Genomic DNA, 144,179 nt, shown 5'->3' with positions numbered 1-144,179 from the left:
GCGGCACACCGCCCCCCCCCCACCGCACAAAATGCATCCCATAATGGAGCGGTATGCGGTCACATCATACCGCGCCTCGTCGGCGGAGCCGCCGTGCAAGGTAGTCTGGTTCCTGTACCGGACTGCTTGGCGGTCTCGAGGCGCTGATCTACCAGTGCCTAAATTTAATCCCCACTGGGGAGCGCGGTGGATCTAGCGCGCCTCGGCAAAACGCGTCCACGGCTTCTGCCGCGACCTCGCCGGCCGATCCTCTCGGGGTGGGAGTTCTGCACTCTCACCCTCGCCGTAGCCTTTTTGCGAAGCATAACCTGCTCACAGAAGGAGGTCAGAGCCCTCCTCCCTCTCCCGCTCACCAACAATGCCTCGAGGATCGCCGGCGGCGAGACGTCCCATTCGATTTCCACGATGAGGTCGCGGCGCGGCAGCTCCCACGTCGGACAGTACTCCAGCGTGTGCAGCGCCGAGTCCACGCTCGTATCGCAGTGGTGGTAACGCGTAGTCGCCTCTTTCCCGATTCGGTGCAGGTACTCACCGAAGCACCCGTGTCCAGTGAGCACCTGTGTCACCATGTAGGGTGCCCGCCACCGTCCAACCAAACATCCCAGTTTGGAAGGACGGCCTCGAAGACCCTCAGCCCTGGCGCGTCCGCTCTCATATTGAGGCTGGCGCGCCATCTGTCGAGCAAGGCCCGCCGAGCCCGAACCCTAACGTCGGCGTCCACCGGACCGACCCGGTCCGACAAACCCCGAATGTGGAGGTAAATCTCGCGATACCTCAGTGCCTGCAGTTCGAACGGGGGAAACCCGGCGAGCACCGACGCTGCTGCCGCCGAAATGGTGCGGAAGACCCTCACTACCCTGATGGCCACCGTCCTGTGCAGCTTCCTGACCTTTAGGAGACTGCAGCGGCTGTCCATCCGGTCCTCCGCCCAGATCGGAGCTCCGTAGAGGAGCCTCGATCGCACCACGCCGGCGTACTGCCGGCGCACTCCGACGTCGGGCCCGCCCAGCCGAGGCAGCAACCATCCTAAGGCGTTCGCCATCGCTTCGACATACGGTGCCAGGCGCTCGAAGTGAGCGCCGAAGGTCCAGTGGCTGTCGAGGGTCAGGCCCAGATACTTCATGTTGGTTTCGACCCCTATCTCGGCCCCCTCCAACCTCAGGCAATAACCCGCTGGAGGCGTCCCGTGATCGACCCTGCGGTAGAACCACATTGCCTCGGACTTCTCGGGGGACACCCTCAGCCCCAATTCCTTGATCGCGGCGATCACGTAGACTATCGCCAGCTCCGTCAAATGGACGGTTCTGCCCCACGTCGTGCCCCAGACCAGTGTAGCGGCACTCGACAGCAAACTTCCCAACGGTTTCTGTCTCGTGCCTCGCTACACAAAGACTCTACCTTGCGAACAGATGATTGCCAGATGTCGATGCATTCTCACCGAATATTTACAGCGAGCCTAAGGACTCGCTATAAATCTTAGGATTCGTGCAGCTAAGATTCTCTAAAAGGACAAACAGTCTTTGTCTCAATAGTCCCTACACATACCACCCACTACGGGAAATCTGCTTTTTCTCACGTACGACGCTCCTCGCTAGCAACTTTCTCTCAAGGGCAGTTACCATCTCTTTCCAACCACCAACTCACGATTTAGCCAGTTAACAGCGACGTCCATTTCCCTCACTCTCTGAACTAACGCTTTTCTTAACGAATCCGATGATTCCGCATCCTTAGACACACCCAAACACAGTTTTCCTAAGGAGCATCATCGCGACACAAAGGCATTCGGGATCTATCGCGAGCCGCGAAGCAAGTTGGAAGACGCCTATCTGAATCGGTCGTCCGCGGTCGTACGTAATAACGAATCTGAATCTCTGGACATCTGTGCAATCGTCTCGACTCGAACCACCGCGTAAAGTTCCGCGCCGAGTTTGAACTTGTAACCTCGAACCGATAATTGTACCGTGCTTTCACCGCGCTAGTGTATACCACGGACACAAGCAAATAAATAGATATTGTTAAACTATACCGAGTGATTCTTCTATACCTATCACGCCCATCACCTCACCAGCACCAACGTGTCGTTGGCGTAGCATGCCAGTGCCGATTCCGGAGACATCGGCGCTCAAAGCACTGCGTATTACGCGATGTTCCACAGCAGCGGACGCAGCATGAAACCCTGCGGAACCCCGCGGTACACCGCCCTCTTAGGCATCCCCCCGCCAAGGACGGTGTAGACGATGCTTCGGTCCGAGAGAACTGCCCGGACCACACCTCGCAGATACGCGGGTACCCGAGGAAACCCGAGGGCCCGGTATATCCTGTCCAAGGAGATGCTGTTGAAGGTGTTGACCACGTCCAGCGACACGGCCAACGCCACGTAACCGCGCCGCTCGACCCTCTCAACCAGGGAGCGGACACAGGCTACAGCGTCTGCCGTAGACCGTCCCCTCCGAAAGCCAAACTAGCTGTCGTGCACTCCGGGGACACTCCAGGACAGGTGCGACTCGAGACGGGCCGCCAGCACTCTCTCCAGTAGCTTACCAGCCTCGTCCAAAAGGCACACCGGTCGATAGGCGGAAGGCGAGTCCGGTGACCGTCCCGGCTTCGGCAGCAAGACCATCCTTGCCTCTTTCCACAAAACGGGTGTAGCGGCACTCGACAGCAAACTTCCCAACGGTTTCTGTCCCGTGCCCCGCTACACAAGGACTCTACCTTGCGAACAGATGATTGCCAGATGTCGATACACCCTCTCCGAATATTTACAGCGAGCCTAAGGACCCGCTATAAATCTTAGGATCCATGCAGCTAAGATTCTCTAAAATACCAATTGTTACGGTTTGCCGATCATCTTTCAAATGAAGCATTCAAGTAAACTTTAATTTGTGGCGGCATCGACCACGGAACTTTCCAACGGCTTCGCGATACAAAGAGCTATGCCGTCAAAGCGCAATACCGACGTGCCCAATCTACCATCGATATCTCTATATTTCTTTCGCCGAATTCTCAGAAGAACGCATACGCGGCGACCGCCGCGGTACATCTAATAAACACACGGTACATCTAATAAACACACGAGGGGCGACAAAGGAAAGACTCCGTGGTTTCGAACAAACAGTCTATCTCAAGCTGCGAAGTACGACAGGTCTCGCTATAAGCAAACCATTAACCAAATCTTGATCGCTACATTTCTGTTCTGTTCTACCGCGAGTCGCGAGGCAAGTTGGAAGACGCCGATCTGAATTGTCCGCCCGCAGTCGTACGTAATAGCGAATCGGAATCCCTCGACATCTGTGCATCATCTCGACTCGAACCACCGCGTAAAGTATCGCGCCGAGCTTGAACTTGTAATCTCTAACCGATATCTGTACCGTGCTTTCGGCGCGCTAGTGTATACCACAGACATAAGCAAATAAATTGTTATTGTTAACGACACAAGTGATTCTTCTAAACCTATCACGCCCATCACTTCACGGGGAATTCGCCCCGAGACTGGCATCTGTCAAATAGACGCATTAATCTCGGGGCCAAGACTCCGGCGATGTCCTTCCACAGGCGGATCGGGACTCCGTCGGGGCGCGGAGTTTTCCGTGCTCCGATCCTTCTGACATCCTCGGCCAATTCTTCCTCGGTGACCCTTCCGGGCTCCAACTTCCCGCGGTGTCACGTGGCTCTTCTTCCGACGGTTGAGGCTCCTGCTTCTCCTCATCGGTGAACAAGCTATCCTCCTCGCCCGTCGCTCCCGGGAACAGGGTGCCGACCACCTCCTCCAGGAACCGAGGATCCATGCTCTCCGTTGCGGGAGGTGCCCATTCAGTTTGTTCAGTAGCATCTTATAAGGGCACCCCCAGGGATGGGAGTCGAGGCTGGCCAGTAGCTCGCCCCACGCCCGTCTCTTCACCTCCTTGATGGCTGGCTGCAGGGGCCTCCGCGCTTCGCGGTAGGCCTCGTACAAACGAGCCACTGTGGCTTCGTCCACCCGCCGCTTACGGCAGGATCTGGTGTACCGACGCCGAGCGCGGATACACGCCTCGCGAATACGAGCGATCTCCTCGGACCATCAGTACACCGCGCCGGCACGGCGCGGGGCTCCCGACCGCGGCATACTCGAATCGCAGATCGCATGCAAGTCGCACCTCAGCCGGGTCGCTCCCGCTTCCGCGTCCTCGTCGGACGGAGATTCTTCCGACCAGGCGACGGCTATAGTGACCGTCGCCATGAAGTTCTCGTCTTCTTCCCCTTCCCGGTGGGCCGGTTGGTCCGCTCGTACCGAGCGAAGGGTCGCCCATCGCACCCCCAACCGCCACCTCCATCAAGATGTAGAGGTGGTCCGAGAGGGTCTCCTCCGGGGACACGCCCCATCCGGAAACACGGCGGGATGCGGCTGGACTTGCCCACGTGAGGTCTACTATGGACGTGACCCCGCCACGCCACGCACGTGCTGGTTCATAAGCCGGAGGTCGAATGCGGCCGCCCAGTCCTGTACGTCGCGCCCCCTTCCGTTGGTCCTACAGGAGCCCCACGCCGTTGAGTGAGCGTTGAAGTCCCCGAGGACCAATGACGGACAGGCGCCCAAGCGTCTCACGCAAGCCGCGAGCCCGTTCAGGAAGGAGACGTACTCTGTCCGACTGATGTTGAGCGACACGTATACGGCCACCACGGCTAGGTCGCCCCATTTCGCAGCCACGAAACCCCGTCCCCGCTCGATCACCGAGCAGGAGGGGCTTCCCGCGCTCCCGTTTCAGAATATGGCGACCGAGCTGATTAGGTCCCCAGCGCCCTGTGACGCGGCGGGGATGCTGTATGGCTCGACCACCGCTGCCAGACCAATCCGCCGCTCCACTAGGCTCTGGAACATTAAGTCCTAAGCCCGGCCGGCGCGGTTAAGATTGCACTGCAGGAGCAGTTGTCCTCCTCCTCTTCTTCCTCTCACGTCGGGGACGGCTCCGTTTCCATAGCCTTCTCCGGGCCGTTCCCCTCGCAGTCGATGCATCCGACTTCTCCATCCTCTTTTCTGGCCTTTCCGGGGCAAGTAGACGGCGGCGTCGTTTTCTTCCTCGTTGCCGCGTCCCCGCCATCGCCTGGAACGGTCCTTGCCTCCTGTGCGGCCCTCTTCTTACGGGCCGGGTGTTTGCATGCCGGCAACCAGATGCGATGTGACGCGGACAGTCCCAGATCCGTGCACACTGGACACTTAGGTACTCGCGCCGAACAGTCCCTGGCGCGATGTCCTTCTGCCCCGCATCGATAGCAGCGCTCCGACCAGTCGACCGTCGACTTGCAGTCCTCGCGCACCATGACCCGACTCCATGCACCTGAAGCATTGGAGTTGTTGCGCCGGGAGAGGGGAAACCCCCGCCGTTGACCAACCTATATTGATCTTACCTCCCGATGATTGACTTTCCTCCCCGCTGTCAGCGGACAGTGTAGCCACACTGAACCGAGGCCCCGAGGAGCGTAGCGTATGGGTCCCACACTGACCTCATCGGCGCGGCAGCCCCCGACCTCGGCAACGGCGGCCGCCACCTCCTCCGGGGTGACCAAGTCCTTCAGTCCGGTCACTCTTAACTCAGCTGTCCTACGCGTCACGGTTACCTTGGCGGGTAAGTCCTTCAGCGTGGCCGCCATCCGCTTGGCCAGTCGCGATGCTTTATTCCCAGCGTCCTGGCCTGAGATCTCGAACAGCATCGCCCACGTGATCGCCTTCCTGAATCTCACCTCCTTGATGTCAAGTTCGGAGAGCTTAACTTCCCTCCTCACTTTCGCCTTTCTGTATGTGAAACCCGAGCCTCACAGTGAGCGATACCGCGGCACATCGTGGGGGTCGGGGAAGGCCGGGTACTTTCTCCCCGCGCGTGTCCCGCCCACTAGCGGAACGTTCCTTCCCTTTCGCGACAGTTCCCGCTCCGTCGCCGCCCCCGCCACTCCCCGCATGGATTCTCTCCTCGCGCGGGGACGCACCGGTGGCCGAGCGGTCACCTCTGCGAAAGTAAGTAATTTTTCAATTCATAAGTTCATCTCGAGGCTCTGTAGATAATCCGTAAGTACGTTCACTTGGTGCTGTGCTTCCCTCGCGTCCGCTCCGAGTAGAACGACATCGTCTGCGAAGGCCAGAACAGGCACTTTTCGATTTTCATTGATTTTTAAACCATTGCTTTTCTCCTCGATCTCTTCCAGCAGAGGCTCCAAGCATAGGTTAAATAGCAATGGCGACAGAGGATCGCCTTGCTTGACTCCTCGACGGATCGTAATCTCGACCCTGCTATCTTTGGTTCTTATATTTGTTTTACAATTTTTGTACATATCGCCGATTAGATCGACGATAGGGGCGGGCACACCCTTTCTAGCCAGACATGGTTTTAATGCGGCGTGAGGCACTGTATCGAACGCCTTCGAGATATCCACTATGGTGAATATCCCGTCATTGTTTCTTTTACTGTGATTTAGGGAAGAGTTCAAAAGTTCGATATTGATTTTACATCCACTTTCGGATGTAAAACCCTTTTGCCTCATGTTTAATACAATGCCTCTTCTGATCCTCCCGTCGATAATGGAGGAGAAGATTCGGCCTAAAATTGGGCTTATTGTTATTGGTCGCCAGTTCTCGACCAGGCTGCTTGGCTTATTAACTTTAGGAATTAACGTAGTTCTATTTTCTTTCCATACGGAAGGAAAATATGAACAATAAACAAGCATATTATAAATTTTTGCCAATATAGCGGACAGGCCGGGGATGGTTAAATGATCTCTTTGTAAGCCATCCGGTCCTGCAGCAGCCTTTTTCGGAGAATTGAAAAGTCACCAGATACAAATATTGCGGAGGTACTCGATCGCGCTGTTGGTTACCGTGAATACTCGCTCGATATTGTACTACATTCTAATCGTCCGCGAACGTGTCTGTTTATTTATACTGGTCGAAGGAGAGTCGAAAAATTTGAATTTGTCCTGACCCGACGGTTGCCTGCCATTGTTTTGCCCGGAGTTTATGTTACTTGTGTAGCGGCACTCGACAGCAAACTTCCCAACGGTTTCTGTCTCGTGCCTCGCTACACAAAGACTCTACCCTTCGAACGAGATGATTGCCAGATGTCGATACATTCTCACCGAATATTTACAGCGAGCCTAAGGACCCGCTATAAATCTTAGGATTCGTGCAGCTAAGATTCTCTAAAGGGACAATAGTCTTTGTCTCCCTACACATACCACCCACTACGGGAAATCTGTTTTTTCTCACGTACGACGCTCCTCGCTAGCAACTTTCGCTCAAGGGCAGTTACCATCTCTTTTCAACCACCAACTCACGATTTAGCCAATTAACAGCGACGTCCATTTCCCTCACTCTCTGAACTAACGCTTTTCTTAACGAATCCGATGATTCCGCATCCTTAGACACAACCAAACACAGTTTTCCTAAGGAGCATCCTCGCGACACAAATTCATTCTGATCTATCGCGAGCCGCGAAGCAAGTTGGAAGACGCCTATCTGAATCGTTCGTCCGCGGTCGTACATAATAACGAATCTGAATCTCTGGACATCTGTGCAATCGTCTCGACTCGAACCACCGCGTAAAGTACCGCGCCGAGTTCGGACTTGTAATCTCGAACCGATAATTGTACCGTGCTTTCACCGCGATAGTGTATACCACGGACACAAGCAAATAAATAGATATTGTTAAATAATACCGAGTGATTCTTCTATACCTATCACGCCCATCACCTCACTTGTATTCCAATGGTCTTGATGCTCCGGGACAGAACAATAACATGATTTGATTTGTCCTCTAAATCATGTGTCGCTACACTGTTAAAGTTGGTAAATCGGCAGTGTAAATAGTGAACAGCAGAGGCCCGAGGACACTACCTTGGAGTATGCCAGCTTCTATTGGAAATGTTGCGGTTATAGCGTCTAAGTATTTAATCATGAACAGCCTATTGGTTAGATATGATTTTAAGATGGAGTGTGGTAGGATTTTCTTTAGTTTGAACAAAAGTCCTGTATGCCACACTTCGTCGAACGCCTGCTGAATGTCCAGGAATACCGCAGATCAATATTTTTTCTTTTCTAAATTTTGGTTGATTTTATGAGTTAGACGATGAATTTGCTTTATCGTAGAATGTTGCTTCCGAAAACCGAATTGATGATCTGGCATTGTTTTCAAATCCTCTAGGAGTGGAAGGAGTCGTTTCGTTAGCATCTTCTCAAATAGTTTGGACAAAGTGAGTAGAAGACTAATTGAACGATAAGAGCTAGTTTCGTGTATTGGTTTTCCAGGTTTAGGGATAAGAGTAATCGATAATATTTTCCAAGACTTAAGATAGTATCCAAAGCGAAGAAATGCATTAAAAATAGAAGTGATGAGAGCAATCCCTTTTATGGGAAGCTCCTTGATAGCTTTGTTACTTATCTGGTCATGTCCCGATATTTTCCTGGGATTTAGGGGATGGATTAATTCCATAACTTCTACAGAAGTGAAGAGTTCAATAGGAGGAGACATCTGGAAGGGAGAGTGCAAGTATTCCGTTATTTTCACGGCAATAGTGGAGGAATATGGTTTGAAGACATTAGTTAAATGACTTGCAAACAAGTTGGCTTTTTGTATAGCCACGCTACGCGCCCATCCACCTTGCGGATAGCGAATTTGAGGGATTATTTACGGAGGACGAGTGAGTTTCCTGGATGCCTTCCATAGTGAGTAGTTAGAGTTAGCTGTGGGAGACAGATTAGCAAGATATTTTTGAAAACAGTCATTTTTGTAATTTTTAAGGATTTTGGTTAGTTTCCTTGTTGCGTTATTTAGCTTACGCTTGTCTTCAGGTGTTCTATGACTTTGCCATACTCTTCTGAGTCTGCGTGTTTTACCGATTTGACATTAGAAATTGGAAATTTGAATCCGAACACATAATTATACAGCACAATATTGATTACGTTGACTCTCAAACTTCTGGCTATTCAGATAAGTTGAAATACAAAAATGATTCATTAAATATTTATATGGAATAATCGTAACAGAGATATAAAGAAATAAGAATATTAGCTTGGTAAAGAACAATATATGTCATATTTATTTTATATGTCGTTTAATACAAATAAATAGTATTATAAAATAAATGTTATAATATAAAATTCAACTTTTAAAAAGGCACACTGTTAAAACTTAAACATTCATATGAGAATTTTTATAAAAGATGTTATTAATAAAAGACGTTTGAGCATATTAAATAATTAATGAAATAAAATTATCTTCAAATTATTAACTATTACCACATCAACATTAATAACCCGTTTCCTCTTTGAAAGAGTTAGATTTTATGGAATGTTAAAGTACAATTATAATCAATTTAATGCGTAAGTAACAATCCAAGTATTATCTTGACCTGAATTTTCATTAGCATTTTATTCGTCTTAATTTTTTATGCTCTCAGATATTCTAAATGCTTTTAAGTAATAGTGATATACAACCTTAGTTTTAGCAGTTTATACATATAATGAAATATCAAGTCATAAGCACAGAGTGATCGTTTGTACTTTGGTCAATAAAATACTTAGAAATAGATTAACTTGTTACAATTGTAAAAAATATTAAAATCACTGATTTCATTAATATTGGATTCGAATGTCAAAAATTTAAGTCCACAGTGCTGTTGGCATCATTCCTTCTACTGTACCAGCAGCTGGTTTCAGATCCTCATTGCATAAAAAGTGCAATGGCATGTTTACTAAATGACCCTAAAATAAAATTAAAAATGAAAAGATAAAGTTTGTTAAAATAATAATAATAATGATAATAATAATAACAATTTTTTTAAACTATACCTTAATCTGTTCAACCATTTCTTGGGCCAAAAGTGTATCCGATGAAAAAAGTGGCTCCTTATCTTGATATTGCTTTAACATAGAAAAATTAACAACTTTATCTGTCGGAATAACATGAAATACTTCTTCATAGATTTCTGTGTTTCGATTACTCCTAGCACACCATACATCTTTGTAGAATGATTTTTTAATTATATCAGTTACATCTATATCTTCATTTGTTTTAAATAATCCCAAATGTTCAGAAATTAATTGTTTCCGCAATGATCCTGCAAATTTACCACAAGGAAACGGTATATCGTTCATTCTTCCTTCTTCGAATTCTTGATCCTGTAAATTATAGAATAGTTAATATTGAAATGATAAAAAATTACACAGTTGAGTCAGTTAAAATAATACTTACATGAATTATTACTGCAATTTCGCTGTCCCTTGTTGCTGTCATGCTTCTATCATTAATATTAGCAGAACCACAGATGACAGTATTATCATCCACAATTAATAGCTTACTGTGAACATATATTAATTCTGTCACTAATGTACCATTTAACATCGCGTGCGTCCTTAAACCATGGAATGTAATGTACTCTCTAGGGTCCTCTATTCCTGCTTCAATTAGCCGACTTAAGATAGCATCTTTACCCCTATTTATAATACAAATACTTCTAATTTTTCAACTCATTCACTTTTCATCCTTAGTTGCAGTTTAATTTTATAACAGAACTTTTACCTTGATATAGAAGCATAATTCCAATGAGTAATAGCACGCAGAGCAGTACCAGTTGGTCCTCCAACTTCGCCTTCAAAACCTGGTAATAAAGGCATTATTACAAATACTCTAAATACTGCACCCTCACGGTGTGCTCTTAAAATGCGTTTCAATAATGTTTCTCCAATACGATTTTTTACTGCAGATCGTTGCATGGATGCAAGCGTTATAAAAAATTGGTTCTCTATGTATATATACCTGAAATAGAAAAATGTGTATTATAAACAGTAGGTCAATTAATCATTTTTCATGTTTTTAAAAATTAATTTCACCTTTCTGCTTTACTAATAGCCTCAATATAAGCTTCTTGAATACTTCGCTCTATTGTTTGTGAGTCGAGAAAACCAGCCGACCAAGAACTAACTGATCTTAATACTTGACAGTTGACGTTGTGTATAGTAGATCTCTCAATAAATGGTACAGAGCTACTGCAATTATTGTACGTTTTTGGAAGCAAAAATGGATAACATGAATTTAATTTTGCTTTTTCCATCTACAAATATAAATTATATAAATGTTATTTAATTATTAGATTGTTATAAAATTAGAAAGTACCTGCCTTAATTGCATTCCAACGTTGAATAAAATGTCTGGCAACATCTCTTGCTGTTGCACCTTGTACCATAACTCCTATATCGTGCCATGGCATTCTGGGAGTATTGCTTCTATCTACTAGATCTTGATAAGGTTTTTCGAGATCATTAAAGTCTTTAACAATAAAATTTACATAGTCTTTCCCCAGCCATAATTTAGCCACACCTGGATATTCTGAAACTTCATCTTCGTTATATGCTAGTGACTGACTAGTTTCAATTGGAGTTTGCATTGTATAGCTGAAAATGTCAGTGATATTCTCTAGTTGGTGTAAAAATATATTCAGTTTTTGTTAAATATCTTTCTGAAGTATGAACTTACGTAGTCATAACATTCTCCTCATCACTATCTTCTTCGTGTGGATTATACACCATATTAATTAATTCTTGTCTTTTTAACTTAATACTGTGTTTCATTCTATCCATGGTGTTTTTTGCCATTCCAAATAAATTTTTACGTTCCAGATTAGGTGTATCACATTTCATAGTATCTGATTCTTCTATTGGTTGTAATAGTAATAAATCACCAGCATTTAACTGTGATGTCGAGAATGGCGATATTGACGTCTTATTATTTATAATTGGCCTAAAGAAAAAAACAAAAAGTAAAATAAAATGAGTAGCTGAGCCAAACTTAAAGAAAATTTGAAATATAAAATTTATGAAGAATAATAAGTAAGAAACTTACAACACAGGTATAGACTTGGTAGTAGCCATTACAACTGTGTTAGTTGCAATAGCCAATGGTAATAAAACATGCTTATTTATATTGCCATTTGATACCTTTTTACTGCTTGTATTGGTAAATCTACCTTTAGATGGAATATAAATACTGGAATGATGGGTGCTGCCTGTAATTGAGAACAATAAAATTAAATGCAATTAATAACAATGATCGGTATTTAATTTCAAGTATCATGTACCTAAGTCTATTAATCTATGTTCATTGTTGTCCCATCGACCATAACATAGATCGATTCCTCCAAGGAAAGCAATACTTTGATCAACAACTACAATTTTTTCGTGGTGTGCCCACAGAAACACTCCCACTCGCGCGTGATCTGGATGACGTAATACTTTTATATTTTCAGGGCATTTTTCAACTAGCCGTTGTTTGCTATAAAAACTGTTTATGCCCAGTGCAACTTCTACTTCTTTATAGATCATTATATATACTTTGATTCCTTCAAACTAAATAAAGAATTGATTATTATAAACATATACACGTGATTTCTTTCAATTTTTGACAGCATTATATGTTATATTCAAAATTACATTAGCCTTACCAAGAATCCACAACTTTTGTCAGCATTAATAAGGTAGAGTGTTAAAAATATTAATATGAATAATTAATAAACACAATGTTTTTAATGATATACTCACAGCTTTTCTTTGTAAAATTTTATCTAATCGCCAGTAATCACTATGAATAGCTGGTCTTTTCATATAAATTTCAGGTGATAACCACCAGTCTGCAATAAAAATTTCTTCTTTTGCATCTTCTAACGCGTCTGCAACAGCAGACATATAACTTGATCCATCTACAAACCATGTGGCTGGAATAGGGGAACGATAAGGTGCAAACGAGTTGTGCGGATTCGATTGTATAAAGTCTCGACCTGTGCTAACATAACTTATTAATTAAGTTTTCAAAGTTTTACGTTACGCACTAGTCAAAGAACTTACCTTCCCTGTTACTAACTTCTTGTATGAATTCCAGCCATTCTTTGGCCTTTCTTCTTGTCCAGCACTTAATTAGTATGTGCCTACTGAGATTTACTATTTGTATACCATTTCTTAACCCTGTTGTATACAGACCAAAACTGATTCCGAAACCATTATCCATTAGAATCACTGATTTTATGCTACCACTTTTCGGTTCAATATAGGCAATAAAAGTATCTTTAACAATAAGATGTCGAGAATGCCATTTCCTACATAGAAATGTGCAGAAATGAGTACATCTAATACAACACATGCCCTCAAGAAGACCACAAAAGTTACATCTACTTCTTGCACCTGATCCAGTTCGTTTTAAAACAATTCCTTCTTTGCCTTTCATTCCTAAATCTTCTATAAATGACAAATGTGAGACTTCTAAAAAATTGACCTGAAAATGTTTTACACTTGTTAGTAATCATTACATAAATAAATGCAAATTATTAACTCACTGTTTCTGGATGGTGCAAATAAATTTTTATTTTTAATAAATTATTTAAGTACTCTTCTAATACTTTTTTCCTATGTTCTAGTTGCTCATAAGGTACTAAAACATCAGGCTTATTTGGAAATCTGAAAAAAATAGTTTGTCCCATTTTTTGGTCATTTACAATAAATAAATGTATTTTCTTTTTTTATGTATCGTTATACCTTGGTAGTGCACCTTTATAACCTTTCCCTTCTTTTGTATCACCCAAACTTTTTAAACTAGTTCTTCTTTCTTTGTGACTTTTAGTTGGAAAAGGTATATTTAAACTGGTGCGATATATTTTCAATTGATTATGCAAATTTTGGATATGTTTGTATCGTTTCTTAATTGTCCAAATAAATGGTCCATGCCTAAATTCAATAGTATACAAATTTGGATTCAATGGATGTGTTGTTACGCTACGCTCATTGTCTATAATGTCCACATGCACTTCTTCACCAGGAATAAAAACATTACGATACTGGCTTTTAAAATTTTTTGGTAAGTCGTGTATAGCAGAGAAAGGTATCACACCAGGACGTTCTAGTTTAAATAAAGTAAACAATGCACAATATATTTTACTAATATAGTTAGAATGTTATTTTTAAAGGAAGTCAGTTAAATAACACAGAAATAACAAACCAAAGTCATAAACTCACCACTATTATCAGTATCATTATTAGAATTAATATTTTCACTTTCATTTATAGTAATTTCTAATGAATCAGGTACACCCAATGTATCATCATATTCAGGATCATGAGAAACACAATTCTCAGCTTTTTTGTTTAAAATACTGTCAGACATTGTTAACAGTATTTTACAAAATTATCAATAGATAACTAAACATATGTAATTAAGTTAAACTAGTTTCACAGTGTACTTTTCATTGCCTTCAACTTATAATAACTTTTACATTATACTCCTGTTTCTTGCAATATCAAATAATTTTTTTACATTACACAAATTATCTTTATTAATGAGAAATAGTACATACAACAGTAGAAGTTATTTAAGAATAGAACACTGACGAATATGTACATCATTAATAGATAGGTGAATAGATAAGTAGTAATATGGTGGAACAAAAAAAATGTGATGACAAAGAACTAATGTATTTTCTTGATTAAGAAAATGATCTAATGCGCGCGGGAGAGGTTTAGAATATTGACTATAAATTCGTCAGATGTAATTCACAGGAACAAAACTAAAGTAAATTGCCAGACTTGTTTCATTACATGTTTATGGGTATTTATCTATCGATTAAAATTTTTCCATATTGTACATTTTAAAAATATGAACTTAAAGTTACGATAAAAACTATGAACGATATAATAAAAGGATACAACCTATTTACTTATTAAATGTCACATGTCACGTTATTAAGGTTATAAATATTATCGCTTCTTTCCATAAACAGTTTTAAGGTAATGAATTTTACATGGTATTGTAAGAGATTGATATATAATTCTCAGATAATTCCATTATCATAGGTGGTATCGTCATAATTGATTGATTACACGAGCGATTTCATCGCTGTTCATTATGTGACAGATTAAGCGATTTATACATATCTCGTCTGTTCTTACACATTTGTTGACTATTGTAGATCTGACTCTAAGAACTGTCGGTATGGATATTTTCTACTGAAACGTGTGAAGCGTTACCTTAAAATTGTTTCTTTTTTTTATTAAAACTTTTTTCTATTAAAATTTTACATTTTGAAAGTAAAAATATCCAATAGATTTCACAAATTAACTAATTAAATTTTCACAAGTACGTGACTTTATTTATGACGATTATTTTCTGTTACATTGACATGATCTATGTTTGATCATTCTGTTTTATCAACAGAGATAGCAATTCCATAGAAAAATATGTATGTATGTACTTACAAATATACAAAATAAAAATCTTGTATTTTTTTTTCACGAACGAATAATGTTCTGAAATCTTTCGCTGCTATTCGTAACGTGAATTGAGAATTTTGTTTGTCATATATGTAGCGTCCTCTCTTATACGTGATGCGTTGATATGCATATTTACTTGTAAATGAAGATTTATTTAAAAGACGTAATAAATTACTACATTACTTTTTCTTTGTAGAGTTGTAGATAAATTATTTTTTCACAGACATTATGGTTTAATAATATGTTTATCTCTTTCGTTTGTTTATCAATATTGATGAATATACTATTACTCATGTTTATTATATTGCGAGTAGTACTTACGTAAGATACACACAATACTAATTAAAAATCATGAAAATTTTAGATATGTTTCTAAAGCATCATCAAAGTCTAATTCAAATCTTTAAATATTATTAAATAATTGTTAGCACATTTGTTGTTTTCTTCAGCTACTATTTTCCAAGAATTATTTAAAAATCTATGTATATGCATAGTTATTATCAATGACATCTTAACAATAACTGCTTGTTGTTGATATTTATTGACACATACATACGTTTCAACAAAGGAGACACTAATAAGACAAAGATATTTGTGTAAAGTTCGTGTCAAAATAATCTAAATGTAATTTATAGAAGGCTACAGAAAAAATTTCTTTTCAGAATTTCTTACTACTAAATTAATTTGTATTTTAACCTTGATAAAAATGTATTTATATAAAGATACGTTTATATAAAATGAATTGATCGATAAAAGATCATGACAATCCATGTAGATACAATTCCTTGCCGAAAATCGAATCGCTCTTTTATGTGCAGAACTTCGACTCGAGATGTCATTGAAATCGCAAAAACATTCACCGTACAACAATAACCAGTCAAACATTGTTATTATTATTTCGAACAGTCGAGTTTAACGTATATATAGCGCGTGTGTCGGATACAAAGAAAAGTGGAACGTTTTATGAAAGGGTTCCATGTAACCTCATTTTCCGTTAATAATATGTACTCTTTACGCTTGCAATCCGAAAACTCGATATTTCTTATATTACGGAGTATAGGCAGGAAGCGCGCAGCCGTGTGATTATTAGGAAAAGTAATTGTTCAGTTTTGCGATCTACTTTCGAATTGGAACGCAAACGATCAATTTTATTCCTGGATTAGAATGTCAAGGGAAAGCGATGCAATGCACGCGTAATGCAATAATAATTCAGGAGAAGGAACATCTTTTATTTTCTTTGTATTCTTTTGTTAACTTACTTGACGTTGTCTGTAGTTTTTATCGAATTATGATAAAACCTTCCTTAAATATTTAAGCTTATTATTTAACCATTCTTTTATCTATTCCTATGATCGTATCTCCTTATTAATTGAGATACAGAAAAGTCTTTTCGCAAATTCTTTTCTTATGGTATGGTAATTTAAGGCCGAATATAATTGTAAATCATTGATTAAATACACTTCTGTAAACGATTAGGAAATCATTAGATTTGACGATTTTAGATAATTAATCAAGGATTTGTGATGAAACACCGTGCTCCAAATGACGCAACATTTTTTATGATAGTTTAGTTTGTGCAATAACAGATTTCAAAATAATAGGGGATGGAACTGTTTGAGCAAGATGATTTAGAATTGTTTGCGTCATAATTAACACTACGTGTTGGAATGGTGTTTTTATTCCTGTGTGTTCTATACGTAATGTAAATACGTGTAATGTAGCATATAAATTATGTAAATCTAGTTATTAACGTTGGTAGATCAAGGCATTTGTAAATGCGATTCTACATCACTAATTATATAAAATGATTTGTCTATTGAGTCCAATAAACGTATTCCATTTTATAAACAATGTAAGAGAGTGCTTCATGTAGGTACATGCTCTTTAAATGTAATTGTATTAATAGATTACAAAGTTAAAAGTGTTTCATTTTTTATATATATATATATATATTGGTATTATATGAAAAAGATTTCATTGGTTAATATAAATTCACAAAGTGAATAATTCAACTAAAATTTTGATTTTTTATGGAATTTTTTTAATGGAATTTTCTATTAATATGAGTGAAATTTTAATAGATGAAATTAGCATGTTTTGAACTACATATTTTATTTTGCATGATGCAATTTTCATAAAAAAGCAGTTGTTATTAAACTTGTCAAGACTGTTATAGTTCATTTACATTCGTGTAAAATACCAGGACTAAGCGTTATAACTTTTTAATCATTCTTTCAGACGATAATCAAAACATCTTCTAAATTACAAATATGTAGTCTTCGTAACATAATAATCATGTAAATAGTCGTTTACATAGCAACTTATTCGATTAGCCATTCTTTATTGATATATTCGCTATTCGTTATACTTTCTATTTTTGATGGAGTAACATTATATGAAGTAATTAAAGGGACTCGTATTTAAATCGTTTGACATCTGAGGTTACAAACTATATCGTATCTAATCTTTCACTAATTCTTTAACTAGTTCTTATTATGTATCGATTTAAACTTAAATCCTAATAAATAGTAATTTTACATGCTATTTACAGTAATTTTGCTTTTATACGATTCTCTCGTTTTGAATTCTCGATCATCAGCAAACAAAAGGGAATTCGCATCGCTTCAAGATTCGATCTTTAAGATCATCTGGTCTACAAACGAAAGAGAATTTGTATCGGTCCAGGATTCGATCTTTAAAATTATCTGGTCCAAGCAACTTTTAATTTCATCCTTCTTCTGCTATGGTTCGGTTCGATAATGATCGAAGTGGCCCATAATCGAACACGCGTATCCGTGTTGGTAAGTAAGTACGTATTCTCGGATCGCAGGAAGTCACGCATATCAAAGTAGCTATCAGTCAGTAAGAGGAACGAGGCGACGTGTCGCGGGAGGGGATGCTTTCGAAGTACCTGTACCTGGAGGTAGGGGCAGCGTATAGGACGCAGAGAACAGAAACGCGCTGGGTGGTGTGGCGATGGTAGTGGTAGTGGTGGTGGTGGTGGTGGTGGTGGTGGCGTAGAGTCGGGCGAAAGGGAAAATAGTCGGGCGAACACTTTTTTTCTCCCCCATTTAGAGGCAGGTTTTTTGACACGGCGGTCGTTCGATCGACTTCCATTTGTCTCCGAGCATTCCGTCGACTAACGTCCCAAACATACTATTACACGTTGCCACCGGTGCAAAGCCGAATATCTCGCGATGATGCGCGTCGATCGCTTCCCTCTGACCTGATCGAGTTACGTGTACGGTCAATACACTCGTTACAAACTTACTTCAATTTCTTCTCAGTGATTTTCGAGCAACCTTTTTCGTTTTGAACTTGCGGACGTGCAAAACGTAATCAACGAATGGATTGATTCGATAGTTCGATAGTTGAATGTTCCTTTGCTATACGTTTGATACAGAGTAAAACGTGATCCTTGTGATTGATTCTGATAATTTGTGTGCGCTGAAAGCGAGGAGGAACCACGACAAGACAGGTGGACTGAAATGATACATTGGATCGGGTTCGTCTAAGAAGTTGCAAGGTGAGTGGAATTCAAGTGCGACCGAAACATTCAGCTCTTTTGTTTTGACATGGGAAAATCATGAGTCGTCCATTGAAATGAAACTTGGCAAGGTCGTTGCTGCAATGAGCGAGAAATAAGATGTGCCTCCTAGATTGTGTTTCATTTTTTTTCTGGTGTTCTGCGCTCCGTTAGTTGACTTATGGTTGGTTACGTAGTAGAGACGATCCTCGAGGTTGATGGACGATAATAAGGAGCATAGAACGATCGTCCTTAAACTAGATGTGTAATCGTTCGGTGCGTTTAATCGGTGATATCGATGATCGGGTCGTGCAAAAATACCTCGGCTTCGTCTCGGTATTCAACATCGATAACGCGAAACTAAAATAGTTTGAATCGATCGAAACTTAATGTTTGAAGGAAGAAGGTCTCGTTGATGTGTCAATTAGGAATTTTCCTGAGAGTAGCTGCAATAGAAATACATCGGAAAACCCATTCGAATGACAACCGGTTAATGAAAAAGTTGGTTATCGAATCTGTGTGCTTGGCTGTCCCGTAATCTCTACGGGAACTGGCTGGTGTTGCAGAATATTAACCGAACGGTCGCGGAATTAACTGACCGTTGCCTGTAACTTGGTAGTCCACTTTCACGCGCGCAAACTTCCAGATGTTCCCGGCATTTCTTACGTAAAACTCAGTTACTTGAGCAGGCCGTGCCGAAATGATCTTTTCTCTGCGACGAGGTTCGGTGCGGTAGTCCGTTCGTCGAGCACGACAAAGAAATTTAAATCGAACAGTAATACTGAAAATTGGCCTCGAGATCAGCGATGCATGAGCAACGTGCTTCGGAGAAATTTCTTTCCTTATCTCGCCAGTTTTCTATATTGCTTTATTTTGTGAAATGAAAGTATGTATTTTTTTATATATGTATCGAAATTGAGCAATTGAAAGAAAGCGTACAGTTCGTTATATTAAGCCCGAGTTCGCGTTATAATTATTTTCTTTATTTTATTCAAAAATGGTACTAGGCGTTCCATACCCTTGTATATACATACGTATATCCTTGTTTAAGAGGAACGATCGATTCTTTTACGAAAAATTCATTCTCTATTGAAGATACAATTCTCTACGGAATATGCTTTACAATTGCAAGCGAAACTTGATACGTGCATATACCGTAGCAGAGAATTTACTTTCGATTGGCACGTAACAGATTCGTGCGCACGAACGATCGTGGAAAGGAATCGGACGCTGGAGTACTGTTCTCTCGAGAACGTTTTTAGTCAGAGATTGTAATACATAATATTACAAAGGAATTAACGAATTTCCTTAATTGTCGATAAAAATAATTCTTAAATCAAATTTAGATCATCAATCCAATTCACTAAAGCAATTAAAATTTTGTCCATTTTATTGACAATTTTTACTAATGCATGTTCCCCAAATATACGAGAAAAAGCTATGGAAATCGAGCAACAAATGTTGACAGATTTGTCGGTAGCAAATAAGGAGAAGTTGAATGGACGATGGTAATGAATCGTAATACAACGCAGCTGAGTCTAACGGTATTTCGAGTACGGTCGTCGATCCATAGCTGATCTTGATCTTCCTCCTCTCCTTACTGATCTTCGCGCTAACAGAGGAAAGAGGATCGAAAGAGCTCACGATCATCACGACTAGCCGCGTACTTGAGACGACCTCGTTAGATCTGCCGTTTGTCAAATTCTCCGCATATAGAAATCGATTTTTTACCCTCCTAATTTAGATAAAGTAGAATTGATGCTTCAACTAGAATAATCTTGCAATTAGGGAACGCCTTTTCCTCTTTCGCTTTTCTGATTAAATTCTATAATTTTACAATTCTTTAATTAAGAATCGATTTTTTAAAGAAAAAAAAAAAAAAAAAAAAGAAATGTGAAAAAAATGCACTTCTACGTAGCAATCTGACGTTACGATAGCTATAAAAAAGTTTTTAAGGAGTTGTCGTTCATAATGTATGTTACATTAGAACATTACGTTATATTTGTTGATGAACTTAAAAATTCTTTGACATTACACAGCTTCTAATGGTGCAGTATTTAGAATTTACTAGAGTGATCGAGATCTCGAGGGAAATTTTTCCTTTCGTCAAACTTGTTTCCTTTTCTCCGAGAACATTTCTATATGCTTATAGACCATTAAAGACATATACTTAAATATTGTCATTCATCTACTTCAGTCTCCCAAAGCCTCCCAAAGTGAGGAATATGTTCTCACAGTCTAGCCCCTGCTCGTTTTTTAAAGATAACTATGAAAGTTAAATTGGTATCGATTGCTTGCGTAGGAGAAGCATCGGTGCAACCGATTTAGGTTACCATTCAGTGCAGAGGGTGGGGAGGAACTATGGGCATTTTTAAACCTTTCCAGTTGACACGAAACGTACCTTGACCTCCTTTCGAGATGTTACTTTTCCAGGCAGCGGAATTATTTGCGATACCAACGAATTTAATTAAACGACCTAACGCGTCTAACGATGTTTACAATTACATAAACGGAAATTAGAAGTTGAATTGACGTTTCTCGGAAAACCACAGAATAACGATCGTGATATTATTAAATGACAACGTGTCAGGTGCTGTTATTTTTAATGGAACGAATAGAGAGGCGAAGGCGTTCTGGTACAACGTTGCGAGATAAAAATAAGGTTCCGATCGATCTTTTTGATATAGAAGAAAAAGAGATAATTGTGTATTCATCCTTAACGACGTAAAAATAATCCAATCCGAGACAAGACACGTCGATGATATAATTTAATATCAGGGGTAATTTAAAAAAAAATATTTTTCGATTCGATATATAAAAATCACCTAGCATTTAGTATGATCTTCTACATGTTCTCTAACGTCATGGTACAGTTACCGAGAAATATACTCACCAGTTAATAGGCCAAGAATTATACGAGTAAAAGTAGACTTAAATGTAGAAGGTGGTGCTTGACTTTCACGCGTCTGCATTATGGGATATAGGGTGATCCGAGAAAGGGGATGAAGATCGCAGATTCATATAGTATCTATAAAAATATATAAGCAGGTAATTGTTATAGACACCACGTTAATCCATCAAGAAACAATAAGTGAAAAAATGTAACTAAAGCAAGTATGTTGTTTTGCAGAATGGTACGAAGATTTTCGTGGTGTACGGTGGTGGCATTGGTGGTGCTGCTTTTCGTCACAACCGATGGTCTTCGTGAGCATAGTACTCAGGTAAGTAAATGAGTATCATAGAGGAACCAATTCCGCATAAAGATTACATTTAGATAGCAACGAAAACTTAATTACGTCTTAACGCATAATAAACGATTTCGGTTGATTTAATATTATAACTTTATACTCATTAATGTTACTTTTAAAATGTAGGAAATCTTTAGAGTATGATTTATTATGTGATAACATATGTCATTTAACGATCATGCAATAGATATTACATTCTAGAATAGGTATAAAGGATGCTATGGAAGATTTTATAATATCATTTTTTTTATCGAATGCGTTTATGAATGATTTGACTTTTCGTAACCGTTACTGAAACTATAAATTATACTGGAGAGTTTTATTTTATTCGAGACATGATTTATATCTGCATTATATTCTGATTAAGAAATTAACGATTATATTCTCTTTATACATTAATAAGTTTTTTTTATTTCAGTTTCTTTAAATGTGTCCTTTGCTTGAATATTTATTTATAACAATTTTGTTTCTAATTTTAAACATCGATTCATTTCAGAGATTGTTATGTTTCAAACTTTCACGGAAGCCACGAATACATTGGTTATACAAATTTTTAATCAGCTACAGAGTTGTCCTTATATTTACTTGCGATGCTTGTCATTAACCTTTTTTCTTTAAAATACGATCGAAGAGTACCTCTATCTCAATTTTGTGTCAAGGATACTGTATTGCCGATACCACGTTTAGCATGGTGGCGGTGTAAATTTACTTTTTTCTTCTTTTCTTTTCCATCGAAGGCTACCGCGCCAGTGGAACGAATTAATCCTTGTTATTTGAATACGTCTCGTAATTGAACCTGCATATGGATAATTAGCAATCGAGGAAGCAAGTTATTTGTATGAATGGCCTGTACGACAGCGGTGATTCGAGAAGGAAATCCTAGGCGTTTTTATCGTGGAGAATGCGACGCGTTCCTTCGCTTCCTGTCGTTAAGTCGCATCTTCATCGTGCTCGTTTCACTGTTTCCCGTTGGTCTTTGACGCGTGTAACGTTAACCTAATCGCATCATGCGATTTAGGGAGGTTATCAATCGAAAAAAATCTATCACGTGAATGCGCAGAAACGCGAGTTGTTAAGTTGGTAAACCATGATTGGATGTTGGCAATTTACGCTATACCACTTACGTCTGTGGGATTGGTAAGCGTTATTTAGAAACTGTTTGAACATAAAAAATAATTAAACAAAATCGGTTGAAAAGAGGCAGAGAGGAGAAAATTGTAATAGGAAAAGAAACTAATTACGTTACTTAGAAGATAGAAACGTGGCGTTGGTTTCTCGATAGAAAGTGTCCGGTATCGATGAATTCACTTTCCATAAAATGAGCGTTAATAGAGCCGCGACTTCTTTTTTTTTTATTTTATTTTCTTGATCGAAAGATGAGTCTAGTTGCATCTTTTGGCCTTATTTTCAGTTAAAGAATTAATCTAAGTTTTGAATCTTTTTATTCTTAAACAAGTTAAGAGATCTTGATATTTTTCTGTGAATGGATAATTTAAAAATGGTTCTTTAGAGCGTCTTGTAGTAAGACTATTTGAGAGATTAATAAACTTTACGTTTTATTCTAACAGTTATGTCAGATCTATCTAATGGAAATTTTACTCGAAGCGCGTATTTCAAGCTTATAAAGGTAACGTAGAAAGTAATAGTATTCTGCTTTACGAAGTGATTATCGATACTTGATTAGAATGTACACGTAACTCGAGTACTACGGTTTACTTTGAAACTGAAATAGACATTTACAACATAATCGTAACGAGATTCTTCTGTAAACTCATTATTGTTATTCCAAAACATACACCTCATATAGGGAAGAGATAGAGATCAAAGTTGTCCGATCGTCGAATCGATTTCCCGATGCTATGCACTATACAATCACGACGAAGATCATCTCGGACGTTCCCCTAACGCAAAGGTTATCGGAACGTGTTCGCCAGCTGCAAAAATGACCGTCGCGAATCCTTTCATCGTCCAACAAAGTCATAAGCATGGCCCCTAGTCACGTGTCCACGATTGGAAAGTTTTAATCGTAAGTAGAAGTAACGGGTATCGGTTGTAACGTTGCGCGAAACGGATTTCAGTTATTCGTTAAATCACTCGAAGAAGGAAAGGGAAAGGGAAATATACCTATTACGTTACATTTATTCAAACTATTGAATTTTACGAGATGGTCGAATAACAAGAATTTCAAAATTCTGTCATATGATTTTTCTTCAATGGTCATCAATAATGCCAAACATTGAATCTCAATTACACTGATCATCGCATACATCGAGTGTCTCGAACTTTGATAGCACTCTTGCTGCAATATCATAGCAGTATCATGCACGCACTGTTGTTAGAACAGTATTTGAATGTTAACAACATAAACGAATCCATCAATCAAGGTCCGTTCTAGTTCGAATTCGACAGCGATACCTCGTCCTTTCGTTCTCTGTCGTAATTACTTTCCTATTCTCGCCTGTCTCGCGAAATCATAGCTGAAACGCTTCAGCTCACTCGCGTAAATACCGGAATCATCGTCACTGGCATGCATTTTCATTTTATTACGATATTGGAGTTAAATTGCAGTCAAGTTTAATTCGCATGGTAGGATTTACAGAAGCGTTCAGAAAATTATGAATTATTAAAAAGGTATAAAAAATAGCAACCTTTACATTACTTAGAACAGAAAACAAATCTCCATTTGAATTTAAATTATTTAGTTGTATTCATAAAAATATAAATTTGCGTAAAAATTCGCAGTCTATTTACTAATTTGTTTAAAAACTAGTGAAACTAAACATTCAACAAACACTCGTTAATAGCTATCGATACATACGACAGTTCGTGGCATTTTAAAGATTAGTTCAAAAATAAAAATCCTTGAGATCTGATACCTTATAAAAGAGAAGTTCACCTTATTAACTACGGGTGAAACCGAAAATTGTACGAACACCGGCGGGTTACATTGCGTGCTTACCTCGAACGAGCTCGCAAGTGTATCGTTGAAAAGCGGCTCGATAGCGGATAGCCAAGAGATATGGACAGAAATGAACGCGGAGGAAAAGAAAGGAAGGAAAGAGAACTGCAGGTTCGCGTGGACCACGCCTAGTCGTGCGCCGGTCTTTCGTAGCAAATAATACAACGGGTGTTCGTAAATTTTGTGCTTTTCCAATCGCTGTAGATATTTTCGCATGACGAATCCTGTGGCAGCTGGCGTTTGCACAGTCTTGGACTGTTGGAGCGGTGGACGGTGGACAGAACGGCTTAACCGGACGCAATTATGCGTGTCATTGAACAGTGACATTGTTGTGAGCGTGATAGAAAATAGTTGTTCCAAGCTTTGCACTTATTTAGATCTCAAATTTAATGTCAGGTTCATTTAATGAATAAAATGTGAATATTAATACGAAGCGATTAAAACTAGCGGTCTGCTATTTTAAGTTCAACACTCTGAAGGTCATGTTACTTATTTATGGGATTACATTCCTATCGGTCTTCTTCGAGAGTCAGATTGTTGATTATAGTTTAACTATTCCATTCGGCTATTTATAAGCAGAAATTTGATCAATTAAAGATATAGGTACTTATGTACTCATCGACTAATATTAGAATATTTTGGAAACAGTCTATGCCTATCATTTATTAAATCGCAGCGGACCCACCATTTTTCTAATAGTTTATAAGTTTTCATAGAATTCCCTCAAATCATCGAGAATTGTATTCTATCCACCCGTTATATAAGCTACTCAGATATCAACTATTTATTAAATTTTATACGTTACAGCGAGCGCGCAGCTTGTCGGATTATCTGTTTTAGATTTCGATACGGTGTCACCTGAGCTCGCTAAATACGCCAGGATCGTGAAAATAGTCGGCTAGTTGGCTTAGAGCGATCAATTATTCTGGTGTATTTACCCTAGATGCGACTAATTAATTCGATACGTAGTTATTTTCGTTCATACGCGGCTCGAAAATTGACCGTTTCTATACTTTTCCTAGTTCCGAGGAATTTCATGGTAGATATTCAGAGGCAGATTTGAAATGAGAAATGATTTCTACATTTGGAAAAAGAAATGCAATTGCAGCGGCGATACGCTCCTTCACATCGCACATAAGCATTTGAACGTTGTAATTTTTCATCATTTAATTTTACTTTGACAATTTGTATTGTACATGTTGTGGAAGTTTCACGTGGTATTTAAAAATGCAATTGACCAGAAATAATCCGTGGTCGACTTTCATGGTGATTACACTTACGTCTCTCTAAAGGTAAATAATGTTTCATTAATAGCTTAAAAATCTACAAGTTTTGTCTAGCACCAAGATTAATTTCATTTGTAGTTGATCGATGAAGAATTTGTTCCGAGATGTTTTCTTTCCCAATTATAGAATGTAATAACGCAAAATTATTGGATCTTTATTATTAATCCCAAATAGAGTATTAATCGTCAAGCAACAACGTGTCCCAACAAAATGTATTTTGCAACGTTAAATGAGTTCTGAGTCTTGAGTTTAGTTCGATGGTTTGATTCTCGAAGGATTAGCGCAAGGTAGAAACTCGTTCAGCATTTCGTAAATATGTTGAGATTTAAGCGTATCTCGAATAAAAGAAAAAAAAAAAAAAAAAAAAAAAATAGGACAGTCGCGATGTTATTGAATGCCTTTTGTACAAATACGCAATTCGTCTGAAAATATTAATGGTTCCGTTGGCTGTCCGTTGATGAAGTTCGGAGGAGAAAAGGTCGGCCGATCTTACTGAAAGTTAATGCACATCATCCACGATCCTTAATCTAAATTACACATCTATTACAGGCGTTGCTTCCCGTGTTACGGCACTTCGTATTCCTTGCTCAGTTTTGCGTAATCGAATCGCAATGCGAAAAAAAGAAGCAGCAGGATGAGGTCAGCGGATTTCGTTTCGTCGACGAAAGGGCTGGCTACTTTAATAATGTAATATAGCGTGTCTTCGTTATACAAGATTGACCTTATCGTGAGATAATAATGATTAAAGAAGACGGAGAAATATCTGTATTTGAATGTTTAAATTATACAATAGAAATATGGAAAACGTGGATCTTTGTTATAATAATCTGGAGAACACGAGCGTGAAACCTTGAATAATGAAAGTCGAACAATTGTGAATACACGCGTTATAATGATGATTCGCGGCAAGCCGAATTAAAATTGCGCGTAGAATAACTTGTAACGAAAGTTGTCTATGTTCTGTAGTTTATTCGAATTTTTTATTATCATGCAAGCATTTTATACATTTATTTAAAAAATTATCTATGACTAAACTTGTGAATGTCTAATTTTAGTTAATAACGTTTATCCGTTATAAATTATCATATGTCTTTCCAAAGGGAATTAAAACATTCTGCAAATTTCGTCTGGTGATTTCTAGCAAAAAACGCAGAAGAAAAAATAAATCTGTGAATGAAACGTAGTGAATGCGACAGAAGACTATAGTCGACATTCGTTAAACGTTAAATATGTTCGAACTCGATCGTTGTCGTTTGTTTCTCTGTCGATGAATGAGTACAAATTGATCTCTAATCTTTATTGCGGACAAATATTTCCTTCCTCCGTACGTGCAAATGTTATTTAAGATCATCCAAGCGGAAAATTATTGCGTATATTGAAAACTATCGTTTCTTCATATCTCGTACCTAAAACGCATTAAGAGCTCATCTCACTCGTCCACCTAACGAGAAGACTGCATACTCACCGATATGTCGTTGCACAAGAGAAATTTTTGTTAACCTTAGATATAGAAACGGTAGAGCGGTAGACATAAGGGAAATATTGCGCAAAGAGAGACGTTTATTAATCTGGAACGGTTTTTATGAGGCTTGACGATGCTTTGCAATATCCCGTTATTATCCATCTCCCTGGTTGCATATAATTATGGACAACATTAACATTTCGAGCATCGATCCGTGGATTTATAGATCGTCTTGTAGAATAAGGTGCACGGTACAAGGTCGTCTACTCTTACCACTGGATTTCTAGTATCCTTATCAGTCTCATCGGAAGGATAGCAGGATCCTTGATCGATTAATACTGGACGCGAAAAAAATTAGAGCGTATCAGCTATTTCTGAATTCACTCGATGTTGTTTCTTGTTGGCCACAGATTGGACGAAGAATATTATTTTAGTTTGTTGACAGGTTTTAGTAAACTACGATCATAACGCTCGATCGTGAAAACGGGTTTAACGAAATTCATTTTTGCTGAATTAATTTAATTAAGTAGATTAATTAGATAAAATTTATGTTAATAACGGCAATAAAAATAAAGTTTTTAAATTCAAGGCAGACAGAGTTGGAAAGGAGCTAGTTTTTATAGTGACATTGAAATTTTTCAATAAGTTTTTGGACATTTTATTTCTTGTAACAATACGATGGGTATATCCCGAATAAATTCTCTGGGATGAAGGAGTTAAAGAGAAATCAAGAGAAACACGAGTGTTTTATATTAAAAAAAAACACAATAGATGTAAAAATGTATTGCGTACAATTTGTTCTAATTTGTATTACAAATAAGAGTGATCGTATTAATCGGCGCTTTTGTTCTTGAGACTGAGAACCTGAGAATATTAGTCATGGAATCTATTAAATAATATAACAAAAGTAGCAATACTGAATTAAATCGTAAAGTAGTATCATAATGCGATATCTGAGGCACGATTCCCATAGATCTACTTTACTTGTTACACGCGTTACTTAGATACCTCACGAAAACAGCTGGTGTATTTTTCCTGACATAGTTGTTTCTTTCATAAATTTTTATTAGCACTTTACATTTTTAGCTACTAAATTGTAAATCAGTAGAACTACAATAATCATATTGCACACACATATATAATATATAATAGGTTAATAATACACATATATAATAGGTTTTTTTGTATAGCATTATCATATTACTTATAACTTACAATATTTACATATTAGTATTTCATTGTACGAACTTTGGTTTTTATAATGTTGTATTCTGATGTCATATAACGGTACCTACAATAACCTTAATCAACATATACATATAGTCAAGTAGCGTTAAGTAATTACTTTATGCGGGAACGCATAATGATAGAAATTAAGCGTGAAAAGTCAGAAACGCGTAAAAGGAAAAAGGCCTTCGATATTACTAAAAACTGTTTTCAGTTAATCAAAGATTATAGGTGTTATAGGTATTAAAGATAGAAGTATTTTATTGAGTTATCTATGTACTATTAGAGCTAACTATGATGCTTTATTATTCGATAAACCGGTGATAGGAAAATCTGACTTGTGTCATTGTTCTCTTGTGATGATTCACATTGGATAGAAAATTCTATTCAAATGACAAATTTTGATTTTTTAATTAATCGTGTCCTTTAATATCCAGGAAAGATAAATATTCTATCATCTATAAATGTTCTTATTCAGATAGTGATATTGATTTCTCAATTCAGAATTTTGGAATTCTTCCACCAACAATTTCAAGTAATAATAACGGAATTGCTGATCCAAATGTTATGATACCTCCAAATAAAAATTTTTTCGTAGCTTGTTTACCATTGAGGACGGTTAATGCTGGAAACCAAGAGCAGATGTCTATTTCTATTTCTTTCTTCTTTAATCCTGTTGCAGGTGTAGTTACGTTCAATATGTTTCATTACACTAACCTATTACATTCCGTGTATTCCGTTGCATCACTATTGAGGCGAGTTATTTTGTGGTTTGCCGGCGATTGTCGTTCTAATTATACTCAGGAGGAAATTATGAACGATTGCAATAAAAGTTGGCTTGGCCATGGTGTATATTAACGTATAATTCAATTTCATAAAGTAATCTCAGTCGTTCTTTTCTTATACTTATTTTTCATTCTTTAAAAACCAGTATTCGAATTTTCCAAATTTTTCTAGGTACATATCATTCTTCATGTTATATCTCAAATACAAATTTGTTTTCGATAATATAAATATTGCCATTATTTCCAGAATGTTTAAATTATTTACAGTTATTTACAGACTCGCGTCTCCATCCTTCCAGATATCGTATATCTAATTGTCCTAACGCAAATGACGTTCATTTGTCAGTAATAGTACGATGCGTTTGTCGAATCTTTTCATTTGAGCAAGTGCACCCATCTGCACCGGTGCAAGTTTATTGGCCGTGTAAAGTCTTATACAAGTGCTCGCCGATATATGCAGCACGATGTATTGCACAAGCATACATAAGCCTAATCTAAATCAGATTTTCCACCGGAGAAAGCGTCTCTTCTGCATCGTTTACTTTGACTGACTTCCTGAAATCCGCGGCGTTATTTATTTTTTATGTTTTTATCCATGTTATATGTCATGATTTTTCTGTTGCTACCGCTGGGATAATTACTTATCAATAAGTGTTACACAGTCCAACGACACTCCACGAGTCGTTGTAGTCTTTTTTGTTTCTATCTGTAGCTTGGTTAGTGTAGAAAACCCTTAACGTGGAATTATCTTTTTGCGTGTATCAGGTATTATATGTATTTTACTAGGAACATTAAGGACGTTTTTCTTCACCTTATGCCATTTCATTTATCTTGCGATATTCCATGTTATTCTATACCATTCGTTTTATCTCTGATTTATCACATTTTTAAGACTAATCATTTTCGAATTCAACGAAGCAATAAGTACCAGCATCGTTTGTTTAATGTATTTCAATACGTGCACCAAATGTCTATTTCGCGAATTATCTTAATTCCCACTTATTTAACAATAAATAGCGCCCATTATAAAACATTACGTAACAAGTTAGTCTGTAATTTAGTATTATTTATTTTCCTTGAAGCGAACTCTGGAAGTTATTATTGCTGAAATTGTCGTATGTCTCGTTAAGTTATGACGATTTGACCAAAAGAAATGTTTGCATTTCAGAAGAGTTACACACTGGCATGTTTCCGCGTTCCTTTGTAACTTCACAGAAATCATGCAATCAAGAGCACCGCATAAAGGTGAAATAAAGAAACAACCGACGTAATTATTTCGCGTTTCATACGGTTGGACAGACTCCTGTTTGATTTCTCCACAGTTGACCGATGTAAAAGCGATTCACGTCGATCCTCTGGCACTGTCTCTAATTTTCCGTATTCTTCTTTCACCATTGTCGACGGACTCTCTTTTCTCGCATTGTATGCAGGCTCGTGTGCGATTCTGCAGTTTTCGTGCTGAGCACATGCGTGTCGAGACCACGGTATTTACCTTTAATTTCAGTTTCATTTTTTTTTTTTTTTTACAGAAACAAAGCTAATCGGTGATTCTCATCACGGATTCGCTCTGTTATTGCACACCGCTTCTTCGTGCAAATTTGTTTCCGGTTTCTCGATAGGCTTGGTATCTTATAAGATTAAAATTGTTTTATTCTTTGCAGAAATCTATCGCGTAGAAATTCTTCGACGAAACAAATAGAAAAATTTCGTCTTTGATAGATGTAAAATGTTTAGATAACAGAGAGATAAGAAATTCGTTGAATCATTTCATTTCTTGGAAAATTGCTTCATACTACATCGTGCAATATGGCGCCATGAATTCTCCGATTGGGTTTGCAATCATTTCTTCGACGACTATGCTGTCCGTAATTAAGTTGGTTCGTTTGGTTCATGTGTAACTGATTTTTAGTTCTTATGCAATTACACATCATGCGTCGAGTGCTTTAAATCGTATATATGTATACGTATATCAAGTTTTAGTGAATTCACCTACGATGAAAGAATACACAATTCTAATTTAACGAACGTCAGTGATCAGCATGTTTTCTTCATTTTCCTGAAATGATGTACACTCTTACACTTATAAGTAAATTAGTTGTCAACTTCAACGTAGAATGATTATGGATGTAATATCAAGTAATAGCGCGAGCTCAGAAATTGTAGTATTAGCATATTGTAGTTTCATAATTCATAAGATCACGATAATCTGTAGTCCGAATTAGCGTGATTGGAAATTAGGTCTAACGTGTGAATAGCGAGCTCTGCATAATTCATGTTAACGCCGTGATTTCCATAATTCATAATGACCTCGCTGCTTTAGAACCGCAACTTGTAGTACTCTTCATTAAAGATCGTGAATCGGAAGACTACTCGTGAATTTTACGCTGAAAGCAGTTTAATGTTCATGCATCAAGAAACCTGGTTTGTAAAATAACGTAACGTACTTAACACTTTACATGAGTTACGAATTTGTAAAATGTATAAGATTTAAAAGATCCGAATGGAAAGAGTTCATAGGATTTAAATTCTTAATTTGATGATAATATTATTTACAAAAGAAAAGGATAATAATGTTCGATAAAATTCTTGATTTTCGGCCAGGATCTGCGATATGTAAATGTAGAGGAAAGGCGGAAGTTGCACGTCGGAAGTGATAGTTAAGTCGAAAGTGATCACATAATATGACGCGACAATCGATCTCTTCCACGTTCATTTTCGAATCACTACTCTTTGACGATTCCTACATTTGTGTAATATACAAAAACTGAAACTAAAAAAAAAAATTATTTCCAACGAATGCAAATATTGCTTTCTGTCTTGATTTCTGCAGATGCTACTTTACACAGTACATATAATTTTGGGCACGAGCAATGATACAAACGTGAGATGACGTAATAATAATAACAAATGTCAAGAAGACTTCTTTGAAAGATGCAAAAAGTGGATTTAAATTTATTCAATTATTTGATCAATCATCTGATTAAGTATAATCGCAGTATCAAGTACATAATTATTTATGTTCTTCTGTGTGTAATATACCTTCAGTGTAGTAATCTCAATGTTGAAGAAAGAAATCGATTGAAACGCTTTGTTAAATCACGTCAATTAATCTACCGCTCACGTCTTGTTAAATTTCTTACGTTGAAAATTCGCGTCCTTCAACGTGAATCTTGCTTAATGTTTCAATTGTACTTGTTGCGGTATCGATCGACTCCGCTAAGCGCAGAAACGACCAAATAATAGACGTATGTATTACTTCTTGGTTGCATATTTTATTTAACTCATATTCAATTTTTTTTTTTTCATGAGCTCTTAAATTAAGTTCTAACTAGTTTGTATCTGTAAATTACAATAATAAAAGCAGTTAGTTTTGAACAACCGATAAAATCGATAGAATGCTTAGATATTCCATGTACATGAGAAGTATTTTAATTTATTAATTGACAGTGCTGTATATAAATTTTGTATTAAGCACCTTGGTTCCCACAGTGCTATCGCAAATATGTGGCAGTTTCGATCAACTTATTACGTAGTGAAAAAAGTATAATAGGAGCGTTAGTGGGTTTACGAGTCATAAATCGTGTGTGGAGGTAAATGATGAAGGGGACCTATGTTGCCTGCGGCACCGTAGAAAGTTGATGCCGTTCTGGTTTGCGGTTTGAAATTGTGTTAAAGGTCGTTGTGATTTTGATAGAATGCGGCTTAATGCAAAATTCGAATCATCATTTTTTCCCCGTGTCCAATTTCATTCTTATTTATCATTCTTAAAACAACTGTCTTTAAAAGATCTTACTTATTACGGTAAAGTACTGTGAAATGAAATCATCTTTCGATCGTGGAACAGTTCAAATTCGGAACGACTAGAGTGAATGTAGAATAACATAATGTCCTAAGTGAATTGCTTAAGTTGTCAATTTCACGTTACGTGTAGAATACAGTGACTCTAGAATCCATTTTGTAACATTACGGGGCCCTGCTCTTGGATCGTGTGCCAAAGGAATTCGAATTATATAAAAATTGCGGCATCTCGAGTTCACGGATCTAACTTTTTTAATACCACTATCAGAGAAATGCTTAATTCGCTACCGTCAATTTCTCTTTCGTTTCTGAATACGCTTCTTGTATTTCCATTATGCGAAGAGAAACGAACTTTCCAAAATCATTCGAATTTTAATTAAAAATGTGCAAATTTTAAGATTGTCAGCTGAAATTTCTATGTTTCTCCCAAGAGAAATTATATTACTATATTATCGACTAAACTAAGCCAAAGAGTGATATAAGATAAAGTGAAATTTAAGAAACGTGGCACATTTTATGAGAATGAAATAGAATTTTAAAAAGGTCGAAATTGCTTTAACGCTTGTAAGTATCGCGTCACGATATTTTATTTACATAGCTAGTGATTAAGACAGATAAAATCATTATAAATTCTTTTATTCGTACCTTTTTAATAAAAATGTTTTATAAGACACTTTTGAACTGTATTATTTTATTTACATAGCTAGTGATTAAGACAGATAAAATCATTATAAATTCTTTTATTCGTATCTTTTTAATAAAAATGTTTTATAAGACACTTTTGAACTGTATTATGTACAGTATACGTATGTATGAAGCGAGAAATCGTCGAGGTTCCTTATAAAAGTCTGATACTGAAAAAATCGTACTTGAAAGGATCTCATGGATCGTTTTACGGGGCCAACAGGAACCACACCCTGGTGTTTGTGAACCAGTTTTTTCAGGTCGCTTCTGCATATTAACGTCTGCCACTCGTACAAATGATCTCAATGAAGAGGTTGAAATTTACATCTTCTTGCGCAATTCTGCCTACCTTTTCTTAGGTGTATTTCATTAAATCTATTAGGTCAATGCGTTGCCTGATCTGTTGTTTAATCGTTACGAAACCTGATTGTGAATTTTGTCCAAGTTTTTCTTTGTTAACTATCGTCGTTCCATTTAGTCCAACTTGATTGCAGTCACATGTACATGTTATCAGATACAAGAAAGATATTTAAATTCGGATGAGATTTTTTTTTGTAACGGTTTTGATTGATCAATAGTATCAATATGAACAATAGCTTTAGTACCAGCATTTAAATACTGATTGCTTCGATTCAATCCTGTAGAAACGATTGATTAATAACAATTCATTTTCAATGTTTATCCGTGAGATATCATCTAGTCTTCGAGATAATATCTATTTGGGATCTAGCTAAAATTTGAATAAATGATTATGAAGATTTCGCAAGATTGTTCCATCATTTTCTGGTTACAGTGAGAAGTGCTGATTAAGTGAAATCGCGTCCATGTCTCGGATCATGGAGTCAAGCGACGTGGAAAATATTTAATAATTCCATGAATAATTCACCGTTCTTGCCAGAGCTTTCTTATTGGTTAAATCGAGATGATTGAACCGGTGATAATCGTCCTCTGGCTTTAGGAGCCTGTCGGTTTCGTAGTCTTAACCGCTAGATAATCAGCTGTCTTTTACGGATTCACCGATGTCGGAAGTCTAGACGGTGAAAGTACACCTTCGATCGAAATTGAGATGCAAACTGGCAGATCAGAGCCCTGTCGAAATCCAAGGACAATACGCTCAAGTATCGATCATTGACGACGAACACTTTTGTTCTTTTTAATTTATATCGTTCAACAGTTAAATGTAAATGATATGTAACCTTGTTTTCACAAGGGGGAAGATAACAAAAAATCGAAAGTTGTTAGAACGATAGGTTTTGTTCTTATAAATTCTTAAAATACTTAAATATTAAAAATAAACTAAATACTTAAAAATAAACTAAGAAATACTTAAAATAAACTAGACATTAATCAGTTATATCAGTTTTGGGAAAAAATGATTATTAGGGGGTAATGAGTATATTTGTCATTTATTCAATTAACCCTAAGACACTTAAGATTTTAGAATATTTACCAACGCTTCGAATTCGGTGGATATCTTTTGACTCTCTCTTAAGCCCAGAATGAAGTATATGTTTATTTTATCGATGTATGTAGATTACAATGGAATAATAATTTGCACTCTTTAACTAGTAATTCCGCCCGTTTAAAACAGATTAAATAATAGAAAAAAAAAAAGGAAAATACGTATAAGGGTCTGAAATTTAAAATTCTTGGAGACATGTTTTCAAGGAGAACAAAATTCTGGTTGATTCTGGACACTCGGGTAGTGTCCTTCGAGAGTTGGTTCGACACTGGCGAAGCGGTCTACCTTCGAGGATATGAATCGGCCTCTCACCGTTGTCAGCGTAATACACTTTTCCAATAATTTGCAGCGCGCGATATTACATACGATTGCGCTGCCATATCGACAACACGTACATAACAACATAGGACATGATAACAAGAAAGTTTGGCTTCAAGTAAATAATTACAGATGTGGATTATTTCTATTGTCATTCGATCATATCGTCGATGATACAGATGGTTACAAGCAAGATTTATGCATTTCAGTATCTAAGTTATGTAACCTTCGACATGGTACAGTATGCAGATTCTTCTTGTTATTTGCCAAAATTTTGAGAAAAGATGTGGGAATTATATGATACCGATATCATGACGTAATTATTGTAAAGGTAATTTGACTATGATTGAAGTTCAAGTTTATTCGCAAGCGTCGACAAAGATTAAGATTGTTAAAACCGTTTACTTTTGTTTTGTTAGATGATTAAGTGATTAGGTAAGGTTACAGTCAATTTCAAACATTTGAACATAAAATTCAGTAATTCGTTTGTACTAATTACGTGTAATAAAGTTTTATTTTTCAGTGCAATGTTTGTAAAAATATAAAAACACCTTTTATAGAAATTGAATTATAGAGAATGCAATATTTTTATTTACTTTATTATACGATATTTGCTTTATTTCTTGTGCACAGAGCTTGTTAACTGTTTTATGCAACATATTATTGAATCTACTATTTTTCCTTCATCAGGAATAAATTATATCTGGCCTATTAATCGCGTAACAATGTTACTTCATCGCGTAACGATTACACATACGAATCGAACCAATCTTTCACATCAGAACTATAGTTACATTTTTTTCTAATCACTGGAACATCGTGCAAGCCCAATTATGTTTGCCATTTCCCATTACAGGACTGTTACATATTGTATTGCATGTTCATAATCGCCGGAGATGTATTTGAAATTACCAATGGCGAGAGTTCGACCGAAGATTCCCTTAACTAGCAAGAATCTCGTTTCGTGTCTTCCAATTACGCAAATAAACAGGCAATTTGTAATTACATAGGGGAGGTATTCGTGTTGCAAGGATCTTCATTGTTACGTACAGCCGTTCGAATGGAAAAATTCAAGATTACCTCTTGCTGATTTTTTATCTTATCGGGAAAAATAATCGAATATCACACGTTTGTTAGAAACAGGAGAAACTGCGCTTTGATTTCAGCTTTTCGTAGGAAAGTTCTTGGGAAATCCTTTTGAACGTTAATAGCGATTACAAAAGCGTAAGAAAGTGTGCAATAATAGAGAATCATCTAATTTTGTCCTACTTGTATAAATGTCGCGGCAATTACAAACGTTATTCTATTTTCAAATCTGAATATAATAATTGTACTACTATTGTACGACGATTGAAATACGAAAAGATACTTAATGTTTAAGAATGGAAATTAGGCAAATTATGTTACGTCTGATGTTTATCTGTCAACGTTATGTACATGTCAGTATATTGAAATTGAGCAGACACGAAAATGTTGGACATATAAACTTGTTCAATAAGTTAAATATCGTAAAAGGATTTAGCTTAATAATTCCTAAAATTATTACGATAAATTGCATACTCGATAGAGTTAAAGAGATTAGAAAATAATACTACCACCTTCACAGTATTTCTTACATATTTCTCCTGTTAGCTAGATACACTATTGTCGCTAGCCAGATACAGTTTTATGCGAATATCTATATCATCATTATGTAGATCCGATCTGGACACCATTTTTACTGGTTTGTGCCAAATAAAGAAAACTGTTGTTTCGCTTTGCTTCGAAAGCGAGCGCGGACGTAATTGCGACGTAGGACGGAATGGCAATGTCCTGGTATTATTCATAGCGTTAATTTTCCTACGCGCTTTGCGATTTTTCAACTTCACTTGCGCGCTCATTGTGCAATTTCAAATATCTCCACTCAGTTTCACAGGATTCTAGGGTGCACCTCGTTTTGCTCGAGGGTGATACGTCGGGATCTCCGCTATTCATGGCAGATTGTGAAAATATAATTAGTGATCTCTCAGAATTCATAGAGTACATAGAGTATAATTTAGTGATTTACATTCCGCAAGTTGAAAATGGATTGATTCAGCAGTATAAAAAGAGACTGAAGGAAAATAGTGATCTTTCTGCAAATCTTCAGTATGAATACTCAATTTGCATTTCGTGAAGAAAGTTGACTTGATGAATTTCCTTGATAGATGATTATCGTTCTCATCAGATGTCACTTATTCGGTATACGGTATTAAAATTGAGGTCATCTTAGAATAAAATTTCTCTTTTTATGTTAAACAAGTAAATCTTGATTGATGAATTTTGATTAGCTGTTGCAGCAAAAGAAGATCTTTAGTAGGACACATATGGAAAGTAGTATTCTAGAATATATGAACCGAACCAGCTAGAAACTAATATTAAAACTAGTTTTAGTCCACAAAGTCGTAATTACGAAATGCGTAAAATCATTTTAGATATGCCTAAAATTCAATAAAAACGCGTGCTAGATTTCAGAGCAGATAAAACATAATCAGCTATCCTCCACAATGCTCCATAATGCATTCTACCATACATGATATAAAAGGCAAAATTTCTCAACCCTGAAATTAATATTGTGCGCCAAATGAGGAACAACGAGTGTAACTCGCGTAGCAATTTATCATTTTATTTGCAGTAATCTATATTAATTCTTTGATTCTCAGATTTAACGAGTAACTATGCTCGCTTGAATCATAGCCAAGTTAATTGAGCGAGAATGGCAAGGCTTCGTGTCACGAGTCTCATCCAGCGAAAGTGCGTTCACTTCTATCGAGATTCGTCTTTCCTTTTATCAGGATTTGAGAACATACCTTTCACAATCGAGAAGATCGATCGATAGATCCTCTTACCCCTTCTTTCGATCGTCTTCCTTGTCGATACCTGTTCTTTCGCTCTTTAATTTAAGGGAGAAGAAGTATATCTATTTAAAACAGTTTGTCGTCGGATCGTTCCATCTAGCTGATTTCAGCTGGTCTGACAAAAATGTCGAGAAAAAAAAGTGGTTCGTGCTTGGGAAACTCAGCAGAGACGTTATTTTGCAGGTCTATTTACAGTAGTTAGTCGCGCATTCAGCCAGCCGTGTTTAAGGCTGTTCTTGAGTTCGGCTGCATGCTTGACTAGGTAACGTGACGTGAAACACCGACTTTTACTTTCAGTGTCGATTCCACGCTACGTGTACCTTATGGACAGATAAGGATAAACGAAACTGGAACACCAAGCTACGTTCAAAGTATCACTGTCTTTGTATTATAATGCTTAAAAAATTCTTAGGTAAATACAGCCACTTGACCCGTGGTTGTGGAGGTTATTCGTATTGCAAAAACGCTAGAACTATCTTTTTTTTTTTATCGTCAATGTGTCATTATTGCGTGATGCAACGATATTTGTTTCAAATTTTGTTGTAAGAAAAAGAATTTTATTAGTTCCATAGAACAATATGATGCGATGATACTCCGAGTATCAGCAATGTTAGATTTTAAGCTTAGTTTCTATTGGAAATGATTTAGGAAGGATCTATATAGAATAATATTAACATATGATAATGTTTAGCCCGAATCGTTGTTAATGTAATTATAATGTTGCACTAGTAGTTTTGCTTCTAATCATAATGTTTCACGTGTACAAAGGACCAAGGAATGATTCATTCTTAAAAGAATAAGTTATCTATTAAACTCTAATTATGAAAATTGTATCGTTTAAAAGTCAAATTTATTAATTATCTATCTATCGTACTATTGTTGAGAAATTTCAAGAAGTCGCATTGATTTGTTGTTGCAATTGAAAGAGTGTAACTAATAGACAAAATAACGTAGTCAACACAACGGAAAATTATAGTAACTGCTGCTATTTGAGATGTTATGTTTAACTACTCGGAAAGAAAATAACAATCGGGCAACGAGTACTACTTTCAGAATTCTATTTCACGATATCTTTTTTGTTAATTAATTTCTTGTACAGTTTAATATGGAAAGATCAAAGAGATAATCTTTTTTGCATTAATCTACTTAACTGAAAATGTAATTAAATTCACAAAAATTGTGGGTTCTCTAGGAATTGGAAATCAAAATTTGAGTATTTTTTTGGCAAATTAATTTCGTGACTGAAGGTACGATTAGCAGTGACCGAACTGAACGACGAGTAAATGAAATCAGGAATCTAGTTATAACGTCGTTTATTGTCGTTAGACACGGAAGAATTGTAATTCAAAATGAATACCGGTTATCTGTTTAAACGACGAAGCGTCAACTTGTTAATTTTTGTAACTATTCTCGGCGGATATCTGATAAATATTTAATGGATATTCTTTCACGATTTGATAGAGTAATTCAATTCCTACCATTTCTACTATTCCATTAGTTATAATCAGAATAATATCGGTTCATGCGAGCTTAAATAGTCTAAATTTCGATTCACCCATCTATAATTTCAATAATTATATAATTCCAGTAGAAATAATTGAACATAGTACGGAAATATTATAGATTTTTTATCAGCTTGGCTAATTCACCTTTAACATTTCCGAAGACGTACATATATTTATATGTACGGGGCTAATGGTTCTCTATGATGTTCTAAATAATAAATAATTACAGTGCATGTAGTAGAGCATCATAGAGAACCATTAACTCCGTTTACTATTTCACAATCTAATCTGCAACATTCCCAAGAACATCAATAATCTGTTCTAAAAAGTCAAAGCAGTTGCAAATATTCCTGCATTTTGCTCAAGCACGATGCTTTCACCTTAACTTTATCTCATGAACCTGTTCTCTCTTCCTGATGTAGTAATAAACCATCAGCAGTTTGTTTCCCGCTTCCCGCTTTTTCTTTGCCACATATTTTCCCAACTAAAAATATCAATATTGCCTCGCACTTTTCATTGACAGTGTCGGCATATACATATATTTATTATAATATCTTCCTTTTACTTTTACTTTCTAGTATAGCAAACCACTCTAGTACCGTTTGTGAAAAAGAATTTAAGGCACCCTGTATATCGATATATATATACATATGCACCTTCTATAATTAATACATCCTATTGCACGGAACAAAACAAGCGTGCGCGTGTTAAAATTATCTGTTAGCCTATTAAGGATATTAACTTTGTCTCATCGACGTCAAGATCGTCAAAGCAAATGTTACCTATTACGTGGCACAACATTCTTCATCGGAGCTCGCCTGTAACACGATAAAGTTCTTCCTCGGCGATCCTACATTTACTTTGTATATGTATATAATGTCGACTATCATCATAACAGGATTTACAAAAGAATCATCGATCGCGATCGTGGTTGAACCGCTGATGCAACATCCTTTACACGCGAAATCGTCGCGTTATCGTCGCATTATGGAAATAGATAATGAGATTCGTCGCATTCTGATGCATTATAAATTGTGGTCCGCAAATCGATCGTTCTACAATTTCAAAACCGGTAGTTAATAGCGAAATATCCGATTAAACGACAATTTTCACTAACCAGGATCTAATGAACGTCGGTCTAATAAACGCTGAAATCAACGATTTATTCTTTCTTGTCGTCGCGACGATTATTATGAAGTTTAACCATGAAGATGGAGATCGTGTAATGCATACATTTAAATAAATTTGAATGTTTGAACCAAGTCGAAAGCAGTCTGGGTCTGATTGTGAATGAATTTCTTAGTGTAGAGTTAATTTATTTAAAACGCCGACTTAAACACTGAATGCAGGCACGTTGCGTTAATGGTCACTGTTTGAACAGGTAATTTAATCAATTAGTTCGCTGTGACGTATCGGTGTTATACCGTTAGAATGCGCCCAAGAGACTTGAATGTGATGAGGGAAAATTGTCTTAGGCAAATTGAGCAAACTTTTTGGATTTGCGAGTAGTTTAATACTAATCTTAGTACTATAGAAATACTATTGCATTAAAAATTAGTACAGTATAAACAACAAACAGTATAAAATAATAAATGCTAATGGTCATAATTTGTTCAGATCGATGATCATAAAGCTACAAATCGTGGCACTTTGAGATTCAATTCCAAATCACTGGAGGAAGCAACCACAATATCATCTTCGTCGCTATCGAGATCCAAAACGAAATGGGACAGATCAGCGCAATCGAAAACGATCCAAGCTTCTGTGATCAATTCAGAACCAAAGTTCGACACGAACGAACATTCGACCGTTAGAACGATCAGAACGACGGAAAGGGGAACTGTTTCAACAGCAACAGATGTCACAAGCGAGTCGAGAAGAACTTCAGGAAAAAGATTCGAAGAAACTAAAAGAGTAGAGCCAACGATTAACAGACGAGACGGCAAAAGATATTTTTCTGAAAGCAACAAAGGAACAAAGTTAAAAAATAATGAACAAAAATTCGAAACGTCCAAAGGGATTTCTCGAAGAACGTCCAATGGAGGAGCGAATAATTCAACTGTCACTGAGAAATTGGACAACAAAGGACCATCCGTGTTCCTGGCAACCACAGAGTCTTCGAGGTCTAGAACCGGAAGAAAGATTCAAACGACTTATTCGATGAAAGATCTAAAGACACAAATCCCTACATCTAGAAGGTACAACAATAAGAAATTTAGAGACGTTGAAACCACTACAGCTTCGTTTAGAAGAGAAAGTAGAGGTAGATCGACTACAGAGAAGATTGAAAGGAGTACCAGATCTGGTAGATCGAAGGTGAACAATGCGGAGAATAATTCTATTGCTCGAAGAGGTCCAGATCCTCTTTTATCAGAATCCGAAAGTGTAAGAGTCGATATTCCCCTCACTGTAGGTGAAACAGGAAATCCAGCTCCGGATGTAACCACTGGATTTGATGTGGCTTTTCAGAGAAGATCGGACGCTAAGGAGTCATCCAGATCAAGTCGGACAGGATTCGAAAGATCGAAAAGTCGTGGACGGTCGAACGACTCCGAGGCTTCTGGATCATCCAGATCTGCTTCTCCAAGAGGATCTTCAAAGTTCAGCGATTCTACGACGACAGAAGCTAACGAACAGATTGTTAGTTCGAGAAGGAATACGGTTTCCAGAGATCGTTCCAGAGGTTCTGAGATCAAGAAGAATTCTGTGAACGAGTCTAGATCAAGGTCTAGAAATAGAAATGTGGAAAATAATATGAAACCTATTTCGGGCGGTGCTTCAGAAAGGAATGTGAAGCGGAAGGTGGCTGGAGAGAGAAACTCCTCGGATAGGAGACCGAGAATTCCCGATGTTACTCCAAGAGTTATCGACAGTCGTAGACAGGATACTCAGGATATGCGTGGAAGATCGAGAAGCAAGTCGAGATCGGATGTTACCACACCTATTATTATGGGTGAGATAATTAGTTAATCATTAACAATAATTTAAATATAGTCTTGCTGTTAAAAGAATATTTGATAACCTGATTGTAGATTGAATTTTAATGCAATAATTTTAGTGACACATAAAAAGGTTCATTTATCTTACTTGAAGGTGAAACATCCAGTTTTATACGTAACAGTTAATTAAGTAATTACAATTAGCTGTAAAGAATGAAATTATATTATAAAATATTAAATTTTGTTTATATAAATAATAAATTATATAACTAATATAAATAAAAATTATAGAAATATAATTTATAATAGAAGATATATAGAAGAATATAATGAAATAGAATTTTATAACAGAAATTATATAAATAAAAATTCCTTAAACAGATGTTACCACAACTGTTGCGCCAGATACAACAGTTTTTACCGACGTAACAGCCACCGATTCTGAGATAACAAGTACGACCATAAGATTAGCGACTACTCCAAGTCCAAGAGCAACATCAAGACCATTATCGACTTCTGCTTCAACCCTCGAAGCATCAGGGCGAGGTAGAGGAAGAGGCAGAAGCGGAAGTCACGGTAGAAAACAGAAAGAGGATTTCTTCAATCACGGACTAGGTTTCAGGGGTCGAAAAACCTCGCCTGAAGGATCTACAAACGTGACAGAGTCTAGGAAAACTGTTTCGTGGAAAAACGATTCCCAGTCGCATGGAAATCCAGGCTGGACGCTCAGGAGGCGACCAGCTCATTTTAACTCTGAAAATATTTCAAGGACGATCGTGCCTTCGCCAAGGGATCAGACGAACGAAGTGGTACCATCCAACGAACAATCGACTAGCACCGAAGCTACAACGACTATCGAAAGTTCCACGTTTGGCACGAAAAGAGGCCTCAAGAAGCTGCAAACGACGGACGAGAGTTCCACGGTGGTTGAAACCACGACCAAGAGCTACAGAAGAGGCAACAAGACCTTTGGAAATGGCAAGGTGATCGCGGCGCTTGAAGAAAGTGATAATTACCCGCCTGAGTTTAAGGCGAGGTTAACTCAGTTGGTGAGTTCTATTTCTTAATTGGATTTTTTAATTGGAATTAAGCTTACATTTCAGTAGCGAAATATCCTATAAGTTTGTAGTTTTATCCGATAAAAAGAAATATAGATAGCTTTATAGAGACAGATATGTGTACTTGAACATAATTATTGAATTACAAGAGGAGTGATAACATTATGAATAGTACTTGTAATAAAACTGCATCGATCGAAGAATAGAGAACTTAAAACAAGAAATTATATGCTTTCAGCTTTAAAGAATGTTTAAGTGTTGTCATTCCCATTACGAACGAACGATTTCTCAACTGTCTCATTACTTCAATTAATTTCATTGTGTAATAAGTAATAAGTCTTACACGCGAACGACTAGTCATATAATACTTACATATAACACTTTACTTCTTTTTAAACACGTTTCACATATAGTTTCTTCTATGTCTTGTGAAATATTTAAAATTATTTCCGAATCAATATACATATGATATGTGCAATACATGGCAAAAACTTAATACGCGTATAACGATTAGCGTTACAATCCTGATTGTTAGAATTCTAGAAAGAATATGGTGTGTCCTAATCGAAAAGTATGATTTCAGAAGAATACCAACACGAAAATACCAGCCTCAAAAACCACCTCTAGAACGCCATTGGAGGTAAGAGTTCAGAGTGCCCTTCATATCAGCTTACAGCATCTAAATAAAGTCTCTCTTGTTTTTTAATTAATAAAGTGTAACATACATTTCTATGCTTCTATTCTAGTTCAACAGTCTACAGCTTTCATTACGACAGTACTTTAATACGTAGAATATCAAATCATTGACACTGACTGATATTATTGCGTTGTTGTAAAATAATGATACAGTAAACCACTGAAGAACTAAACAAAAAATTAATAAACGACAAGTGACTGCGACGAAATGGGACGATGTATTATACATTTTCTAACACTAAACAACTTAATCAGCATGCACGTAACAAACCACACAATTACCACTTTACCGTTCTTATCTTTTGGTGAATTTTTTTCCAACGGCTCCATAAAATAGACACTAGTACTGTTTCTATCGTAATAGTCAAGGAATCAGTAATTTACATTTTGAAGTAAAAACAATTCGTGTAGGAACAAGAGAGGAATATCTATGGTCGACGCTCGAGGAACAAGTCGATGGCGTTCGAGCCTGACGACCTCGAAACCGCAGCTTCAGCAAATGTTTTGACGGATGAAACTTTAGTCGTGAATCCCTTAACGTTGATAAATGGCACAGGATTGCGACGCGTAAGACTACAGATCAATCATTGTATTACGTGATCGCTTGTGTTCTATGTATCCACCTTCTCCTCGATGCGTTCGTAGAGCTTCTCTTCCATTTTTAGGAGAAACCGACTGCAAACGTTTCTAATGCGTCTCGTTTCTAACGGTTAGCGGCTTTTAATTATCGTTTTATCGATTATCTTTCGATAGAAGTGCTTGGTCTATATTTATGTCGATGTCATTAGTATCTGAAAATTCTTAAATACGTTGTTTCCTTCTGTTTTGCTTTGGTCATTGTGAATTTTATTTAGCTACTATTTTGTTATATAAAATCCTGCAGTTTAGGAAAACGTCATATGTGTGTAAACGTAGTACGATTGATTTATATAATTATTTCTCAAACTATCGTAAACCTAACTAAGAAAGGTTGTTCGCTTAAAAGTGTTTTGCGAAGAACAGTAAATATCTATATATCGACAGTATCTTTAATAGTTTAAGAAATAATTCTTCAGTTGTATATTCGCAAATGCTGTGATCGTCTAAGATACTTCTTCTTTCATTATTTTCGCAATGTTTAAAAAGCTTCAAAACAACTTACGTACGAATATGTGTACTAAAGTTTCGCCTTGGAATCAACACTAATTTGTTGGTGAGGTAAAAGGCTACGAACTATGTAGTCGTTTGCTTGTAACATCATTGACGACCAATTGAGACTGGACAATGATGCGCGATTAACAAAGGGAAAGAAATGCCAACTGAAAGACAAGCTTTCCTCTGGTGGTTGGTGAAAAATCTGCATCGTTCCCACGATTTTAGTAAAATCAGATGCTTTTGAGATCTTGCGATACATCGTCGTAACCAACTGCTTCGATGATATCGTTCATCTCCAAACGCGACTGGATGGAACGATATCCTTTAACACGAGGAACGACGAATCCTCGACGTGGAGTTCTCTCAAGGTCCAAACGAATATAAAACTTTGATCGAAACGTTCTTCGGAAGTGGACTTCTATTTTTACTTTCGTTTATCACGGAAATGTGCTTAGTTATCGAGCCCGACTTATTCAGGGCTCACGTGCATTACGCAGTTTATAAACTGGTTTTTGGTTTTCGTTCAGTTGTTTTTGTATTGGGTTCTCGATGGAGAAAGTGAAGGTTTATTTGACTTACCTGAATAATAACGCGTCCCGATTATTCCCAGCGAGGTAACTTTGATAGGTAGAATTCGGAGTTATGTCTTCTATTGGAAGAAGTTTTCTGCGTAAGATATCTATCTTACTGATGCTTAGACTTCTAAATTTCTTGTTCATTATAGACACGAGGAATGGTTAATGACAGGGATGAAGCAACCAAAAGAAATTATTCTATGTGAAAATAATGAATCGTGAATGCAGAGTAAAATTTGTTCTTGTGAAAATGATCTTAAGTATTTGCCGAGCGTCTATATACCCCACGATGTCTTAACTTCGTGACTTTCACTTTAAATCGTTGCTCCATTTGTCGCTTATATTTGTTCTTATATTTACCGAGTATGATAATAAATGGAAGCAGGAATAAATGGTTAAAAAATTTTTACAATTGGGAAAATTTCCTAGGTAGCACATTAGAATAATAGAATAAAATTTACATGAATAACGTTTTTCACATAAAATGATAATTTTCTTAATTGCATCATCGGTTTCGAAACAATCAGAAGTTGTTGGATTTACTTTCAAGGAATTTCTTTTCCGCATTTTCTATTATCTTTAATTCCGATGATATGGGAGGTTCAGCAGTAAATTTTTTAGAACGAAAGGTAGAAGAAGAATTAAACGTGGTAGAAAGTAAACGTAAGAGAAGAGAAAAGCAATTTGTTACAGAGTCAATAAATTTTTTATTCTGTAGGATCATACATTCTATCTCTGTTCGAAACCACGAACAAATGAACGACCTTCAGTCTCGTAATTACATCGAAATTGAGCTTGTTGTAAAAATCCTTTGTCTTCAAGTAAAAACTGTATTTACAGATATCAAACAAAATTAACAATAATAAATGGTCAGAATGTAGAGTAACTCCATAAGTAGTATACCGAAAAATTATTTCATTTCATTAAATCGATTAATTTAACTGATTTTCTCGAACATGCATGATTTCATTCTACGTCGTCGATAAAGAAACCCACGTTTCTAAGATCGATGCCAGAAATTGTCATTATTCATTAATAAAACAAGTAACGAAAGATCTATGAATTACAAACTTGTTTCCTTTTGTTCTGCAATCGACTCGCTATAATTTACACCGAACCAGACTACAGTATAAAAAGAACACAGAAGAACTTTCATGACTGTACGGGAAACTGAATATTATGTCACCTCCTCACCGCAGCTAATCGCTTGATCGGCGCTTTTAAGAACCATCCCCGAATAATTGTTAGATGATACATGATTTTTTTTCCTCACTGGAATGATAGATAGTTTCACATTAGTACGAAGTTAACCATTCATTTTTATAGCATACGATTAATGGAAATAAGAAAAGCTTCATTGGAGTCAGGCTTGCGTTATTTTGTACATCGATTAGTTTGTCACCGCGTTTGTCACCGTCTCTATGGATCGTTCACAAAATGGTCGTTTTCACACTTCGCTCTCCTTCTTTCGCACTCAATGAAATGTATCCTCGAGTCGCGTGTGCTGATAACATTGATTAAACTTTCCAGTTGTTGTCCAGTACAGTGAAATCGTGGCTCGAGCTCGTTACGAGTCAAATGGCGGCCTGGATCGTCTCGTTTCTACGCTTCCTCAAGCTCCTATTCTTCATGTAGGAAAATATCGGCCGCGCGCTATGTCGTCTTCCCATAATCGAATCGGTACCGTCCTTCGTTTCCCGACCTGTTGTGAGTGTATGCTTTCCGAGCGACCTTGAGAACGTCTCCTGTCGATGGAAAGCTCGTCGAGACCGTGGCACACTAACAGAGTTCCCGCTCGAGCTTCCGGAGCCGGCTTCAGTCTCGACAGCGGTTTTCTACTATCTTAAAACGGAGCTGTTTGAACGACCCTTTCAGGTGAAAAAATCGTCAGCCGCTCTGTTCGCTGAAAGATCAAGGATGAAACTGGAGCTGGCTAGGAGGTTAGTGAAGCCAGAGTTGAACATCGAGGAGAATGATCTCGACGCAACCACGGCCTCCTCTTTCAGCAAACGGAAACCAACCGGCGTGCCGGTGGTCGATGAGACGAGCAAGGTCGCCAAATACTCTAAACCCGCTGCCGCAGCACCGGGACGCAACAGGCCTTCCACTTCCGTAGAAAGCACTCAGGAAGAGGTCAGCGTGAAAACCTTGAAACTTCCTAGTTCGAGGAAAGCTCACGACGATTCTTCAAAGGTCACCGGCAGACCGTATAGTTTAAAGAAGGGGCGGGTCATTGCGGAGCGAATGGTCACTTCGATCTCGATCGAAGAGAGAGCCATTGCTGAGGAAACGACCAGACCGTACGCGCTAACCACGAACCCGTCCGTGATCACCTCCGCTGAACAGGGATCGGCGACAACCATCGACTCGACGAGGGTTCGTTTAGCCAGTGATCGTGGAGGAAAGAAGTCGAAGGAAGAAGATTCGACGCCAACCAAGAACATGAAGGTTTCGCTTTACTCCACTCAACGCGTTGAGACTACCGATCCCGTTACTACCATCAAACCGAAGAAATCCTATAACTATCAATCGCGTAATAAATTACGACAGCAATCTGCAACGATCGAACAAAGTTTCACGACGTCGACACCTAAGAAATCCTACTCCTCCACGCAGAGCATATCGCAAACACCCCAGGAAGAGAACATTACAAAAAAATCGAAGTTTGCTACCAGCGCTACCAAGCCCATTTTTAGACCTCGTTACAGCAAACGAACCAATGAGAAATCTTTCGAGAAGAAGACGACGGACGAAGAAGCTATCTTTACCACGAAACTACCCGTAGCCACCAGCAGATATTCGAAGAAGAAATCTTCGGTAAAATCTATCGATGATAAATCGGCGACAACGGAGGGGTTATCTGCACAGACGAGAAAGATCGAGTTTCGTCCTAGAACCGCGACCTATCGAAGACATTCAGAAATTCCCACGACTTTAACTGAATCCAGTACGAAGGTCGATGGTGTAGGAATCGCCATCACACCGAGGTCGACAAAATACCACGCCACTTTAAAGACCTCCACGGTATCTCCTCGATCGGTAGCACAGGGACCACAGGTAAACTTGAAGATCGCGAACGAGACGGCGCAGGAGACGCCAGGAATTACCGGCAGCAGCAACGGCGACAGCGGTAACTCGAATGTCTTCAATCCGACCAGAAGCACGTTTCTGAGCGGAAACAGTACACTGCTGGAGCAACTGAGAAGTACGGTGGCACCGCTGCTGAGTTCCCTTGGTAACAAGACACCTGTATTCTCCGGATCTTACAGTAACGTTAACAACGTGGTAAATATTAACTTTGATTATTTGACAAAAATAAAATGTCGATCGTCTTTCGTTTCGTTAATAATTCGAAACTTTATTTAAAAAAAGAATTTCCATTTAGGTCGATAAAATGTTTATTTACTTGAAGTAATCGATCCTGTCGTTTGTGAACAGAATTCACCACCCAGAGTCACCCCCAGTGGACAACCACCCCGCTTTAGTGCGAGATACAAAGGAGCGGAATTATTCGTTAGAAAACAAAATAATATTTATCAGCCCACCGTGCCATCGATTACTAGTTCGTCGACTACACCAATTACACCCGTAGAGGTAAGATCGTTAAGATATTAAATGTTTAAAAAGATATCGACAACATTCACGAAGTATTAACAAAAGATTAAACGTTATAAACATGTTAGACTTTCCTACATTCTTCAAATTCATTTTCTAACTTCTTCGAGCAAGATACTCTTTAGTCTCATCATATCTCATTGCACCGCAAATTTCTTCATTTTCACAATAAGTTCATTGGATATTATTGAGAAAATTTAAGAATATTATGTTCGTTCTCGATAAATGAAAACTATAAAGTAGCGTTAAAAAATTATGGAAGATCGTATATATGTGAAAGAAATGGATCGTGACGATGATTACCGAGGTAAGATTACGTGGCAGAAGAAGAAAGTTTATAGGTGGTTAACAGTGAGTTAGTGTGGTCGTTTTTTCTGTGCTTAAAAGGTTTTCACCACGAAGGTAGCCGAGAAGATCGGAGCAGTCGCATCACCATCGTGGACCGATCACATTGGTGTCATCACAACTCCGTCTGGAAGTCTCGATTCTAATGACATCGATACGAATAAACTGCGTTGATTTAATCATTCGGATTGTACTTAGTCAGACGCGTTACTAATAATTATTAATCATCTTTTCTTTCCATTAATATTATAACGATTCATCGTTCGCAAAGGATTATCGTACTTGCCGAGCTTTCTTTAAAATATTATCAATAATGTTAAGAGTCGTTTCTTTTTATCTCTTTTTATTCATTCCATACAGCTAGTACAATTTTGTATCGTCGACATAGATACGAGTATCGCACAATAAGTTTCAATAGTGTGAACAATTCTCGTTTAGAAGACGCAACCTTTTTTATGGTTAAATTATAAAAAAAGATTATAAGTAACACAAGAAAACGAATAAAAAGTACATAACCATTTATGTGATTAACGTTTATTTTTAGTTTTGTGATTCATGCTAATTGTTATCATGGGTTTGCATTTACTAATATGTACAGGTACTTACGTTGTTCTACTTACACCATAATGCATATATTGTGTTATACAATATTATACATACACACATATATATATATATATATATCTTTGATAATAAATATTTTGGTTTTTGGATCGCACGCGACATGCAGTTGTTCGTTCTTATTTAATCGCGTCCATAAATTATTCTTTCGAATCATATCAAAATTACTATCAGAATTATTAAAGGTAGATAGAGAAATGCCATAATTGAGAAGCAATAGCCAGTTCAAAAGTACACTCTTCTATTGATCTCTAAACTATAAATCCAGAAAATCATAATGAAAGAATATCACTGTACTGACTGCGATGTAAATCGGTTTGTTCGATTCTGACTTCAATGAATATTCTCACGATGATATCCACGAATTTATGAAAATTGAACAGACGTAACGTGACTATACTCGCAACGAGGCAACATTTTGTTGAAATTCGACGTAACGGGACTTGACTTTCTAATACGAGCGCATTCCGATTACATAGGCAAATTTTCGTGATCCGCGTTTCACAGCGTTCGAAGCGCTAACGAGTGAAAGTAAATGAACGCTGCGTCATGTGTTTGCATTAAAAGTGTCTCAACGTGGATGGTATTTAGGACATGTGGGTGGATCAATATCATTATGAACGAAAATAAGGATACGCGACTTAAGGACACGAATTCACTTCTCCTTCATGCAGCCTTGATCTCGGTTTTTTGTAACAAGTTGTCCGAATTCAGGTTTTAAATTAGTTTCATATTGCTTAATGCATTTGTCAACTGACATGTGAAAATCTACAAATACCGTAAGATATATGTTATTTCTGAATCGGTTTGATCGTTGTTATCTTTAACCCGTTCTTTATCAGGTCTTAGCAATTTCTAAAAATATTTAAAATCTCTGTTAAATGGAATCACGTTTCAATGTTGTTCGAAGACATATCACTGGAGACCTCTGTGAGAGAGGATTAACAGCTATGATAAAAAGGAAAAAATCAAAGTGAGCGGGCAACCAGTCTCTACTGCCTGTATAAACGATCCTTCGCTCGGAGAACGAGTTTCTAGCTCACCGTTCCTTTGCTAATAGCTGTGTTTTCTTGATGCATTAAAGCAACCTCGGTTTCTACTCTTCCTTAGCTAGTTCGTATTTCTACCAAGAGATGGTGTGTGCTCACTCAATTATGAGATCAATTAATCTGCGAAATGACCGATGTACTTTCATAATCCCTCGCTTTACATCGATTTATCTTTCAACTGTCGATCTTAATGAACGAACAACGCATACTTTAGATCCCTTGTTCCATTGTAAATACACCGATTGACACAACGTAGAAACTGTACATAAAAGGAAGTCACCAGTTCCGATTCGGCACCGAATTTAATGTATAGCACCCCATGCACGCACGTAATTTCTGTTTTTAGAACTCTGGTTCGGCCCCACCAATCGATGTCTCAAGTCCTGGCGAGCCGAGATTCTTGACCCTTTATCAGGCATTGGAGTCGGCCAGCATCAGGAACGAACAGTTACAGGGAAACGCGATTGCACAGCTGCAAAAACAACAAGCTGGTAGTGTTTCCCAGGTAGACCTTAACGCCACCACCGTTAACGATATCGGCGATAACGCTAACAATGACACCACAAGCCCCACTGTAGCAACTATCAGCCCACAGACATCAGACACCACCGCGAACACTATTCAGGACAGCACACAGACCCCGAGATTACCCGAGGATCCGGACAACTCCACCCCCACGGTTACCACAGGAGCCCCTGAAACCCCTTCAACGACCGAACCGGTTTTCACAAGCACAGAATCGTCCTCTAGTACCGAGCAAGCCTCCACCAGCACAGAATCGCCCTCCAGTACCGAACAACTTTTCACCAGTACAGAATCGGTTTCCAATACCGAACGAGTTTCCATTGGTACAGGTTCATCTTTCACTACGGAACAAACTTCCACCAACGTCGATTCCATGTCTGTCACTGAGTCAACCAGCACAGAGTCGTTTCTGCGGTCTACAGATGCAACGACGATGAACGTCGAAGGTGCGGAAGATGTTCAGACTTCCATGTCGGCAGATAACAATTCGACCAATCAGGAACTCGTGAGTTCTACCACGGATGCTTCTACGACTATTAGTTCTACATCCGAAGGTAGTAGTACCGAGTTCGAGGGTGATACGAGTTCCACCACTATTAGTACGGCAACGCAGAGCACGACTGACAATATCGATATTACGTCAAGAATAGACCTTTCGCAGAATACGATAGAGACGACTACCTTTTCGGCAACTGTCACCAACACAGCGACAACGTCTGAAAATCCCGAGACTAATACCATACCGCTGTCTGATACTACTGCTACTCAGACAGTCGATATTAGCTCGACCGATGCTGTAACGACCGAAGCAGATTCGAGTAATATGATCGATATAGAGACAACTACGGCGATACCCACGTCCACTATTCGAACCAGGTTGATAGATCTCGCGCAAGATATCCTGTTTCGATTGCAAGCAACTATGTCTACGACCACGGTACCGAGTCAAGATTCGACGACGATGTTGTCTCTCACGACGGAAACGTCGAACATGATACCAGATTCGAGTAGCAATCGTAGTTTGGAGTCCCTGTCGCAATTGAGGGATGAAACGACGATCAATCAAGGAGAATCGGGAACGACTACCCCGTCGTCGGTTACAACGGAGCAATCGAGTTTAAGAACGATCGAAGAAGTAATTACCCAAAGCGCAGATTCAATTGCTGCTTCGTCACCCACAATGCTATTTACTAAGGAAGTCAACACGCAGGATGAAATAAATGCAATAACAACCACAACACCAGCAACAATAACATCTACAACAATCACACAAGACTTTCAGACAGTATCGAACACAGATTCGACCACTGTAGGCGATTCAAACGATTCTTCGACTTCCCCGTTAAGCGTTGATGTAACTACTGTGTCGACGATCACTTCCACCGACGACACTTTACTAACAGAGTTAATGTCCATTGCTAAAACACTCTTTTCGGATGAGATAAACGATAATCAGGAAGAAATAGCCGGGCAAAATTCAAACGTCACATCTAGATTAGATAACTTAATGGAAAACGAGATATACCGATCGAGTTTGTCCAACGACGAACTCAGCACTACCCAAGTTGCAGAAACATCGTCTTTTTCCTCAAATACCATGTCAGAAAATGTAGAGTCTTCTACTATTCCAGTTGATCCCTCACAGAATGAGGTAGACCTTACTACAACCGTATCTTCTGAAAATCTGACAGATACACTGACAACAACCCCTCGGAGTAACATGCCCGATGACGAAGTAGAGAGCGTACAGACCGAAACCACACCAGTAGTGTTAGGATCCCTTGCCGAGATTATAGAATCGACGACCCCCTCGTTAAAGACAGAAATTGAGCCACGAGTCACTCTGTCGCTTAGCGGATCGTTCGATGCTGGCACTGGCCTCGATACTACGACTCAGACACAGACAACCACCAGCACACAAAGTTCAGAAACGACAACCACATTGAATTTCGAGCTAACCACTGACACGTTCGATTTGTTTTCGTCTAATCTGATCACGACAACCAACCCTCAAATAGTTTCCGAACAGGTTACAGAAAGTGTCACTGAACCTACAGGAGTCACCGTACCATTAACCAGTCTCACAACCGTAACATCACGGCTTATGACAGACATTGGCACTACTACTCAACCCGAAATAACTACCGTAGCTCCCGAAACTACCCCTACCTCTGTAAATACGATCACTATGACACCCTCAATATCCTTTGAACAAACCACATTGGCATCTGCTGTAGAGTTGGTTGAACGTGTAAATGATGTAGAAGTGGAAACTAACCAAACAACAGAGTCCACGACTCAGTTGGCATCTTTGATCACCGAAAGCGCTGATAACGAAACCCCCGAACCCACCGCGTCATCGATTACAACCACTGCGCAGCAGGATGTTAACTCTATTGACGATACGGGAGTCACTACTAACCAATTCTCGCTAACATCGACTACAATTCCCGTCATGGAAACCACTACTAATGCACCCAGCGAAAACGTCCCCCAAACGACCCCAAATCTTGAGAACAAATCTCCAACTATTGTTGCCCGTTTCCAGGATACGACATCAGCAACCGCCCAAGCGACGGCAGGTTCGGGAATCGGCCAAACGACCGAGATCACAACTCCTACGATCCCAGATACTTCGATCGCCTCATCAACGTCCTCAGAATTTCCCACTTCATCAAATCCCGACGTTCCCCTCATTACAACCACTTCATCTTCCGTCGAAACGACGACGACGACGACGATCACGACTGAGACAGCGACGTCGACGAGTACAGGACGCGTTCCTGAGGGGGGGACATCGACACCTCAAACGACGAGAATGGACGTCGTCACCGTCACCCCTGTGACGGAAACTACTACGGTCAACATAGAAGAGAATCTCGTGTCTACCGAAGTTGGAACATCGACGACAACTGCTTCGTCGGAAAGTACGACCACAATGTCAGGAGGTACTACGAACGACTCCACGAATACAACTTCTGCTCCTACGGAAGCAACGACCGTGTCCATGCAAGCTACCCCTGGAACGACTGTGCCGACAGCTACTAGCCTTCCACCTAGGCCAGCTTCTCAGAGTTCCACGACGCCTTATTTAGGTCGCTTCGGCGGCAGCAGATTGACACCTGCCCCACGTTTCAGCCTAAGCTCGACTACCAGAGCTCCTCTACGAGACTACTTAGTGTACGGAATCTACCCGAACAAAACGATCGTGAGAAAGCGGCCAGAGGACAACCTGATCGATGCTAGAAACGTGGACAGCCCGTACGTGATATTCGGTATCTTCCCGGACGGCAGGCTGGTTCGAAAATACCCGAATGGAACGATAATACCGGATCCACCTAGGAACCCGGTCGAGGTTGTGTTCTCACTTAGCACTTCCACTACCACTAACAGGCCACCACCCAGACCGTATTATAACCAGGCTAACCAAGGCACTTACAATCAATATCGAGGCCCGGTGTACAATAGTAACGATAGACCTGTCGCTGAACCAATGAGAAACGTCCAAAGTCCCAGCATCGTTGATCTTGGCCTTACTGGTAACGCGATCGTCGGCCCCAATGGAGGTGGACCCGATAATACGGGGCCACTTGGTACCCCTGCTAGTGTCCCGAGCACCAACGAAATGGTATCTCTTATTCCACCTGTTCATCATCATCGATCGTTAGCCGTGCGTGCATCGCTCGAACTCGTGCGAACATACGGTTTACTCTAAGTGAACCAGTTGTCTTTTTCTCATTTCGCGTGTTACTTTTGTCTCTTTTTCAAAAATTATTGTGTCATTGTTGCATAAAGTATAAAAGGGTGAAATTTGTTTTTGGAAAAGTCTGACAACTTTTGAGTGTATGTACCAGGATGTAAATATTCGTAATTATTTAGATACTTGGGGTTTTCTGTAAATATTTGAGATTCGATTTGTTGATTTATTTTATTTTTCATTTATATACATCTTTTCTTCGTTCTTTATGTCTTGTATTCATATACACATGTGTATGTAAATTTTTTATGACAGTTTTTTTCGTTACTTATGATTAATGTCGTAATTTTTATGGTAACAATGGCACAGAACACTTGCTTCTTGTTTAACGCTTTGGTTTTGTTAAAGTAGATTCTTTGGTAGTACTAATTTTCCAATTTCGTGTGGATTAATTATCTCTCTTTTAAATTCTTTACGTTTCTCCACGTTGTTTTAATTCGTTCTTTCGATTCGGTATCGTCGTAAAAAGAATTTATCCAATGCCTACTTCAACATGTTTTTTTATCTCACATAAAACTTTTTAATTTGTATAATGGGGAGTTGTATATAATTTCACTGTAAATTTGTGAATAATTATTTATATATGTCGCATGTTTGTTATTTTTATGCACCGCGCACTTTGAAACGCACTTTATGTTTAGTAAAGTTGAAGGTGCACCTTACATTGTCGATTACTTCAGTTCAGAAAATTGTAATATTTGAAATTTAAACTCTCCATGCGAAATATGGTAGAGTAGGGAAAGAAAAAATGAGAAAAATGAAGAAAGAAATTAATAATTTTATGGTATTCGATAAACTCTTCAGAACAGGATTTGAAAAATATTTCATTTTCATTCATCGTTCATTCCCACCGATCACTTACCGAGGCCCGTACAATATAGCGAAATATTAATCGATCGTTTCTTATTTATTATTATCGCGTTACTAGCTAAGCAGAGGAGAACCACTGCACTTTTATTATACGGATTTCTTCACCGTCGACAAAAAAAAAAAAAAAAAAAAATATGAAGTTCTACTATGATTACAATTTTTCCTATTTATGAAATCGGAACGATCGATCGAAGTTTCGCTATTATAAGTTTCTCATGTATCGATTTTGAGATGTAAGTTTGTTTTGAAAGGTTTAAAGAACGTGTATGGTTTCGCATTGTTTAGAGCAATGCCCTGCTGAATACGCAAATGAGGACAGCGTCGGTGACGCCGATAGTAAGTACCGGTCGACCGCCGACCGATTCGCAGGGCGGTCGTATCGTCCAGGATCGAGAGAGGGACGAGGCCACCAGGACGAAGGAGGCCGGAGGTCAACGCAGCTCCGTGTACATCGGACAGGTAAGAAAGCAAGAGAGACAGAACATGATTTACAACGATGCTGCGGCTGATTCTTTCAGCGCTGCAACATATCTCTGCAGCGAAAAAAAAGAGCAACGTCGAATGTTTCAGGACAAGTTCGTCAATTATTGGACCGATGGGGCTTCCACCTCTAACCCGCGCGTTCTCAGTGTGAATATAAATTCAGTAGCTGTAAGTTAAAGGAATAAGAGGAATTCAACGGCTTCTTATCTTCATCTTGCATATTTTATCGAAATATTGTTCTTTGGGTGGTTTTGATTTGTTTGTAAAATATTTAAAATCTGCAAGTCAAAGTTTACTATTATTCGTGAAATAGTAATTTTGAATTTCTAAATTATATACATATCTATCTATATTATTTTCTTTAGACTGCTGCAAACGAAGGACCATCGCCTTCTGTGCCATCGTTTGAGAATCTCCTGAACAATCAACCAGGAGGCCGAGTCACAGCTCCGCCTGGATTCCCATGGAGGGATCCTTTGGACCAAATTTTTGGTATTACTACCTCCTCGCCGGTAATAACAGCTTCAGTGGCATCAAACAGACTGGTTCGTATTCATTAAATTTTACCTTCGAATCACTGTTTTTCAGAATCAACTTACAATTACGTACTTCCTTGAAAAAGCATTATTTTTTCTATACTTCAATTATTTCATATTACTTATTATAGATATATTTCGTTGAAATTATATAAATGGCTCTCGTTCTCAGGACGATTTGTCAGAACCAAATGGCCCAGCCTTAGCTCGTCCGATCAATCCATTTGTCGAAGTCTTTACTCCATTTTCTAATACGATTGGAGTTCCAAGAGGTAACATAGGATCCATTCCTCCTCCACCACCACCAACAACGCCTGTTGCATTTACAACTACACCTACAACTCCTGCACCTATTACTACTACTACCACCATTACTACAATGGCACCAACGACAACTACTACTACCACTACAGTGGCACCAACAACTACTACTACGATGACACCAACAACAACAACAACTACTACTACGATGGCACCAACAACAACTACTACTACGATGGCACCAACAACGACTACTACTACGATGGCACCAACAACGACTACTACTACGATGACACCAACAACTACAACTACAACGGCGCCAAGTACAACAATGACCCCAACAACAGTGGCTACTATGACGCCAACAACTACCACGATAGCAACACCTACCATCACTTCAGAGCCTCCAACAATTGTTCAAAGGGTGATGACTGCGTCACAGGCAGGAGCTACTTCTGAAGCAACAACTTCTTCTCAAATAAATTCATTTAATTTACCAAAACAGCAGAATGCTTTCGGTACTACGTTCGATGATTTGGCCTTCCTGAATTCGTTGGTAAGTCAACATTTTTATACGTATTCCTAATAACTTCGCGAATTTCTACAAAATATTATGTATATTATACATATATTTTTTTTACATAGTTACAGAGTAATTCACGGAGTACCAATCAGAAGACACTGACACAAGTGGAGCAACTCTTGGCAAATAAGGTAAGTAATGTATACAATAAATTACATAGTGCATAAAATATAAAAACGAAGTATTCAGTATATCCTAATAAATAAATATCAATCGAAACAATATTACTATATCTCGACCTTGATCAAATGTGATACTACTGTATTTTATATACATAAATGAATAAATTGTTGCGACCGACATACGTTATATTACATAGGATATCACGTTTCATTAAAAATATGAAGTAGAAGAAATTTAAAAAATAAGATTCTTAGTAAACTTATGATCTTCCTTGAAAACAAAATGCAATGATCGTTCGAGGGAAAAACCAAGGAACAAGCCGCGTCGCTACCGTTAAACGATCCTTTCACTCCTTTATATGACTGTGCGACGAATTGTATTCTGTTTCTAATAAGATCGAGCTCCAGCTTCTAAGCTACATCACGTCGATTCTCTTTTTTCTCGCTTCTAGAATAAACTTCTTTCTCGTGTTTCTGCACAACGTATAAATAAAATTGCAACGATAGAAGTCGTACAAGACGAAAAATTCGGTAGATCGCAGATTATCTTTAGTCACGCCCTTCTCGGAAAGACATAATGACGGATCTGCGACGATCGCAATCATATGATCGACCAGTCACGGTGAATGGACTGGAACGTCCTTGCCAGCGGCCTTCTCTATTCCTCGCAACAGCCATTCAATATGTCATCTCTCGTTAACGTTGTCTGTCGACAGAACTTATTGCGTGCGTAGATGGCATTAATATAATAGCAATAAATAGCCCATTGGACGATAACGCTATTAGTACGTACGTCGTTATCATATAATGAAATTAGTCCTCATTGTAGTGGGAAATAAAGAGAATATTTTTCCTGAAAATATTTGAGTTGTAAAAGGAGTAGTCGTAATATGACTGTATTAAAGTTCCGAATATTCCTGTAGATTTATGAAGTATAGGAAAGCGAAACCTTTTTTTATACGTGAAATTTGCCTTGATTCGATTGTGTTTTACGTTCTGATCAATGAATAAATTAAAACATACCATACTTTTACGGGTATCCAATTTTAAATATCTCATATATATATATATATATATACGTATATACGGTGTCCTAAAGAGAGGCATTATTAAATCTGCGCAGTGTAGAACAGAATCGTCATTTCCTAACTTTCTTTCTATATTTTATTTTCAGATTTTGGAACTGGCACTGAAAAATCCGGGGCCGACTCGATCACCAAAAGCTATCAGTATCGAAAATGCTTCGCCAAATTCGATTTACAAGTCAGCAAAGACATCTCTTTCTGAGCCAATAATAATCGATTTGTCTCCAGCGTCTACAGTTTCAACATACACGCGGAAATCAGTAGAAACACAGCAACCAACCAGCCAAAGACCAATAATTAGTAGTTTGGCACCCGCGCAAGTGACTTGGAAACCAGTTACAACCACTAGCACCAGAAGAAGCGTGGAAATAAGCACGGCTTCTCCTTCGACCACGGCTAAAACGACTTTGATCAGCACCACTAAAGCTCCTGTAACTGTTAACGCTAAACTAGCAACCACTCCTCGACCTAGAACCACCACTCAGGCGCCATTAGGCTTTGGTGGTCTTCTGTGGCAGGCTCTCCTCGGTGGAGGTTTATTCGGATCATCGACAACTGCGAAGCCCGTAAAAGCTAAATCGGTGCCAAAAACCACGCAAAAGTCGGTTAATAATATGCCGAAACCAATCCAAACGATGCAAAAGTTAGAAAGGACAACAATTCCCTCTAGTGCGACTCTGAAAAGTATGGACATTTCGAAAATTCAAGTAAACAGTCCACATTCAATTGTACAGAAAAAGTCAGTGACCACGCCGTCTACAATCTCGACCACCGATCAACCATTGATTAATAATCCAAATCCGAGGTTGCCTGGTGTGGTGACATCGACTTATTCTCCCGAAGAAGATGCAAAGTTCATAGTTGAGCTTCTGCGAGCTGTTGAACAGGGTAAGTCGTAAAACGATACTTGTAGAAGTAGGGTAAATTACGATAGGATATGATATATAAAATTGATTGAAATTCTGTAATAATACGATCACGGAAACGATTGGTATCAGATGTGGCGTTACGTTTGTTACAGATAATAAAACTGGTTCCTCGAAGAAAGTATCAGGATTAACTCAGGATGATCAATCCTTTTTAAGAGCGATTTTAAGCGGTCGAGCTTTAACAACAACGACTCCATCACCGACGGTAGAAGTCAGTAACGCCGCTTTGTTGGCGGCATTATTGAAAGCTCAAGGTATAGAACCACCAACTCCGGCCAATAATATTAGAGAGCAACTCCAGTTAGCCGTAAGTGTTTTCAATTAAATAGTTTGTAACGTACTGAAATCTTGGCAGCAATGTACTTAGCACATGTTGCAAATATACGATTCGTAGAATTTAGTTATTGATTTCAGATAACATTACTTTGATTAATCACGATAGTCTTTACATCAATTTACGTAGAACGACCATTTTTATCTGACTTAAGCTTACTCAATTAAGTAACCTGAAGATAAAGAACTTTTGAAATAACTAAACTGATCTGGGAAACTTTAGATATTTGAAAATCAATTTTTATGATTAAATTACATTATTCAAATTGTTTCTTACATAAAAAGCACGCAGGTATCCGGACACCCTGGAATTATATTCTTTTCTAATTGCAAAAATGCATAGAGTGTAATAACGGAAAGTTTAACGACACCAAACAATTTGATATAATTCTTACAAATTGGTTCAGTTAGACGCGAGCTCGGCGATAGTTAATCGAATGACAAGGGCGAAGCGCGAGGCAACAAAGAGCGGGGCGCGATGAAAGAAAATAATTGCTGGTCTTGTAACAGAGTCTCGGGCAGAGCGTCACCTCTGCTCCGACCGCGTCCCCTGCTTCGACAATTACGACAAGGCCGGCATCTACTGCTGCAACTCGACCAACGGATACCACGAAAAAGACGGTGACACCGAGACCAACCTCAGGACCAAGGATACGCACTACAACGTGGTCACCAAGCTCTACGTATCCACCACCTCTCTTCAGCTCTTTCTCCAATTACGGCACGCCGGCACAGTCAGCCGGTGATAATTCTGGAAATAGCGCATTATTTGGTGCTACCAGAGCATTCAGTCAATTTCTCGGTGCTGCGATAAGCGTAAGTTGTGTTCTTATTATCGTTATTCATTAACTTCCTCGCTGCTCGCGTTTTTCACGCTCGTTGGTGATAGATGATGAAGGAAACAGATGGTAACCAGCCCGACGTTCCTGTCATGTTACGTCCAATTACGTTTATCCAAACGTAATTGAATTCTGTCGACTAGCGCACATAATTTAGAAAGATGAATTTGTTATCTACTACAGTTTTCGTCAGTTTTTTTTTTTTTTTTTAATAATATTCCTCAACTATAGAGCTCGATAATATTCCTATTGATTCTTTATGTTTCAGGGAGCTGCGCAACAGTTGCAGTCACTGGTCAGAAATGGTACTAGAATCGTGTCCGAGGTGGTAGGGTAAAGCTTATGAAAAGGAAAGAAATTTAATATAATGTATAAAATAAAATTAATTCGCTCATGTGAAAATTTAGAATGATGCAAATGTGATAATTTAGAACGATCTATTTTGGAATACTTTTGCTTCGAGGGATGCGGTGATAGCAGTACCTCCAATAAGTATGTATTCACTGTCAATTTATTTACAGGTCTTAAATGTTTACCTGATGTTGGGATGAAATTTGTCAAATTCTGCTCCGTTATTTGTAATTGCATTATTTGTAATAGTTGTAGGTTGGTTATATACTTTAATTTAATCGATCTAGCTAATAGCGAGCATGACATTTTAACTGTGACTTAATTCTTAAAACACGGAGGTTCTTTAACGACCGTTATCGAAATTTCTTGCTTTATCGCGTGTCAAAATTACTCTTATCCTGCATCGTTTCGTTTCTCGGAAATTTACTTATATGCTACAATTTGAATGCCTCTAATGACAAACAATGATATCTATTCCGTGTTTTAAGCGTCAAAAGTACCTCTCAGCAGAGAGGTCCGACATCGAAGACGAAATCAATACAAAGTTTCGAACGATGTGAGTCGCGATGGGATCGATCAGTTCCACGCCTTGCAAACGTTTCTCGGGGTAGGGCCGAACGACGCGACAGGGCCCTTTCTCTCTCTCTCTCTCTCTCGACGGAGCCGTACCTCTTTGAAACATTTGTAACGTTCGTCGCAATTAAGGTAATTAATTGGAGGCGACGCGCCTCGTCACGATTTGCGAGACAGTGACGATTCGCGGAGTTTTACGTGTGAAACGCGGATCGATTTGCAGGGCCCACCCACAAAGATCGACTTAACCACGACCTTGTCGACAATGCTGCTTAAGAAGAAGGTGGTAACTTAAACGTATATCTTTGAATGAGAGCGAGCATGAGAAAGAGTGTGTGCACGTGTGTGTATGTATATAAAAGAAACAAAATGTTAGAGAGAGAGAAAGAAAAAGAGAATATAAGAGAATAAGACAAGGGTATACAGAGAAGCGTGAAGGGAGCATTGTGTGTACGGTTCGCGAGCACCTTTCGCCGCTGGTGCGTCGCGTTCCTTTTCTCTTTTTTATATAATAAAGCTGGAAGCGTATGCACGGTGCACGATCCTTGGGTCTTGTTTGACTTTCGTTCGTACGTATGGTAGCTCAATGATAATGGTAGCGCTTAGTAATAAGCTTGGTTACTTAACTACCGCGTTAAGGGTTGAAACGTTGACGGGTATTTTCCTATTGGACATTTAGCGGCATTGCGTATTCCACGTAGCAAACGACGTTGTTATATTAATTTTTATCGCGCGATATTCCGTCGATCGGTCGTAGCAGTTCGATGGAATTCCAATTTTCCTGAGATCCGTCTCCTTTATTTCCCGGCTTAGCTGTGTTAGTTAATCGTAGGACTCACGAAGCCTTGTTTGTAAATGGATAATATAATAATAAAAATGTTTCGGGAAACGAACGTATCCTTTCTTTCAGTCCAGTATCGTATCTTTCTTCTGAATAATTTATAAGGTTTAATTTATAGGGAATAAGCTTTTGTTCTTTGCTTTGTGTATAAAGATATATAAAAGTTTATAAGTAGATAGAAATTATAGATATGTATTATTTAACCCCTTCACATTGTAATGAAATGAACGAGAAACGAGGAATTTGGGAAGAACGATTTAAAGAATAATCTTTTTTTTAATATATATACATATACATGCTATTGCTTTCATCCATAAAAGTTTATGACGCGCATTCGCCGCCATTTTTTCTTACCATGGCCATTTTATTCATGTCACCGTAGAACAGGACGGAAATTGTTATTCAGGATAATTCCAGATACAACGTCCGTCATCGTACCATAATAATCAGAGTGTGAAGATAAACTTGTTTCACTAGCATGATTAGCATGACACATGATTTCAACTATTGTCAACAACGATACAACCAACTTAAAATTGGATCAAAGTAGTTTGCAGGATATCCCTTTTTTATAAGAAAGGGAAAGAAAAAGCGAAAGTAAAGAAAAGACGAAAAAGAGACGAAAACGAAAGGGACTGTAGCTTTTCTTTCTTTTTTCCTGCGCTTCGTATTCCCTTTCTTCGGCAAGAACAACGTCGAGGGTCGGTCTGGAATATTAATCACACGCTATGACGTATTTAACAGTCATTAGGGACAGCTGACTAGATAGGATGCAAAGTATGAAGAAGTAGAAAGTGACAGGAACCTTCCTCTCCTACTGACAGAAACAATAAATAATCCTTTCAGGTCATACAATATAATTACCAAGTATTTATGAGAACAGTTCGTTTTATGCCGTTGCATATACGCCTGAATCGGAGTTGCATATACACCGTAAATATGTAAAATAAAGTAAATAGAATAACGGATCAATCTTTTTATTTATAAAAGTGGTTCATTTTACTCTGTTACATGGGCAGAGAACGAGACAACGTAAATAAAATAAAGCAAATAAAATAATGGATTAATTCGAGGCACGTTGTTTTTCTTTCTTCAAAAGATGAATCATAGGGGTCTTCGCGCACATTTTTTTTATTGTTCAACCTGTTTCGCTCGATCCATGTTGCATTCGTTATAATTTTTGCTATATGCAGACATTTTTCGTTCATCGTCATGAATATATATACATACTCAGAAAGCAATTATCGAAATCGCACGTGATTTAATCGTTGGATTGACGGGCTAGCTCGAAAAACTTTTTACTTTTTCTTTTCGACGATAATTCTCATTTTTTCTACAAATCGATCGCTTTCGGGTGATAATATGTAAAACTATTATAACGATTAGAAAGAGATATCATTCAGTTTTATGAAGAAATTCCTTGATATAGTAGTCACTTGCAATAATAATGATGATTCGAAACGTAGAATAAACTGTGGTTGTGCAGAAGAAGCGAAATGTTTTTATGTGTGTATCTGGAACGAAAGTGTAATTAGTTCTAAAGATATAGGGATTTAACTGTAATAATTAACAGACTTTAAACGCGGTGCATCCTTTCTTACTTGTACCATTTGGCGTTCATAACGTACGATGTTGCATTCCAAGATAAATGTGGTATTCGTATAACGTTACTATCGTTATACAGTTAAGTTTCGCTCGTAAGTGCTTGATTGTTTGATGCGAATCGAATAATATATACTACATTTAACTACATCAATGACGTTTAGTATTTACAAAGTATCGCATTTGAAAATCTGATTCTCTGTGGCACTATCGTTCTGTGTTTTATGGCACATTCTGGAATATTCAGTGACATAAATTTCACCGAAATCGATTGTTTCATTTCAGTATTATTCCTTAAAGGCAAGGAAAATTTTATCATAAAAGTCGTATAATTAGTTTTCCACAGAAACCATGTGAAGAATTCAAGATAACGAAAGAGTATTGTATCTTAATTGAACATGCCTATTAAATATATAATCGGCAATCATTTGATAAAACTGCTACTGAAAATGCTTAATAAACTATTCCAAGTTGAATAAAGGATAATTACCAGAGGAATATACTAGCCAGGAATATATTATCACAATAATGTATTACATCGTTAGTACTTGAAGAACGAACTACGATAATTAAATATCATATTTGAGCAGCGGAATAATCCGTTCGTTAACAAAGAAACCTTTCATCCTATGCATACGACGACGATGTCTCTGCCGTAAACGAAACTATAAATCAACATAAATAAAAATTCATTATTTAGCACTTTTCATATCTTTCTCATTTTGGAACGTTCCTAATGATCGAAACCAGAATGCGTCTACCACTTTCGATATCGAACTACTGTTTATACTTCCCCATCACCATTACTACCGTGGCCCATGAGCAATAGCGTTCACCGTGGCTTAATGGTGGAAGCGCGAACCATGCTCGAGGATAAAAGGCAGAACGTGGTAAACCTATGTGCAGGTTTCACCGGCAGGCTTGCCACGAAAATCCCTGAAACGGAATTTCGCGCCGATAAATAACAAGAGAGCTCACCGACAATACCGGCTCGAATCGTTTGGTACCACATGCCACTTGGTACTCGGCAATTTAAATAAATTAACGGAGAGCAAGCGTATCCAGGCCCGGTTTGCCTATATGGTGGAGGTGAAGCAACAGCAGTAACAACAGCAGAAGAAGAAGAAACCGAAGGAGGAGGAGGAATATAAGAAGAATACGAAGAAGTTGACGATGAAAGAGGAGGAAGCGTGTGCGTACGCACCGAACGATTGTAAGAGTGGAACACCCACGCGTGCTCGCGATGCCTTCGCGAATTCTTTTTTCTTTCTCTCGCGGATAATTACAGCTAATGGCAGTCATTGAGAATGCGAGATGCGTACCGATCTGCGTACGTGTACTGGTCGACGATGCTGCTCGAGAACTCGACGATAACGTTTTAAGTTCCTTGCAGGCTCCTTCGATATTTAATTTATTGGTTGAATTGCTAAGTAGACGCGGCATTATCGAGGCTGGCTCACTTCCACGATCGACGACGGGCGAGATACGATCGATCGACGAGCGCACCGTACGGAAGATCCACGGAAGATGAAGAGGTACGGCTCTGCACGGGGATTTTCCGACGTCTCGACCAAAAGATTTATTTTCGTCAGGTTCTCATTTCTTCTCTTCTCTTTACAGATTGTGCCGCGGCTTGTTGTTGCTGCAGCGCGTGCTTGCTACGCCGATCGTTCTGTGTCGTACACATTGCTCCTCGCGAACCGATAGCCGCACAGTTTGCTACGTATTTGTTCTCTTCGTTAAAGGGTGGATAGTAACAGGGTGTGGGAGGGGGATAATTTATAGGAATATCACGGTTCGAATGATTCATTTGCGTTGGGAGAAAAGGCCGAATAGTAGATAAATATTAATCGGTTGCTTAATAATGGTATAATGGAATGTTATCGATTTGATGAAAGGTTCTCCCTTTTGGTTGGTTTAAAATTTACTTCGAATTTCTCTTCGAAGTTCCTTCTTTTTTCTCTTTTTATAACGTATTATATCTACCACCTTTCTATACTCTTGTAAGGTGACGCAATTTTACTTCGACAGCGATCAACTGTACCTTGTAACAAGGCATAGTTTTACGTCAGCGGTTGCGAATGTGTTAAGTACCCTCATGAACATTCGATATCTCAGCAAAGTTGATCATTTTCGTACAAAGCACACATATCCTTTTACAAACAACGCCAGTCTAATTAAGATCCCAAACATTAATTTTCGTCACCATGATCCGGTTACGAACAGACACCCTATCAAGGCTGGAAGTTTCACAGCTACTCAAACCTCCGTATCTTCGATTGAACAACGATCTCAAGGGATAAAAGTAACAAACCGGAGCGACTGCTAATCAAGCCGCGAAGAGCAAAATCGTCCATCAACGGACAAGAACGATTTATCGTTTCATTGATCGGTGGGGAGATTTTCACGAAAGTTCGCGATCGGTGTAGTGTATACGAGAGACGATCGAGCAGAGGCCGTGTAATTGCGATTCGATTCTCCATGTGTGCGCAATCGAGCCGCGCATTGTAGCGATTGCGACACCGATCTATCGTGGGAATGCGCAGGAACAGCGCGGCTATTTCTTTTTAACCAACGATTCCAGAGATGACAAGCTGTGACTCAGCTCTCTACGTGTATTGCTACACATTTTCTATGATTCAGTACGAAAAGGATTCGGTGCGCACATCGAACCGCAAATTGGCTCGCCGATCTGTCCAATCGCCGGATAATTAAAGACGTCCTTGCTCATATATATTTATCGTCTCTTGCAGTCGAGATCAACCGCTATAATCCTATACGAATAGAAAGTTTGGAATCGTGAATATAACAATAGAGGAGATTTCATCTCTGCCGTTTCGAAATGCATTACCCTACGTTTGGCTTAAAATTATTATAACGTATCTAACAAATTAAGTAATAATAATTGGAATCGTCTCTTCCTGTTTTCTTTTCTTTTTTTTTTTTTTTTTTTTTCAAGCATACAAGGAATCGAACCGCGATAGGAGCGATCGGAAATCTCTTGGCTCGAGGGAGGTATTCCAAAGAAACGGCCGCAAAACGGTAGATGAAGCAGGAAATTAGCATCATGCGGGCATTTGGAAAACGAGTCAATCGAGGTAGCAGCGCGCATAACTCGGGGTCCGCAAGCTCGAAGCCAGCGGCATCGCATTCTCCCCTTGGTTCGTGTTTTACCGAAAGGCGAGAAAGAGGAGCAAAGAAGAGAGGGGCGAAGAAGGTGGCGAAGAAAGACGGCGGCGACGAGGGGAATGGAGGGAATCACGGTGGGAGTAATGCAGGAGCAAAAGGCAGAAAACACCGGTAGGCAGTTTTGTAGCTGTTTTTATCAGCTTCTGGGCATCGGGGGTTCAGGCCCGACGATGCCAGGACGCATCTTGGGGGGTTCGTGTGGGAACGTACGTCTCTTTAGCGTACTACCTCTCCTCCTCCCTCCGAACTCTGTTCCCTTTTATCCTTGTTCGTTCTCGCGCGGTCCTTTTCTCGCACGGCTCGACGGGTCGAGCTTCCCTGCTTGGCTTTCCTTTTTCCTCTGTTCGCTAGCTCGGCGACTTGTTTCTCTCCCGTTCGTCTTGCCCACCCTCTCGACCGCCCTCCACCTCGTCCCGCTTCTTCAGCCTCCTCTTCATCGTACGGCTGCCTCGGGTACCAAGGGTTATCGAGGTCACCCTCCACGGTGCACTCGGCTACGTGGTGTGCCCTATATTTACGCACGGTAAGAGCACCCTGAAGAGGAGGTGGTCGCCCCTCTCTCTATCTTCTTCCTCTTTCTTTCAACGTTTCCTCTCCGCCTTCGTCTTCTTCGCCGTTTTCTTCTTCTTCCCGTTCTTCTTTTTCTCACGTTGCCATTGTCTCTTTCTCTCTTTCTTCCTCTCTTGTCCCCTTTCTCCCCCCACCCTCAGTCCCTCCTCCTCTTCTGCTTCTTACAGTATTCCTATCTTTTTTCTCCACCCCCTACTCAGGTTGCTCTTCAATAAGCGCCGATCGCTTTAAGATCGACTCACAACAATCATTTCAATGCTTCGTTTCGTTGGGCTTGATCGAGTTATCGTGTCTTCGGAAAACTTACACGCGTAAAACATCACTCTGGTGAAAGATTACGCACAGTAGATTATTACTAAAAGAGGTCAGAGTACGATCGGGGTGTAATTGGACTGGGATGTTTGTAAGTCCATTATTGTTACATTAGCCTTTAGCCCAGAATTGCATGAGACATAACGTTTAGCTTTCGTACGAATACGATAAATCACTGATAAATTTAATGTTAATGCAATAACACGAAGATTAAGGCGCACTGTTTCTTATGCATCGTTCTCTAACACCGAATGCTCATTAAGAAACTTATGACTCGAGGAGCTATGCGTGAACACCGATGACTCACGTGCGGATAGACATGCCATAACACCCTATGTTGTTACATTGCCAACGAACCGTGATGCAGTTCTTTACTAAATAACTAAAAGCCGTTCGCTAAAAACGAATATTGCGTTTATTTCATTTTTTTACTCTCTTGTTAGAAAATTTGTTTAATTACATGAAATAATCCAGTCTTGCAGAATTGATCCATTCTGCCGAGAATAATCGTTTGATTTCTGTTAAGATCTATTATAATAATCCATTAAGATCAAGAGGTATTTTTTAAAACTGGAATCGATTAATTTGGCTTCCAAATGGAGAACTCTCATTAATAACGCAAGTATATGAGCTAAATCATTGATAAATCTGAAAAGAAAAGGTATTCATTGGTATTAATGAGAATGTTTAGCAACATTTTCGTTAATAAAATAACCACACGAGGTGGAACATAAAATTAAAGTGCATGTAGACCATTTCCATCCAGAAAGGTACACAGTCACGGTAGTCTAATATCGCGTCATCTTATAAATTAAGATGATCGCTAAAAAGCCGCAGAGCATTAATTTGTATGATAAACCGTATATCGATAGACAGAACGCATATTCTGAAAGGTTGCAACAGTACCTTCGAAAGGTTACGATACCAATTGCAATGCCGCGTGTCGTAACCTTTCGCGAACCGCATCGTACGCCGCAAATATGTCAGATAATGGCTGGTATTATCTGTTGAGTTGTAATTACCTCGCCCTGGCTTTCACGCCCGTTCGATACACGATTTTTCGATCTGCGTCCTGTCGTTGGTGATTTTATCTAGCGAAAGCTGGCCGACTCGTTTCGCCATGAATCTGCGTCATCGGGTGCAGGTGCGAAACTAATAACTTTCGATGGCGTTTGGCGTCATCGTAGCCATGTTTCACCTCATTCCATGGCGTGAAACATTTTCATGGAATGGTTTTTCGTTCGGTTCAAAGCGTACGCCGGGTTGCTCACCTCGGTTAAGGAACAGTCGTGCTAGGAACACGTAAACGTCTAATGAACCACGCGAAACGCGAATCTGCTGGGCGTAACAAGCGACTGGTTTGTTAATTAGCTGCTTAAGAGAAACTAGACGTGGCGATCATTGCAATACTATCTAGATGAATGGTTGTTAAGTGCGCCGTCGGCTATTAACTCGCCTGAAAAAGAAGATATAACGCTTACTTAGTCTCGGTGAAAGGGAATGGTCTTTTCTGCTAGACGATTACAGGTGTTGGTAAAAACCCACGCAGTCGATTGTGAGATGGTTATTTTACCAAATCGTAATAGAACTTTTCTTGATATTTGAAAAGTACAAATTTCAATTCTGTTAAATACCATGTAAGTACTATCGACTGTCCATGTGACACGGAAGATGTTATCCAAAGAAATAATTGTAAAGATTTTAATAAATTCTAAGATTTGAATAGATCGGAAATATTCTTTACGATTAAACAATAGCCACAATTTTTGAAGGTATCGGTATACGGGTGTGTACGGGGCCTAAAGATGCTACGGAGACCTCATGCAAGATACCACAGGGTGGTCGCAATACGCGAACGTTACGAAGATGCAGGACGATGAAAAATCTCTGGTATCTCAAGCCAAGATCCCTCGAACAATGGGATATCTTCGGGACCGACTCGGTTACGGTGGACAATTATTGCTCGATTGCCGGAAGATAATGTTTCATCGTGGATGAAATAATGATTTTCTTTCGGCCGGACGAAAACATGTGAAAATTCCACGATAATGGCGGCCGTAAATTATTTCTGTCCTCGGTTACCGATGGCATCACGATAATTGGATACCGAGATTCTAGCAGATGACCGGGGCACGATAAATTTTGAAGAAAGGAAAAGTGATCTGGTTCACTTTCCTCTCGAGCCTCGCCGCGCCTGAGATACGATAATGTCTCGCCGTTTTGTTTTATGGCTTGCTCCGAACTTTAATCGAATGGTTACAGGTTAATGTATCGGTAAGTTGGTTTAAACGGTTTCTTGATTACTAAGGCGTTTATCATTTTCGTTTAATGAAGCGTGGAGAGGAATAGAATTTGTTCCTTTCAATTTTTTATTCCAGTCATTTAAAAAATACAGATTAGCTGCTTATCTTCAAATATTTTTATTTCACTACTTTTGCTTTGATCTTCGATCGAAGAAGATGTATATAACGACGAAACCACTTCCGTTCCTTTGATTTTTCTAAGTCTGTACGCTTTCTAGCCTGATTCGTCCATTTCCAAAAAGAGAAGAAGAAATGTAGTGAATGTCAGCTTATGCCGCATATCCGCCACAAATGTCGCAGATTGCGAATAGGGCGTACGTGCCCTTGTACTTGAGCAGTCGCATACGAGCTGCAGTTCTTTCCTTCCCGACATAAATCCTCTTCGTTTTTTCTTTTCTCATGCTTTCTCACAGCTGAACGGCGTTAACGCGGCGAACACCGACGTCACTACCAGTCGACCGCTTTTATTTTCTACTCGCTTCTGCCATTCTCACACGATCCTCTCCTGCGAAACAGACTGCACAAAACAGACCGCGAGACGACCGAGACTGTTTTCACTGAAGTAAGTTCCCCCGATTTCCGTCCCAATGACGCAATTCTGCTTATCCAATCAAATCGACGATAAAACAATCATAAGTAAGATGGTCTCCCATTAAAGCCTTTTTAATCTTGCTGTCTTAACGTATTAAAGATCGACGGTAATACTTTACGTTAACGCAATATCTCATTTACAATTTTTTTAATCAATCTACATTAGCAAGGGTGATTCAAATGTGGTGGGAACAAAAAGGAATCGTTAAATTATACGAAATGCCCGAGAGAAAAGCGTATCTGCGCGTGATAATTTGCATCAATGAACGTAAGTCGATTTTTTCAAATGCAAACGAATTAATTTCCCAGCCGGATACTGACTTTCGCAATGGGGAAAGACTGATTCGAGCACGGTCACGTAAACTACGTACTTGAGTGGTAGACTTGATCGTTAGCCCGTGAACGGTTTTACAATAACGCTCAAAGTGTTTTTATTGGGTAGTAAGAGCCATTGAAATCGATAGATCAATAGAGCGGTAAAATTTATCATCACGCTTTGTACGTATCCCCTATATTTGCATAAGAATTTTTTGCCTGCTCAAAACAGAATCTCGTGGAACAAAAATTTGAATCAACGGCTACCACCCTATTCTATTGTAATCGTTTAAAAATAATCATTTTCTTATAATCTATTTCCGTAATGTCATAATTAGGTAGCTGGAATTTTATACATTTAATCAAAATAATGTTAATTAATTGAAATATTTAGTAACACAAGTGTATAAATCCAAGCAAACGATCCACATAATATTAAACACAATCGATTGTGATTCATTGGATAAAACGTTAGAAAGTCGCTGATGTAAATGCAAGACAGTCGAAAGAAGAGAATTAAGAGAAGAAAAAGAGAGAAACGAATGCTACCTACCTTTTTTAAAAGACACACGTAATCGTTCGATTTCTCGTGCGAGCTTAGTTCATTCGATGCTTTTTTAAAAGGAGAATTTAGGAACAAATTTACATATATGACGCACGTAGATACAAAAACCAATAGTGATCGTTGCCATATGATTGATCATTTCCTCTAATCAGAATTACATTATGAACGATATAATTAAAAGTTAATTTGTACTTTCAAAGTTGGCAAAGTTAAGTTAATCATTTTTTTTTTCTTTCTTTTCTCGGGGATAAAAGCGTAACGGTAATTTGCGATTTCCGTTACTTTTTTTAGAAAACCAATTTATCTCATTCTTACGTTCGCGCTAAAAGTTTTCTTCCGATCAGATTAGTCGACGATCGCATGATCTATAATGCGCGCTAGCACGCGTCTTTGCTAGTGTTGCCACGAAACATTTGAAGAATCCTGAGCATTTCGTCTTTTGTAAGATCGTACGTATTGTAGAATAGTAGAAACGACACCACCATGATGCTTAAATATCTTCCAAAATTATTTTTCGCAAAATTCAACGCGTTTCAAATCGATTCTCTCTTTTGAGGTCTCGTAAAGTATGGTATGAATGAGCAAATTGTAATTCTCATCAAAGAATGCATCGCAAATAAAGAATAAAGTTTCCTGAATGGAATGATTTTCGTGGTAGAATACGGATGCAACCGATTATCTCTATGCTTTTTGCCATTGTGTACTATCGTACATATTCCTTAAATCTACTGTCGCCCTCGAATTAATTTCTTGTCTCGTCATAGATTATATTCCCATTTTCCAAATAATCCCTTTTGTTCCTTGTAATCGAATCACCTTTTTTCTTGAAAAACATCTTCTCATTATCTTTAGCATTTACATGATCGAGCATAAGCAAATTAGTAATTTCCGGATTTTTATTGATAGTTTGATCATTGCAAAGTTTTACAAATGTCTGGCCTGGAATCCGTTTCACAATCCTCCAACGGCGCCATCGTCCTGCACCGCCATAAGTCAGAAAGGGCTATTGTGTCCACTTTTCCTCCATAAAGCGTGTCGCGGATCTAATCGCTGACTAATCGCCCACGCAAATACCTGCGTGCTCTCGCGCGAATCGTTAGAGTGCGTTTCCAAGGAGCCCGCTACGCGTGTACCGGGATATTTACTGTCGGATCAAGGCTGGTAGCGGATTCTACTCTAGCGTCCCGTGCGAAAAGAATGGCATAACGAAAGTTTTCATCGGTTATTTTCACCCTTTATGATACCATCTTTGTTCATATCTCTCTTTTTCTTCATATGTCCTACGTTTTCCTATCGTAATGTCCACGTTAACATCTAATACGTCATAACATTTTGTTTCGATGCTTGTAATTGTCTAAGTATAACTCTATTTAAACTATCTATTTGTTGGAATGAAGTCTTAATGCTTATCTTAAAAGATTGATCTCTTTTTTATTTCATAAATTATTACAATTAATAATTATAAATTGTTAAGAAATTGTTAAGAAATTACGGTTGTAGAATCATCGGTAAAAACGGAGAGGATACTGCGCATGCGCAGGAATCTTTAGTAGGTCGTGTCGACGGCTTGAACGAACTCGTCCCGCGCCGTTCGTTCAGACCAGTCATACCAAAGGTGACTCGAGATATGCCACGCGTATAAATCGTTATAATCAACTGAAGAAGTACCTTCACCTACCTCGAATTCGTGTAATTGTCGTATAACATAAGTGTAATTTGAAGAAATTTGAAAATCAAGTGATATGTGAGTTGACAGAACCTCAAAAACACGTGAATATGTCAAGTGAATGTACCGTACTCGCTACTTTCTCGAGGTTATCACGTTGAAATTGGCGGTTGGACGTCTTGAAGGAATGGGATATGAAAAAGGAAGAGGAAACTTCTAAAGATAATCGTTTAAGTGACCCAGAGGAATAGATCGGCTCCGCAGAGGGTGCCAGTACGTAAGGATTGTCGGAAGTTTTGCGAAGAAGGCGCGCGAGAGAGGCGCGCGCACGATAGTAGGTCGAGTCGTGTTCGATGAAACTCGGCTAGGCTCGGCTAAGTTCGATACGCTCGAATTCGAAGTTCGTTCGCGGCGACCGCGCGTTCGCTGTTCGGTCAGTCAGTCAGTCGCACGCGGCAAACGAAGTCCTCAAGAAGTCGAGGAGGTTAGTAAACGCGCGAGGAAACATAGCGAACGAGACATAACAGAGAAAGAGACAGAGACTGAACAAGGTGAAGAGAAGAAACAATAAGTGACTCGAAGAAAACAAAAGATTGGGTGAGAAGACGATACAGCGAATCTTACATAGCGCGTTACATTCACGTGAAGACTGGAGCCACTCTAGCGAGTGAGTCGATCTCTCTGTTCGATTCGAGAGATCGACTGCTACCCTTCGTGGCAGCGTCAATTGGCAGACGGAAAAAGATCGTCAAAAGTGTAATAGCACAAAGAGAATCACCGACGAATACGACGATGGTATACAGTGGTGGCTTCGACATGGTGGAGACGGTGAGCTATTTGTTTTTGTTTACTTATTGCGAGCTATAAAATGTGGATAGATACGTTTAATAACAGTTTGAGCGTGTGTATATTGCGTCTGAATAGCTATTTCGAATCGAATAAATCTTAATTATACAATTGCTTCCTGTTATTTACCTAACTTTTTGTGGAATGTAGAATTGTATTTCATTTATAAGATATTTCTTGGGTTAGTAAAGGTAAATATCATATTGATTTTTCAAGAAAGTCAAATTTTGTTGGGCTATAATGTTACTCAGTCAGAAAAAAACGCAAATATACTATCAAATTTTAAATATAAATATCGTAAATGTAAACCTTTTCCTAAAATAGATTTAAGAAATTGTATTGTATGCGAAGTAATGTTTTGAATTAGATGTCGTGTTCTGAATACGTACGTAATAGTAGAGAGAGAATTCGCGCCAAAGCTGACACTGTTTAAACGTACAGTACCCTCGCCATGAGTACAATTATAATTAAGTGCAAATTTTGTAACCGCTACCATACTACATGCTATAACTAACTGATACATTAACTCAATACTCAAAATGTACAACAATATATTTTCATTATATAAAATAAAATAAGGTATAATAAGATAGAATAAAAGATAACGTTTCAACTGAAATATAATTATAAGCTACAAACCAGTAGAACAATAAACACAACATTAAAATTTTTTACTAGAAAAAGAAGAATTTATTTTCTTTCTATCTATTTTAATTAATCTAGGATAATGAAACATCATTCAAAACTAATAAAACGTTACAAAATATATTATAGTTTACTGACTAATGATTGTTCTCAAAAATTAGCTATTCTCCGGAAACAATAGGATAACGGACTCACGCGATTTTTAATAGTGAATTCTGACAAAACTCTCGAGGCTCTTTGAGGTAAAACTTATTTGCACGCAAGGCGTACGCACGGCAATTAGAATTAATTTAAGCGAGCCACTTTAAAGGCAACGGGTGTTTTATAAGTGAAATGCCATTCTAAGCCGGCTGGTTGACGATAATGAGCAAAAACGTCGTCGACCTGTCAACGAGGACCCGGATAATTTTTCCGCCAAGATTAAAGTCGTGTCCGTACGTAACATCTGTCCTTTCGTTAGTTGCCTCTAAAATTGCTGCTTCTCGAGATGTATTTGCAAATCAGCGAGATAAATTTATCTGACTGGAATATCTACACCGATGGATAAAAGGCAGGATTCTAGGAAACACCTTGCATAATATTTTTGTTCCGCGACGAACGTTTTCGTGCTCATACAGACATGCGTATTGTAAATAATATATAACTGCATATAAAGTACAAACACGTAATTTTTATCATCATTTGTTTTGCTATATGCGTTAGAAATTTTACGATTAATGTGACATTTTCATACAACTGCAGTTTCATTACTCGTACTTCTCTTTTTAAAGTGTTCTTTTATTAGTATTTCTACCAGTGTACTTCTTTCTAAAGTAATTGTACACATATTTTATGATTCAATTGAGCTTCATTTAAACGACTAACATAATTCATTATCAATGCTGTTACGAATTGAAGATATTTGTAAATCTATACTCCATTTAATATTATATAATTCATAAATTTTATTTTGGTAAAAAATAGACTTTTATTAACAAAAGCTACATGTAAATTCATATTAATTATTTTGAGTAATATGTCACTCAAAATACATCCAGTGTCTTTTGAATTTTATGCAAATAAACGTCGCGTTCTCCTTTCATAATTTCTTACGAGTCTAAATAGATGTGTTTGTTCTACAATTTCATCGAGGTTGAATATAATTGAAATTATTCAATACAACTATCTTTCGCGCAGATTGATGAAAATGCAGTTTCGCTGTTATGAACGCATTGTCCCAGTTTGTTTAACTAGATACGGCCCTGTTGTAGAAAGACACAAACAGTCGGAGACGGTCGCGTGGAAGGCTAACTTTCGAATCTACTACAACTAAACAGTTGATAGTCAGATACGAGAAATTCACTCAGCTGGTACGTAATGGAAAATTTTGCAGTAAAAACGAAGCAAAATGTGCTGTTTCTCTGTCTCGAAATTTTATTAGGAGATGCCTTTTTTTTACGACAGTACCAATTACCGGTCATAATATAATCATATAATTAGATGTCTGTCGATCAACTAAGGTCAAGTTTTCCCTACTTATACTTTTGTAATTGCAATATTTAATTTGGTTAATTTGTTATTTCATTCGGTCAGGATAAAACAGAGTAAACAGATAATTCATTTCGGTAAAAAATTTAATTATTAATTTAAAACTTCCTCAGGATACTCGATATAGAAATTGCCACTTTCTTTCAGTTATAATATTCTGGTTGACATGACATTCGGAATATTTTCAAAGCATACAGAATTTTTATCTGGTTATGTACACGAAATCGAGGTAAAGCGGTAGGTGAGAATTGATAGGGGAGAACGGTTAATCCATTCCTTTTTATCTGGTTCCTTTCATTCTTGATAACTTGACGATAAACTTGACGTGTAATGTAGTCGCTAAAATTGTTTGTTGCTCGTCGGTGTTTTTCTTTTTTTCTTTGTAAATAGCAGGTAATAGTATAGTATATATATCAGATAATAATAAATAAGAAGCGGTCAGGAATTTCGCTTTCACAACTTATTTTTACTTCGCTCGAAAAAGACGTAATTGCAGTTCTTCTTTGAAGTTTCTTCCTCGAGCTGTGCGTAACTGTTCGACCTATTTCTGTTTTACAGTTCTCTATATGTCACTTATAGGAAATTTGTATCGTTGTTCCGCTTTTATATCGCTGACAATTATTTCACGTGTGGGCTTGTTTTATCTCGCCTCTCAAATCATTTTGTTCTCCATTTCATCGAGTGGTTAATGCGTATATTCTGTAATAGAATTATGTATTCATGAAAGAGGTCTGTAAAGCCCGACGACATGAATTTTACATTACCATATTCACGTATTAGATATATCTAAAATTTCGCTATTCTGCATTACCACCTTTGTCTTTCAATTGCGGGCATAAAGTTTTCTTTAAAGTCAGCCTAGTTGTACGTTATCGATGTTTTCAGCCTTCTTAAAGTCATTTAGCGAACTGTTAGAACGGAATGTTGTTCCTATTAAAATATTCCCTCTTCTTGAATACGATACTTCATTCCATATTCACTTCGACATTTGCACTCGATCAATCATTGGAAAAGTTAATGTGGAAATTTTAAGAATAATAAAGTATTTACTCTGTTTGTCTTTATGTAATGGATTTATCGATTTGGTGTGTATCGAGTTTTGTCAGTCTCTTTTACGCAATATTTTACCATGGTAATTATAATTACATTTGCGCTTATACATTAATATTTAACGTTAGTACATTCAGTGATCCATTTTGCATGTACATCTAACGGTAATGATTCCTACAACGTATTCATCTTTTCCTAACCCTATTTTAGACTTTTGGTAATGTTGCGTGATAGCATTGAAGCGTTTACGTCATAATACGCACTATTAAATTTTCTCAGTATCCGCTATTATCATATTATCATTTAATTCGATACACATCACTTATTATTTTATTTTTTAATTTATGATCATTTATTATTTTATGTGTTACCTTCTACAGTTTTAAATAGATATACAATTCTAACACTTTCACAATATCCGTACAAGTTTCTTTCGCTTATCTTTTTTGCCTATAATGAAGATTGTATCTTATTGTGCTCGTAAAATTACTCATAAAACAGAGACACAACACAGGTGCGTACGTTGTTCGTTACGATTTTTAAGAGCGAAAATACTTTCCTGATTCATACGACCTTCGTTTGATATACCTTTTATTTAAATATCGTATTTATAAATAAGATCCTGAATTTGAAAAATGAATATTTTTAAACTACGTATAATATATGTTTGCAACATCACGAATGTCCGTCCATAGAATACAAAACGATCTAACACGATCATGGTTCATCGCAACCATTTGCAAAACTTTTTCTTACACCTAAAGTATACATCAAAAAGAAGTCTATTTCATCATACCGTGATTTACCATATCCATACCCAACTTTTTCTGCGTAGCACGGATCTTTGGCGGAATTCCATGTTCACGAACAACCGTGAAACACCCGGATAATTATCCGAAAAGCAGATTGTCGAAACTTGAGTTAAGCATGGTGAATAGCGTTCGTGCATCATAAATCGGTTGGTCGGAGAAGAGACGGTTAGAGCTGGCCAGACATACAAACAGGCAGTCAGACATACTCTCTCGCGGCTGACCACGTAAACAGGGTGTAATTAAAAATCTCACTAGCCGGTCTTTGTGTCGGGTGTTGTATATAGTTGATGTCCTTGCCGAGGCAATTCGAAATCCTGTCCCGGTCTCGCATTAGCGAGGGCGTGGTTGGTCGTTCGTTCCTGGTCCGAGGATAGCAGGCCTCGTAGTAATTGCACCAGACTCGTTTCCATGACGCGACTTTTGCGGATTCGACTTCGTGTTTTTTTCTTCGTCGTTTATTTTTGATCGCGCTTTCACGGTGCGTACCGCGTCACCACGAGATGCGAAGAACGCCATCCGCGTAGCTTGTTTTCGCGTATTGACCTTTGTCTAACATTTTAGTTAGTGTCAAACAGACGCATAGTACGTAATGAAGGAACAAAAGAGATACGCAACATCGAAACGTTAGACGCGTTTGTTATATAACTGGACTCGCGAGATTGTAATTACGATCTTGCGCGTCTTAGTGTAGAGGAGTACCGTTGTCGAGGCACGGGGAAAAGAAAATCGCGGTGTTTATTAATAGAGTTCTCTTAGACCGTATTGATAAACGATATAACCGGAGTCCTTGAATGAGTTGCACGTAGCTGAGCGTGACCGAATTCGAACGGCGATTCGAACGATTTGGATCCTGAGTAGACGATGCACGAGCTCAGAGAAAAGTAGTACAAATGGTAAATGTTATGTTTTATCACAGAAATCTGTATTTTCAGAAATAAGAGGACTAGGGAAATTTTCATAAGAATATCAAATATATTCGTAATAATTCATTTTTTGATATTTAGAGAAATAATTTATATCTTATACTTAGAAAGCACCGCTTGGTAATATGAGGAAAAGCAAATAGAAATTAGCGATGAAAGAAGTAGTGAATTTTCCATGGTATTCAGAGGACGCGACGTAAACAAGCTGAGGTGTAAGTGTTGTCCGTGATAATTGTAGGCTGCTGGCTGTAGATGTCGCTGCTGGGGTACTGCTGTATTTTCTTCTTATTTAGATGTCGTGGAAGAAAAATCGGACTACGGGCACCGGGATTTGAACCCAGGTCCCGAACGTTCGTAACCTAAGGCGCTAACCACTTTTTTTTTTTTTTTTTTTTTATCTCTGTTTATTTGTTCCAGGTTATTTACATATTTTTTTACATCATTTTTTTCCAGAATAAACGCTGAATTCTAATTGTAGGGTGGTACAGGCAAGAGTACCGATACGCGGCGGTACGACGTAGCCATGCATTATTACATTCTTTTCTCTTTTTTTTTTTTAAGATTATTATTGTTAAATAAAATAAAATTAAGCCGCTGTTGCGCTGTGACTATGTACGATATTTTAATTTATGTCCTGAAAGCCTGGACGCAAAAACAGGACTAGGCGCTAACCACTGCGCTGCTGTTGTCCGGTGTTAGTTAGTGTTGAGTGGTGGTATTTGTGCTGTCGAGTGCCGCCACAAAGGTATTGTCAGACTCTGAAGACACGCGGCGCTATATAAACAGGAAAGACCAAGTAGGCGTTCTGAATAAGACGCTGGAGCCTAGTTATTTCTCATCTCTAAATCAGAAGATACTTCTTCGAATTAAATGTTTTGTTTAATGTATATCGCTTAAAATTTTATTTGCCTCACGAAATACCAACGATTTATCTAAATCCGGTCTTTGTTGCTTTATACATAAAAGATAATTATGCCTATAGTGAAATGTTTTTTAGTCGGATTTTATAGAGAGCAGATACGAATTGGATTACAATACTTGCAGATAATAGAAAACTTGACATATATAGATTTAACTAATCAGTATCTTAATATCAAAATAAAAATAAAATAAAAATTTTTAATTATTTTTAAACCATCTGTTCGAGTAAAGTAATGGTAAGAACGAAAGTTCGAGTGGATTCTTTCGGTGGATTCATTGTTTCATTGGTTTCTGGTAGTCGAGAAAGAGTTCGCGGTGACCTTCTCGACTTTCCTGGAACCGCATCGCGCCTGTCCCCTTTCGCCCTTTTGCTCGTTCTTCACCCTCCGTTCTTTACGCTGCTTCGGGGCCAAACGGACCAAAGAATTCGCCGGTATTATTCCAACGAAAAAATTTTTAAGTGCACCGACGGAACCGCGTTTCCCCGCGTGCTACTCAGGTGTCTACCCCCTTTGTTCTCTGGCGAACGTTGCGAACTTTTCAGTTGGGTTGCACGGATTTACACGCATACGGCACAATACAGCGATCATTGCAACGTCCTGCGAACAATGCCGATTTACATACGTGAGATTTGTCGATTTTTCGTTCTACGAGCACTAGATTCATTGATATATGTACATACATCGATATACGTATACCACTGATCAGAATATTTACAAGAATATTTACAACGTTATACTTGCTTTGAATATGATTGTTAAAAGATACGAAACAATGCTGTTTCGCTTGATACTTTATATAAGTAAACGAAAGAATGAGGGATCAGTTTTCAATAAATAGCAGTCTTGCAATTTAGGCGTATTTTAAGACTTTTTTAGCACGTGTAGGATCTATGTAGAAAGTAAAAGAAATGTGTTCATAACTTTCGCTTCCTGACACTCTTTTTTTCGTATCTAATTTTACTTGGAAATACATATTTGAGAAATTAACGCTCGCGAGAATCATTTCAGTAGTTATCATCACCGACGTAATCTAGCGTGTACCTTAGAATTATATAATTCTGATCCGAGAAAGTATAATAGTCGAGGCTTTATTATCGTTTGAGTATTACACAAATATCGCCTTTCAATTTTCATAGTCAAACATTATTAATTTCTTAAATTTAAATGAAATTGTTTTTATTGGAAGCAATGAAATTCGAAAAACATTTATTACCCATTATTCCATACGAAATTCGCAAATCATCGCTTCGATTTCAAGACAAAACGAAAAGTCGTATCGATTTACATGATATTAATAAATCCACTCGAATGCTGGCTGAGTTTGTGGTATTAACCACACCGAAGATCAATGGTATCTCTAGACACCAATAAGAAGGTCATGTGACCAAGGTCTGAAAAGTGATCACGTGATATTTAGTACAGACGTATTTTTCAAATTTTAAAAATATTGCTTGTCATAATACTATAATGCCTACTGAAAGATTATGATAAACTATAGACGATATTAAAATATTGTTCGTTTTAATAGCTGTATTTTAGGTTTCTTTTTTACAAAAATTTGTTAATTTGTATATTACTTTTAACGGGCTTATATCTTCTATCATTTTCAATTATGTTTGTTGACAGACTGTTTCTTAGTTATAAAATAACATTAAGATGAGAAAATCAACAAAACTGGATTTATCATATTTATTTATATTTATTATGTTTGTCGTGTCATATGCTAATATAATTATCAGAGCCGATTAAAAATATTCTGCTAAAATTCCCTGTTTCCACATCAAATGAAATGCGGTAAGGTAGTTTGTCGTTATTCGTATAAATCAAATCGTCTAACGCCCGATTTTATTGCTGACTGACGAATATCAATGGCATCTTTAAATACCAATAGAAAGGCCGTATCGCGGAGGCCTGAAAAGTGGTTGCGCGAGGCCTTGCACAACCGTTACGATCGAGCGGTACGTCGGTACGTGTAGCAAAAGTGACGCCAGCTCGCGTGTCGGCCCGCCGCGATCTACAACGATCTAGCAACGATCTGGAGCCCGAAATCGGAGGCATTAATCAGCGTTCGGTGCGTGCACGTGGGTGGTCAGCATTGACGCAAATAGTAGTAATGATCAATACACAGGCGTTTTATATGCCGCGGAGTAGAGAGATAAATCGAGCGAGGTCGAGGCTTTGCCGAGGCTAGAGAGTGCCGATTTTCGAAAGGCAACTTTTCAAAGGTCGATCGCCCCTTGATATTTCTCCGGTTCGCATCGAGAAAGTTACGCGCGGCGATCGGCTCGACCGAGAGAGGAGGAGAGAACGATAAAAAGAAAGAAAGCAGCAAGTAGCTTCTAAGGAACTTGAAAACACGCGAGTTCTCACGACTCTCCGCGTGTGAAATGATATTGAAACACCAGTTGCATGAATACGAGCGATATACCTGGATATTAGCTGCAAGGAAATCGTGATAAAGATACGATGAGATAGTTTGGCGAATTGAATGTGTGATTCATTTATTTTTGACGTTAATTTATGATAAACGCAATTACGATTTCGATATTTAGCAATATTGTTGCAGAGTACCTATATATTTTTTTTATTAAAATTTAATTCATTCGTTTCAATCTTATTCATTAATTTACTCATTTTATATATTCTAGTTCGGCTGTTTAAACGCATATAATTGAATATTTGCATGTAATATATTAAGTGCCGAGTGAAAAATTATTGAAATAATATTCATACTATGTTTTAATCGGTATTTGGGATCTTAAGATATATTTTATTCAGAAATAAAATGATTTAAATGGGCAATTTATCAAGTTCCGAACACGGCCAGTCAAGGAACCATTAACCAAAATACCACCAATTTTAATTTCTTAAATAAATATGGAACATGGACCATCATAATGTTAATTTTCTGTAATTACACATAATTACGGTAATCAAGATTCCATTATTCAAAAGCTCGATTGATCCGTCCATCACTTCCTCCTTATATTAAACATATCGTTACCATACGTTGACGCTAACATTAAACGTCGTTCGAAAAACTTCTCACAAAACCCAATATCTTGAACATGTATCGATAATATACGTCACAGAAAAACCGCATTGCGTCCATGTGACACTTGTTCGCAAAAAGACGCCCAAGAAGCCGACTCTCGAGGGTGTCCTTCGCCGTGGAATTATCGCAGCCCGTGCAACGCCTTCAGGGAATTATTCCTACTTAATCCTGTTATGGTGGTTGGAATTTCTTCCACTCAACCGCCTTCTTGTTCCACGAGAAAAGCATTTTTGAATTTTATAGAAAACGAAACTTTCCTTATCATTTTATTCGTTAAATACCACTTCTAGTATCTAATAGGAGAGATTACTAATGACTAAAATGATGACTAAAATGACTAAAATGAGGAGAGGTTACTAATGACTAAAAATGATCCGAGGGCCATGGTAGAGTTAACGAATCGAGATATATCCTTGATGGTCGATGGATTTCGGCAGAAAGTAGAGATTACGAGAAGATGGTCCTCAGTTTACGTTTCTCACAATCTCTTCCCCACTGCATTGGAACTGAACGTGTCCCTTTACGCGTTGTGTCGTACGTGAACGTCCATCCGTCTGTCTGTCGGCCGGTGTATCGTTTCGGCCTCGGTAACGCGAAATTTACAGCGGCCATTACGAGCTGATATTCTTTGTCTTGTCGCTCAACCTCGTCCGTTCTTCTCCGCTCGGCTCGTGGTACCGCCTTTAAAATATACTTTGTTGCCGCGGCGAGCAGCGCACCAACAACGCTCTTACCTCCCGGGGATTCCCGTCCTGCAGAACGATTTGCTCGCTTCGTGTGTGCACACGCTCTTAATACCCGATCCGCGAGAATGGACCGTTGTTCCACTTTATTTTCTGCGATGCTTATGTCCTAAGCGACGATAAATCGCGATAGCTTCTTCGAGCTGCGTGGAATGTCTGTGTTCTAGTGGACGAGCATTTTTCGTTGACCCTTACTACTGGGAATCAATGGAGGTGGTAAAGTAGATAGTTAAGGACTTTAGGCGGACACGATGCAGTGTTCTAGATATTGGTAATTTGGGTATCTGTCGATTCAAAATGTCGAATATTGAAAACTAGTTAAAAAATATGAAAAGTTTAATAATAATTTCGTATTATCAAAGGAGTATAAGGGGACAATTCGTACTCTCCATTTGTGTGTTTATTCAGTCATTTGGTAGATTCGTATCTGTCAGCGTCGTATATAGTGAGATAACAGAGTTATTAATTAAGGAATTGCAGGAATCAACGACGATAAGATACCGTCTAATACCGCGTGTGATCATTTACGAAACGTTGTTGCTCGTCGAATCGTGATACACTCAAGGTTTCGTTGTCTCGATCTAGACTACGTTGGCGCCCGTCTCTTACTTTCACCTCGTTTATTACACGTACACCTTTTCATCTTATACGATTACACGGAATTCTTGCCGACAATTGACCCCAGCAAAACGCTCGCGTACGCGTGGATGCATCTCATAAATGGATTTCAGACGCTAATTCGATGTTAACAAATCCATTCCTAGTTGCTTTATCCCTTTCACGCGATCCTCGTATACCAGAATTAATAAATGCTTCATATAAGTTTCAGTTTGTAAAATATGCTTCGTTGGTTAGTTGTTTATTACGCTGAAAATTTCCCCATTTTCGATGGAATATCACTATATGTGGTGTCTAATAGATGTCATGATTTTAAAAAACTACCAGTTGATTAAAATATCTTATAAACATATACTGTGGACATTATTGCTTTAATGAAATTTTTAGATTAGAAGAAAGAATTATAAGAAAGCCACTAAACAGTTAGTATTTAACTTTCGTTTAGCTTTGGTTTTATAATTTTCTGTGTTTTCTGTAGCGGTTTCTATATTAGAAAAGTTGTTTGATGGCTTTATGCATAATTTCAAGCTTTTATAACGGCGAATTTCTCGGCGGAGAAACTATATTTTATACATAACTGAATAATTTCTTTCCTAGGAACAGTTCGCTATTACTTAGTAAGTACATATAATTACGTGAGATGACTATTTACTTGTTATCTTAAGTATAGTTTTGCTTAATTTACTAGATATTCTATGTAACAATGCCTACATCCGTTGCTACTAGTAGCAATTTATTGACTGGAAAGAAATATGAAGAAATATGTATAATACAAGATAATATTAGAAAATTTCGTGTCTAGATATTTTAGAATTTTCATTCGATATTTAATTAACATAATAGATATAACTTTCATTGTCAGCCAGCAAATCTTCTAAAATAACGTTTCTCTCTTCCAATTTAGATTGTATTTCCCTAAATATGTATGTATTTCAAATAGAATAATTCCAACTTACATCGTTACAACTAAAATTTCATAAATCCATTGCAATTACTGTTAGCTTGTGTGATTGTGCTACTAATTGTAGGATGCTTCGTAGAACCGAGTGAATTCTCTCATAGTTTAACTAAGCTAATTAAACTAGAAACAATGGTCGCAACATATTTTAATGAACCTTCTACACAACTTGTCTGCCGCATTCATTTTTCCAAACATAATTGCATCACATCGTCGTGTAATGTTCTCAAGTTCCATTTCAAAACTCAAGCAATCGATTACCACAATCGCTTTAATCGTAAACCTTACGTTTCGCCACTGAAAATGAATTTACCTATCGATATGCGTCGTTTGACCGTCAAACATAATTATATCACGTGAAAAAAGATATTCGCAGAACACGTGTGCGAAATATACGAGATACACCAGCCGATCGAGGTTAATGAGCAGCCCTCGTACGTTCCAAGCGTCAGGAAAGGACCATTAATAACGTTGGAAAATCAATTAATTGATCGAATGAATAGTTTCGTGATGCAAGACGCGCGCGCGGCTCTTGCAGTCTGTATCATCTTTAGAAAGCATATAGGTAAATAGCCAGACCTCAAATATGCGCGTGCGAATAGGTCGGTGAGTAATACTTACGGTTAATGTTCTGTGACGTTCGAACGTAAGACGTCCAAGTGCGACCGGATTCCGCGATAGCAGCGACCGTTTCACGCACATCCGGATGAGGAAGATAGAAGGAGCAAAAGTGCATGCACCAACGAGAAACAATAAGCAGCTGTTACACCGTGTTACGCGGGTGCATTTCAATTACCCAAGTCTGCCCTAACGTTATCCGTAACCACTCGCGCGTCATGCAAACATAATTAAGAATCGTCGCGGGACCGTTCGTCCATTCATGCTTTTGTCCCATACCTGCTACAAAACTAACATTCTTTTCTTTTTCCTTTTTTTTCTTTCCTCCGTATACCTTTTCCTCTTCTCCTTTTTCTCCTCTTTTTCTTCCCTTCCCCGTTTTCTTTGCTTTTCTGATTTTGTTTTTACGTCTTCGTACTCGAACTGAGAGACGAAGGTTCAAGCCACGACCTGAACAGAATAGTAATGGGCGGCATTATTAGTTGAATGCCAGTACGTAATCGACGAACAACGTTTAGTTTGAAATTAGCGTACGTGAGTAGAAAGGACAAGGTTTTTCTATTAACTCTTAGTTGGTAGGTGGACTACAGCGATTGTATGAAAGTCGACTTTCTAAATTTCGAAAAAACATCCAGTTTTTTTGTGCGCAGATATTATAGGGGGAAAGCACTAGAAAAGGTATTTGGAAAACATTTTTAATGACGATCGAGTTCACGCGTAAATTTTAATTGTGGTTGCATTCTTCCCTTCTTCGATTTTAAAATTTTGTTAAATTAATTTCCTTAGTGAAATTGGACGATAAAGTGGATGATTAAAAGCAAATAGATATCGTTGCGCTTGCTTCTCTTATTCTCACAACAGCCTTAATGCAAAATAGTTACCATGTCATAGTTACCACAGTGTGTTGTGGTTTTACCATTTTATAACGACGCGCTGTTTTTGTTAGAACGGTTTTCCTTGCGCGAGTAGGTACCGTTTTCATGAAAGAAAGTTCAGCAAAATCTCCATGCTATGATGGAATTTCTTCACTCGTTGACGAATGCCATACATATTTCGCCGTGTTTCGTCATTCTACTCGGCAACGTGTTTTTAGCATTTCGTCAATATCACTTTTTCGTTGCATACATTTAAGAATTTTGATTTTATTTATAAATTAATAGTCGCAAACACCGAGAAACCAGAAATCTTCGAGTGGTTTAATAACATTACTATCAAGGAAAATATACAACTACTCGACTGTGCATGTCGGTAAATTGCTTATTGCGGAAGAACAAAATTAATTACATAAATACTGGCAGTTTGGAAAATATCAAACTTTAATAACATCGAATCAGCAGTATTCAAAGGTTAACGCCTTAAGCAAATTATGTAAATCTAAGAAAACACATGCAACGTGGTTGTTCAGAAAAATTAATTATCGCTCATGTCCTTTTAGGCGCGATAAAATATTTTCAGAGTTTGCAAATTCTTAGAAGTATCATCATTTTATCGCGGCCTGGAGGTGTTCATTTAACATTACTGCGCTTATACCGTGGAGATTATATTTTCTCTTACACTGTGAAACCCTCTAATGATAATCATAATCAGCCTTTCTTTTTCACGTGCGATCGTGCGAAACGTTTGACGCGTTCGCGAGTTGTCCATAAATCCTATTTTCGCGTACGACTCGATGGAAAGGCAAAGAATAATCGGTGAAAAATTCGCTAACGTCTGTGGAAACTCGTAACCTTCGTTTACGATCGTCGCGAGCGTTACAGCCGTGTCACGTCCTCGATGGTTTCGTAATTACAAGGGTCTCTGTTGTTGAATTTTTCTCTTCTAGTATTAAACGTAACGGGTTTCGTGGACGCGTGACAAGAGTAATTAATAAAGATTATGATAATCGCTCGTTAATTTTCTCTCAATCGTTCTGTTTACTACGACCATATGGTAAAATTGATTTTATCTAGGACAATCTAATAAGAATGTATTATTATAAAAATTAAATTTCATTTATGATTAATACGCGAGTCAAATATTACATATATTAAAATATAACTTTTACGTACAATTATTAACGGTTGTACAAATTTTACATTAAAATTAGATCAAATCATATATTTTATCGTACAAAATGGGATTTTCTGTTTATTTCTGCTAAAATCTAATTTTTCAAAATGTTTCGGCAGAGTTATTCCGTAAAAATAATTAATACGTCATCCGCGCTTTCAACTCTTTGCTTTCAACTCTTATTACCTTGATTCCTGTTAATCATATTATATCGGGCGTCGGATATCGAATCCACCGATCAAATTGTTTGTTAACTTTCATGATAGTGCAACTAACGCGAGGAGGATGTTCACGCTTGTACGAATGAAACGCTTGCGGTAATTGGCTTTCCCCTCGTTCTACTTTTATAACCGCGAATGCATGCGTTTTCGAGTTAGACGTGAAACTGCAAACATCAAGAGCTTGTTAATCACGTAACGCGTGCCAAGGATATCAATGTCGGCAATTTTTTCAAACGTTCGAGATTGCATTGTACCTATCGTTTCCTCTCTTGCGTACTCTCTGGTTTATACAGTGTAAAAATCGTGAAAATTACAATGGATGAATACAAACGCAGACAAAGAACATTTTTATAAATTCTTGTTACGACATTTGCGATTATTATCCCATTATTAATCAGAAAATTATCAGGAAACTCTTCTGTTGTTACGGAAGTTGATAATGGAGTTTCTTTTTTTCATGTCACTAAGCTCTACGTATTTTCTATGATATAAATATGTATATATATATATATATATACTATTAACGTGTTCGTAATGATAGAGATTGATGACGATATTACTTACACGGTACAGTGTAAGAATTATTTTTCTCATCTTGAAAAATCGTATAGTTGTTAAAGTGTGATAATTATTTTTATGCGTCGTTTTTCCAAACTGTTTAGTCGAAGATAATAACGCAGATGTATGTATCTTAAGACCAGTTTCGGTGAATGAAAATTCGTCGAGTAAGTAAACTTTAATTAATGTACTATATATGATAAAAATACGAATATTTAACGACATAATGTGTCATCGGCGATTAAAAATTATATAAATAGTCTCTGTAAACTGCAACATTTTACATTTTACACTATATTACAAATTTCGCCGGAAACAAAGTAGGTCAGCGCGCGAATCACATTTCAAGAATTTTACGAATTTCCAGAACAATCAAAGCGAGCTGCTGATGATAGCAATGTTAACTGGTGCGCATATATTTGTATGTATAAATGTTAGTCTAGTTATGCCTTCGCATTATTTTACAAAGATCGTAAAATATGTACGCGAAGATTTAACGTTCGTGCTAATTAGCTTTTTTTCTTGTTTGGTTGAATTTTCTACGCGTAAGTGACCGTGCTCACGCACCCGAGCACGCACATTAATGCAAAGGTATATACGTAATACGTACGTGTCTCTGGTAGGTAAGTACGTAGGCAGTCGTGCAGCAACCGAGTTTCTTCGATACATGGCTTTACCGTTAGGCCGCTTGATACTCTTGTCCGCGAGTCGCCTACATACGGGCCGGCCTTTACGTACGTTTAATGGACGGACTCTCAAAGCTTTTTCTTCGTTCTTTTCATTTTTCGTGCTCACGCTCCAACGATCCAGTGGTGGTGGTAATTTGAATACGCGCGCAGAACGCGTTTTCTCGATTTAAGACGATCGAAATCACGGACGCTTTTGGATTAGCTAGAAAGTCTTCCGTGGATGATTTCTCTCAGTCCTAGAATCAGCCTTTATTATACCGCCGCGTTTCTGCTCTTGTTTTTCTCTTATCGGTTCTAGTTGATCCTTCTCATACTATGTAACTAGCATTTTGATCACATGAATGTTTTTAATAGCTTTTGCATATATGTATGTCTTGTGCTTTCTATATCTTTTTATTATTCGTGTAATATCTAAAACTAGGATTATACGTGTATCTTACAAAATATTCTTAAGATAATTTTAATAAAGAAAAAAGCTTGTACTGTTTTACAAAGATCTTCCTTAAACGTAAGAAATTTTTTAATAGTAGAAAAACACGAAAATATCCTAAAGAACATAACGAGGTCAACTAACAGGTGACACCGCAATGAATTATATACGATACATTAAAACTTGCTCATAGGTTATTTTGTTACGTGAACCATGAAAGGGTTATGCGATTTCATTAGTAGTGTCCCAACATAGTTTAGTCCTCTCCCTTTTAATGAAAACAAATGGCTTCAATTTAATCGCAAATGTAATCGGCCAGCTCGGAATATCAGATAAGTCCCTAATACTTTCGTTAACGCAGGAATTCCAAGTAAAACAAAATCCATGGATACATTGTACGAACAGAGAAAGAAATAACGGTAGGGGGGAGTAAAAGACGTTGCACAGAGGGAGAACACGAGTTTCATTTGAATAGAATAGGTCGATAGTGATTTACGATACCCGAGGCTCATCCGCTCGTGACTGTTTTCCACTTCTTCTTTATTTTTCTTTTTCTTCCATGCTACACCTCTCACCGCGACCTCTGTTTTTAATGACATTACAAAATTCGTGTGCTCCTGTCTTCCCGCACTTCATTCTCTATTTCTCTTCATTCGCTCTGGGTACAAAAACCATGTCCCCCCATGATAATCAATGTTAGATATCTACGAATGAGTCTATTAGCTAATAGACTATAAATCTTTTAAAGATCTACAACATTTTTCACGGGGTTCAAGATATTCAGTAAAGAAAGTATTTTGCTTCGTCGCAACATGTACTTCCTGCCTCTGAATTGCAGTGGTTACAGAGAGTGTTGGCATATCCCTATTTTTCAATGAAGCGTTTTTTCAAATCAAGTATTGCATTATATTTTCAGAGCATTACATTTTTATAATCATATGAAAGTATCAAAGATGATACGAAATTTAATATACTTGGACGTAAATGTTATAATAGGCAAATTGGTGTGTTAATACTACTTCTAGCAGTTGTATCTGAAAACGTGAATCTGTTATTACCTTAAATAGATATCAGTATTCTCTGCCAAAAATTTTTCTAAGTTCAAACCCACTAAACTTGATCACATTTTTGTAACGTTCCACAAATGATTCTTCTCATAAACTTCTCGCAAATTCTCACAAATCCACACAAACTCGAGCAATTCTGACTCACATGACTCAGAATAATCCCGATCCCGACCATTCACACGATCTCTTAACGCGATCGTTCTCCAGCAACCCTAATAAATTCCGGTGAAATTCATTTCCTTGATCCAGCAGCACCGCCAGTCCATCTGTTGAATCCCTCTGGTCGACGTCTTCCGCCTGGCAAGATTTAATGCATCCTGAAAGAGTTCACACCTGTAGCCTAGCATTGCGCGGGCTCCAACTCATATTTATCAAGGTTGAGTCAAACGGCGGGCCGACGCGTAAACGTCAGATCCGTCGGTGGAAAAAGAAAAATCCGTCGAGGAGTTATAGTATCGAGTTTTAATTCTACACGTTCACGTACACGGCGTCGCGGCCAGAATTTACAGCACCACGCTCTCCCTCTCACCTTTTCGTTCATGAATGCAAGTTTATAAGTTATGATGCCGAGATAGAGACCGATGCAGCGTATCAGAAGCGAGAAGGGCACGCGAGCCGCGCTACATGAACGGCTTCTGAGAATCAAGGCCCACCATTGCCGCAGTCACCCACTGATATCTCAATAAGGATCCGTGATTTCGATCTAGTCTAATCCTGGATTCCACGCGACATCTATGAAATGTGAGACTTTAGGAACGTAGCGTCGGCTGTAGATCTTCCCTTTCATTTTTGTTTATTCTTGTAAAATGTGATTAATGTTTGAAATTTGCTGAAGATGGTATCATGTTTTTTAATTATTCAAAAACGCGATCTGGATACCTTGCGAACGAAAATTGTGTTCCAAGAGTAAAGATACAGGAAAATTTAGCTACGAATTGCCCGAATAATACTACAGAAACAGTAATATAAACTATTAAATGTAGGAAGAATAAAGTTCATCTAAATTCGAGGTGATTTCGGTGATTTCAATTATAATGTTCTGCGGCGTTCCCATAAACGACATTAAAATCCATTTTGCATCGTTAGAAAGGTAAAGAGGGGGTGAAATCTGAGATTACAGCTACACGGTTACATATATAGATAGTTATACCCCACATTGCACATGCAGAAAGAGAGGTACCGTGCATATTCTATCTGCTCTGGATACACAGGAGGCGGGTTCTTAGAACAGGAGGCCATTACCGGTGCCCGGCCACATACTGATATCTCAATACAAACCCTTAGTTTGAATCCATTATAATGCCGGACTACGCGAGCACAATCGTCGCGTCGTGTACTCGTCTACGTATGCGGCTATACAGTATTATCTTCCGAGGATGCCATCCATACCACGTTCCAGGAACGCCTGCTGGAACCCTTTCTCTTTCCTAGACATGAATTCTCTCGTGTTTGCCTTTTCGTTTCTTTCATGCATGGCTCGCTTTCGTTGCGTTGACACTCGATTAATTAAACTTTATAGCCAATAGAAATAGATCGATTCTCTGTGTATTAGATATTTTAGATATTATATTAGATCTTTTGTTTCGGCATTGTCTGAAATATCAGGAAGTATCAGAAGAATGTTTTGATACAGACGGATAAATCGATGGTTGAAAAAACATTTGGGAAAAATTAGTAAATGTGAATTATCTTTTCTAGGAATTTGTGCAATTTTTAATATACAGATATTCATATCTTACCGACGCTTTTATGTTTTTAATTCGTTAAACATTTCTCTCTATTTAAAAACCTCATACACATCAGCTTCTACACAACTCCTTTTTCCGTACATCCTTTATCGCATGCTAATATTATTTAAATATAAATGTTAATTGTAAATAACGAATGTATACAAATATATGCGAAAAAAGTAAAATGTAAATCATTTATATCACTTACCGGTTATGCCGCATCTAGTCCAATAATTTCACTCCAACTTTTACATTTATCTTTTCTCTGCTACTTCCCGTCTATTTATAGCACACGACAGTACCAAAATATGTAATGTTACGACATTCAATTATTTTCGAACGGTATACGGAAAATATCAAGTTGCCGGAGGATTTTCTATTTTTACTTCTTTCGATTCTCTGGCACAAATTTTCGCATTGACCTTTCGCGAAACCTTTCTCTCGTTTAACTCGTACTTTACACAGAGAATAGAAACCGCAAATATCCAATTCAAAGATATATTATTAGCCTATCATATTTCAAGAACACCTTTTCTGGCCTTTATTGTTTCTTCACACTCTTATCGCGTTTGCCGTATCATTTATCTTCTTTGCCTTTCCCTGCTACTTTGTTGCCAGTCTACATCTCGTTTGAATCGTGAAAAACGAGAGCAATTAATATTACTTTCCAATGTGAGCTAGAAATATCATATTTCAAGAGAGTTCCGGGGAATGTTGCATTGTGCTACCGATTCTAAAGACATTCTTCCTGGCCACTTTCATCATATATTCTATAGGCTTTCAAGTTTCCTTTGTCCGTCTAACTCTTATGAATAATGCGCCATTACTAATTACGAATAATTTCTTCTACTAAAATCTATCCATGATGGAACGTCCGTGGTACATGGATAACGCCTTTTATCTAATTTTCGTAATGCAAAGGTTAAATCTTCTCAAAAGTCTTGGAATAAAACAATTGGGATCCAGCTATATCCGAGTCAAAATACTAGCTCGCACCGAATATACGATTCTTCTACGTATTGTCTTCATAATTCTCGGTCGATACCTCGGTTGACCTTTCGATCACGAATCCAAAGATCAAGTCATTCTCAACCTCCGAGGAATCGCACGCGCGTACACAAAATCGAGACTTAAACGAGTGTGAAATTTTGCGAAGGCGCATACACACACGTAACACCTTTGCCATGGATTGTTCGATGTTCGTAAAAACCGTATCAGCACGGTGAATAAGGCCGCGCCTGTCGCGCGAGCATATTCTTGCGAACAAACTGCGAATAATACGTTCGCGCGACTACGTACGCCCTTACCCAGCGAATTATCGTCGCGGCCAGGTATCGTAAACATGTGAACGTTATGTCTTTAGCAGCCTCGCAGGAAACATCGATCGGTGCCCTCGATTGCATCGTTGTCGGTGGAACGATAGTCCAGTCGCGGAGACATTCGCCTCCGCAATGTCGATGCAATCGTAGAGCGGAGCTCTTGTTCTGCTCTAAGTATCGCGGCTGTTTCGAACGAGACCGTTCTTGCGACAGTGTTCGCCGCGATTTTACGATAGAAAATACGACGGTGAACGTCTCTTCGGGCCGTATTCGATGCATATACGCGCGTACTTTCGTAAGACGGTACAACGAGCACCCGGTGAAAAAATATCAAACGAGAATGACGGTCCTCGTAGAACCCTCTTTGTGATTTTATCGCTCAAAACGTTCTTTTATATTTCTCTTGGATGATCTTGCAATTTTATATTTAAATTTAGGGATGTTTTCCTTTCTCCGTGGTAGATTAGGGTGATTCAAAGTGGGATCGGTGTTCTGTTTTATTGTTTAACAATAAAATAGTTTGATACGTATAGATAAGGTCGTTGCATTTGCAAACTATGATTTCTCTGAGTAATTTATAATTGCGAATAAAATTATAGATAGGAATTGTTTCTGATTGAGATTCATGCATATGCCGCAATTAAGATTCGAGCATAATTGTATCAACAAAACTTCCCAATTATCGAACCCATATCGACGTGTAAATCGACAATAATACGAAGAAAGAAGTAATAACGTAACACAGATAATATTATTGGCGCAAAGATTAGGTTTCATGGGTTCTATAAATGTTATATGTGCGGATGATTATAAAAGTGACTTATCAAGAATCTAAAAAATCTAAAAAAAGGATTTAACAGCTACTTTGCGTTGCGTCTATTTGTAATAATCTGAAACTATTTTCAAAGTAATAGAAATTGAGCCGCTGCAGTTAGTTGTTTGAATTCAGTTCATGCGTCAGACGCAAAACCGTAAATATCTCGAAACGAAAAATATATGGCTTAGGTCACTTTTATAATCACCTACACATATTATACTAGCTATTGATATAAGACCACACCAATCCGTTATCTTATTGATTGTCTTTCTAGAGATAGCACAGTCTACATTTTCAGAACTCGTATACCATATAATAAAATGAGTATATACATAAAATATCGATGATACGTTTCAGAAAAACCAATACAGATTATGAAATAAATCGCTACGTCGATCAATTACAACTTTTCCAAAGTCGTCTGAAATATCAGGGACATAAATCATCATGCCGCGGCGCACCGATCTACCTGAATTTCTCGAAAAGCCTCACGCGTCTGTAGAACCTATCCGACCAATTATAATTTCCACGACATCTATTCTCTGGCTCGACAATACCATCCCGCGGTAAGATGGATCTCGATCCGAAGGAAACAGTGCCGACGAGTCGCACGAAGTACCGTCGCGCGGCGTCATCAATTCATCATCCGGACTTTTCGAGCGAACGTCACTATATCATCCGAGCATGAATTCACGCTACGACAACACATCGTGTGTCCTGCGAGCGTGTAACGTGCGTTATATTTAAAGCAGTACGCACCGGACGATATAGCAAATACTACAGTCCACCCACCGGTGTTTTGTGAAGCGCGGGTGTGACGACAGTCGGCGGAACGTGGGACGAACAGAAGAAAATTGTGACCAGAGAACCTCCTACGCCAGCTCGCAATTTTCTGCGACAGCCAGACGTTTCCGAGAGCGTATCTTGTCATCCCCTTTTCCTGCGAATCGCTCTTTCTCAACCGTCGACTCTTTATCGGGCGCGAGAGCGTTGGTCGACCGCAAATATGGCAAAGTCCCGACCAGAACCTCTCCAATAAAAACGTCATAAACCAAGAGTCGCGAATGTTTCGTGGATTTTACCTGTCGAATTGTTGACCGATCATTTAGGTAAAGTCGCTCGAGATAGGGCAAGCACGTTCTTGGGAATCTCACTGTCAGTGAAAAGATACGAGAGATACCTCGTGAAAGGATTAATCTCAGTCAGTCCCCTTTAATCAACTAAGAGCAAATCACATACAATACAATTAATGTTTTCATCCATCTAGAATCTTTTCTCCGTTGAGCATTTTTTCTACAGATTCCTCGTCTAATTCGAACGTAGAAGGAGGAAATACATGGGGGTAGGTGAGAGAAGTCAGAGGGGCGAGAAGACCAAAGGCGATCGCGCATCGAAATGCTCGAGGCGTGGAGCGGGTCGACATGGAAGGCGCGCTCGGATGTTAGCGAAAATAAATTATTGCCGCGTTTTCAATTTTTAACCCGTTCCGGCCGTTCTTTTTTCACGACGTTTGCTCCCTCGACCCGGCCAATCTACGCTCAATCTTCCCGCATTCGCCGATCCTCTCTCTGTCCGTATGCGAGCTACGGAGCCACGGTGTTCCGCTGAATTAAACATAAGTCAACGAGTATAAAATATGCCGCGAACGTTACCGGCAGATATAAAACGCGACTCGTTGGTAGGTGTACGTGCCACGTGCACCGCCGGAATGCGCGGGATACCACCTTTTCTTCCCTAGCCCGGGAAAAGCTTTACGTACCACCGAAAACCGATCGATCGACCTGTTCAATGTCGTAAGTTATGTCGCGATGAAAATCCTAGATCTTGCGCAGCCTAGCGTGCGCTCCCTGATACAATACGTTCACTGATGTAATAATACATTCACGTATGTATATTATACCTATGATGCATGTATGATACTCCAAATGCAATCTCTCTTTTTTCTAATTTGTTGTCAATTAACGTGGTATTTTTGCGTGTTTTATGAAAAAATTACTTAGGAGTTTCCAGTAAGTAATATCACGATGTCAAGTTAATAAGTAACGAAGGATTCCGATAGTAGTCTGATAAGTAGTTGAAAAAAAGAAATTTGTTTTATTCACGATGACAGGTTTGCAATTTTTCGTTATTAAGGGTAATAGTTATCGTAGTAAAAGATTCTAAAATACACGTTAAATTTGTAGAGTGTAACCATGGAAACACGTTCCGCGAATAAAAATATGTAAAACAGTTGCCAGTTTGCATAAACGTATGCTTCAAGTTTCTTTATTACCATGATATTAAACGCTATACATGGGTACAAAGCTCGCCACAAATTGAACTCATATCTGTATAAACAATGAATAAAAGACCTATCAGTGGACGCAATGATGATAGCGCCAGTTTATATCAACTAGTTGTTACCCTATAAGATATTCCATTATTTCAGGGGACAAATATTTTCGAGAAATATAATCGCCAAAATATTTTTGAGAACGAGTATTCAAATAAAAAATTTTAAATATATGTGCATTTATAAGTACTCATTTACATGAAGCTTGTGTTTTACCTAGAAGCAAAGTAGAAGTTAATGAAATGTAAAAGGATAAAAACTACTTTAAAGTTGACACTGTTAGCGGATAAGAAATTCTAGATTTCCTTAGAATTCAATATTAACCTATTAATTTGTAGGATTAATTTGTAGGATATATAATGTAGTATATATAATTGAAGCACAGGAAATATGCCTTTCATCGATCTTTGACGTGCAAAACACAAATCCCTCGAATTATTTTATCGTACGTCGTATTTAATGCACTGCTCCTTTGTATTTGATTCATAGATCCTTCGTTTCATAAAAGCATCTAGATCATTTGTACGGTCCTCAAAGTAGAGGATTGAAAATATATTTCTAGCAATATCTTAACTGAAAGATAGGAAAAATACTAAAGTATTCAGAAGGCTAACGCTTAAGGTCCTACATAGTGTCAAACGTGCATAGAAAATATCCAAATCGGAAGTACCATCAATCAACTGGATCGAGCACGAACTGACGATGGTCAGTCGAAACGTATGTATAACCTAATTACGTATGTTCGGTCGAGGAAGGAGCGGATCGTCCGAATGCACGACGAATACCGAGTGTTGCTTCGCATGCAAAAAGTTCGGTATTCATTGAACGGCAGCGTTTCAAGATCAGGCCGGCTATACCTGTTTCTTTCGTTGGTTACACCGTTGTTCAGGGTATCCTCAATTAAACGCGCGACTTAACAACGCGACTTAACAACGTGACTTAACAGCGCGGCTCGTTGTTAATGCACGACGTGTAACGCGCGTCAACATTCCCCGGCGTTTTCCCCGAGTTTTCCCTCGCCTTTCGTTCATGGCGAATCGTCGGCCGTTGCAACCAGCTTATTAACGAATAAATTATGTCATAACGGTCTGATCGGTACCCGTTGCGTAAATGGTAATAGATGGGGGGCTTTGTGAACACTCTCGGCGTGTTACGTGCCGCTCCACGGTGTGCGGTTATGTTAATTAGATACGGGAAACGCAGCGATAACACGACAGGCAATCCGTTCAGCAATTATATGTGGTTCTTAGTCGTTTTCTTTTCAGTGTTTTTGTAATTAATTTGTCTGAAAAAAGGTTATTAAACACGGAAGAGAATAAATCATATAGTTTGTATTCACAAATTGGTTTTCATCGTATCTCTTTAATTATGCAAAGACAGGTGTTAACGTGTTGTGGAAGAAATAGTTCATTGATCCTCTCTACTATATCGAATGATTGCAAACAGTATTGATACATACCTTTATTTTCCAATGCAGTCATACCAGATTTTACATTTCATTTTCATAGTATCAAAGCTTTCTAGTCATATGAAAGTATTATAGTACTAAATGATATTGTACGATTTTTTTTTAATGTCAATTAGTGCTCCCTATTTAATAAGTTAATAGAGAGAGAGAAAGAGAGAGAGAGAGAGAGAGAGGGAGAGATATCTTCCGTTCGAATGTATTCCTTCGTCGAATTAACTCCTTTATATCGCGATACAAATTTCACATATCAGCCGGTGCTCGGACATTTTTAACGCGCAGCCCAGCGTAAAATCACGTAATTCGCGCGGCTTGTTAAGTAGAAGCGTCCGTACGCTACTTACTCACCCTCTTGCACGCATACGTGTCCATGTGCACCCACCCAAATCTACTTGCCTACATTCGAGGCCGGCGCTGCGCGGCGAAGCACGAAGCGAAGCTTCGTAAGAAAAGTCTCTCTCGTCCTGTTCGCAATGCGCGATCCCGTTCTTAATTAACCATATTTCCAGCACGATGTACCGGTCGTGTGCGAGAGTAGTGAACCCCGATTTGACAAATGCGCTCTGAAATGCGTGTTTCATCGTGTTGTACCAGCATCGTGCTGCTTGAGCACAATGCGCGTAAACGAGCACAGTTTAAGAAACGTAAAAGCAATGAATTTTATACGGCTAATAGAGTAGAGCGGCCGCGATCCTTTAATTAAATCCATTTACGAGCCGTACTAATCGAAGGCGGCCCTGACTCAATGTCGGAGCAACGAGACGGTTATAATTCATATGTCAGATTCGCAGACGAAGCTACGTGTTGTAACACGCAAAGGCGGATTTATACATTCGCCATTCAACAATAAATAAATAACGAATATTCGTCATTCATGGTGGGATCATATGCGTCGAATGTGACTTCTAGATCGAGTCTAGATTGATACAGTAGTTCATATAGACGTGAAAGGGGTCAAGAGTAAGCTTAAATTCATGATAGAGTTAAGATTAGGTTACAATTTTTGTATGTCCAAGTAAGTTGCTCGTTATGAGATTTAGAGTGTAAACCAATCTATTCATGTTGTGTATACAAACATGAATTCGAATGAATATTAGCAGCCTACTTACGGAAGGAAAACAATATCAACCTAAATACTAATTGTCGTTCATGGAATGTCATTTATCGAATAAACGCTATATATATACATACATATGCTACATGCTATTGCACTGATGAACAATTCTCCGAATCCAGTATGTATAAAACTGACTTTATACCAACTACTTGTTACTTGATATCAAATTATTCGGTTTCTCGTGAACCAAATCTCGTTGACCTTAATTAGTTCTACTGTTTTAGTTTGATCTTGGTTCGAGTTAATTATTATTGTTATTATAGTTGCGAACGCGAGGTGAGTCTGACAGTGATTGATTTGTGAGTAGATGATAGCTTTTTCGTGTTACACGGATTGAATTTAATCTAATTAAGAATCGTTTGTTTCTATTTAAAGTGCAAACAAACTTGTTAAAATACGATGTTTCGTCAATATTATTTTTTCATTATAAAATATTCAGTTCCTTTGAAGAATTAAACGGGAATGTAAATTTAACATGTAATAACGAAATGTAATAACATAAAATGAAATTACCTATCCCTTATTGCTGTTAAACTTCGCGAAAACTATTAAAGGATTGAGCAACGTGTATTTTCTTGCGGTGTACATGCGCAATTGCTCGATGTTACGATTTATCGTGCCACTCTGAAAACTGGCGCGAAACGAGTCGGCACGATCAACACATCGCGTAAAATAGTGTTCTCAAGTGAAATATGTATCCTCGGGTGATTGCGCCGCCGACAGTTTATTCTCGCTTCAATAATAACAGTGAAGCATAAAATAGCGATGCGATTTATGTGCATGCACGATGTACTTATAGATTTTCGAAATGGCCACGAAAAAATTTAACTTTTACATGTAAATTTTTATTTCAATTTAATCCTAAAATAATTACCTAAAAGTATACTTTTGCTTACTTATAATACTTAAAATATACTTTTTCGTAAAAGATGTCTTTCAAACCTTTCATCTTCGGCAAAATAACAAGGTGCATTTTATGGTCTTCGAATCTACAACATATCATTGAATCTTGATCAATCGAAAATCGAGAAATAAAGAAAGACTTCGTATTACTGTTTGCACTTCGCTCGTTCACGTCGTAATATATCGTATGATATTATCCTGAATCTTCGTGACAACAATATTCGATGGTCAATCACACGACAACATTTAATTATATTTTACCATTTCCACATCGGCTAATCGACAACAACGATCGGTTCACTTAATCTTTGGACAAGTATTTTGAGTCTGCGCTGGCCGTTTCGATTCTTTCAAATTTCTAAATCTTTCGGATTGCTGTCGTTAAATCTACAGAGTGATTAAATTGGAAAGTGCGAAACTTTGACCATTTAAACCGAGTCGAAAGGCTCGAAGAGAAAGTCGTGTGTTGAATAAATATTTCAATCGGTCAAGTCGCTTGGAAATTAACGCAAATGATGCATTTTAATTTTCCGGAGGAGCGAAGCAGTGCGGATGTAACGCGTGTTCTGGCCGAACTATGGATAATTAATGAGCGTATCTTTCAGGCGTTTATTAGGAAATCGATAAAATTGCACGAAACAATTTACGCGGTGATTCACGGGATTCAACGCTTTGCCACGTTGCTTAACGATCATTTATCGCAATGCGATTTTTTATGTGACTCCCGATGGTTTAAACATCGCGATCATGTTGGGCAATTAACTGTTTATCATCTGTAAATTGATTTAAAAAGCTCGCGGAAAAATTGTTAATTATTTGGACTGCCAGTGGCTGGATGGAACGTGAAGTTTTTCAATCGAGATTAACCAGATACGGTTCACGGGGCGAAATAAATTATTCAAGTATGTAGTTCGACATTTACCTGCTTAGCAAATCCTATTAAACCTTTTTCTCAGCGATACGTGAAGCATCGACTGGCTTTTGTTGTCTGGAAATGGAACGGTTGCGCAAAGAGAAAGGCGCCGCACGATGCCTCCTTGAATAAAGGAAAAGAAACTACTCTGTCTAATCTTTTATACAGGTTCTGCTGGCCGGTTAACTGCCTTTGGAATTATTTTAGACAGTCGTGCTCGTTCGCAATTGGAAATTAAAATGTTCGATGTTTTTCGAACGATAACGAAATGTTCATTGTGTGAAAATTTGCGTAGACCTTATTTATTCTGATTAGAATTGTAATCGTGGATTGTGTGGTGACGAATCTTCGTATGGATAATAGTAGCATGATATATTCTTTGCTTAGTATAACACGCGATTAAAATATTCGAATAAAAATATTTTTTAGAAATTTTAAATATAGAAGATAGCAATCTTGCGAAACAACTATGGATTACTAAACCAAGGTTCAAGACGAAACATATTACGAAGCAAAAATTTTAAGGTTAAAGATGTAACTGATTCGTCACGTAAAGTATATTAGAAGTTATACGTATCTTATACGCAGGATACAAGGAAATTCGACGCAAATAAGAGGTCTCCATCCCCTCTTCACCACTTTCACCCTGTCAACGTTTCAATCGGTACATATATTGCGCAAGCCACAGCGCGAAGAACCGTAACTCATAACATTCTTCGCTACGTAGCGCTCGAAATAGTTGAACGACTTCGTTCTTCGTCGTTTTGAATGTTGTTTTGAATGAGGCGGAATAACAGTCCCAGAAAATGATGGATCAAAATATCCCCTCCTCCTACTCGCTGTACGGTTTAGAAAAGAATTAAGAAAAACAAACGAGCAACAAACAGGCAACACGAATGTACACAAGTTCGCGGGATAGAAAAAAAAATATAAAAATAGTAGCGCTATAGAAAAACTAAGATAGACACCGTACGTATAAATAAAAAGAGAAAAAGATGATAAAAAAGCAATCGAAGGAACCATAAAGGCAAGGAAGAAGAATAAATTATAGAAAGAAGAAAACGAAGACGGACGATCATGGTGCAATAAAAAAGATCGAGAGAGACTCCAAGACGATACTGTAGAATAGTGAGACAAGAAACGAGGTAAGGGAAAGGAAAAAATAAGGCAGCAAGAAAGAGCTAGAGAGAAGCTCGAGAAGAGGAAAAGAGAAAGAAGGTTGGAGATTGTCCTTCTCCAGCGTGGAGAACGGCCTGGCACCTCCAAGGTCGGCTACTTCGGGTTTTCCAAATCGCGGTCCCACATGACGAGACCGACTTCCTAACTCTGTCTCTCTTCCTCCCATCGAAAGTACCATCTAACGTAAACGAGATAGAATGTCTCTGTATACTGAGAACAGGGTGCAAGAAAAAAAACAGAAGAAGGAGGAAACGAATGAGCGAGTGCGTGCGTGCCAACGTAACCGAACAGAAAGAAAAAAAGACGCGCATGTTTGATGTACAGGGTGAGTCAGAAAGAGTGACTAGCTCACCTGCGATTGCGATTTACGCATAGACTTTTTTACCGTGAATATGGAAGCCCGTGATGTTACGATGACACGAGTTAGCGATCTTGCAGAGAATCGAGACAGATGCACGCTCAATTGGTGTGGATTGATGGGAACATAAAATTGAAGCCGCTCGTCAACGTGCATTTTAATGGTAATACGACACGTTGTGACGGACACTGATACAAATATTAAATGAAAAATGCGATAGCTTTGAATCAACGGAATATGTAATGTTTCCGTGACTCTGATCGTATCGGGGTTGAGTGACGAATGTGAACTTAGTCATCGTGTTTTATGGGTGTTAATATTAATGTTTAACAAGGGATCAGAGTCGGGTGGCGAGCGTTTTATCTCGACATGGTATCATGGTTAGATAGACGAGAGTGTCGTGTGGTAAAAAATTCAAGTACCATTTCATGGAAATTCAATTTTTCCTTGGGGTGATTTGGGTTAGGTTGATCACTTGATGATTTCAATTGCTGAATTAAAATTAGTGGACGAATTGAAATTTTAACTCGAAGGGGAGACGAGACAGCAACAAGACAAAATTTTGACTTGGACTACGAAAGTCGAAACAGTCCCTTTGTTTCGATTTGTAGAAACACGGTACAACCAAACTACGGAAGATTAATATCGCTCCCCGGTAGAAATACGTCACGAATAACATACTACTCGCCGAACTGAAAAAAGAAAAAAGGAAAGATCGTTGACTAGATATAGTAGTCATTTTTCGAATACCGAAACACCCATGGACTATTCTTTCTTTTTTCCTGATCAAGAATCAATAATCGTTTAGTAAACGCGCTCGTTTGATGTATATCGATGGTATCGATCGTTACACGTTCGATTCCCCGGGTTTTTTCTACCGCGGACGTGGGTGATCGGCATTCTTCCGTGTAGTTAATTTAAAAGCAGAGCAAGGTTTTATCTTATCGTAAACAACGATTTGTGCTCCTATATCCGGAACTCGACGGGCATCGAAGCAACTCGTTTAATATGTATACACATTATTATGTATACACATCTTTTTCTTTCGCTCTTAAGTCTTGCTTCTTTTTTTCTATTGAAGTTATGATCTCTTTCGAACGGCAGAAGACAGAAGGATAGATAAAGAAGGTAAGAAACGAAGAAAAAGAGAACAAAGGAAAGTCGATCAGGCGGAACAATTTTCAAGAATTATATTTATATTTGTTTGCCTGGAAAAAACCGCGTATCACGTTGGGGAATGCATAAAAAGTCGTAGATTGTATCGGCGTCGTGGCTCGTGATTCTTTAACAATAGATATACGACTCATGACTTCATGAGACGGTTTTTCCCGATACAAATCTTTATTCACTGATTTTCTTATTTAACGATCGTTACGATCGATACGTATCGCAAACTTAGTCGCGATTTACAGTCGATCACGATCGACCAACTACGCGATACAAACTACTGCTCCATTTAAGAAAATTAATGGTCGTATTCGTTTATTTATATACGCGTGCGGTGAACAAGATTACCGGACGATGTTTAAGTAGCTATTGTTTCATACGATTGGGTGAAAATGAGAAAATTTATAGATAATGAACGAAGACTACATCGTGGAAAATCGCAAAATCTCGTGAAATTGCACATAGTAGATCGAGAGGATACTGGGTTTAGGTAAGTTATCGTTGATTGCAAAATTGTATCTCATTCGTTTAAACATGGTACGTTCATCTCGTATTAATCTGTAAGAGGGGCTAATCTGTAAGACTAATTAGGGAAATTTGAATTAACGTTTTCACCTTGCTAAGAAAGACATAAAATCTTCGTGTTTTTAGATTTAATGTTTTTCAATTACAATAAAAAAGTATATGCTAAAAGCTCTTTCGCGAATACCCACGCAGTTACGGATACCTTCAAATCTAAATTTCAAATATCTTAAAACATAAATTTACGAGCAATACTTCCCCAATAAAATACGATACACTATGATGCCATTATAATATACACATAACATTATGCTCGCAAAAATCCATAGCATCTATGCGAAAACTTGAATCATCAGAACGATCCTGCACATTCAATTATCAAAACACAGCAATTTCGACCCGTTACATTATTCTCACGATTGTTAATTCGAGTGGTGACGTTCCTCGGCCCCTTTCCTCTGATTTGTGGCATTCCTTGGCGATCGGTTCGATTGCTGAACGAGCGAAGAAGTAGAAAGAAAGACTCGCGGCGCGGCAGATGAATACGGTCTGGATCGGAGGCCCCCGCACCGCATCGGTAGAATTGAATCGTTGGATTATGCGGAACGCGAGCTTTTCGCGCCTTTGTTGGACCGCTGTGTGCATCCTCGACGCTGGATCGCAATGTATGCACCGTGATCGCGGCGTTGCACACGTGTAACGCGCGGGACCCACTCGCAACAATGGCGATGCGTGGGCGGCTAAGTGTTATTAATAGCGAACACTGCCAATATCTCGGCTACAAGCGATGCGGCGCAACGGTGCGCAATAATGAGGCAATTATTAACGAGACTCGATTATGCGGTCGAGGTAGCGTGCGCAGAACCGCGTTTTAGCGGCAGAAAGCTTACCTTCAAGCTGATTCGCGTAAAGTAATAGCGGCACTGGTGCCGTTTAGTCTGTTCACGCGTCTTTCACCAAGATTCATCTCCCATCTTGTATCTTGTCCTTTCTCATTTCTTTCGAACGATGAATACAGAAAATAAAGTTTCCAGGAAAGTAACAGAGTTGATGAAATTGATTGACGGTAGGCGCTGAATTTTCCAGAAAAGTAGAAGATTCAGTACAGAGAAAAAAGATTTATTTCCCTATTAAGAGAAAGTATAACGCAAATTTTCTAGAAAGGTAGAAACTTACATATAATGTTTGAAAAATTCAATGGAAAAAGTTTTCTATTTTGCCGAGATAAGATTTTAATATATTGGCTTCTTAGGTTTTTGTCTTCCTTTCTCTCTTTCGCCCCATGACAATGTACACTTATTGTCGCAAATATGCTCGAGTTATCCGGATCGAGGTACTCGATCATTTTGAGTAGCTTCTAAATTATGTTGCTCTGTTTTTTATGAGATTTTACGATCACTCAAAAGAAGTACTTTTCTACTTTTCGTTTTAAATGCAAACAGGCTGGTGAGTGCGTTATTGTGCGTCTTACATACCGTTTCTCGAACATGGTTTCAAATACGTTTCAGTTTCAATCGTTCCTATAAAATCTTGTAACATATAGCGTGGTTGCACTCTCCTCGTTATACCGTCTTCAACCATATTGAAGAGAAACATGTTTCGTTTGAAAGGATTTAAGTGCCTTTAAGATCTCACAGTTTTCTATTATTCTTTGTAAGACGTTTCTTGTTAAAATCATAAAATTTGCATGTACAGTAATTTTTCTTTTTAATTTGCAAAGTATTAATTAAATGTAAAAGATAACAGTTAAAATTGTATTCGATATGTAAACGGAAGAAGCGTATCATTTCTTGAGCTTTGAAGTTTAGGCAGCATCCTGTTTCTTGAGAAAATATATACCTAATTCCGGTGGGCGATAGGCAGTTCGTTTACTTAAATTCTAATGCCAGGTATTCTCCATTCGGATAATTTATTTTTGTAGGTAGTATACGGTGCAGTAAATGTTTGAGTTTTCTTAAATTTGTAATGTCTTATGACTCATTGTTTCGATGTGTAGTACATATGTACATGTGGAAATGTTATTTTCGGACGTACATGCGACGATCTTTCCTATCCACGCATCAAAGTCTCCGCAAGTCAAGTATCGCTACAATCTCAGGCAATCTTAATATTACTGTACCATCGTTTCAAACAACTAAAGCTTAAATTTGAACAGACGAAATAATTTCCATTAAAATAATACAACTTATTTAACGTAAGTAAACTTTTAAAATATCATTTATAATTCTCCAATATTCAAACATAAATGAAAATATCTATTCTATTTCTTCAAAACTTCTTTCTAATTACAACACTGTGGTAAATCGTGCATAACAACGATAGAAACGCAAGATCATCATACAAACGAGGCATATTATCGTTTTTCCATGGCAAAAACACGAGAGGATCGTTTGCGATATCGGGTTGAACCGGTACGAACACCTGGATGTTCATACTGGCAACAGGTCAAATTTATAACGTCCACGTAGCGTTCTAGGACAAGAGCCTTACGAAGATCCGAGGAGCTCTATAAAACGCTTAATAACGCGGCCTTAAAGGCTGCTCATGGCGGACAAAGCCAGACCTGCTGTAACTTGTTGATGGTGATGCACCGACGGCATTACGAAGCTGCGTTATGCCCCCATTATGCGGTATTATGTTACTATTTACGCTATTACAACTCCCTAATTATTTGTCTTCTCTCGCCGACCACGTTTCCCGCTTCATCTTCTTCCCGATTCCGTCATTTTTCGACGTGCCGCGCCGCCTAACTTGTATTTACAAATTACGAGTCAGGGTGCCCTTCTAACGGGATCAAATTTTTAAAATAAAAGAGATCGTTCCTGAAATGCGGACAACTCGAATACTTTGAAATATTCGATCGTTGTTTTATAATCTTTATTAAACTATGTACTATATGTTTATAATATATATAATATGATCTAAAAAATCAAGCAATAAAACTTTATGAATCGAAAGATGTGCAGAACATTAAATATTAAAAATTTTATGTCTTTAGATAAGAAGTAAAACGACGTGAGATATAACATTGTTCAACAAAACGAATTCACGTTATCTGTGAAATAGCTCTGAAACTGTAGAACATCTCGAATATCTTCTTTAATAATGTATACGACTGATATCCATATAAAATAATTTCTTTCAAGTGACATTTATATCTATTCTCTGAGATATTATTATGCCTTACCTGGCGGTTTATTTTATTACCCCACGCTATTGTTTATATTATAAATTACAAATATCTCAATAATGTATTTTACATATCGGCAAGAATTTCTATCCCACTATCTTGATCGCCTTGAAATTGTATGATCTTTTTGCTATTTTGTTCTATGCAGCGAAGTAGCATTGTAATGACGTCTTGCTGGTGAACTCGACGAAAGACAAGCGTGAGAATAAGGAACTGCGATAGGCTCGCAGTTACGTTTGATTATTTAATGTCTGCGACTACGTCGTTTAACTATTCGAATACAGAGAACTTGAAAGGGTTTACGGTTCTTAGCACGAATATCGCCTTGTTATTTCGCATTTTTCAATCACCAGGCGGGTATCACGTTTTGTATTATTACACAACTTTGTCGATGTGATCCTTGTTCTGCTACATCGAATACTTGAAATCTAAATTCGAGTTTTCGGTATCATTATCCTGTTTCAATGGATTCAGTATCGAATCTTAAATTAATTATGCACTTATCAAGTTAACTAATAACATTCGTCTGCTAAACTGACTTTAAATTGTTCTGTTTTTTTTTTTTTTCAATTTTCTCACTGTCTCATCCCAAAGTTTTACTCATTTTAAAACTCATAAAATTAACCTTACTTTGACGAACGAAGAATTCTTTTATACAAATTATAAAGTCAACCGTTAAGAATTGCCTGTACTAAAACCGTTTATATTCCCAAGTTCGAAAGAACATTGGTAGCTACCAGATATGTAGGTGTGGATTCCTTCTTGAGCGAAGAAAGATGCAGGAATAAGGAGACCCGTTCCTGCGACCGTGTTTAGTCAACATTATTACCATTCGGAATCTTTAGTTAGTTTACCGTGGCGGCATTCCATATAGCAATACCACGAAGGTGCAACGCTACGATGCGATGGTTCGCGCGGCATACTCGCATTATATGCGCATAAGTTATGCACATTATCGTTATGCGCCAGTTCGAGCATAATTTCACCTCTCAAGAGGTTCGTATACACGCAACTCCGTACAAGTTACTTAGGAACTCTGATTTCAGTTTCTGTTTCCTGGCCGTTTCTTCCCTCTGGCCCTCTTTCACCTGTTTCTCTTTATTCCTGTTTTATGTGTGTCGACCGGCTTGTTTCGCCGTGTCTTTCCTTTGTACTCTATTTTTCTCGTCTACTCTCTTATTGCTCTTATTTATCGTATCCGTTGTACATACGGGAAGATCTTTACACATTTTGGTTCCTGCAAACAACTTTTAAGAAGAAATGAGACAAAGTTTTGTGGATGTTTATAGTTTTGTGACTGATATACATATCTGTATTAGTGTAACAGAATTAATATTATATTAGTATTTTATGAGTATTATAACAAAATTTGAAGCTAATTTAGTTGGGAAACAGATAATTTTTCATTTCTAGGAAATAACATTAGAACAGTTAAGCATAGTTGGATTTATATGATTGAATTTTAAATAAGCCACTCGTGTGTTATGTTTTTTGATTTTAGATTAATTTTATTAAGCCAGACATCCTATTGATGTGATCTAGTTAGTGGTTCGGTAGGAATATCGTGAACACCAGTTTTAGGAATCCACAATTAAAAAGTGTCGAAGGTTCGAAGTAAGGTCACCGAGGTTCGTACGTTATAGATTGTAGTGAATCGATAATCGAGACGTATCGAGGGTTTCGATCATAATTGAGTTTGTACGGTATGCTGGGGGCAGTTGAAAATAATTAAGGTAACATCTATGTGATTCTCATAAAGCTCTTGCTAGAGAAAAGAATTTTTTCGTCCTTGTAATCGAGGAAGAGAAAAGGGATAGCTGCAAAGAATAAAGGACAAATATGTGTTTCTTTTTTTTTTGGTGTCAAAGTATTCTAGTCTTTTTAGAAAAGCCTGGAAAGGTGAGCAAATGCATTGTAGAAGTTAACATGAAAATTGAAATAAACTTGGAATATTAATAGTCATTTCTTGCAAATTCGAAGGAACATGAATGGAAAAATTTATATAAAAATCTGCGCAAATCCAACTTCAAAGAATTTTAAATTTATTCTTCGCTATCGTTCATAACTTCGAGTCATGTTTTGTGCATAAATTATGTGCTTAAGTTCAAGGTAGATATTACTGGCGATACTCAAATAGATAAGGATTCATTGTAAAAATTAACAATCACACCGTCTGTAGTATAGAATCTAGGAATAAGTATCGTTTCTAAGAAAAGATGCAAGTGAAGTAGAAAAAATATTTCTCGGAAACAGAAAATGAACGTACTTGTGTATGTATATATGTAAATCGATGACTTAACAGGCTTGAGAAATATTGTTGTTTAAAATATCCATAAACTACAAAATGCTTATCGAAACTCAATGTAGGAATTCAATGATTCAATATAATAAAAATACCACCGTATAAATTAATTGTAAAAGAGACGAAGAAATTCTAAAATTAATCGAGAGAGATGTATGTGGGAATTATCGCTTTTCAATTCCTTACTTAAATCGGGGACTAGACCGTTCATAGACGCGAAAAATTGTGCTCCTCCTCCTAAGAGAAATGGGAGGTAGGGTGATCGTGAGGGACGATGATCTTAGATAGTACGCAACTGTCATGGATGGTACACGTGTTTCAGAGTGACGGTCGTTCACGTCCGTTTCAGGTATTCGACCGCCCGCGTAGTCACGTGAGACTTCTAAGACAATATTCAGTTTTCAAGGAGTGTTTTCGTCATTCGGCAATTCAGAAGAACACTGGCATTCACGATGCCGGTCAACCCTTTATGATAAATAATAATTCAATTCTTAAAATTCTAGTGAGTCTTAGAGTGATCTGTGGTTCAGTGATTTCTATAACGTGACAAATTAAAACAATGCAAACCTTCATTAAGTATTTTGTATAATGAAAATTGGATTCACTTAATATGCTTCGTTCAACGATTATTTCAGTGATGTGAAATTGGAAAAAAGTATGTTCTTCGATTATTTTATAGTTACGAGTGCTTCTGATTGATAGAAAATTAAAAGATATTTATATGACAGTGTGTATAATTTATAAGAAATTACGAATCCGTGTTTTTTGAAGTGGATTCTCAATGTCGATGATTTAATAACATCTCTTTCGATGCTGCGAGAATTTTTAAGAAACGGACTACGTGATTTAATATTATTATTTAAATTTACGATCGATTGTCAAGGCTAAAATAATTGAATCTCGCATGGAACATTATATCTTGATTCTCGCCGTGTCTACAGATAATCGATTTAATTCAAAGACATAATTCATTCCATCGGTTACGTGACTTCAGAAAAATATCTTTGTAATCGACGATTCCTATTTACATCGTTTTCTATCATTTCTTCCTAGCAAGATTTGCATCAGCCTCTTTGACGTTCGTTTTATTTTACATTAATTATCTGACTACTAACATCACATTTCATACACGCCAGTACTTGGAGTTTCAGTAAAAACCATACTCTGAAATTATTTTTAAAATTTCTCAAGTTGTTCAACAATGTTCTAAAGATTCGCGAGGATAGTGTTATTCGCGTCATTTAATAAGTTTACTCAAACAATTGCAATTAGTTAATTCTGCCCACTAGTTTAATATCCATTGCATAATTGTTTTTATATTAAAATGCTACATTGTTTTTCATCGATGTTTCTCCTCTACTTTCAAAGTTTAGGCAGAAATGGTCAATTCTCCCGATTATCAGAAAAGAGAAGTCTCGATAATCCGAATGAAAGACACAGTACGAAGATTACGATTTAACTTATTAATTTTGGCTTCACATTAAATCTAATTCCCCAGCTGATTGAAACCGCAGAGCAAGTCGGTTTTCGTTATCGATTTCTCAAAGAACAAACATCAATTAAGTCCTTTAATTTCGACTATTCAGTTTTCTATTCATCTAATTCCACGTAATTCATCACTGCCTTATAGATAAACTCCTGATAATCGCGTTACATAATAGAATACGCATAATTGCTCCGAAGAAAGAAGATTAATCGATCGTTCTTCTACTTTTTTCTTCTTTTTGCATCAAGTATTATACAATTATCTTTGCTGTCGTCGTGATTGCCATCAACGTGTTGTCATGCAATTACAAACAATATACTCACAGATTAAACGTTCCAAATGAAAAACTACTTCTCTACCGTTATTCGATGGGCTATCGTTTCAGGAACAAAACGAAAGCAAAGGTTAATTGAGACTGGACCTTCTTTTCTACATTGTCGATCGACCAAACGGTGTCGAATGAGATTCGATTGGCTTCGTTAAGTTGGCCCCGATGAGTTCTATGCTCGCGGCTCGTTCCACGTCGCCTCGGATGGTAATTATCTGAACGAGAAGTATGCGGATCGGCGCAGAATGTCATGACAGGTAACGGTATAATCTTGTGACATTCGAGCGTATTAATATTGCCGCGCGTTTCGTTCGTTCATGGAAGTGTATCGAACTGGATTCCTGAATACGAAATCGTCTCTCTGCCGTTTCCACGTGGAGGGCGGTTACCATTTAAAAAGAAACACGCGAAGGAAGTTGAAAGTAATTTCGATGGACTCGCCCATTACCGAGTACCTATCGCATTTTCGACCGTAGTTCGTGAATTTCTTTCAAAAGAAAATTCTTTCAAAATTGAAAAATATACAAATACTTTTAACATGATTGTCCTTGTTTTTCATTGATAGGGAAACATATTTAGATATATGTATTTATTTTCATTATAAAACATTAATTATAATCGTCATATGTTTATACACGTTGCACATTTATTTATTTTTTGAATTTAGTGATCAACCCTTTCGCAATAAGTTACGTCGTTCATTGATTCGGTCCATATCCGCAGAAACAATACTTCCAATTGACAAAGCGCCAGGCAACGATCTGAAAATGATATTTCCGGAGTTATGTTCAATTATGTGATCCAGTCGAAGTATGATTTACGCATACACCAGGGTAGCTGACATCGGTTATCCGTGTGTAACGTAACTGGAATTAATTACGCAGAACACAGGCGAACGACACGTACATGGCTGAATTGGCGAGAATAGACGATTACGATCGACTCGTGTGTTGTCACAGCAGCGATAATTCGCAAGGGAAATCCCTGGCATAAATATTCTCGAACGATAAAACGATCGCGATCGAGACCCTGTCTCTGCAACTGTATTACGACAAAAAGTTACGATCACCGATTTTTTGCTCGTTTGTAACCTTGTACAGTGGCTTCCTATCGAATGAGTATAATCGAGAGAACCATAATGGTCTAGACGATTTTTATGATTTTAACGCTTTAGTTCCTTTAAACGAATACTACTTCTTTATTTAACATTTGGAAGTGAAATATAAACTAGATTTATAAATACTCGTCACATAAAAATTGGATTCCAAACTCTTTGGACATGAAAAATTGTTGACTTAAAATTTTTAATTGGAAGCATATGCATCCTGCATAGATACTAATACCAATTGACCCATAAGAAGCATTCAGAGCCATAAAATCGCGCGAAGATAAAATATAATAAACCTATCATTGATGGAACATAAAACTAAGAAATGAATAGTTCACAATCAGATTTGTTAAAAAATTAAAAATTTAAAACCCGGGAATCGTTTTATAATTATAACTTAAAAATATCAGGCTCGAATGGATTAGACAAATCCAACCTATTAGTGGCTGAAGGATTAAATTGTGCGAATAATGGTCATTTGCTTATTTATATCCGAGCTTGCCTCATTCAGACTGCTTCTTTAGGAAAGAAAAAGATGCGCGAAGTTGGTTTTCCTTTGTGCTTAACTCAAGGCAAGTAGCCAGACGAGAGGTATAATTGTTTATAACTTCACTTGACTGGTTGTTTAAAGGTAAAGTGACGGTGGGGAGTTTGCAACTGATGCGCGTGAATGAGCGAATGAATGAACTCGATGAAAACAACGTGAGAAGTTCTCGCGGTGGAATTCTTGTGGTTCCCCTCGTCCATTTTTCGATGTGTCCATTTTGCGTAGTTATTGACATTATTTGCACTGGTTTAAATAAAAAATAGAACAGTTTTTATCTTCAACAGATATTTATAATAGAAAGACTTTACTTAAATAAAAATGTCGAACTAGCTATGAAACAATATCGTCATCGCTTCATACTGGAGAACACAATTTGCCAGTGATTTATACATTTACGTCAGTATATAAAAAATAAGATTATTGCAAAATCAATAGATACTTTATACCAAGTAATACATATTATAATGACCCGAGTGTGAGATAAATCAGAACATCCTTATCTTAGAAATATAATACGACGATAATTACATAAAATAAATACGATAAATACGATAATTACGTATAATATTTTGTTTCAATTAAATATTTCACAAAAAGGTCAATATACGATATTTAAATTTCTTCATTCACAAGATTTTTACCATCAATATTTTTAAACAGCGTGTAGATATTCTTTATCTTCGTGTAAGAACTTTTACCACACCTTAAAACTTTATGAATACAGATCTACTTTTATGGAGCCATCCATTCTCGGATATAAGTATTATTTTTCCTTTCTTCTGTCCATCGCTGTATAACACAGTGGATACGCAGACTGACAACAACCGTCAATGCCAACTACGAACGACTAAACGATTAATGAAAGATTAATGTACGCGCGTCTCGCAAGAAACGATTAGAATTTCAATGAAAACGATTACAAATGCACCTGGAGAAAAAAACACGTGCATAATAACAAGCACCAAAAATATCGTTAGATCGTTATCTATTATATAACAGATATCATAATATCAAAAGAAATTGCTTTGATTCCTCTGAAAAAACGTATTTGAGGAAACGATCCAATTCGTACAATTGATTGTCACGCTAATCAAGCCACCGTATCGACCGAATAAAAGTAGAAGCAAGATTTATTGGAGCTTGGTAAGACACAATTTCGTCGCGGTCGTCGAAAAATCACGGTAAAAAGAAGTTGAAAAAGAATTATTGTTAAAGCTGACTTCATTCTCCTTTCTAATTTCGTTACGTCACGATGGATTAGAGATCATCCAAGGCGTATGATCCTATGAACCGTAAAATTATTGTCCTTGAACCTGGTTGTTCTCTTGCCGGGTCAAGAACCCCCCTTGAACCCTATCTTGGAATTTTAGATATAATTCGGTCTCGGTTTAAAGTGCATGAATTATATCGCTGGAGGAAAATAAAATGAAATGTTGTATAATGTCATATCTTAATTACAAGTCTTGACGAAAAACTTGCAATAAAAGTGAATGACTGATCACGAGATATGGATTTCCGGTCAAAATAAATTCGCCGCCAGATAATGCACACAAATCCAAATGTTCACACGGAAATCAATTAAACGCCGTGCCGAGAGAGTTTAACGGAATTCGACAAGAGACTCTCTTCGATGAACGCTATCGAAGGTTAAGATTTTTTAACTGAGGGTATTATCGATCACGCGCAAATTTCATTTGGTTCAGACGTTGTTCGTTATGAAATCCCAACTGTGATAATCCCTTAGTTATCATAAAACGTTGGTAACTGGTATCCTCTGGAAACTGTTTCTTCAAAGGTGCATATCACCGTGAAACCGATAATTTCTTATCGATCTTTTTCAAATTCGACACTGGACTTTGATATTTGCATTTTATCTACGTTTATTTTGAAGCTGGACTGGAAGTTTCCATATAAACAGCTGTTTAAGGGTAAAATGTAGGGCGTCGTATGTAACATTTTTTAAAATTTATCCATTAACGACGTGATGTGTCTTTTGTTTAACGTTTTGTTATTTCAATTGTGTAACTTAGATGAATGCGAACTTCTAGCTGACAATAAGAAGATTGATTATTTCGCAATAATTGCGAAACGCCAGAAATTTCAGGCTTTCTATTAAATTAATGATTCAGCGCGAATCAATGAGTCACTACCGTCTTATCAGAGTTATCACGAGTTATAAATATAAACGAATCGCGAAAAAGTGTCGAACAACTGTATCGCTTATGTAATATATACATAAATACGTTACGAGTATACCGAAGTCGTAACTTTAAGTTGGGCTAGAAAAATCGTTTTTCTATCACGATGCAATAGAAAAGCATCGTAATCTATGAAAATAACATTTTCCCTCTAGAATTACGAATCGATATATTTTATTACGAAAAGAATAGAAATTGGATTTATAAACATATTTAACGAGAACAGTATCAATTTCAAATCGTTACGTTTCCAGATATTAACAGAAGCGAAAAAAAATGACAAGTAATATATTCTCTGTTCTTTTTGCCCAATTATATCAAACGCTTCAACCATCCCAATTAATATCCCCAATGAGTTCAGCAAAAAACACAGCTACGAATCGATTCATAGCCAAGCACGAGCCATTAAAATGACATTTTATCGTGGCTCTTCGCGGAGATACTCGTTTGTCGCGCAAAAAGTAGCCTTTTAAGCAAAATTAATTACGACGAGAAAACCGTACATCGATCTATCGAGCTCTTAAATCGCGGTTCGTCGAAGCTGGTTTTTCTGGACAGAGCGATCGAACTAAGAGGTGTTGATTTCTCGAAAATGATGAGGTCGGATCCATAACTCGGCTAGAATTCCGCGTTTAATGCAGGAAAGGAAAGATCGCAGTTGCACCGTTGGCCAATGACATCAATGACTAGTTCCTAGGCCAAGAAGATACCAAGGAACTGAGGAAATCTTAAAAACTCGTCATTACGGAGAAGATTTTGTGGTACCTAACCTCCTATCACGTAAAAACGAGACTTTCGTTCGAACGGGTATATGCCATAATCCATGTTGTCAGTTAATTAAGCAGTTCAAAAGATACTGTCTGTTTTTATGTCGTTTGACTTAAGCTTCTTAATTATAACGAACTTATATCGTGTGCAAAAAGTATCGGTGGATTTCAAGGAAACGTGGATTGATCAGTAATTGATTGATCGTGTAACTATTTAAAATCTGTTAAATAACAGCAATGATTTTAAGCAAGAAGTTATAAAAAAAGCAGTTGCAGTGCCAAAAATCAGTCATTCGTCTAAACCTGTTCTAATCTACATCGCAAAAGTAAAACTCAACGACAGCATTTAAAATTTCATTGCAACAAGTTGATCAGTTTCCGGAATACCAATCTCTCCATGTCCTGCTTGTGCGGCAGAGGGGTTAAAGCAAGCCATTCTTTTGCGCAGGCGATTCAGGAAAGCTCGGCCGAGGATTCCATAGTCCATAGATCCCATCAGCATAGATAAACATTCTCTTTCTTGCCGGGACCTTTCGCGGGAGGCTAGAGAGAAGTCGAGAAATACGCGGTCCTCTTTTGTGGCTCGGCCTTCCCGTATCTCTTCTCCTAGAGCTGACCTCTCTTTCTTCCTTCTACTCTTCTCTATCCTCGTTTCTCTAGCCATGACGGTATACGCGATGTTACACGGTTCCAGATGGAGAAGAGATGGTATTGTGTCTCTACGTTGGTATATACACTGTAAGCGTGCAAATCCGCGGCCTCGTGTATGGGTATAATCGTTTATTTCGCGTCGACCTTTGCGGGGCACTACGTCAAAATGTCAGACGCGACCCCGCCTGAGCGTAGGGAAGATGCACTGGGAACGTTGTAATGGGCTTACAAAGCGTAACAAACTGATGCGAGGTCAAACACACGACGGGCAATAAACACACGGAAAGATAAATGGGCCCTTAAGGTGCACAGGCATACCACGTCGGGGAAAGTGTTTCGTTTCGTTTCGGCTCAAACCACTAGGACTTCCTTTACTCGCCCACTTTTACCTTTATTTTTTACCTTTCTTTCGACCCTAGACTCGAGATAATAGAGAGTCGTTAACGATTATTTACAAGGAAACCGAGGCAGATATTTATTATTACAGCGAGGATCGCGAGACCAGATAGCAAAGCCGCGCTATTTTCACGCCACAATATCCTGCGACTGATCCTATCGAATCCTTTGATCCCGTGAACTCGTACTCGGTGGACCGACCGGATAAAGTTTTAATTACCGCGTGCTCTTCCTTTCACCGATGGTGAAGAGGAATTTTTATTGTATATTTCGCTGAATTAATGACGCTGTAAGACGTAGCGTATATAATTATAAATAATTAAAAAGTATTTATAAAATATACCAAGAGTTTCATATTATTTATGAAAATGATTTTTCCAGTACTCGCTAGTAGGTTAATTTAATGTTATTGTGCATTCTGCATCTATAACGCTATATTTATCGCAAGATACATTGAATTTAATCTTATACAACTTCATGTAACATAGAAGCTTGTATATCATATGTGTAGATTTCTTAAAATTTTGTTTTACTTGTTCTCATTTTACTGTATTTCAGTAGTGTATATTCTTCGGTGCTCTTTCAATACCTTCATGCTGATACCAAACAGTCTATGTATATATAGCGATTATTGATTCTTAATTTCCAGATCAAAATGAAACAATAGTCGACTATAATTTCTTGTATAATAAAATTCTGTATAATAAAATTCCGATTACGCTTACATAGTGTAAAATTTCTATTTATCAATTTTCTCAAAGCAGTATGAAAATTTCCAGTGAAAGACGAGAGATAAAGTGCTTGTGAGCGCAATTACACGTTCATATCGAAATGATCATGACGTTAACGTTCGAATTAGACAGTTGACAGAACGATATCGCGACCTCGGCCGGTTCGCAAGTTTCAGAGATGAGTAGGAAGATCGCCTTAAGCCATAAGTGACTTACGAAGCGTAACAAACTGACACGAGTTTAAGCACGGGACGGGCAATAAACACGCGGAAAGATAAATGGACCCTTGGTCCGTCGTTGTACTCTCGAAGAAAGTGTACCATTTCGACTAGATCTTTTTTTCACTTGTACGCGCCGAAATAAATCGTGAGTCGTCGGGGGTGGAACGTAAAAACATTATAACCTCGGTTGAGTTTCTGTGCAGTACGTTTTCTTCTCGTCAAATCATTAAAGTTGTTGATCATTCGATATAAAGTATTGAATTATATTCTCCTGCCTCTTTCTTAAGCACACGTGCATTATAATGATATGGGAATGCATAGGTATTGTATTTTATTAATCTAATTTCAACTGGCACATTCAACAAAAATACAAAAGGTTATCTTGCAAAAAATATAGAACATTCCTCGCAACAAATTCTTCTAGAAACGTAAAACTCGTAAAATCGATCATAAAATGTTTGTTTCAGATGCCACAGACAGTACCTACTGCAGCCGGCTATTCGCCGTCATTCGATTACAGCACATTCCAGTTCGATTTGTCCCTTCTGTCAGACGATTATGCCGCTACGAACACACAGAGCACACTGAAGGCAACGCAAATCAAGCAGGAAGCACAATCGCCTCGCCCCGGTTCGCCGACCGCTTACTCGAGTTCACCTTACCCCGGTGCCGGTGGTGAACTATCCCCTAACTACTCTCACGAAGGTTCACCAGGATACCCGACGAGTCCATACTACGTGCCTAGGAGTCCTCAGAGTGCTCAATTCTATCCGACCAGTCCAGAACCTTCCGCGAAGCAACCGGTTAAGAGAGAAAAGAGCCTCGATCTTCTCGCTATTTTGCAGGAGTCCAGGTAAATTATGTTCTGCCTATTTTGTTAGTTTCTTAAATTAAACGAATTCGCGAAACTCTATTTTGACATTTTTCGATAAAATACTAATTTGTTTTAAAGTTGCAGTTGCAAGTTAAAGTTGCACTTTGAATCGTATATTATATTAACAAACGGTCTCCACAATCCTAATTTCAGACTCCTAGCCGAGAGTCTAGGCTACAGGGAGGATTCTACTGACTGTACAGTGCCGTGCACACCACCCAGGACAGAGGAGGATATTTACAACAGCCTTGACGCGGACTTCTTCGCGAAGAAAGAGGATACCGCAGTGCAAGGACACCCATTGCTGAAGGAAATCCTGTTCAAGGAGGAGCCTCGATCCAGCTGTAGCAGCAGCAATAGCAGTACCAGTGGCAACACTAGCAATTCCTCCTCCCCGTTGTCGTCCTCCTCATCGAGCACTTCTTCCTCACCAGATCCTGTGGAACTCGAGAACAGTTCTCCTTTGAGAAACTTGCTGTTTAAAGGTACCAGAAAGGATTTCGCGGATGCCACGAGAACAAATGTTCTGAAACTTGAGAGAATACAGGACGAGGTCCGAAATCCTCTGCAAAAGGAGGAGGAGCTGTTCAAGGACGGACAAAAGAGCGATCATCAGTTGCTCAGAGAGGTTTTGAGGGATACCAGCTTTCAAAGAAAGTACAATTTGAGACCCGTGGATCTGGGTAGCGTCGGAACAGGGTTCGTGGAAGACATGGAAGCCGGCGAATGTGTCGGTGATCTGACCAGAGAACAGATCGAACCTGTCCTCAGTCTAGCCATCCAGCAGCTCCAGAAGGATTTCGACAATACCTGCGTGGCTCTTGGTATTCATCCCGGTGAGTTATTTCTTTGATTAATCAATTAATATTCAAAAGTTCACGTGTCTGCTTACAGTATACGATACTTCGTTGTTACATAATGACTGGTCACGTTCTTTGAAATTAAAAGATAAAATATAAAGTATGTGGCGATAGCTGACTCGGATTATGACTTCTGAACTTCTGTTTTTAATTCTTTGTAACATGATTCTTCTTCGTATAATTATTAAATTGCGCAAGACCTATGCCTTATTAAATGGCGTAGAACATACTTCCAACGAAACAGAGTCGAAAAATTATCATCGCGAACTAATGCAACATAATGAATAAGTAAACCACGGATAGATGTAACCTCGATAAGCAATAAGAAGATGCGTGAGCGTCCATTAGACTCTTAGACCTTCTTGCTACCTTGCCGCGGGCAAACGTTCGACGTTATCTTCGTGGACGTAGGAGCGACCGGTTCGACTATTAGTTGGTCGCATGATGTCATGCTCGGAATAAGTTACGGAGTCACACTGTTCTTTCACGGTTACGAAATTTTGAGGGCTTCACTCAAGGTCATCTACGGTTCTTCTGCAACTTCTCTAACTAACTAAACAATTTTCGATACTTGTGATCGCGTCACAATGGGATGACACGATTTTAGTGCGAATGACTGTAGCCTCGTTTGCAACCAACGAACAAGAGTTCGCGAGGTAGATCGGCGAAATAGAACGAGCTTCGCGATGGAACGTAGAAAGTTCGGTAGTGAAATCGAAAGTAACCGTATCGATCGCGTGTCGTGAAACTTCGATACGTATGTTCCAAAGCTAAAAATTGTCTCGACTATATGAGAAATGAGTGTACGCAATGGCATAAATGTCGATTAGAAATGACAATAGATGTCGTAAGTATGACAAAATTGTATTGTATCGAGTACGTAAATAAAATCTATGTCGACGTTTCGAGTAGTAAAACTATAACATGGAATTGGAAACTAAAAATAACAAAAGTACATGGAAAAATGTATTGTTTGAAACTAATGAAAATGAAATTTATTTATTTTGCACTATTTATATTAGTCAAACCTAGCGCCGTAATTATTATGCTTCGTTTTCCTTTTTGCAAATAAATTAACAGTGTGACAAAGTAAAAAGTTTAATATCGAAATAATATCTAATAATGCCATGTGCATCGATAATTATTGGAAACAATTGGAATAATTACAGAACCACGACGCTGGAGTGCTGCGGACGTAGCAGCCTGGATCCAGTGGGCCAGAAGGCAGCTGCAATTGCCCTCGGTGCCACTGGAGAGCTTCAACGTGGACGGTGCTACGTTAGCTTCCCTGACGGAAGAGGAATTCTGTCAGCGTGCCCCTCAGGTAAGTCGAGAATAATCTTACGAAAGATTGATTACGGCTCTGCTGGTTCTGTCGTTCGCCGACTCGTCTGCTTTTAAATCGGCCAGTGCATAAGTCGCACTTTCAACGGGTACCGTTACGCAATGCCGTTCTTGAGACAGCAACCAACGATGATTATTCGCAGACCGTTTTAACGAAGCAATTAGTCAATGGAATTTCGTGGTGTTTCGATAAATTGCCGGTGCAAAATGTTTGGTCGAACGTCATCGTCGGTGATTGCCGGCGACGATAAACGCGCGTCATTCTGCTGGTGACGTTCAGGAGTTGAATAAAAGAATCGTGCGGGCAGATGAGGAAGTTCCATCGTTGTTACCCACTGGTTACATATAATTGCGTCAATTACTAGAATTGGTTATTAGCGACTTCTATGAAAGTATTAATTTGAGTTTCGTTTTGAAAACAGTTCGTTCATCTATCCCAGAGATATCGATTAATGTAATTGGAGATAAAAATTTGATTTGAAAGATTTTCTGGTGTTTCTTCAAAAGGAAATTATATTTATTAAGGGGAAAAATTTATTTCGATACAGAATAAAATTATGATAAGTCTAGCATCAAAATATATTTTGTTTCCTTGGGAATTGAATGAGCGATCGTTTTATTGTTAATTACATCTTAGTTGCACAAAGTAATAATAATGTAACAAGTTTAAAATATGACATAACATTTCAATTAATAAACCATTCGTTCTTTTAATCGTTTATGAATTCTTTTATCGGTTTACTAGAATGACTAAAGAATACTTGTTTACAATTAAAGAGAAAAACACATAATCTCGATAGCGAAATGCTTCAATGAATTACGATTACTACGTATAGGCAATATTCTCGTTCGTTATCTGTCGACAATGTTGTCTGCGTTGATATTTTTAAAAAAAGGTTATCTAGTGTCGGTTCAAGAATTTACAACGGATTTCATTTCTGGCGTTATCGCTGTCGGAATTTTTTTTTAACAGACAATGCACGTGGTTGCGTTATTTCAAATGCTATTAATACAACTTAACTTGACTTAACTTACTAAATCAAACGCAGCGAAGTGTTTTAATTGTACAGAAAGTATGTACGCTTTCAAAAACAATGCTGTTTAATATCACACAAATTCCAATCAATCAAGGTAAAAATGCACAAGTAGTTTCAAAAAGTCGTCAAATCCATAACCAGGTAGCTTCCCCGATCGATACATAAAAGATTCTTCAACTACATCGCTACAAAGAACGACTTTTATATGAACAAAACATTTCCAATGTTCGACAGAAAGTGCTCAAAAATTCCGATACACGCCTGTGGAAGCTAATATACGAAACTACGTTTTATCGAACACCATTTTGTACGCGCAATATTGCAGTTTGGTGGTTCTCGTTGCGAAAAGCAGGGAAACGTAGCGAAATAAAAAGTCTGACCTGACCACATTCGATGAAGAAACTAATGGCGCGAGTCACTCGAGAAGCACTCATGGACAAGGTCCGGTGAAAGTGAATTTCCTGGGAATCGATGTGCGTCCACGTTTTTTCCTCGTAATCCATGCTGGACGGGCTAGAAGGAACGGCGCGACGCGACGGTATGAGTAAGCAACTGGCGTAATAATACGGTTTGTGCCGCTTAACGGAACCAGAATTCTCCAGATACACCTTTTGTACGTCGCTGGAATACGTGCTTTTAGCCTCGCACAGATTGCAGATTTCTGTACTCAGTTCGATAGACCGTTATTGAGTAGAGTCGACGAGCCTTAAAGCGAGAATTCTCCGACTTGACGTACGAATTAAAATAGTTGAACTTCGCGATTTTTTGTCTAGGACAGTGTTAGCAAGATCGACCACGAATTTAAAAAGTGTTTACTATAAAAATATTTGTCAAAAAGGGAGAAAGAAATTATATTTGTATTCTCGTAGCGTATATGAAATTTTATGAGAAAGTTTCCTGCTTTATCTTCCTATCTTGACGAAGAATAATACGTAATCTCGTTTTCTTGTTTAACATGGTTCTATAGGTATATAGATGCGGATTTATGTCTGGTCAGTTTTCAACTAGCACCACTTAAATAACCACGATGAAGACAAATTAACTCCTGTTAACATGAATGTAAAATGTCTTCGTCTTGATTTACTGATTATTGCTTGAGTTGTCACGTTCACGTAATATGTCCTTTCAGATAGTTTGTTACCATCTATTCATGTTTTATGATTTCGAGGAGACAGAATATTCATTAGACATGTACGTAGAACGTTCTGTAAATTATTGGATACGAATGATTTTAAAAAATGTCACACTTCGCTAACGGTGTCCATAGGTAAACGAAAGGGGGCAATAACTCCCGGCTAACGTCTCGAACGAGTGTCCGAAGCTGAACTCGATGATGATCACGATCCGCGATGAGACGTAGCGTAATTTCGCAAAGTGAACGAAGGTTAACGTTCTGACTCGTAGCACGGAAACCGGTGATCTCGATACGTCGGCAGCCCTCCTGTCTCTTAAAATCATATCTCGAGAACGCAATGGAAATTAATAGCGGACAGACTGGATATACCTGCATTAGCGGAGGGAGATAGAAGTGGTCATGCATAATGGATTCAGCTTTATATCTTGTAATTGGATAATTGTACCGTACGGCATCCACCGCTGACTTCTTAACATAGAATCATGATCGAACTCACGGTCATGTACTATTCCCAATTTCGTGAATTCTTTCGTCGGTCGCGTACCCTTTGGTCTCGATGTGAAAATCGTTATTAATCAGATGCTAACAGGAAATTTTTAATATTTATCTGACATACGAAAGCCAATAATCTAATATATAGAACTAGTAGATATATTGTCGAGTAGCGTGTACACTCTTACAATCTTTCTTTCATCGTATAACTCTTCAACTCCTTTCGTACAAAAGTGCTTTCTTATCCAGTCACGCACCGTTACAGGCAGAAATTTCACACCCTGCTTCGATCAAAGTGTGCTCGCACGAATTCTTCGATAATGATCTTCACGCGGTAGCGTGGCCGCTCATTGTTCGTCCATTATAGTTTGCGATGCGGCTAGAGTAAGAAGATGGTGGGTTGGCAAGCAAACTGTTTTACCTTTGACCTGAAATTGAACGCGATTCCCGCGGGTTAAATAATTCATACGGCGCCGCAGCGAATCCTGAAGAAGTTATTAACGTAATATTCCGCATTCGTTATGGATATTCGTTCGGCGTGCGAGCCCGGCCTGGTATGTATAATCGACCGCTGAGAATTCGATTCTTCGAACGTTTCGTGGATCGAACATCGTGCCGGGTTCCCATTGCTCGCGTCGCGATCTCACTGCTTGAAAATTACACAGAGCCAGCTCGCGTGCGCCATTCGAGCCTCTGACCAGTCTGGCCAGACCACGTAACATAGTTCTAACCGATTTAAAAATCTGCGACCACTCTATTACCAACGAGCATTTGCATTTAACGAATATGTAATTTATCCAGTCCCCTCTTCCTCTCTCATAGTGTTTTCTGCCTTTCTCTGACTAACTCTGGTGTTCCAATGGATGAGTTCATCCGTAGTTTAGCGATCAGAAACGATCATGTGATATTACTTTACTATTTTCGTGTCTCATGTACTTTTTAAAAATTCCGAACGAGAGAAATGTCTTTCACCAGCATGAATTATTCTAATGACTCTAAGTAGACATTTAAAAGAAGTGTGAAAATAAAGATACTTAATCGATGATAAAATCGCAAATTTAAAACCTTACTGAACATTATACGGTACCATAAGAACACACAACCCCCAAATACTCCCAATACCTGCACTGACAGGCTATGTTTTTAATTCTGATTCAAATTACAAACTTTTAAGAGATCCAAATAATCACCCTAAAAACAACCCCAAACTTATTCCAATTCCATATTTCATCCAACTACCTCAAGTGCAACTGTTACAACGCGTCATTCTATTGCCCAAAGTGCAACGACTTCGACGCACGCAACCTATCGCCATCGCCATCTCTAGATGGTAGAGGTCCGTTGACGTCGCGCATAGAGTCCCTACAGTATGCGTGACACATAGTCACCGTATGCACGGTCCTCGCAGCACATAAATGCATCCAGGTGCGTTGGATATCCCCGTGGTTCCCCTCGTGGGATCCTATGTTCCAGCTTCCAGCGAGTCGAGCAACAGGACTGGTGATCGCGTGTGTACGTGTACAGGACGCGCTATTTGGTCAGCAGAAACGAACGAAAAGTGGGTCAACGGCTGGCTGAATGCCTGGCTCTTTTGCCTGGCTCGCTCGACTGCCTATTGCGTCTCAGCGGAGCCGCTTTCTCTTCTCTTGCGGCTCAACGACATCGTCGCGTCGCAGGAATTCTAACGCTTACGTATTCCAACCTCCCACTCCAAACTTTTCTTCTTTCTCTTCTTCTTCTTCTTTCTTGTCTTCTGTTATTTACGATTTCTTCGTTGTTAAAGTTCATTGCTAGTTGATTGGCAGATAACTATTAGTTGGTTATCGCTCTTTCGAACGTACTACCTCGTTTTGGATGGTCTTGGGTTAGGTTGGTTAATTAAGAAAGGAATGCTGCTGCGTGGACGTGCAACTTTACGGAACGTTGCTGGTCGACCTTGATAAGGTAGCAGCGGGTTCAACAGCGCGTACGTGAAGTTTAAGGTTTCCGGTGGAACCTTGAAACCGGGTCGAAGAGATACGTTACTGCTGTTTAATTAAGTACCGAAACGCGTATCGAGTTCGTTTTACAGATCGCTTCGTACATATGTTAGTTTGGCAATTCATGTTTGGCAATTTCTTTTTCCTGTTTACTGTTACAAGTACGATTATTATTTGAATGATATCGAACCTTTATAGAGTCGCCGAAGAAAAGAATCCCGTGAGTACCTAAAAATCTCTAACATGCTTAAACGTAATTAAACGCAAAGAATAAAAAATTATTCCGAATTTTAATTACCATAATCAACATAATATACATTTCATTGATGAAAGAACTGCTTTTTTCTGCTCCTGTACGCCTGTTAGCGGTTCTACTGTACATGGTAATCTCATAAATCTTTTTAATTACGATCTGACGCATCTTCAAAAGTATTCACCCGTGAATTTACAGTTATCATCGGATACTCCAATTCTTTTTAGCAACTTTTATCGACTGCCTTCAATTTGCATTTCTGTTCATCCACCAGGTGTTTTAGGTGCATACGGTTACCGTGAAGCTTAATTGTTTTACATTACTATAGAATTTGTGCGGGCCGCTATTAATCTTCGGCTATGATAAATTTATCCACTCGGCTCTTCTTGACTTCTCCTCTTCCCATCGTTCCTTCTTTTTCTCCCGTTCGTTCCTGCCGTTGCCAAATGGCAACCGCTAAAAGTACATTCTTGGAACTCCTTACCGTACCGAGAGACAGGTATTCATGCAAATGGGCTCCATATGGAGCCATTAGAGATAACGCGATTTTTCAGAATGCGAGAGAAAACGACTCTCACGAGCGATTCGACAGGAAAATTCTCGGATGAGTTATAACGTGGGTAATGAAATTTCGATGCAATGCAATTCGTTTTAAATGATAGAAAACGTAGGATAATCTTTTTGTCGAACGTTTCATATATATGTTTTTAAACATAACATAACTAAAACAATTTATATTTATGTTTTTACAGTTTAGTTCCAGAAAATTGCTCTTGTCAAATAGTAAAAATTTCTATTTGTGAAATATGATTGATTAGATCGATAATATATTTGTTTGACTAAATAATTATTTAACGTTTTTATACAATCTTTTGGCTTCTTTTGTTTCAGTGTGGAAGCATTCTTCATGCGCAACTTGAAATTTGGAAAGCAACAGTCGAAGAATCTCCACGTAACACACTGGCAGCTTCCTGGGTTCCCCCTGTTGTGCAAATATCTAACAGTAACAATAACACCTCATCCCCTATTACGAATACAACTCCAGCCAGTGTTAAGGGCTCCACTTGCAGCGGAGATTTCTCTGATGGTATGTCAATCTTTTAAACGTTGTCTAGTATTTTATAACTGCTTTTAATATGTCAAGATTACTTTAACCTCTTTTGTCTTACAATGTCGTGTCAGTTCCAATCTAACGAAAAAGGATTTTATTTGTAATAGGATTTAGTCAATGATATTATATAACAACAAAAAAGAAATCGCAAGGCAAAGGGTTCGGATATCTCTAGAACTTAGTTTCCATTCAGGCTAAAGATAGTGAGATTCGTGAATAATAATATACGAAAATCTAATTTACAAACACGCGACGACTATAGAACTTCTCAAACGATGGAATCGTTTCGCTGCTTAAACATACGTATTAAAATTATAATACTCACATATGATGCTCTACTATTCTCTACATAATATGCTCTACAATTTTCAACGTAAAAATTTCCATCTTTATAACTATGTATATATATATCCATATTAATTAACTCCTCTAACGTTTAAAAAAGTAAAGGCTATGGCAGTAAGCTAACTTTAATATTCTAAACATCTTAGCTTACTACAAGAAATCAGGATGTCCGATTATGATTAATTATATACACTCCATAATTATGCATTCTGTCATAATCATTTATTAACTATACACCACAAACACAACATATCAATACGTTAAATTACCATCACAGTAGAGATAGCTTGCATCGATGTGATTAATATATTATCTTAGACTATAAAAACCCGAAGAAGTAGTTAGAATTCAAGGTAAACATTAATGTGGTAATTGTAAAAGTAAATGGTTTCTATTCACCAACTGAACACTATAATCTTTTATCACAACGAACTTTGCGCGCTTATTAACCATATCATTATAATGGATTAAGCATCCTTATCACCGTATCTTATCACTGAACCTCATCCAGTTACGAGCTATAATTGTCCGTAAATATTAATATGCTAATCAGAAATAACTTCGTGTTATATGTATATGTGCATATGTACCCACTAACCAAATACCTAACGCATGAACTTAATAAATATACCTACGTATTTAGTCAACGAAAGAACTCACCTTGCAAATTAGACACTGCTGAAGCTTTCATTCCAGTTTTTAATCTAGCAATAAATTATTAAACAAGAACTTAGAAAGATGATTATAATGACAAACGCGCACACTTAATATCTAGAATAACTCTAAAAATTAGCATGCTCAAAGACACAACGAAATGGTTGTCCTTCCACCATGTTTCCTCCTTCGCTACATTATCTAAAATATCGTGCATACCGTTATACTTATCAATCAGCTAACAGCAACAACGAGTTCAAAAAAACATATTCATAATTCATAACCGTATACCTATCCAATAACCAAATAACAAAAAATAAAGTTGGTCAACCATCGCACCGATTACCAAGAATATCAAGCTACATATACTTAATCATAACACTGCTCGGTAGAAGCACGCCAAAAGAAAATCCTCAAACTTTTAATCGCCAGGACACTATCACCGCACGAAGCACATCCGGGAAAGTCCTAGATGATTCACGAAACCGAGGCGTTTTGGCTGGACGCCGTTTCTTTTTGCAGACGAGGACGAGGACTGCGGTTCGCAAGCTGGAACGGGCGGTGGCGGCGGCGGCGGTGGTAAAATGCGTAACGGTGGCTCGCACATTCACCTCTGGCAGTTCCTGAAGGAGCTGCTGCAAAGCCCTGGCATCCACGGTTCCTGTATACGTTGGCTAGACCGTGGCAAGGGCGTGTTTAAGATCGAGGACTCGGTCCGCGTGGCCAGACTCTGGGGCAAACGAAAGAATCGGCCGGCCATGAACTACGACAAGCTTAGCCGTAGCATCAGACAGTACTACAAGAAAGGGATCATGAAGAAGACGGAACGTAGCCAGAGGCTCGTCTATCAGTTCTGCCATCCTTACTGTCTGTAAATCCCGGTTCCGTTAAGCCTTTGCGCTCACGGACATCGAACGTGTTACCTCGACGCCTTTCAAAAATGTTTCATATTTATTCCTGGCGAAATACGTGACGAATGGACGAGTTGAGTCTTGATCTCGTTCGATCTCACGATTTATAATATTATTTATTGTAAACGCGATACGTGTCGGGGTAACATCGATGAATAGCGTCGCCTATCTTTGTCGTAATTACTCGTCGATTCTCGTTTATAATTAGAATATTATATTATATGATTAGAATATATACATCGGCGATAAATTTGTCGACATTGTGGACGATCGAATTATTCTAGTTATCGATGGTTTATCGAACGAGCGCAAAGAGTTTAACACCTTCTCGCCGGTTCGAGATTCAAGGTCGTCTAGGCTGAATACCTTGAGGCTGGCGTTCGTTTTCAAAGGGAGTTACGACGAAGGGCTTCCGACTCTTTCTGCGTGCAATCTTTCCTCACAGGACTCGTCGCGAAGACGAACGATGGTGTGCGTGCCTGTTTCTCTCGTTGCGTGCGTGTCTGTTCGGTGTGGTTGATCTTTTGAACAAAAAAATGAGAAGATAAAGAAAAAGTAAAACAGTGAAGAATCAGTACGGAGGTCAAAGATAAAAAAATACGATCCACCGTGTCCGGTGTATTATCCTTCCAAGGATAACGTCGTGCCACGGGTGGGTACCACTAAGTACGCCCGTTTTGGGCGATCCTGTTTCCTTCCCTCTCCCTCGCCCTAGGTTTTCTTCCCCACTCTGTAGCTCCTTTTTTTCATTTCTGCCCCGACTTTTCTCGTTGTAACATAAACGATTGCCCCTTAAAAAGTAAGTTACTCCTTCGTTTCACGATCCACAATTTCCCCGTTCCGATTATCGGAGGCGTCGGGACGTATGCAGAGTCGGTTTTCAAATCTTTCGACTGGTACGCTTTCTGTAGAAATATCATCTTTCATTTTCAACTTGTCTTTTAAATTCTTTTTCTTCCGATATCAAATTTTAAATAACGTATAACTTCATAATAATATCAAGGTAATCGATGATCGCGTGTTAACGTATCGATACCACTTAACCACCAACGGTATATTATGGCTCGTACTAACACTAACGTTTTACTAACGTAACGATAACGATATACATAGTACGATAATGCTGCTAGTATTATTACTATATTCCCATGATATCGGTAATACTACTGCAATGTTATGAGCGATGTACTAACCATAATGTTAATGTTATAACGTACTGATGGTGGTATTAAATCGGTATTATATACCGTTGTATTATCATTAGCACGTTATCGATGCACTTAAACGCGACGTTACGTTAACCCGCGATATTTCTACGACTATTAAAGCGGCGATCGAAAGACGAGATGATCGACGCGTCCGAGATCTCGTTCGGAGGTACGTCCTACGAGGTTCGAACGTGCAACGTCGTGATGCCGACATTATTGTTGTTCGAGGATGGAAGAACAACAAGGAAGAAGCGAGTCAGTGGAGATTTCGTTGGAGAAAAGGGAAGAAACTCCTCTTTCCTCTCTGTTCTCACGATTGCTTACCAGCGCCGGTCGCCAAAGCCTCGAGCTGTATCCAATCCACGGATCCACGATCTATGGACGATCCAGCGCGCGGAACTATTCGCTCATGCTGGATCCGTCCCGCCATTTTAATTTTTCTTTTTCATAAGAAATCGGAGTAAATAGAAAGAAAAGGGAATTATTGAATCCTTTGATAGTGTTGAGATTATCTATGCTTGGTGCTATGAATTGAATATTTTTTTATCAAACATCTTTACAACATTTATATTTCACAAGGCAATGCTAGTTTATAAAACATGAACTTTTTCGCTTGTATAAAAAAAATTAACTATTTTTGATGCGAAATATTTTACAAATTGTAGTATATGTATAGATAGAAAGATATTTTTGATACTATAGACGTATACAAGAAGAACATATTTTTCTAAACATATTTTCCGAATTTTTACATACTCGAAAGTGCCTTCTTCGATGTTCTTAAAGATAAAGAAAGGAAGAAAGTCCCGGCAATCTGACACGCGTCCTTTTGAGGTACGTGCAGCATCGCGCGTCGAGCGGTGCGGAAAATTTTACTCGCGCGGCGTGAAACGATCGACGCACGATCGATTCGTCCTACGATGTGCGATCTCGTCTTTCCTATCTCGAAGAGAAGGCATAGAGTTTCTTCGAACGACGGAATGAGAAATAGGAATAAAGTGAGGAAAAAGGAAAAACAAAGAAACGGTAGAAAAATGGCGGTCGTGAATAGCTCGAAGCTGATACGTTTGCGCGGCTGGTTCTGGTGATTTTGGTCCCATATATCTATGATATATTAAACATTGTATGTTCCATGAACGATCTAGCGTGTAAGTTTCACTTTAGGCGTATAGATATCATAGCGGCTCACGTGAGCCGTCTGTTAAGTTACTCGAAGAGATTCCCTTCTATATCTCCTCTCCTCCATTTCCTCTTTTTCTAACCTTTATCTAAATAGCGTTTAATTCCGTTAATCGTCGTGCTAACTTATCATTAATTAATCGTACTTCTTATTAAGATTTATTTAAACCTGCTCTGAATACTTAAAATAGAATTCCTGACAATCATGAAGCTTAATCGCATTCATTCTATATGTCGTCTCTATTCTTATTCGTTTATTTTTGTTTTTCTTTCATTCAATATCGGCTTAAATATCGAACGATGATTTATTCGAGAATTTTAGGGCTACACAGGTCAAATATAAGGATCCTCTGGAATTTAGATCAGCGCGAAGTATCGAGCTTCTTCTTCTATTCGAAGCTTCCGAGTGTAAGTCATCGGGATGCAATTGCTATTACAATTTCTCACGCTTCAGGTCCTAAAGTCTGGAATAGAAACAATGTTTTCGTTCGATATTTAAGAAAAAGCCTTAGAGATCGAAGATCGAGTGAACAGTTGGAATTCGTCTCTGTGTAATGTTTATTTAATGCGACTTTATTCTATGATTATTTAAGAACTCATCCAAACGAACCCATTGATAGGTTCTACTAACATCGCAATTGTTTCGCTCACCGATATCGGTTGTATATAATACTTGACGTATAATCATTTTGTATGTTCGTTTTATTTTATTATTATTTTTATTATTATTATTATTATTATTATATTATATATTTTTTAATAATTATTTATTTAACTGAGTTCGTTCGTAATCGTATTAATATATTTTATATATGTACGTTACATTGTTAGAAAGTTGTTCTCTACGTAAGATGTCGAGGTCGTCGTGGCGTGGCATGCCATGGAACTGGTTTCAATTTCGCGTTTCGGCTCTGTCTCCGCGGACCATGTTAAATTGAACGATAAAGAAGAACGAGTCACTCGGGGAAGATTTTATTATTTAAAACAATGAAATTGATACGACGACACGCGATCGAAGGACGACCTGTAACTTTCGCCCCGTCCTGGATGTGCAACTACCGCGCCAAATATATCGGAATCTCGAAATAGGTTTTTAAGCCAAAGAACATGACGACGAGCTCGATTATGTTCTCGAAACTAGAGACAGAGGAAGATATGTTCGTTCTTAATTCCGCGCGTTTGTGATTCGCAAATTTTAATGAATTAAAATTCTGATAAAAAGTTAATTCCGTAGACTATATACGCGTATATTATCATCGAGAACATGAAGTCGTGAACGTTATAAACGTTCATGGAATCCTGTTGAATTTTAACCGGTGCATCGGTCGAATTTCAAGATTACAAACGTACGAGTATTTAAGCCTGTAATATTTCTGTTGCCAACACGAATACTCACTGCTATTACCCATGATTCAATCACGTATTCCAAAATTCCAGTTTCAAATAAAAATGCAAAACGAAAACAACCTGTTAGTTCTTTTATTCTAGAAATTGTTCTGAATATCAGAGACTGCATCACCCGTGCAATATCAAATTAATTTCGATATTAAATACAATAACCTCTGATAGACGAATAGAATTACCCTGAAGGGTACCTGTGAACTTGCTCTTAATGCCAAACGCTGCAGATTATCCATCGACATGAAACGTTACACATTCGGTTTTAAGGATATTGTAATTTATAAGTAGCCAATATAAAACGGAATAAACGAGTAACGTTTTGATCATTTCAATCTGAATATTTAAGTAAAAACGTTTCGGGACGAAACAATTATTAAAGCAAAAGCTTAAACGAGATCATTTACAAAAACTACCAGGCAACGTTTCTTTTCTTTTGACGAGCTTTGTCCAGATTGAGATGTAAATTCGGTCACGTTTCTGCGTTGTAAGCCTGCCTCATGATCCTCGTAATATCGCGAACGGGAAGAAAACGAAATCGAATTGTTTCTTTGGTCGTCACTCGAGCGAGCACTTGTACGCTCGGCAATCGTCATGAAGTTGCTGTTATTAGAATCTTAAGTCGACGATACGACATACGTCGCAACCATCTTTTATCAGGATTACTTTTAAAAATAACCTGATCCTTCTCCAATGAAAAAAAGACTGCCGTCGTCGTACATTCGAACGCATTGAAAAGGTCGCTCATAATCGTAAACCACGACGGATTATCAGTTTCCAGTTCGGCAATGTACGTGATTTCGATCGGGCATCTCTCAGATTTATCTCCACCCTCTTTTAGCGGCGAGATCGGTGCACAAGCAGCAACATGCAGACTATTCACTTAAGAAACGATTCGTTTGTGACCAATGAAAGATAGTCAGCGTTGCGGTTTCTCTGCAGGTTTTCAAGGATTTCTGTAGAGAGATGCTTTGGTCCTTGTAAATGAAAGATTTATCGAAGTAGCAGTGTAGGTTTTAAATTGACGTTCGTTATGATGTAAAAACGATAAGGCGGTATGGAGATAATCGTTCAACCTGAAAGATTTGCATTCTGTTTCTCCGTTTCTTTCACTTCCCGCTGTTTAAAAAGGATCGTCAATCGAACACCATATCGTTCCTTCCTTAACGAAATCCTTTTATTTGTTGAAATTCGATTGAGTTTTTAGCATTCTTTGGAAGATTTCTTGTTTTTGTCATGACAAAAGTTGCAAGATTTTATACAGAGAAAGATTTGTATGGATGATAGCCTTTAAATATTCTTCCAGGTTAATTTACGAATGGACAAGATCATTATCCTACATTTTCCACAAAATCATCATCTACTCCAAGTTACAATAACAATTAAGAAACAACTTCTAGTAATTAACCACATGTAGCCGAGCGACAGTGTCCAAGATTTCTAAGCAGCTTTCAGTCTGATAGTTCCTAAACATTCTACGTAGCACGTCGATTCTCTCGTGATGGCCGCAAATCGTTCGTTTTCAACCCGAGACTTTACAGAAATCGTGCACCGGTTTACTAACGCGGCCGTTCCTTCGGGGATTTTACGATAATCCATTGTGTGGCAGGCTTCGTGGCGTTTCGTAGCTTTAGTGGTAGCCGGTACTTCCGTCAGCAGTAAGGTATACGAGTTTCAAAGTACACGCTGTATTTTGTGATTCCAACACGATTATATATACGAGCGACTATTCAAAGAGAATAGCATTTCTACTTAAGAATCGTGATTAATTCTCGATCCTTCTCGATGACTTTAGGAATTACAGTGGGAAAACGCGATGGTGAAATGAATGAATGACGAATAAATATCGGTTTATTTAGGCGGATTTATGGACGATTGTGATCTTGAAAAAATGCCGAAGGACATTTTTCTTTGAAATTCTTTCGCGAGATAAAAGTTTGGACGAAACATCTTGTGAAAAACAAACTGAGTTACTTTCAGTCGATAATTTTACGAAATTTTTAAGAATGATGTTTATAGGAATAGTTTATCAGACAATATAAATTCAAAATAAAAGTACACAGTACCTCGTTCCACGTTTCATTAGAATATAGAAGATGGAATTGCAATGGCAGAGAAGACGAAACCAAGCGTAATAGAAAAATCGTGAGCGTCATAATGGCTCCGTTATTACGTTACAAATGATCTATTGTCACCGGCGAGGGGGCAGTGTAAAAAAATATCGTTGAATTATTCCCAGAGATTAGATTAAAGAATCCAGGTAGTCGTTTGTGGTTGGGAGGAGAGCAGCTTGCTTTTCAGTTGCAGCTGCACAACGAGATTTCGTCGTTGCCGTGACTAACAGTTGAAACCAATACGAACGAAGAGAACAATGTCGATAATGCAACTGCCAGAGCACAGTTGTACGCCAACTATCCGGGGCGTGGCAATTAGATAAGTCTTGCTGCTATAAAATCGATTCTGGAACTGATAATTATAATTGGACGGTGTAAGCAGTAGACAAGTACAATAACGAATGTGCAATGTGAAAACATTCCATGAATCGAAGGTTGAAAGTTCTCGGAAGACAACTTTTTCGGATACTTCCTCGTCTTTTCTCTTGTAAAGAGACTACGATGTTCTTAAGAATTTTTAAAATAGCAAAAAACGTTTGTATTTCGAATGAAAGTAAGGTATACAATATTTGAAAACTTGGCGAAAATTGGCAAATTAACCTCTACTAAGAAAAAAAAGAAGTGAAAGTAATTAAATGTTCTATATAAACAAATTATAAGACCAGAAATGATCTCGACTCAATTTTACATGAATTAAACTGATTGTACTTAAAGCAGCATCACACCCGAAACTATGTAAAGAGAATAAAAAAGAAAAGGGGAAGAAAGGCGTGCTTCCATTTTTTTGAACGACCGTGAGTCGAATCGTCGAGTCTAGTTGTTATAAATTTGGACGTAATCACGAAACGGCGCGGCGTGCGAGCATATTATATATCAATGGCGGTGAGACTCGTTCATTCGATATGTTACTTAGCGTTAACGAGTTTATTTAATTAGGATTAAGAGTTGTTTTATCGTTACTTAAAACGATCGGTCTTGTTGTAAGGCATTTTGTTACGAGTTAAATATTTATACCATCGTCGATCATCCTGCCCTATCATTGCCCCCATTAAATAAGATTAAACTAAAAATACCGCGCGCAGTGATTAACAACGATCAACATCAATATCAACGATACCTAATTGCATAGAAATCCACAAACACACGCATGTATGTATGTATATGTATACATTATATTTTCTATTGTATGCCGATGTTCTTGCTGTCAGGATTTGAAAGCGAGATACTAACACGAAGCAAAGATAAGAAGAAAAAAAATAAAAAAAAACGATTGCAAAACCTCCCAGAAAAGCATTTCATTGAGATTGCCCTTTGTAATCAACCATAGTCTATGCCTATTAGCTTTTCCTTTCTTTAGTTTAATTAATATTTTAGATATTTCTTTAAATCTTCATAGAATTGATAAATAAAATAACTGTAAAAATATAATTACTCAATTAACAAGCTAGAATGTTGCCTAATTAGCTAATTCTTTAATTGATCAAGGAAAGCCTATTATATGCATCCTATACACGAATAGAAGTATTTAAGGAACATGTTTACGACACAAGTATTTTAAAGAGTAATAAATGACTCACTAGAAGCTGCAACTAATATTTCCTAGAAACTCGCGTAAGTGTTTTTTATATCTCGAAGGCAATCTTTACCTAAATGAGTATTATTAAAAGATGAAGGATAAGAAATAAATACTTTCAAAGTAATTAGCAATATCTTCCATTGTACTCGAAAGCAAGAAATCCCTACCAAGTAAAGTAAAAAGTGGATTCGTTGACTCGAGGAATGCAAGAATATTCGAACGCACAATCAAAACTTCAAGTCCTATTTATTTCCATAGCTAAAAACCAATAACGTAAAAAGAAGCGAAAGCAATTCACAATTGTGGGCGAGTGAAAGTTTTGAAATGATGCGAACCTAATCGACGATAAATTCAGGTGACTCATCTCGATTAAATTTCCATTCAACGATGATATCCAAATCGCAGCGGAATTAAATCTTGGAGGAATTTCGTTTCAGTCACGAAAGGATAAAAAAAAGTAAAGGCAAAGCGGGAAAGAAGAAAACTACGAAGTCATTAAGTAGAAAATAATTATTACTGGCTTGTGATTTTCTAAAATGAAACTTCAGGAATGCAGAGCAACATGTGTATACAAATAAAAACATGTTTCATATTAACCCTGCGACGCTTTCAAAAGCAAACGAGACGAGAAATGAAATCGAAGATCGAGGAGATTTTCGAATGAATTTTCACGCACTTGTTTCATGTGTTTACGATATGGAAATTGGCATTTACTTTCAAATCAATTAAAAAGAAGGAACTTGAGGAGAATGGCTCCCTCTTTAATGGTATTAATGGTATTAAAAATAACAGTAACAAATAAGGCAATAATGTGTCGCTTTAATGGTACCACGGTCTAGCAATTTCAATTACAGCGTTTTAATTGGCCCTTGCTACATGGGAGCAATTACGTCGATTAATGGGAAGATGCACGGCAACTGGAGCGCGAATTTTATACCAACGGCCAGGATTTATTGGTCGGTAAACATTTTTTAAGGGAAATGTAAACAGGTATTCATGAGCGTACTGTGTGATAAGATGCGATAAATAATTGTAACGTTCACACATATCGTGGCGTGTGAATGATTACGATAGATAGTAAGGATAGTTGGAAAGTTTACATATTCTCTACTCAGTTTACTGTAAATTCGAAACATGTAAAATAAAAAATTTATTGATTTTCACGCTCTTATACAAGCCTGTACGTTAAAAACAACTGCATATATCTCACAACAGATGTCTATACAAAAAATTTCTTCCTATCATGAAAATCGAGAAAGTTTGGATCTCATAACTGAGTGTACTTTATAATAACTATAATAATTGATAAGTAGCTCAAGTAACTGTGTTTCACGAAGCGGTAAGTAGAAACAGATGTTTGAAGTCAGACATAGGTTAAATGAGCTGTAATGCTGGCACAAATTTCGAAGAACGATTAAAGGTAATCAGTGTATTATAAAATAACAATATTCGTGAAAATTTAATAAATAAATTAAAATGTAAATCGTTCAATAAAATGTTCGTTATAAATATTAATGAATCGGTAATATTGCATATATCGTTAAAGAAAATGTAAAACTTTAATTATGTTCGATTGCATCGTACCATCACCCCCGAGCTTCTATATATTCAAACCAGTGCAACACCAAACTAAACACTCAAAACCTAAACACTTAACATAAAACAAACATTGAACATAAACTTAAACATGCAAGACAGCTGTTTGATCTCCTTCAAATACGAGCATACCAATTTACGCCGTGCAATCAACGGAATAGCGAATTTGCGAACTCGGCCAAACAAACGGAGAGTAAGAGGCCGAGCGAAGGAACAACGGCAACAACAAGCAAAAACAAAAGGGTTGAACTGCGAAGGATGGCGAGAATCTCTCTGCCATAAAGATTCGTATCGCTCTGGAAACGTCGAGCTGCTCTCTTCTCTCTTCGATCTATCTCTCTTTTTCTGGTTTCCTTTTCCTTATTCACCTTTCTGCGATCATCCCTGCGCGGAGCAAAGGGGGCGGGCACGAGGGCAGTGGGCGTCCCTTTTCGAGATTTACGACGATTTAATCGTACAATTAATCTAACACCTTGTTGCAACAACACCTCGCACCGCGTATCTCCGTTACCTCCGACTCTCCACGATTCCAGGGGAAAAAATCGAGCCGTCTGCTCCAGGAAGGAAGAAAGAGTAAAGGAGGGAGGTAGGAGAACGGTGGACGGATCGACGAAGAAGCACAGGCTAGGCCTCTTCCCAACCATCTATCGTGGCTGAATCGCTGGCAGAAAAGGAGTACCGCGGCGTTAAAGGGGAGTAACTAACCAAAGCGATCGAAACAAGGGTGTACATAGGTTAAGGGAGACGAAGAGCAGAAATAGAGGAGCGAGTATTAAAGAAAGAGAGACGCAGAAGGATTTTTAAGGCCGTAGATAGAGCAGTGGTGCGCAAAGTTCATTTTTAACGAGTTCGAGATGAGGTATTCAAGATTGAACTCGATGAGGAGGCGATTTACTTTTTCACATAGGTGTTACGTATCTTTTGTCTTACGAATTTATGAGAATATTTCCTTTTATGTGCAGTGGCTACGAGAAGTATTTGCACCACATTGTATCTACTGTGGAATTTATACACTAATAAGTGCATATCTTAAATTACAATAACATTCCGCTAGAAAACAAAGATGAAAGCAAATACTTTTCGTAGTTATCTTATTAATCGTGGATGAAGAAACAATCAAACGATATATTTATTTCATTCGATTATCGTCTCAAAATATTCGTCTCAAAGGTGTTATTATAATAATTTGTCATAATTAATGATTAACGCCTTGTGTATATTGAAATACAGCTACCGTTGCTATTAATAATATTTAAAATTAAGAAAAACATAAGGAAGACGTTCGAAAATATTTTAAGAACTATGTCTGCTCTTTATTGTAATCTTTAGATAATCAATATTCTAATATTCTATAAAATACATCGAATTGCCTATTAATATCGTATTTAGTGTTTCGATCTCATGGTGATTATGATACTCATTAAAAGTTTAATATTGATTGGTGTCTGCAGTGTTTTAACTTAACTCGACCACCTTGAGTGCTTCTTAAAAGGTAGGAACAATAATTAATGAAGCAACAGTTTCTTGAAACGAACCACTAATTTTACGATTAATCAGAATCTTTTTTTAGACACCTGAGGTTTTAAGTATCTTGCTTCGCGTGATGCATTTTCTTGCAACCTTGAATCTAAGAATTTTTTTGGTACCTGCTAAGCAACTAGCTATTACGATTTTCAATTACTTATAAAATAAAAGAGACCTTCGTGAAAAGAGGATACTAATAATAATAATATTATTATTATTATATACGGAAGCAAATTTAGTAAATAGCTTGAAATTACTTTCCAAATCCAAAAAAGCAAAATTTGAAAGATTTATACAGGTCATGCGGGGCCAATGATTGCGCATCACTGATCCGTAGGGTAGTCAGTATTTTTACGAAAACGTTGGCACGTATAGTTACGTAGAATAAATGAATCCTCCAGTTATTTTATCGGGTCGCCATTGTTTTGCGATCTGAGAGCGGACCCGTAGCCGACACTCTTAAGCAGATGTAATTTAAACGTGGATGTGTTTCGCTTCGAATCGAGAAAAATTGGTATCGTGCCTGTTTTAACGCTCCCCCGAGATAACGAGTCGATAGAAAGGGCGAACCTAAAAATGATTAGCCATAGATATCATTCAAGGTATCGTGTACTGTTCCTCTTACTACACGTGTAGTCTCTTGGCTAAATTTATGGACTTCCCTTTTATTGGAAGAGACGAACGTGAAAACTTGTAAAACTTGTGAACGTGGAATCTTACGAACGTAGAAACTTGTGAACGTGGAAAATTGGTATTTCCTGATATTATTTCCCTGGCCGTACTTTATTATTTAGAAAACAAACAAATACATCGATTAAAGTAAACTCCTCCAAAATAATCATACATCTTTTAAACATTCCTATACTGCATCATCTGTCATTGCCAAAAACCTTCACAAAAATCATCGGATTACTGATTCTCGGTAAGAAACTTTTCTACCTGGAAGAGCCTAACCAGGAGTGGAAACAACTGAAAATCCAACTATACGTTGATTAATGCAACGATGGATCAACGGACGAAGAGAATCGAATAACGGATGCGAATCGAAGAAAATTCCAGGCACGTACGAGCGTGGAACTTCTAAGAGGTGTGCACCTGCGATTTCTGCGAGGCCGCTTTTACGGGTCTCGGAGAAGCCGCGAGTGGAAGCCGTCCACTGCGTTGTTCCGCGCCGATATAGAGACTGCCGTGTGCACGGGGACACCCCCGCAAACGAGCGAATCGCGCGTGTGTCCGTACGACCAAGGACAACAACATTCTCCGCAAAACTAATTGCCAGGTAAGTATATACGAGCGACGAGCCTGGTCGAGCGCGGCCGAACACGCGCCGATACACCTTCACGTGAACCGCGACGCTGCACGTAGCGCGGCGGAGGCGCAAACCAGAGGAACGTGGACGAACAATAAGATGCGAACTAAGATAGAACCGCGGGAAGAAAATGGGTGAAAGAGGACTGAGGAAAAACTTCA

The 144,179-nt window shown here is 38.2% G+C and overlaps 4 protein-coding genes across 15 annotated transcripts; 2 read left to right on the top strand and 2 right to left on the bottom strand.

The window, feature by feature from the left end:
- Positions 1–562: 562 nt before the first annotated feature.
- On the bottom strand, positions 563–1,213 carry LOC125386118. Its single transcript, XM_048411053.1, has one exon. The coding sequence runs from the start codon at positions 1,211–1,213 to the stop codon at positions 563–565; it is 651 nt and encodes a 216-aa protein (XP_048267010.1).
- Positions 1,214–9,033: 7,820 nt separating this feature from the next.
- On the bottom strand, positions 9,034–14,980 carry LOC100652186 (phospholipase D2). The gene is made up of 15 exons (XM_012314674.3): positions 14,708–14,980; positions 14,021–14,203; positions 13,544–13,904; positions 13,345–13,465; positions 12,860–13,283; positions 12,557–12,792; positions 12,097–12,364; positions 11,862–12,024; positions 11,496–11,759; positions 11,140–11,413; positions 10,853–11,073; positions 10,542–10,778; positions 10,215–10,455; positions 9,812–10,141; positions 9,034–9,724 (listed from the first exon to the last, which is right to left on the bottom strand). Exons 2-15 carry the CDS (start codon positions 14,166–14,168, stop codon positions 9,623–9,625), a joined length of 3,390 nt encoding a protein of 1,129 aa, XP_012170064.2. The 5' UTR covers positions 14,169–14,203; positions 14,708–14,980; the 3' UTR covers positions 9,034–9,622.
- A 3,306-nt stretch (positions 14,981–18,286) lies between these two features.
- Positions 18,287–64,575, top strand: LOC100652307 (mucin-5AC). 10 transcript variants are annotated; one of them, XM_048414487.1, is made up of 20 exons: positions 18,287–18,797; positions 21,928–22,018; positions 42,025–43,360; positions 43,728–44,395; positions 44,988–45,044; positions 45,512–45,667; positions 48,685–48,749; positions 48,816–50,094; positions 50,248–50,403; positions 52,786–52,944; positions 55,513–56,592; positions 57,877–58,050; positions 58,162–58,242; positions 58,440–58,619; positions 58,783–59,427; positions 59,517–59,585; positions 60,751–61,549; positions 61,683–61,897; positions 62,434–62,739; positions 63,031–64,575. In XM_048414487.1, exons 2-20 carry the CDS (start codon positions 21,929–21,931, stop codon positions 63,097–63,099), a joined length of 7,584 nt encoding a protein of 2,527 aa, XP_048270444.1. In that variant the 5' UTR covers positions 18,287–18,797; position 21,928; the 3' UTR covers positions 63,100–64,575. The 10 variants fall into 10 exon arrangements, with proteins under 10 accessions (XP_048270444.1, XP_048270443.1, XP_048270448.1 ...); XM_048414486.1 differs by having other exon boundaries at positions 44,991–45,044; positions 48,685–50,094; XM_048414491.1 differs by lacking the exon at positions 45,512–45,667.
- Positions 64,576–75,544: 10,969 nt separating this feature from the next.
- LOC100642277 (DNA-binding protein D-ETS-4) lies at positions 75,545–139,303 on the top strand. Of its 3 annotated transcripts, none has more exons than XM_003393521.4 (6): positions 75,545–76,468; positions 121,587–121,972; positions 122,147–122,829; positions 124,023–124,177; positions 129,985–130,180; positions 131,726–139,303. In XM_003393521.4, the coding sequence occupies exons 1-6, from the start codon at positions 76,433–76,435 to the stop codon at positions 132,076–132,078; spliced, it is 1,809 nt and encodes a 602-aa protein (XP_003393569.1). In that variant the 5' UTR covers positions 75,545–76,432; the 3' UTR covers positions 132,079–139,303. The 3 variants fall into 3 exon arrangements, with proteins under 3 accessions (XP_003393569.1, XP_012170118.1, XP_020722739.1); XM_012314728.3 differs by having other exon boundaries at positions 131,636–131,756; XM_020867080.2 differs by lacking the exon at positions 75,545–76,468 and adding an exon at positions 114,583–114,757.
- Positions 139,304–144,179: the final 4,876 nt, after the last annotated feature.

This window comes from Bombus terrestris, chromosome 2 (genome assembly GCF_910591885.1).
Source record: "Bombus terrestris chromosome 2, iyBomTerr1.2, whole genome shotgun sequence".
Lineage (NCBI taxonomy): Eukaryota > Metazoa > Arthropoda > Insecta > Hymenoptera > Apidae > Bombus > Bombus terrestris.
The sequence above is the reverse complement of the archived record's forward strand: the minus strand, read 5'-3'. Positions and strand labels throughout refer to the sequence as shown.

What these genes read in the sequence shown, in the direction of transcription:
- LOC125386118 (XM_048411053.1), bottom strand. Translation starts at nt 1,213, where the DNA reads ATGTGGTTCTACCGCAGGGTCGATCACGGGACGCCTCCAGCGGGTTAT.
- LOC100652186 (XM_012314674.3), bottom strand. Translation starts at nt 14,168, where the DNA reads ATGTCTGACAGTATTTTAAACAAAAAAGCTGAGAATTGTGTTTCTCAT. An exon ending in TATAAAGGTGCACTACCAAG is followed by an intron (nt 13,466 to 13,543) that starts GTATAACGATAC and finishes TATTTTTTTCAG; the next exon opens with ATTTCCAAATAAGCCTGATG. An exon ending in GCTATTAGTAAAGCAGAAAG is followed by an intron (nt 10,779 to 10,852) that starts GTGAAATTAATT and finishes TTTCTATTTCAG; the next exon opens with GTATATATACATAGAGAACC.
- LOC100652307 (XM_048414485.1), top strand. Translation starts at nt 21,929, where the DNA reads ATGGTACGAAGATTTTCGTGGTGTACGGTGGTGGCATTGGTGGTGCTG. An exon ending in ACAGTAACGTTAACAACGTG is followed by an intron (nt 50,095 to 50,247) that starts GTAAATATTAAC and finishes GTTTGTGAACAG; the next exon opens with AATTCACCACCCAGAGTCAC. An exon ending in TGAATATAAATTCAGTAGCT is followed by an intron (nt 58,243 to 58,439) that starts GTAAGTTAAAGG and finishes TATTTTCTTTAG; the next exon opens with ACTGCTGCAAACGAAGGACC.
- LOC100642277 (XM_003393521.4), top strand. Translation starts at nt 76,433, where the DNA reads ATGGTATACAGTGGTGGCTTCGACATGGTGGAGACG. An exon ending in GCTTCGACATGGTGGAGACG is followed by an intron (nt 76,469 to 121,586) that starts GTGAGCTATTTG and finishes TGTTTGTTTCAG; the next exon opens with ATGCCACAGACAGTACCTAC. An exon ending in GCTATTTTGCAGGAGTCCAG is followed by an intron (nt 121,973 to 122,146) that starts GTAAATTATGTT and finishes TCCTAATTTCAG; the next exon opens with ACTCCTAGCCGAGAGTCTAG.